The following is a 144,179-nucleotide window of genomic DNA, read 5'->3' on the forward strand; positions in this document are numbered from 1 at the left end:
GCTTGCAATTGTGAAGTAAGTACTCGTGGACTACCAGCAAACTATGTATATCCCCGTTTCAGTTTCTGTCTCACAAAATTTATCAAATGACTGCTAAACTGATCTAACGCAAGAAGAGAACTCTTCGTCAATAAAGCACCTTTCTTTTTCTCCACACTCTGTTAATTCATAATTTCATAGCAGCCCCGTCCATCCAACCATTGTCATGTATGTGAACAACACCACCTGGCGGTATTTCAGAAAGTTTTGGCATTGTTTTGCGCTTGAAAATGATCATTGGTCATTTGATTAAGTTTAGTACCGTCAGCACAGCATGAAACAACAACAGGGTAGTGCATTTTTCGTGCCCACTTGTCTTTAATGTTGCAGTTTTAGCTCCTTTCGTGACAACAGTTCTGTTACTCGGCACATCAAATATCAGAGGACTTTTATCCATATTCGCTATTTGGATAAATTCCACACTGGTTTTCTTTCGATGTTGAAGAATAAAGCGATGGAAATATAATACTTTCTCTTCATAGTCTTGTGGCATTTGTTGAGATATTTTGGTTTTGGTTCTCATGATAAGTCCGTGCTTCATAAACCTGTGGCACCAACCAGCTCCACCCTTACAGTCTGTTAGTTCTCCTGAAGAGCTAGTTTACGAGCGTGTATTTGAACCAATGTTAATTGCAATGCCATTTTGACGATGTTCTTATCTCCATTTCAATATGTTATCTTCTAGTTTTGGTCATTTTGCATTCAGTCCACTATTTACACATTTAGTCTTCCTCATTTTTTCAGTTCTTCTTTACTAATCCGCCAATCGCGAATGGTTTTTTTCTGTTTATGGAGGACCGAAATCCCTCTCAGCTGCTCTATTTCCATGTTCTTCTGCATATGCTGTTACTTTCAATTTATAACCCGAATCATATGAATACCTTATATTTTTTCCGTTTGGAAACTAGCTACTAACAAGAATATTACACTGTTACTGATAACACAGATCACTTTCAGTTCAAGTTCACTGGCACCGTAGCCTGCAATGACACATCATAGGCTAGACAGTGTTCTGGGTTTGTCATGGCAGGGCGGGAGGGAGACAGCTTTTGCTGGCTTGTGAATCCCCGCAACTCACGTTCGTGGCATCGGTGCAGCTGCCATTGTTGCCAGATAGAGATAGGATTCCTGTGGCATCGAATATATGGCCATTTTGAAGACTGGCGGGAATTTTAATTCAAACACTGGACATTTTTATATTAATTTCGAGTACAAGACGCATCTGAAATTTGCAGGCAATTTTCCAATGGAAAATGTGCGCCTTATAGTCCGTAAAATACGGCAACATACGAATTACAACAGCTCGTAAGAAAGTCAATTATGTGATGTGAGCCCAGCCGCTACGAGAAAAATGTTAATAGTATACTGAGTTATCACCACTAGCATCAGCAATAGGCTGCGTAACTAGAAACGTAGCCACACGTCATACGGCGGAGGACACACGATTAGACGTACCGCCTTAATCACTTGCTGTTCATAGGTTACCAAGCGTACTACCGTCGCACAAAATCCAACAATGTTCACCTCAGGCTACAATTGCACGACATCTCGATATGCATATTCGTCCGTGAAATCTGGATAAACGCTGATCTCTTCCAAGGTCCGCCGAGTGTCTTCAGCTAGACAAATTCGAACGCAATCCGTACTGAGCTCTCGTGGCAACTCGCACTGACCGCGATTCTGTTCTCCAGCTCCAGAATGGAGCCACCGCCAAGCGTCGAAGACGCTGGTCATCACAAATGTGTTATTCCACGGCACACAAGGAATGTGATCACCACCCATTTCAAAAATCCACGAACACGTGTATGGCAAACACTATACTCGGAAAACGTTTACCCATTTCACGTACAGCGAGTCCACAATCTTCATGTAGGCAACAATGCCATACGACTTGAATTTTTTCTCTGGTTACATGACAATTGTCGTTTGCTTCCATTAAAACTACTGACCGATGAAGCCACGTTTACACGAAATGGAATCGTCAACACACGTAATATCCGTCGATGGTCGCTGTAAGATCCACACGCTGGAGTGAAAACGATTTCCAAGTTTGTTTTACGATCAATGTTTGTTGCGGCACGATCGCTGACATGTTTATAGGTCCAATAATTTTAGAAGAACGATGACGGGACCGAATTATTTACATTTTTAGGAAAATTGGTTTGTTGAACACCTACAGAACGGTCGTTTGGCCGCACGGACTGCAATGTACTTCCAGCATGACGGAGCCCCTCCACATTTTACCAGATCTGTCAGTGAACATCCGAAACCACACTTACCCTAATCGTTGGATTGGTCGCTGTAGTACAATTAACTGGCCACCAAAATCACCATACCTTACGCCACTAGAATTGTGTTTATAGGGTTGGATAAAGTCTGATGTGTACAAGCCGAAAGTTGAATACATGAGATGGACTGCTTGGTCGCATCATGGACGCTATTGCCCTCATTAGTGAACGTGAAGAGGCACGCAAACAAGCAACACAACATGTTCTTCCAATATTGCACAAATGTGCTGAAGTTGACGATGCGATATTTGAAAATTTATTGTGAGCTGTACAACAGCTGTTTTCTGACGTGTGCGATAATGCTTAGAGGCGAATGTGTTAAAAATACGTATTTTTCCATTGATGCCGTGTAAAAAGTATATTGTAATGTTTACTGATTGTTGCAGATCCTTAAACCTGACAGTGTGTTGAATAATACTGCAAATAAATAACAATGCTCATTTAATGTGTTCTGTCTCCCAAACTGTTCCAATTGGGCACATATCCATACGAAGCTTTTGGTTTCTAATGGTCGTTTATGTCATATATTGACCGTTCCACAAGGGGCACGCTGTATAAGCTCGTAGTTTCTGGTTCCGAAGTGATATCTGAGGTATCGTCTACTGAGACTGAGTAACTAGTTTTCGCATAGAGAATATCGATAATTGTTATAAGAATAATGTTATCAGGCAATCTCCCGAAAAGTTACCAGATATTGCGGGGGATTTTTAGAGGTACCTACGTACATTTTGAGTCATGTCAGAAGTAAATGTTCAGCCAGAGACGCTTTTCTTATTGATACGATTGACATAAAGGGACTGATTGGCAATTTGAGGGCTCACGTTAGAGACGTAGAATATGTCAGTTTGCTATGCCTTAATTGCTGATAATTTTAGTAATACTGAAGTGAAAATATTTACATTCCGATGCCGCGCCATTAAAAATTAAATAAATGAGCACAGTGCTTAATGTTGTTGTGGTCTTCAGTCCAGAGACTGGTTTGACGAGTACCTACTGCAACCTACATCCTTCTGAATCTGCGTAGTGTATTCATCCCTTGGTCTCCTTCTACCACTTTTACCCTTCACGCTTCCCTTCAATACTTAACTGGTGATCCCTTGATGGCTCAGAACGTGTCCTACCAACCGATCCCTTCTTCTAGTCAAGTTGTGCAACTAATTTCTCCTCTCCTCATTTCTATCCAGTACCTCCTCATTAGTTACGTGATCTACCCATCTAATCTCTAGCGTTCTTCTGTAGTACCACGTTTCGAAAGCTTCTATTCTCTTATAGTCTAAACTATTTATTGTCCGTGTTTCACTTGCATACATAACTACACTCCATACAAATACTTCCAGAAAGAACTTCCTGACACTTGATTTTATACTCTATATTATCAAATTTCTGTTCTTCACAAACGCTTTCCTTGCCATCACCGGTATTCATTTTATATCCTCTCTACTTCGACCATCATCAGTTATTTTGCTTCCCAGTGAGCAAAACTCATCTACTTACTTTAAGTGTCTCATTTCCTAATCTAATTCCCTCGGCATCACCTGATTTAATTCGACTGCATTCTATTGTCCCCGTTGTGCTTTTGTTGATGTTCATCATATATCCTCCGTTCAAGACGCTGTCCATTTCTTTCAACAGCTCTTCCGGGTCCTTTGCTGTCTCTGACAGAATTACAATGTCATCGGCAAAGCTTAAGGTTTTTAAAACTTCCTGGCAGATTAAAACTGTGTGCCCGACCGAGATTCGAACTCGGGACCTTTGCCTTTCGCGGGCAAGTGCTCTACCAACTGAGCTACCGAAGCACGACTCACGCCCGGTACTCACAGCTTTACTTCTGCCAGTACCTCGTCTCCTACCTTCCAAACTTTACAGAAGCTCTCCTGCGGACCTTGCAGAACTAGCACTCCTGAAAGAAAGGATATTGCGGAGACATGGCTTAGCCACAGCCTGGGGGATGTTTCCAGAATGAGATTTTCACTCTGCAGCGGAGTGTGCGCTGATATGAAACTTCCTGGCAGATTAAAACTGTGTGCCCGACCGAGATTCGAACTCGGGACCTTTGCCTTTCGCGGGCAAGTGCTCTACCAACTGAGCTACCGAAGCACGACTCACGGCCGGTACTCACAGCTTTACTTCTGCCAGTACCTCGTCTCTTACCTTCCAAACTTTACAGAAGCTCTCCTGCGGACCTTGCAGAACTAGCACTCCTGAAAGAAAGGATATTACGGAGACATGGCTTAGCCACAGCCTGGGGGATGTTTCCAGAATGAGATTTTCACTCTGCAGCGGAGTGTGCGCTGATATGAAACTTCCTGGCAGATTAAAACTGTGTGCCCGACCGAGATTCGAACTCGGGACCTTTGCCTTTCGCGGGCAAGTGCTCTACCAACTGAGCTACCGAAGCACGACTCACGCCCGGTACTCACAGCTTTACTTCTGCCAGTACCTCGTCTCCTACCTTCCAAACTTTACAGAAGCTCTCCTGCGGACCTTGCAGAACTAGCACTCCTGAAAGAAAGGATATTGCGGAGACATGGCTTAGCGACAGCCTGGGGGCAGAATGTCTGTAAAATACGTCGGTAGTTAACTGCCGCAGTATGTTTTACAGATGAGGTAAAGTCTATGCCGAGATAGCGGAATCGTTGCACGTAAGGAAACGGACTGATTTCTTCCGATGTAAGGCCCCTTCCAACCGGCATTGCCGCCGATTTGTTCATGTTCACTGCACTACCCGCCGTCACACTGTGGTCCAACAACAGTTCAAGGACCGTCTTCACCTCTTCCTCACAACGAACGAGCAACAGGAGGTCGTCCGCATAGGCACGACATTTGAAGGTTTAGCCCCATAGTTCCATCCCAGAAAGAGAATTCGTTACCCTCCCAATTAATGGTTCCAACGCTATCTCGAGCAGCAGCATCGAAAGAGGGCAGCCCTGGCGAATAGGTCGTCGAATTTGAATGGGCCCTGCTAAACGCCCATTAACCTGTACCAGGGATTGTGCGCCCCCATAAATCCTTCTAATGACACTAGTAAAACGGTCTGGAAATCCCATTTGTTGCAGTACAGCGTACAGATAGTTGTGGCGCTCCTTATCAAAAGCACTCTCAGAATCAACCGCCACCATCGCCGCTTTAAGCCGGCACTCCTCCGCCAGCGCTATCACATCACGGCATTCGCCAGTAGCTGTTTGCACATTCACCGATGCACCCGGTGTCGTCTGTTCTGGAGAGAGAACGGTAGGAATTGACATACGACATCGGGACGCTAGTAACCGTGCAAAGATCTTATAGTCGACATTAAGCAGGGTGATGGGGCGATAATGTGTGACCGTAATTCCTGGCTTCGGTTTATGTACTGGCACCAAGAGGCCTTCCATAAAAGCCGGTGGAATAGGCGCATCGGAATTTAACATCTCGTTGTACATTTCCGTCCATCGCGGTGCCATTTCGTTGCGAAATTCTCGATAAAATTCAGCAGGAAGCCCATCAATGCCTGGAGACCGATTCAACGCACCTTGTGCGATCGCATCATGTGCTTCCTCACAGCTAATGGCTTCCAGTAAGGTTCCCGTGGCTTCCACCGTCAGAGTACGGGAGACGTGCGTGGCTATACGGTCGAGGTCATCGACAGGGGCTGCTTCTTCCCGATAGATGTGTTGGTAATGGTCGACGAATGCAGAGACAATGTCCGCTTGACGCGTCACTCATCGGTCTTCGCGGGTAATTAATTCCCGTACCAAAACGCGTCGTCGGTGCTTTCGTTCATTCACGACGTGGTGCATGGAAGGAATCTCGTGCCTTATCGTATCGTGATATCTGGCGCGCACCATGGTTCCCTGAAGATGTTTTCGAGCTAAAGCCACTAGTTCAGCTTTTATCCTTCTGCGTTCGATCCAGATGTCCTGTACCGGCGGACCATCATCCAGGTCGCGCAGTGCTGCAAAATAAAAGTCGGTCGTGCGCGGCGCCATTCTGCCATGTCCCTGGTATATGAGATGAACGTACGGCGAAGCGCCGGTTTAGCACAAGCCAGCCACCAATCAAGCATCGTCGTATACCTTCCAACCCTTCGCTCGTACATCGTCCAAGTCTCAAGGATCCTTTGACGGCATTCAGGATCATGTAGATGTTGAATGTTTAGTTTCCACGGGGCCTTACTGTTCCACACCTCTCTACGGGGAAGAAGCACCGTACAGATGTAAGCGCTGTGATCGGAAAATGACAATGGCCAGCGTTCCGCGTCCTGGACATCATTTGCGTGAGCCCGTGAGATATAAATGCGATCTAATCTGCTCGCCGAATGACTTGTCACATAGGTGTATCCCGGTGCATCTCCATGTCGTAATTCCCACGTGTCACTAAGTACAAGGTCGTTGACAACGATTCGCAACTCCTGGCTGAGGTTTGCTTGCGGCCATTAGTCCTTCTGGCTGAGAACACAGTTGAAATCTCCACCAATTATTACACATTCATAACGTCCATGGAATAGTGGGGCAATGTCTTCTGCATAAAATCGCGCCCTTCCCCGCCGCCGATTATTTCCCGACCGTGCATATAGATTGATGATGCGTGTCCCAAACGTCGTGAAAGCCATTCGCCTGGCCGACGGAAGATAACACACGTTTTCCACTGGGAAGCCACCTCGCACGTAAACTGCCACCCCACTCCCATTGTGATCTCCATGTGGCGAATAGGATTGGTAGCCTGCGATGTATGGGAGTGCAGCTATGTGGACTTCCTGCAGCAAAGCAATATCCACATCAGATGCCCAAATCGTTTCCTTCAGTAGGTGTATTTTGGCCGGTGAACGCACGTCATTTACATTTAATGTCGCAATACGGTTCGCATGGCGTTGAATCCCACTCTGTCGAGGCGCAACAACATCTCCCTGCATCGGCGCTGGGGGCTGAGTTATAAGACGATCTCTCGTCCCTCTCCCTTCACCTTCAGCAATTATTAGGCCGTCTTCGTGAGTGCCGGCTGCCTCTGTATGACGTCCGGCGCCTCCTCAGTATCGTCATACCACATCTTTTCAGGCTGTGATATATTCGTGTCCATAGCCACAGCACCTGCGTCTGGAGAGCCAACTGGCTGTGATTTCTCTTCAGCATCACCACGTCCCGGTACCGTCAATGTGACAGACCGCTGTGGGTCTGATCGAACAGTTCCCAGTGCCTCATCCTGTTTCGTAGAGGCTGTTGTGTCGTCTTGGTCCACATGCACATCGTCGTCGGGGCAAGGGGAGTCATCTCGAGGAGATGTCGTGCGACGCCGTCGTTTCCTCCTTTTCTGGGAACGCTGTTTGCGTGATCTTCCTTCCGTGTCCTCAGATTGTAGGGAATCACGGCTGCCCGACAGAAAAGCATCCGTAGGAACTGGAAGTGTTTCGAGTCCCATCGTTGTACTTGGCGGGAGTTCGGTCGAAACTGATGTTGTCGTCTCAGAGTGCGTTCCAGACGGAACAGCATCCGTAGTGGCTGGAACTGCTTCGTGTACTGTCGGTGTGCTTGGTGGGAGTTCGGTCTCATCTGATGTCGCCGTAGATTGTATGCTCGATGGAGCAGCATCCTCTGTCATGCCGACGTCTGCTACAAGGTTTCGGAGAGTGCCATCTTGATCTTCCACCGGGGCTGTGTCCTTTCGGTCATCAGCGGACGCAGTGAGGGCTTTGGCATAGGTGATCGGTAGTAGTGTCATCGCCGGCGATGGCTCCCGCACATCTGAAGGCAGTTGCGTAATCCGCCGTTGCATACAGTTCGACCTGAGGTGTCCCTCCTTGCCACAGCCAGAACATGTAAGTGGTTGACCATCGTAAATCACCACCGCCCGACAACCATCAATTGTCAGATAGGACGGTACATGCTTCTGAAGATCAATAGTGATCTGCCGCACTCCGTTAAGAACGGGGTACGTGGCGAATTGTGTCCAGCGTTCTGCCGTGTGACCATGTACCGTGCCGTACGGCTTAAATGCCTCGATAACTTCTTCAGCCGGGAGCTCAAATGGCAGCTCAAAAACACATATTGTCCGTACACCCAGACCAGCATGTTCTACAGTTACCGTGCCGACATTCCCGTCACTATGGCAAAACCGGAGACCTGCTTTTGTCGCCTGGAGAATTCTCTCACACGCCGCGTCATTTACCATCTTCACATACAGCGTGGGACTAACGATGGACAGGTGAATTCCGACAATATCGTTTGGCGGTATCTTGACTTCCTCACGAATGAATCGTTCCACTGCTAAAGCCTTTGGTCGTTCGTAGTCTTTGCAGAAATTGAATAGAAATTAGAGCAAATACGGAGACTTACAAGCAGTCGTTCTTCCCACGCACAATTCGTGAATGGAACAGGGAAGGGGGGATCAGATAGTGGTACAATAAGTACCCTCCGCCACACACCGTAAGGTGGCTCGCGGAGTATAGATGTAGATGTAGATGTAGATGTAGTTTTCCTGTACTTGTTCGCCATGATCGTTGTTACTAGCCCGCGCGCAGACTAAGTCCACAAGTTAACAAACACACGCACACGCCGCACAGGCGGAAGTATCAGACCTCCGCTTCGCACGGCCGCTAGCGCCGAACTGTCCACTCAGCTATCGGGGCGGACATGCGATAGATAAAACAAGTGAAAGGGAATACAAACGTCTAAGAAATGAGCTCGATAGCAACTGCAAAATGGCTAAGGAGGAATGTCTCGTGGACAAGTGTAAGGATGTAGAGGCATATATCACCGTATGAATATCAAGAGCTCAAACGGAAACCAGTCCTAAGCAATGAAGGGAAAGCAGAAAGGTGGAAGGAGTATATAGAGGTTCTATACAAGGGCGATGTACCTGAAGGCAATATTATGGAAATGGAAGAGGACGAAGATGAACTAGGGGATCTGATACTGCGTGAAGAATTTGATAGAGCACTGAAAGAACTAAGTCGAAAAGATGTGAGCCAGCCATGGCAAAGCTTTTCCATTCCGTGAGCCAGATATATGAGGCAGTCTAAATACGCTCACACTTCAAGAAGAATATAATAATTCCAATCCCAAAGAAAGCAGGGTTTGACAGGTGTGAAAATTACCTCAGTTTATAAGTCGCGGTTGCAAACTAATAACACGAATTCTTTACAGACAAAAAGAAAAACTGGTAGAAGCTGACCTCGGAGAAGATCAGTTTGGATTCCGTAGAAATTTTGGAACACGGGAGGAAATACTGACCCTACGACTTATCTTAGAAGAGAGGTAGATTTAGAGAAAGCTTTTTAGAATGTTGACTGGAATACTATTTTTCAAATTCTAAAGGTGACAGGGGTAAAATACAAACTTACAATTTGTACAGAAACCAAATGGCAGTTACAAGAGTCGAGGGGCATGAAAGGGAAGCAATGGTTGAGAAGGGAGTGAGACAGGATTGTAGCCTATTCCCGATTTTATTCAATCTGCATACTGAACAAGCAGTAACGGAAACAAAACAAATATTTGCAGTAGGAATTAAAAACCAGGCATAAGAAAGAAAAACCTTAAGAATGAGATTTTCACTCTGCAGCGGAGTGTGCGCTGATATGAAACTTCCTGGCAGATTAAAACTGTGTGCCCGACCGAGATTCGAACTCGGGACCTTTGCCTTTCGCGGGCAAGTGCTCTACCAACTGAGCTACCGAAGCACGACTCACGGCCGGTACTCACAGCTTTACTTCTGCCAGTACCTCGTCTCTTACCTTCCAAACTTTACAGAAGCTCTCCTGCGGACCTTGCAGAACTAGCACTCCTGAAAGAAAGGATATTGCGGAGACATGGCTTAGCCACAGCCTGGGGGATGTTTCCAGAATGAGATTTTCACTCTGCAGCGGAGTGTGCGCTGATATGAAACTTCCTGGCAGATTAAAACTGTGTGCCCGACCGAGATTCGAACTCGGGACCTTTGCCTTTCGCGGGCAAGTGCTCTACCAACTGAGCTACCGAAGCACGACTCACGCCCGGTACTCACAGCTTTACTTCTGCCAGTACCTCGTCTCCTACCTTCCAAACTTTACAGAAGCTCTCCTGCGGACCTTGCAGAACTAGCACTCCTGAAAGAAAGGATATTGCGGAGACATGGCTTAGCCACAGCCTGGGGGATGTTTCCAGAATGAGATTTTCACTCTGCAGCGGAGTGTGCGCTGATATGAAACTTCCTGGCAGATTAAAACTGTGTGCCCGACCGAGATTCGAACTCGGGACCTTTGCCTTTCGCGGGCAAGTGCTCTACCAACTGAGCTACCGAAGCACGACTCACGCCCGGTACTCACAGCTTTACTTCTGCCAGTACCTCGTCTCCTACCTTCCAAACTTTACAGAAGCTCTCCTGCGGACCTTGCAGAACTAGCACTCCTGAAAGAAAGGATATTGCGGAGACATGGCTTAGCCACAGCCTGGGGGATGTTTCCAGAATGAGATTTTCACTCTGCAGCGGAGTGTGCGCTGATATGAAACTTCCTGGCAGATTAAAACTGTGTGCCCGACCGAGATTCGAACTCGGGACCTTTGCCTTTCGCGGGCAAGTGCTCTACCAACTGAGCTACCGAAGCAAGACTCACGCCCGGTACTCACAGCTTTACTTCTGCCAGTACCTCGTCTCCTACCTTCCAAACTTTACAGAAGCTCTCCTGCGGACCTTGCAGAACTAGCACTCCTGAAAGAAAGGATATTGCGGAGACATGGCTTAGCCACAGCCTGGGGGATGTTTCCAGAATGAGATTTTCACTCTGCAGCGGAGTGTGCGCTGATATGAAACTTCCTGGCAGATTAAAACTGTGTGCCCGACCGAGATTCGAACTCGGGACCTTTGCCTTTCGCGGGCAAGTGCTCTACCAACTGAGCTACCGAAGCAAGACTCACGCCCGGTACTCACAGCTTTACTTCTGCCAGTACCTCGTCTCCTACCTTCCAAACTTTACAGAAGCTCTCCTGCGGACCTTGCAGAACTAGCACTCCTGAAAGAAAGGATATTGCGGAGACATGGCTTAGCCACAGCCTGGGGGATGTTTCCAGAATGAGATTTTCACTCTGCAGCGGAGTGTGCGCTGATATGAAACTTCCTGGCAGATTAAAACTGTGTGCCCGACCGAGATTCGAACTCGGGACCTTTGCCTTTCGCGCGCAAGTGCTCTACCAACTTTTTTTTCTTTTTTTAGGGCCTCCCTTCTCCCCTCACAGCCCTTCCAAACGCTCACCTTGCTTTGCCTTCTTCGGCTAGCCTCTTTGCTTTTGTCGTTTTTATTATTATTATCATTGTTATTATGAGTCCATCCTTCTTCCAAGTTTTTTTTACTTTTTTTATTGTATGTACTTTTTTATGTTTTTGATGCCAAGTCCTCATTTTTCTTACTTTTTGCGAGTGCTCGGCCACTTTTTCTTGTTTTGTATTTTTTTTGTTTTATTTTATTTTTTTATTTTTTATTTTATTTTTTATTTTTTTTATTTTTTTTTTTATTTCGGCTTCTTAATTTTTTTTCTGTAAGCTGGATCTCTAAATTACCTTAGCTAACAGAAATGAGAAATAAATGTTTCTTCTTAATATTAATTAAAGGTAATGAATCTTCCTCTTGCTAATGGAAAGATAAATATATTAAAATAAACTGATACGTGAAGTCTCTCATCTTCATAAGGAAAACATAAAATCTTGCAACCCCTTGAGGAACGTTTTTTTGAGAACTTAAAACTTCGCCGCGTATGGCATAAGATAATTAAAAAAAAAAATAAAATACAATACATAAAACTTGATGTCTAATTTCTTCATGAGGATATAGTCCTGTGCGTCTTGCCACGGACTTGATTTCTTTTCTGCTGTGTCTCGTGAAAGGATCGAAGACATTCCGGTTCCAGGTGTCTGTAATCGTGCAAGGCTGACATCTCTGAATTCCGTACCAATCTTAATCTGTCTATTGTTCTCTGTTTAATTTTATTCCATGATTCTATTTAGGAAGCATGCGTAATTTTTTTTGTAGTCTTTTGTCCGCATGAGATGATGGTGCTGAGTCGTTAGATACACCCAATAATCTTCTTTGCTTTTATGTTCTGCCTTCAAGATATAGTGCATAGTGTGCCCTTTTAGCCAGTTAACGGCATTTCTTTTCGTATCAGGGTATGGCACTGCGTCTGGAGTCAGAAAATCTGCGGCGGTGAAAACGGTTGGAGATGTTCTGTTAACGGTCGCTAATTTCTGCTTAACTATATGCCATATGTCTCTTACTCTTTCACACACGAATCGGTGTTCTTCAGTGTCAAGAAGGTTACATGACGCGCACAAGGGCGAATTTGTGAGATGTATAGCGTGCAATTTGGAATTAGTTGAAATTTTCCTGTTGACTGCATTATACCAAGTTGCTTTCACCTTAGAGGGTAAGTTCTGATCGTCGATATTTTTCCAATTTGCAGACCAGTCGTTGTTGGGGTATTTTCTTTCAATAATATTTCCGTCCTTAGCTTCCATCAAATATGTATAGACGTCCTTTACTCTCTTCAACTGCTGTTCTGAGAGCCTCGAGGAGATATAACTGTACTCAACGAGAAAAGTTTTCATGTGACAAAGACCAGCTGGTATATGCTTCACATCTATAGGCGGCTGCATGCTTGTTGGAGCAATTTCATTCAGCAAGTGGGCCGTTAAGCTGTCGGGCATCTGTTTCCATTGCTTGCACATTCGACACACATATAACGCTCGTGACCTGTAACTGACATCAACAAGGTTTAAACCTCCTTTCCTTGTTGGGAGTGTTAGTGTATTGAACTTCACTTTGAAAATGTTGCCTTGGCATACAAAGCTTCCTATCGCGGATAAAATTCTTCTGGCTGTTTCTAATGGCACCGGAAAAGCTTGGACAACATAGTTAAGTTTGGATGTTATATACACATTTACTAGTTTGATTTTCTGTATCTCGTCCAGTTGCCTCATACTGTTTCCTTGTACAGATGCTCGTATGCTTGCAAGTTGTTTTTTATAATTGACGGCAATAGTGTGTTGGATGTTGCTCCTAAATTCAATACCCAAACATTTCAATGTGGGTACTTCCGTCAATTGTCCCCGATTTTGCATGGATATTCCTCTGCCTAGGTTCATGATGCCTGACTTCCTTTTATTTAGTTTGGCGCCAGAAGCAAGTTCATATGTGTGTACAATCTGAAGAGCTTTCGCCACTTCATCTTCATTTATAACCAGGACGCCCACATCATCGGCGTAGGCGTTGCACACTATTTTCTTGCCGTTTATACACAATCCTTGCAGGTGATGCGTGAGTGTCGCGAGGAGAGGTTCTATTGCTATTGCGAAAAGGGCCATTGACATTGGGCAACCTTGACGTACGGATCCAGTCAATTCAATCTCTCTACTTAGTTGTCCGTTTATCATTATTCGTGCTACACTGTTTTTCAGAATTTGTTGAATAATCCTCACGAATCGTGGTGGGAATCCCATTACTTCCATGATACCAAGAAGATACTTATGATCGACCCTGTCAAACGCCTTCTCGAAGTCTAATGATACTAAAGCACATTTTATTCGGCATACATTTGCGGTTGATATTATATCCCTATATTCGCATATATTCTGATAAATGTTTCTGTCTTTGCCTACACATGTTTGGTACGTGCCAGTTACAGAGTTAATAACCATTTTTATTCTTCTTGCTAATACGCGGGCCATAATTTTGTAATCACTGTTGAGTAATGTTACTGGGCGAAGGTTTTCAATCGCTTTGCTAAGTGAGTTTTTAGGAATTAGAACTATGATCCCTTCAGGAAATTCTTTGGAAGCGGCAACAGTGCCACTCATGATTTCGTTGTACATACATAGCAACTTGCTTTTCATTTGTGGCCAGAACACTTGGTAGAATTCCACGGGGATACCGTCAGGTCCTGGAGACTTATTTTTAGGACTCTGTGCTATTGCGTCTTTCAATTCGTCCTCTTCTATTTCGGCCATGAGATTTTCTACTTGCTCTGTACTAATTCGTCCTGATACGTTTCTAACAAGATCACGCCGCGCCTCGTCGACGGTAGGTTTGGTGGACATCATATCTGAGATATATTTATGAACAGCGTTTTGAATTTCATGCTGTTTTGTGTGCCTGGTCCCATCAGGTAACTTAACTTCTGTCGGTATTTTTCTGTTTCCTCTCTTATTCTCACGCATTACATGGTACATAGCCGTTTCTTCCCCTTCTACAATGTTGTGTAGTCTCGCTCTGACTTTAAAACCTTCTGACTGTCGCCGCTTCAGCGCCAAAAGTTTTGCTTTGACTTTCTGAATCCGGCTAAAGTTCTCCATTAATCGTGTGTCCAAGGTGTACAGGTCTCTAAGGCAGCTAAAATAAAATTCAGTCGTCTTTTTAATCCAGAAACTTTTCTGTCGCGAGTAATCCATCAGCATTCTTCTTATTTTAGGCTTCGCACATTGTAACCACCAAGCTATGGCAGAACTGTATCGCGGGAATCGTTTCTCGCATTCTTGCCACACATTAGTAAATGCTACGCGACATTCCTCATCTTGGAGATGTGTAATGTTGAGTTTCCATATGCCCCTCGCTCGGTAAGTCTCTTGTTTTTCCAAATTTACTGTGGTGATGTACGCGGCATGGTCAGAAAACATAGTGGGCCAGACCTCAGACTGGAGTACATGGTTCTTAAGGTTGGACGACACGTAAATTCTGTCTAGCCTGCTTGCTGAGTGACTGTTAAAATATGTGAAACCGGCCTGTGCGCCATGGGTATGTTCCCAGGTGTCGGTTAACTGCATTTGGTGGACTATTCTTTCCAGTTCTACGGACTTGTTGAAATTCGGTGTCTGGTCTTTCGGGCTAAGTACAGAATTAAAATCGCCGGCTAGGATTATATAATCTTGACGTGTACCGAAGAGATGAACGATTTCCCTTCTAAAAAAATCCGCTCTAGCACGCCTGTTATTGTTGCCTGACGGTGCATAAACGTTGATGATGCGGGCATTGTTAACAGTCACTGCAACCCCTCTGCTGTTTTCAAGTTTTGCTATTTGTGTGACACGGATGCTTTCTTTCGTGAGAATTGCGGTTCCCAGCTCTGCACCGTAACCGGGGTTTATTGTGGCGTTGTATCCACGTATCTTCTCTAATTTAATATCTGTTACTTCGTGTAACAGTAGTATATCAACGTCAGCAGCGTATAGAAAGTCTTGCAGATGTTGTAAATGCAAGGAGGAGCGTATCTTGTTAATGTTCAACGTAGCGATTTTGTAGGCTTGCGCTGCGTTCATATTGTCCTATGCATTACCAAAGTCAGTATTCGTCATACGAAGTGCTGTCGGAGGAAAATCCTTTTTCACATGTATGTTCCGGCAATGATGTATTCATCGCCTTCAGTTGATCTCTTGGGGCAGAAGTCTGTTCCGTTCCTCCAGTTTCGTTCAATTCTTCATCTTGATGCATTTCATCCGATTCATCAGCCCAGGTTTTGTGTTGATTAGCTTTCGATGTCTCTTTTTCTGCATTTCTAGTATCAGGGAAAACCTTGTCTGCATCGAAATTTACTATCAGCTTCAACCTCTCGTTTGACGACTGCTCCGTTGACATGGGGCATGGTGTATTTGATTTGGCTTGCAAGGGGTCAGGTGCCTGCATACTCAGAACCGGATTACGATGTTGTTCTTCATGCAGTTTGTTGCTAATCGGCTTTGCTTTTTCTCGCAAAGGGGGTGCCAGTTGTTCAGCTCCCTTATGAGCTAGTCTCCTCTTTTTATGTCTCCTTGGAGGACTGACTCTTGGGGAGGTTTCATCGTTTTCCATTACATCTTGGGTTTCTTGCGCTCGGTCTTGTTCTCTGGCAAGTGATGGGTTGGTTTCCTTGTGGTTTTCGGGAGACTGCTCATTCTGAAGGACTATAACCGGTCCAGGAGTTTGTTCTATTTGAACAGAGATATTTGGTTCTTTTTCTTGACTCTTTGGCTGTGTTGTCCCCGTCGAGTCGCTAACTTCCATTATCACTTCATTGTCGCGAGCTGCATCATCCTGGGTAGCGTCCCGAGTAGCGTCAGGAGCGTCACGCGTATGGAGTTGTCCAGCGGCTGCCGCTGCGTAAGTTACAGGCAACGTTGACATGGCCGGGGGTCTCACTGCTTCGCCCGCAGGTAGCTGGGCCACCAACTGAGCTACCGAAGCACGACTCACGCCCGGTACTCACAGCTTTACTTCTGCCAGTACCTCGTCTCCTACCTTCCAAACTTTACAGAAGCTCTCCTGCGGACCTTGCAGAACTAGCACTCCTGAAAGAAAGGATATTGCGGAGACATGGCTTAGCCACAGCCTGGGGGATGTTTCCAGAATGAGATTTTCACTCTGCAGCGGAGTGTGCGCTGATATGAAACTTCCTGGCAGATTAAAACTGTGTGCCCGACCGAGATTCGAACTCGGGACCTTTGCCTTTCGCGGGCAAGTGCTCTACCAACTGAGCTACCGAAGCACGACTCACGGCCGGTACTCACAGCTTTACTTCTGCCAGTACCTCGTCTCCTACCTTCCAAACTTTACAGAAGCTCTCCTGCGGACCTTGCAGAACTAGCACTCCTGAAAGAAAGGATATTGCGGAGACATGGCTTAGCCACAGCCTGGGGGATGTTTCCAGAATGAGATTTTCACTCTGCAGCGGAGTGTGCGCTGATATGAAACTTCCTGGCAGATTAAAACTGTGTGCCCGACCGAGATTCGAACTCGGGACCTTTGCCTTTCGCGGGCAAGTGCTCTACCAACTGAGCTACCGAAGCACGACTCACGCCCGGTACTCACAGCTTTACTTCTGCCAGTACCTCGTCTCCTACCTTCCAAACTTTACAGAAGCTCTCCTGCGGACCTTGCAGAACTAGCACTCCTGAAAGAAAGGATATTGCGGAGACATGGCTTAGCCACAGCCTGGGGGATGTTTCCAGAATGAGATTTTCACTCTGCAGCGGAGTGTGCGCTGATATGAAACTTCCTGGCAGATTAAAACTGTGTGCCCGACCGAGATTCGAACTCGGGACCTTTGCCTTTCGCGGGCAAGTGCTCTACCAACTGAGCTACCGAAGCACGACTCACGCCCGGTACTCACAGCTTTACTTCTGCCAGTACCTCGTCTCCTACCTTCCAAACTTTACAGAAGCTCTCCTGCGGACCTTGCAGAACTAGCACTCCTGAAAGAAAGGATATTGCGGAGACATGGCTTAGCCACAGCCTGGGGGATGTTTCCAGAATGGAGACATGTGCACCAAAAATTCCTTCCTACTTTCGTTCGGGCACTGTGGTTCTCTGTCGCCTGTGCCAAGTTCGACACCAACCAACGGCTCCATGCAATTGGACTAGTGGACACTCCACTATGCCCGAAATGTCGCCAAGTGGATGACGACCATCACCGCTTAACTTGTATTGCGGTGGAGGACGTCTGGCTCCTAGGAAGACAGATGGTGGCTTGTTACCTCCGTGTGACCCCGCAACATATTACACCTGCTTCCTTCTTACATCCGGAGAGTGACTACTTTCCGGCGACTAAATCACAGCCGATCATCTGGGTCAAAGGTTGGACGATCGCGTACCTCTATGGGGATGCTGCCAAGTCGCGACTTCACTTTTGGTATTTCTTGCAGCAAGCCCACAATGATGTTCGTAGATGGTCACACTATCGGAAAACCTTTGCCAACTATCTTCAGACAGTCTTCCTCGACCCCCACGCAGTTGGGATGTGCCGGGTGCAGTCGGTGCGCACATTCGACAGCGGATAATGAACCTCACGCTTCTCTTACCACTCAATATGTAATGCACATAGTATACGATGAAATGATCTACATGTTCCTTTTAACAGAGTGATCTTTATTGAAAATAAATAAATTAATTAAAAAAAACAACATTACTGTTCCTTTAAATTTGTGATTGTTTTAAAATGATTTCATTTAGTGTTTTTGAACTGCCTAATTTTGTATCCAAATAGAATACCAACCAAAAAATAAATAAAAGTGGTCAGCGTGACGGATTGCCTTCATAGGGGCCCGAGTTCGATTCTCGGCTGGGTCGGGGATTTTCTCCGCTCAGGGACTGGGTGTTGTGTTGTATTCATCGTCATTTCATCCCGATCCGGCGCGCAGGTCACCCAATGTGGCGTCGAATGTAATAAGACCTGCACCAAGTCGGCCGGACCTGCCCTGTAAGGGGCCTCCCGGCCAATGACGCGAACACCGTTTTCAATTTATTTTATTTTTACACTTTCTACTTTCATCAATTAAATTCAATATCTCTTCTGTTACCCATGGATTTCCACTAGCCCTCGTCTTTTTATTTGCTTGATCCTATGCTGCCTTCACAATTTCATCTCTCAAAGCTACCCATTCTTCGATTGGATTGTTTGAGGGAAGAGACCAAACAGCGAAGTCATCGGTCTCGTCGGATTAGGGAGGAGGGGGAAGAAAGTCGGCCGTGCCCTTTCAAAGGAACCATACCGGCATTTGTCTGGAGCGATTTAGGGAAATCACGGTAAACCTAAATCAGGATGGCCGGACGCGGGATTGAACCGTCGTCTTCCCGAATGCGAGTCCAGCTACCCATTCTTCCTATATTTTATTGCTTCCCCCTGTTCTTGTCAATCGTTCCCTAGTGCTCTCTCTGAAACTCTCTGTAACCTCTGGTTCATTCAGTTTATCCAGGTCCCATCTCCTTAAATTCGTACATTTTTGCAGTTGCTTCAGTTTTAATCGGCAGTTCATAACCAATAAATTTTGGTCAGAGTCCACATCTGCCCCAGGAAATGTCTTACAATTTAAAATCTGGCTCCTAAATCTCTGTCTTACCATTATATAACCTATCTGAAACCTTTGAGTGTCTCCAGGCCTCTTCCATTAATACCACCTTCTTTCATGATTCTTAAATTAAGTGTTACATGTGACTAAGTTGTGCTCTGTGCAAAATTCCACGAGGCGGCTTCCTCTCTCAATCCTTCCCCCCAGTCCATATTCACCTACTACCTTTCCTTCTCTTTCTTGTCCTACTATCGAATTCTAGTCCCCCAAGACTACTACATTTTCTCTCCCGTAACTATCTGAACAATTTCCTTTATCGCGTCATACATTTCTTCAACCTCTTCATCATCTGCGGAACTGGCTCTGAGCACTATGGGACTTAACTGCTGTGGTCATCAGAACTTAGAACTACTTAAACCTAACTAACCTAAGGACATCACACACATCCATGCCCGAGGCAGGATTCGAACCTGCGACCGTAGCGGTGGCGCGATTCCAGACTGTAGCGCCTAGAACCGCTCGGCCACCACGGTCGGCTCTGCGGGACTAGTTGACAATAAACCTGTACTAGTGTGGTTACTGTGGGCTTCGTATCTATCTTGGATACAATAATGCTTTCACTATACTGTTCGTAATACCTTCCCATTTTTTATTCATTATTGAACATACTTCTGCATTACCTATATTTGATTCTGTATTTACAAACCTGGATTCACCTGCACATAAGTCTTGCTCCTCCTGCTACCGAACTTCACTAATTCACACTTTATCTAACTTTAACCTATCCATTTCCCTTTTTACATTTTCTAACCTACCTGCCCGATTAAGGGATCTAACATTCCATGCTCCGATCTGTAGAACGCCGGTTTTGCATCTCCTGATAACGGTGTCCTCCTGAGCGGTCCCTGCCCGGAGATCCCAATGGGGGAATATTTTACCTCCGGAGTATTTTATCTAAGAGGACGCCATAATCATTTAACAATACAGCAAAGCTTAATTCCTTCGGGAAAAATTACGACTGTAGTTTCCCCTTGCTTTCAACACAGCTGTTTTGTTGATGGTACAAGGCCAGTTCAATCAATCATCTAGACTGTTGCCCCTGCAACTACTGAAAAGGCTGCTGCGCCTCTCCAGGAACCACACGTTTGTCTGGTCTCTCAGCAGATGCCCATCTGTTGTGGTTGCACGTACGGTACGGCTATCTGTATCGCTGTGGACGCTAGCCTACCCAGGAACGGCAAGGTCCACTACTCATGGGAGGGTGGGGTGGGGGTAACGTAAGTACTGTCTCTAATTTCGGCCTCTAATTGCTGAAGTACGCTGATGTTGTCGTCTTTATTATCTTGCTGCTGAAACACCACTGAGCTGTGACGTATAGTTGGGCTTGAGGTCTTCTAATGTTTGCACTTTGGTGTCGACCGCTATGTATGTGTGCCGCGTCATCTGCAAATTGTACCAATATTATACTGTTGCTGGACAGCATGACTTTTACATAAATTTTGTACAGCAGTCGTGGAAGCACTGAACTTTGTAGAAGACCTGCTTTCATCCGTTTGGTTTCTGATCTTTTTAGTTCCATTTTTACAGTCGTCTTTTTGTTTCCTAGGAAGCTTCTAATTTATTTTATGTGGCAGATTGTTATGATTGCTTGTTAGCCACTTTTTATGGGTTTGCTTGCCAGGCTTTGTCATATGCCGTTTCAACTTGGAGGGAAATTACGACTGGTTATTTGTGGAGACTAAAAGGCTCGCTTTGATATTTTGTGAAAGAAAGTATTACCCGTGGTAGGCCTTTAGTTATTTTTTATTTGTTGTGAGGTTGACCAATTTCAACTCTAAACCACCTTCCAGCACTTATTAATAAGCAGTGCTCTATATGCCCTACATGTTGTGGCATACAATAGAAAAAAACAATTCCATATGTTCAACCATAATTCATCTGCATTGCAATCTGAGATCGAAAACATCGTACCAGAAGCAAATAACTACTTCATCTCGTGCGTAAAGCCAAACACTTCCACATTCAATGTGTGGCATAAATAAGCTGTTCTAATTTCTTGCACAGACTACACTCAAAGATAAGATAGATGACTACCGATAATGTACTTCAGTTTACATTGCAAGCTTTGCTTGCGTGCCACTATGTCCCACTTAATCTTCTGTCCAACAACAGATATTGTAAAACATATGTTACAACGTCAAAACAGATTAATAGACCATGCGCTACAACGTCAAGATGGGATGCATAAAATACGCATTATAAAACGGTATTTAAACATACTGAAGGTAGAAATCCAACTACGCAATTTAAGTGACAAACATTACGAATGGTTACAAAAACCACATGGCATGGCGGTAACATAACGCACATCATCACAGTTTTGTGAAGGACAATACAGATTAAGGAGGGATGGATATCGTCATATTCTTTATCTAAAATGCAATGCATAAATCGGTGGTATAGGAATACATCAGCTCAATAACCTATACTGAAATATACAATGTCTTTTTCATATTTATGCACTTTCCTCTTATTTTTCGGTGTAGTATAACTGTAGGAGGAGCACATGCTGAGGTGACAAAATTCGTGCTATGCCTCCTACTATCGTGTCGGACCTCCTTTTGCCCAGCGTTGGGTGGCAGTTCGACGTGGCGTGGGCTCAACATGTCGTTGGAAGTCCCCTGCATAAACATTGAGCCAAGCAGCCTCTATAGCCGCCCATAATTGCAAAAGTGTTCGCGGCGCAGACTTCTATGCACCAACTGACCTCTCAGCTGTGTCTCATAAACGTTAGATGGGTGTCATGTGGAACCCTCAGCGGCCAGATCAGTCGCTCGTACCAAACCAATCGCGAACTCCTGTTGCCTGGTGACATGGCGCATTGCCATCCATAAAAATTCCATCGTTGTTTGGGAGCATGAAGTACATGAATGGCTGAAAATGCTCAATGATAGATTCTGTTTGACCAGAGGACTCAGTCCATTTCACATTAACACCGTCACACCATTATAGAGCTACCATCAGCTTGTACAGTGCTTCGTGCAGTCTGTGCTACACCTGAGTACTACCAGCAGCTCTTACCAAATGAAATATGGACTCATCGAACCGACCGCGCTTTTATAGTCGTCTGGAGTCCAACTGATACGGTCACGAGCCCCGAAGAGGTGCTGCAGGAGATGCCGTGGTGTTAGCAAACGTACTCGCGTCGGTCATCTGCCGCTGCAGCCCATTAACGCCTAATTTCGCTGCATTGTCTTAACAGATTCGTTCGTGGTACGTCCCACATTGATTTCTGAGGTTATTTTACGTAGTGTTGCTTTTCAGTTAGCACTGACAACTAAACGCAAACTCCGCTGCTCTTGGTCGTTAAGTGAAGGCCGTCGGTCACTGAGTTGTCTGTGGTGTGAGATAACGCCTGAAATTTGGTATTCTCGGCACACTCTTGACGCTGTGGTTCTCTTAATATGGAACTCCCTAAGTACAAATGATAGCTCCGTCAGCGCATTGCCCTTTTATACCTCGTGAACGCGGTACTACTACTACCATCTGTATACATATGTGAATATCACTATCCCATGACTCTGGTCACGTCAAGGGATAAATGATTTAAAGTAATGTACATTTCTTATTTACGAAGAAAGTGAAAGACATAACTGGGCAAGAAAATTTAGGTACAGATGACACGTAAACATATCATACATGCATTCATAAAATATGACTGTGTAAGGCATACAGTACTTATACATTACATAGCATTTACAAAACACGTTTTTCTAATCACTGGTATACAACTCTCAGTGGTCTACAAGCCTGTAAATATTGTTGTTACACATCGACGTACCATATAAAACATAACAGTGCATCAAGTAACTAAGACATACATGTCAAAAATTGAGCGGTCTGTAACTAAGAATTAAAGAAATCATAGGTAAATGTATGAAACCACTGCTATTACCAATCTAGTATACCATGGTACTTGCCATGTATTGTAGCTATATTATAAGTGATACAAAGCGTAACCATGATTAAGCCATCAGCAAAACATAAATCATATTAATTCAGGTTCATTGATAATACAATTGAGGTAAGTAACAGACATAACATACAGATGCCGCCGTTATGGATATAAAATGAATCTATCCTTATTTGTAAAACAAAGTTGTGGTCCAATATATCCTATATAATGTGAAATCCCCATCTCCATTTCATCCTACAAAATTATTTGTGGGGTTAGCAATTAATTGAAGAAAGTGAAGCCACTACATATTGCAACCCTACCTCTTGGTCGATTCTTTGGTTGGGGGTGTGGTGCATGAATGGGTACATCTCATTCTGAGCAAGTTTGCTTCTAATTTCTGATTATTGTTAACTTCTGTTATTCAAGATAGCCTCTTACTACTTGATGGAGCTCTTAACACTAGTGTATTTAATTGAAATTGGCTTAATTTAAACTAATTATCAATACAAAATGATTTTCATAATCGCAATCAATTAATTATGCAACAAAAAAACACCCCCTGAAGTTATTATGGAGCAGTGCATTTGGTAAGGAATGGGTAGGAGTTTGTTCATGTCCACAAGCTAAGCATTAATAATTCATGTCCCATTATTACCAGGTTTCTTTAAGCTGTTAATTAATTCACATCTGTCAGCTATTAGTGATTACTAGAAGTTTATGCACTGACTTGGAAGAAGGGGACATTATTCTACCATTTCAACAGCAAAACGTGATTCTTAAACCACACAAAATTTTGTTACACAATTAGTAATTTCTGTATCAGGTTCATTTACACTTTGTGATGATGCACATAAACCTGTACAATAACCAGTACTGATTCCCAGTTGCGATTACTTTGGTCTCTGACAGATACAATAAAATTGTGTCTTACTATAAGGTAGTGGAATGGTTTTATTGCAAGTGATTTCATATCAACAAACAACATCGCATTCACACTGGCATGCCAAGATACACACTGATCGTCATAACTACCGCATTATGTGAATGTACTGTAGTATATGGTAGTATAGCAAAGCCTAATAGAGACAAGCAAGGTTTGTACAAACTATGTACTGACTGGTATCAAACAAAATCTTTATCATATACAACAGCTGCTCTATGAGTTATAATTCATATAAAGATAGGATGGGGGATGTCAGTCAATAGAAAACTTTACATATGGGGATTATCGGCTACCTGAATGAATTTAGCCCCCAGCAAACTCGTGAATGAAGTCATTTAAATAACGATGATGACTATAAGATAAGTCTCATGGAGTACATTCATTTGCTTACTACTATTACCTGAAACTATTAAAATTATTATGTCTAATTTGCCTGATGGCCGTTAAGAATTTACTGTGGCGCTCTGCAAAATTAATTAGCACAAAACAGTGTTTCAGCTTAAATAGATAAAGTTCCATTATGTCATCATGATTTTACTGACATCCAGACCAATTAAAATGAAGGAAAATTCCTCACACAAAAATTATTTCACAGCCAACTATAGCAGTTCTAAAACTCATTGAGTCAATTTATCACATTCTGAAACCTCTCAGGAATGTACAAAGAGATCGTATTCGCGTGTAGTAGGTCATGTGGCTTCACCATCAATCATAAAGAAATCAACTAAAATATTCATTATAAATCAATGAAGTCACGCTCACTGATTTTTTATTTCCCATGGTAATTGCTTAAAGTTAAAAAAGAAACACACAGCAAACAATGATTAATAATCGCCATGTGCTGCTTTCAAAAATTGGCGAGAAATGTATGGTGACAGGTAAAGCACAAACAAAACGACATTAAATACATAAAATATCACAAAAAATTACTTTACTCCAGTTATACGCTCTATAGCAATTACTTAGGAATGATAAACCCGCGTAATATCATGGATTTATGAAGGTTGAACTTCACTTACACAATTGGCGTAAACTTATGTCCATCAACAAATCACAAAGGCATACCAAAAAGTTCCGAAAATGATCTCATAAAAACATCCTAACTTACTTTCTGCTCTTTATGGAAATCACTAAACATCGATAAACACTCACGAAACGTTGAATTTCATTTTCTGAAGGCTCACTTACACCCTTAGCTTAAACATGTCCTCAGCACCAAGACACAAAGAAATGACCATTAAGATTAAATAAAATTCACAAAAACAGTACATGGAAATTCATTATAAAGTCCTCTCTCAACTGAGCAGATTTCAGCTATTCAAATTCACAGATAGAGAAGCTAAGCTGATGTCTAACACAATGTTCTAACAGTTGTGACCACTGTTACTACAATCACTTAATTTGTCAAAATCACAGGAAGTACCACATCTTCTAACGTTTTCCTATCTATACTGACTTTAAACAACACACTTAGAGCAAGATCCACGATAATATAATTCATTTTGTACCCGATATTCTTACCATACTGGCACAACTCTCAAGAGACATCTTCACTCCAGGTCCTCCTGCCGAACAATGTCTAACATGGCGCACCTCCCAGTCCGAACTGCTGGTGGGGGTTTGGGTAGGGGGGAGCAAGTCTCCTATTGGCTGGACCACCTGACACCCTCTATACCATCGATACCTTGTGAAAATCTCTGCACATCTCTTTGCTTAGCCTTGCCCAGAGATTTCTTTTAGCAAAACCGCCACCTTCTACCAACCTCTAGTTAGTCCTATGCTTCTGTTACCCAAACAATCACACTTTATTCACTCATACTCCCATAGAGGGGTAAAGAGACGATGTAGGGAGCATGGCAAATGAAATTAAAATACAATTGTGAGCATTCGCAGATCAAATGGCCATGGTATGTGAAACTTAGGTCGAGTAGCTTCTCCTTGTGCTACGTTACACTCCTATGACCAACAGAGTGATCCTCTCATGATATTAGGCAGCAAGGCTTAAATGGAGCACACTAACAGTACCGTTTCCATGTCTGTATTGATGTGGACATTTGTATCTGGAAGAGGATAAAGGTACAAAGGGGGGAAAATTGGGTCAAACACATCTGACATATCTAGCGTATATCCATTAACTACGTCATAGTTCTCAACATATTACCTGAATGAAGTTTTCTAAGAAATTTTTGATTTTTAAATCAATCTGTTAGTTGAGCGTATATTCTGACCGTTTGTTCAAGGCAGTGTAACTTTCAATTTCTTCGTAAATGCTCACAAGTTTGCCCTTGTCAAGTACGTGTAATGCTTCTAATGTATTATCTTTATTATCTGTATTTTTACTTTTACGTAGGTGACTACTGAAACAAGATCTATTATTTGCTTTGGTATTCAAGTGTTCTCTCAGTCTCGTACCAAAGTTCCTACCCGTTTCCCGTACGTAGAACGTACTGCAATCGTCACATTTAACTTGATAAATGCCTGACTGTTTAAAAGTTTGCTTTTTTTTGTGTGTGTATCATGTTGGAGGATTTTATTAAACTCACTAATAGTGCGAAAGCCTATTTTCATTTTAGTGTCACGAAATTCTTTTACTATTTATTCTGATTAATGTCGACAGTAGAGCAATACAGCATATTTAGCTTTGTTCTCTGGTTGTTCTTTTGTTAGTGTAATTAGAACACCAGTCTCCCATTTTTGTTCTGTTTTCTACCGTACTTTGTCTTGATTATTCCTTTTTAGTACCCGTTCCTAAACGCTACTTGTTCCTGTATACTTAACTCATTATCATACTAATTTTTGTTAAGAGAGATATTTAAAATCCCTGTCGTCGTCGAATCAAAGAAGACTTTTTTATACGAACGTGGGTGGTAGGAGTTGTTATGGATAACTGCATCCGTCGTCTTTGGTTCACGATAAACACCTATGTTGTAGGAGACCGTATCGTTAGTAATTTTCAAATTCAAAAAGTTAATTATGTGTTCTTTTTCTAGCTCCACAGTAAAGTTAATATTAGGATGTAAACTATTTAGTTGCTTAGCTATGCAGTCTGTTCCGGTCTTGGTACCATTAAATAAAACCACGGTATCGTCGACATATGACTGTACCATTCTACTTTAGTTTCTCTCAAAAAATTGGTTTTCAGTATTGTTAACATACATGTCAGCTAAAGTCCCTGCAATACGACTGCCCATAGCCAGACCATTTGCCTGAGAGTATGCTGCGTTCTGAAAAGTAAAAGTAACTTTATGAAAGAATGAGCCTCAGAAAATTTATTATCTCATATGTTTGCAATAATTTTAGACATAATGAAAATGAGAGCTCAAAAACTTGCTGCAGTAAGGTAATGTATTTAATATTTTACACAACAGGCCTGTTTTGGCTTAATTGTCATTATCAAATGTCGTCTTGTTGGAAGTGACTACCGTATTGCAACTACAGTAAATTTTTTTGTCAAGTTGTGGTAGGTATAATGCTTTTTGTAGCTACAAAACGTAAAAAATACGTTTTTGACAGATATTTTCACAGTTCATTATTTTGACAATTATGTACTATTACGCCATATACTGTCAAAATATTGACAGTACTTTACTAAAATGCCATATTATACTGTCATAATATTGAAGTGTCAAAAATCTTTAAAAACGTATTTTGTACGTTTTGTAGCTGCAAAAAATATTATAATCACCACAACTTGACAAAAAAATGATCATGGCGTATAGTCATCACTTCCAACTGGACGTCACTTGATAATGGTATTTAAGCCAAAATAGGCCTGTCGTGTAATATATTAAATACATTAACTTACTGCAGCTTGTTTTGGAGCTTCCCTTTTCATTATGTCTTATAATGAGCCCGTTGGCATGTACAATATAGTAATTTTGTTGTATGTTAAGAAATTTTCTTTTATTAATTCGATTGTCTCTGTTACTGGTACACTTTTGTATCAATTTTCTATTTCAAACAAGAAAAATTTTCCTCCATCTAAATTTGTAGATTTTTAATTTGTTCCGTGATATCACTCGACCTTCTTTTTTTTACATTATATCTGGTTTCATAGGGCGTGTCATATTCTTTGATTAAGGATTCAAGCTTTTTGCTAACTGTATATGCTGGACCATTAATGACATTAACTATTGGCTATAAGGGGAAATTAGTCTTATGTAACTGAAATTGAACGTTCTTAGCTTAGGAGTTTTTCGGTTCATTATCACATACTCTTTATCATCACTTTACGACAAAGTGAAGCTACATTATTTTAATGGCCTTTTAATTAATGCTTAGAATTTATTTGTTGGATCACTGGGAAGTTTAACTATCTTATTTTGTGCACAGAATCCCTCTATCTTAACGTCATAATTATTTCTACTCATTACCACCAACGTGTTGCTTTTATTGCCTTTAACTGTTGTGGCTTTGCCCTCTTTTAACTTATTTACTTCCTACCATTCTAATTTCAGCGGTGTCGTGATACCTATTCTGTTTCTCACTTATAATTACAAATAACTTATTTATTTCCTGTACTGTTCTAGTTACAGCAGTGACGCAATATCTATTCCGTTTCTCATTTGTAGTTACAAACGAGAAACAGAACATGTGTCGAGACACTGCTGAAAGTCGAACGATACAGTAAATGGATGAGTTAAAAGAGGGAAAAGCCGTAACAGTGTAAATGAGAAACACAGTAGGGGGCGCGACATTGTGAAACTAGAACAGTTCAGAAAATAAATAAGTTAAAAGAGGGTAAAGCTATAACAGTTGAAGGAAGTTACAATGAGCAAAAAAGATTATGACGTTAAGATAGAGGAATTTTTTGCACAAAATCGGATAGTTAAACTTCCCATTGACCCAAGAACTAAATTCAACGCGTCAACTAAGTGGGCAGTAAAACAATGTAGCTTCATTTCGTCACAAAGAAATGTTAACCAGCGCATCAGTATGAACCCAGTAACTCCTAACCTTAGAGCCTAACCTAAGTTACATAACATTAATTTCCCATTACGTCCTATAGTTAGTTTCATTAATTGTCCAGCATATATGGTTAACAAAAAGCTTGATTGCTTAGTCAAAGAATATTACACCTATGACACCAGATGTAAAGTAAAAACTGCGACTGGTGTCACTGAACTAATTAAAAGTATACAAGTCTCTGCCGGGGGAAAATCTATCTCGTTTGAAATACAAAATACATCCACAAATGTGCCAATATTGGAGATAATCAAATTACTAAAAAAGAATCTTAAAGTACAACTAAATAAGTGTAAACACATGAGATCACCATTCTTTTTAGTCTCATTCTTTCATTCAGTTACTTTAGTTTTCGTGACTCAGTGTACTCTCAGTATCATAGTCTGGCAATGGGCAATTGTATTGCACGGACTTGAGCAGACAAATTTGTTGACAGTATTGAAAACCAATTTTTTTATAATTTTAAAAGTACTACTAGTAAATTGGTATAATACAAGCCGTATGTCGATGATACACTGGTTTTATTTAATGGTACCAAGAAAGAAAGAGACTGCATACCTACACAACAGTTTACATCCTAATATTAACTTTACAATGGAACTAGAGAAAGGACACATAATTAACTTTTTGAGTCTGAAACTTACTAACGGTAAGGTTTCCCACAGTTTTGGTGTTTATCGTAAACCAACGACGACGGACGCAATTATGCGTAACACTTCTGTGACTCATGTTCGTATAGCCCACCCGGTTAGCTGTGCTATCTAACGCACTGCTTTCCGGGCGGGAAGGCGTGCCGGTCCCCGGCACGAATCCGTCCACCGGATTACTGTCGAAATCAGATGTGCCGGCCAGTCTGTGGATGGTTTTTAAGGCGGTTTTCCATATGCCTCGGCGAATGCGGGCTGGTTCCCCTTATTCCGCCTCAGTTACACTTTCTCCACCTACGCGTACACCATCACTACTCTACCACGCTAACATTGGGGTTACACTCGTCTGATGTGAGACGTTCCCGGAGAGGGGGGTCAACTTGTGGCCGAACAGCACAGTAACACCGGGTTCGGTGAGGGGCGGTGGTGGTGTGAGTGGACTGCTGTAGCCTGTTGAGGGCCACGGCGGGGACGAAGCCTCTGTGTCGTTTCTAGCTTCCCAGTTCCATACAATACAATACAATATATGTTCGTATAAAAGGGTCTTCTTTCTTTCCATGACGAGTAGGATTTTAATGTTCCTGTTAACAAAAATGGGTATGACAAGGAGTTAAGTATACAGGACCGAGTAGTGCATTTCGCTGGGGCACACATGAAGTTACTTATTCATCTGCTGATGACTGATCACTTTTTTTCTTCTTTTTTAGCGAGTGTTAATATGGTACTGAGTGTACTGCATCCAGCCGTTTGCCTTGATCCATGGATTTCATGAGTCTTGTGATATGAGTGCGGCGTGGGACACAGTGTAACCCACTCAGCCTAAGCTTCCAGACGTGGTCTAGTTGTTAAGACACTGGGGGCGTAATCCGGAACACGACGGCTAAAGTCTCCGACCAGCCGTCCAGATTTGGATTTACTGCGATTTCCCTAATTGGCTTCACTTACAACAGGTGTCGTGTTGGTTCCTTTGAAAAGGACGATATCGACTTCGTTCCTCAATCCAAGTTTGTGCTCCATCTTTAATTACATAATTCTCCTTCCTTTTCAACTGCGGACCTAGTCGCCATTATGCTGGTTACTTGCAACACCGGCATGTCGTTTTACCTGCGTCCATTCCCGCTTCAGATGCAAGTACGGCGAGAATCATTCTGTAAACTGAAGCTGGCTGGATTCATATGTAAAGAGAGCGTTTCATTCATCGAGTCTTACTGCTTACTGGAGTTTAGTTTTACTATAAGTAAGATTCGTGGGGAGAATAAATTAGAATTAAATTTTAGTTTGTAGTTATCTTCGATTATTCTTGTCCTCTTCGGCAGATAAGTGGACAGCGTGTCTGGCTGCAATGTGGAGAACCCGGATTCGATTCCTGACACTACCAGAGATATCTCCTTGGCGGGAAGACTGGAATGGGGTGCGCTACGCCTTGTGACGCCAACTGAGGAGCTACTGGATTGAGAAGTAGCGCCTCCAAGGTCCAGAAAATTGACACCGACGGGGAGGACGGTGTGATGACCCCATTCCTCTCCATACGGCATCCAAATAACGATACTGGAAGCAGAGGACATGGCGGCTGGTCGGTAGCGACTGACCCATCTTGATCAGAACGCGTAGCTTTGCTTTTGCTTTTCCTTGTTCCTTATCATAAGCTTATTTTTTTTTTATGAAGGAGGGCTGCTGTACATTTCTAAGAGCCACATACGACCTCCTAAAGGTTCTAGATGGCAATTGGATGCATACTGAAATAAATAAATTCAGTCGCGGAGTTCTCGCCTACGGAGGGGCATACATATTACCAACGGCTCCTCGTTTTTCGTCTTTTCGAGTAGCATGTGTCGATATTACAGAGTTATTCTATGGCACATTAGTTTAGCTGTCAGTGAACGTACTGGAAGCAAGAAAAATGGTTCCAAGGCCTTGTCATCGTTTCTTAGGACACGTGTGACACTAGGAATTTCCGAAAATTTCCGAATGTTGTGAAACACGCGAACTGTACACTACTGACTGTTGTGATCAGCATTTTGTGTAAGACATATATCTGTATTAGTATCATGTTTTGTGAAATCGTTTTCCCATAACTGCGGTATATGTTAACGTGATTACAGCTATTTTTAGCCATCTTTGCCCAGTCAGATATCTAAAATATGTTTGTGTATACTATCACATCTGATGCCGTAAATGTCGGATTTAGCTACGTTTCTGCTGTGCTGTGTTGAAGTGCCTAGCGACTGTGCTTATCCAGTAGTATGCACATTTGCATTTGAAGACTACTTCAGTATTGCCTACCTAAAAGACACCAGAGTATACTTCTTTTTCTTGTTTTTATTCCTTTTAATTCGCTATTTTAGTGGTTACTATAGGCAATAAATCCGTCGGAAACGTTAGGGAAGTTGAGCTGAATGGACAGAAGTCATCGGAAGTGCTGTGCTTTTGCAGATGTGCCTTGTCTGAGGCTCAAATGTTGCTGCTAGATGCGGCATATGGTGCGAATGCAGACGCGAAATTCGAGGATTTGACAGCCGACGACCGACTTCACATTCAGTGCTTTCTCCTGACGTGTGGCCACATGAGGAGAAAAGACAAGTGCCATAACCCGACTTCCCAGAAACTTCGATCGGTGGATAGAGGTCAAAATAAGTGAACACGTGTCTCGGCTTATCCGTAAAAACTGGACCGCTTCTGAGAATACAACGGTCAAAGTTTTCGAGGTACTTTATGTTCCTTTTCGCGATGACGCAATTCAGCTGAAGCGATGGCACAATGGCTACCGCACCGCCTTCACACTTTTGCGGGCCGTGTTCTAAACCCAGCTTCTATTTTTATTTTAGTTTTTCATTTATCTATTAATGTTCGCTGAAGGTTACTAGACGAATGTTTTCCCATGTATACTGAAATAACGTTGTCGTTGTTCGTCTACTAACTGTATGTCTGATGAAAAAAAATCAATGAAATAAAATAAAATAAATGAATGTGAAAATTATTTGAAACTGCAGAGTATTTTGATCCATAATCAGTTGTAAGCGCCAGGTTTCGATAAAGTGATCCGTTATTCGTGGTTTGCAGCGACATTATTGCCAACGCTTCAAATCTTCAGTAATGTTAACGACGTTTCTTTCCCGAGTTAGATTCATACGAAAAATTGTCGTTGTGGCAAACCTGCTTTCGCTCGATTCTCGTTGGGTTTGGAATTTCTATGTTTCGAATGTTTCCACGATCAGCATAATCCAAGGGAATACACCAAATCTTCCTGATGAATAAACATTAAAATAAAATACAAGAAATAATATAAGAATTGGTGTAAGAATGTGAGAGTTTAAACAGATTTTAGCTTCTGAAAATACTATACACACGTTTATTATATGATAAACGTATGACACTTAATGTGAAACGTAGGTGTAATTTTACAATAAATATAACGGCTTTGCGTCTCCTAACTTGATTAGGAACATTTGTGTAGTAACTTTCAACGGAAATTGATAGATAAAGTAAAAAAATAAAATAAATAAAAAAAGAATTGTGTTTCGAAAATGGGGCGCCACGATTTCGGACGCCAAACAGAATCTAAATAACGTCGGAAACCCTGACCACCATTTTCTGAGAAACGGTCAAGTATCTAAGAATAAGCCGAGACAATTGTTCCCTTATTTTCACTCCTCTTCCACTGAGCGAAGTTTCTGGGAAATGGGGTTATGGAACTTGTCGTGTTCTCCTCGACACTGTTATGGTCGGCAGAGCCCTCGTTAACTATCTATCTACAGGAAGAATATTAACTATTTAACTCTAACAGAAATAGCACGCTACGACTCACACTGGCTTAGCATTAACATTCAGAAAAAAAAACAGAGGAAACAATCATTGTTACATTATCGCTTTAGAAAATTGTGCAGAATTGGCGACAGGCAAAAGGTCATAGAATTTCGTGCCTTCACAAGGAGCGCTACGCTCGGTGAACTTGAAACAGTCAAACATTTGCAAAAGATTTTCCAGAGAATTCTAGAAAAAACCGATCTTGCTTTAGATCGACAAGCGTCTATTCAGTCACTCCTCGGCTAGTCTGATGCAGAAATAAAAGGCAGCGAAAGGTAAGCCGAAATCTTGGTTTCACATTCATTCACAATAAGTGAACATCGTTTACTTTTTCTGTGAAACAATGTGAAACTAGGTGCAGCTAAATACTGTGTACGTGTGTGTACAACCTGCAAGATTTACGTTATCGTGCAACCCACAGGCTTTTCGAGGGTAAACACAGAGCGTGGCAAAGCCACCGAGACTGCCCTTTCTTGTGCCAGAGAACAGAGAGAGAGTGAAATAAAACTAATAGAGGAAATCGGATTACAGATTCATATTGCTGCCGAGGCGACGACTTTATTGGGACGCAGAATGGACCTACCAACTGAGTAATTAAGCTCGAGAATAATTAAGAGTGAAAGTAATAGGTAGCAAAAGCGCTGAAAGACGATTTCCGGATCGCAGTCGTATGCGGTTGCTTGAAGATGTTAGATGTGTCGCTTCGTGAGCAGCCGCAACGTGGAGACCACCGCCATCTTAGAGCTTGGGTAACGTAGCATCGGGCACAGAGCGGACACATGTCGAGTAACACGACTGATGACTGGGAGCTTGCAGCGACTGCAGTAGTTGCACTCAACGCAGTCAGTCACGCTTTCCTCGCATTCAGCACCGCGTGTCCGTCAGCATTAGTGTTGAAAGCTTCAACTTGCCGCCCCTCTTTCTGCTAACGTATCACAATTCCCGTGGCTTGCATTTCTCATTTTCTAGGTTCAGCCGTAGCTATGGGCTGTCGCGCTCTCTATCTCTGGGGACTGGTTGTCGATTTCGTTGTCTTTATTGAAGTCCTTGACACGTTTATCACCTGGGCTAAAGCAGGAAGGCAGTTCACATGTAATTGCGAGTGGGCAAATTGTGTGGCAGGGCTACGTCAATTTTGTGTCCGTTTTGAGTTTCAATGTACTTTCATGTTTAACTTCACTGGAGGCCTTTTGCTTATTGTAGCTTTCTCCTACCCCTTTAATTAATTATATCATCGACTAAGCAATAATCCCCTGAAAATAGGTGGCGAAGACGGGTGCCCTTGCGGTCAAGGGACAGAACATCCGCAGCTTAGTGACTCTCTGGCTGTCTGGTAGGAAAAATGTGTTAGGTCATTCATAATTCCTTTATTATCTGTTGCCACTGACGTGAAGAAGCCACGATCACTGTAACACACCGTTCGAAACAAGTTATAAAAACATGTAATCGCTACAATCGGAATGAATTTGTCATGGATAACACGAAGTAGTGCAGTCCCCCGATATGGTCCAGACAATGTTCCTTAACACATCCATCTGATGATGAGTGTGCACTGGCTTGAAAACTAGTTAATGGAAAGAAGAGAAATTGTACCAAGATTCAGGAAAATACGACTGGCAGCATATTACATCCACATAAATCGTCAAAATATTATATTTCTTTGTAAATCTAGACGGAAAATTCCGAGATCCTACTTCAGGGCGGACTTTCTTCAGTTCATTACACATCCCTTATATAGAGACTGTGAAGGAGAAGGTAAAAAAGTAACAGCTCACACAGAAGAAAACACAGTCGTTTGCCCACGATGGTACGGGGTAAGATTATGCCTTAACGTCACGCCGGCAACAGGTCATTAGATACGGTGCACCATCTCAGATTGGGGAAGGATGAGGTAGGAAACCGGGCTGTGCCATTTCACAAGAACTAAACTGACATTCGGCCAAACTGGCATATGGAAACCACAGAATAAATAAATTTGAACTGCCGTCCTCCTCGCTCGGTGTTCGTCCCATGCTCTATTCGTGAATGTCACCGGAAGTAACCTTGGTATACTATAGACTGAAAAGCACCACGCCATCTGACACTATATAAAGATTTGCAGGGAGCAGATGGTGATGATTCCAGAATAAGAGGGTCCGTCGTTGCGCTACGTGAGCGTGGCACGTGTAGCGTAAGGGTCTGTTCTCAGTCTCCGTCATATGCTTTGCGCCCCGTAGTCTGTAGGCTGCTTCTAACCTGTTTCATGACTTCCGGATATTTAACCTAAAGTGAGATCCAAATTACATCTTTGTAGCATTTCATTGTAAATTAGACCAAGAGACGACACACCGCTCATAACGAAGGAACAAACACGACCGAGTTGTTACGTGTCTAAAAATTTGTTTCGTTACCTTTACATCACATGCCTGCTCGAAGAAAAGAGTAATCTTTTCCCACACAGACAGGACAATCCCGGGATACGACGCCCATTTCTGGTGGTTTCTCAGAAGTCATCTTTGTCAGCTGTGTGAAGTTTTTAGGCTGATGGTCTTGCCTTTGCGCAGGAATATCAACATGGTTCCGAGATTATTCTTCATTCACTCTCTTTGAAAACACAGCAAGAAGAAATTTACTTTACACAGAAATTAGTTCCTTCAGCTGAGATTTTGTGACTCATTGCTTTTAAAATGGCACCCTCCGTCTTCCTGGCTACCAGTGTTTGCTAGGAGTCTTGTAAAGCGCTCCCCATCGGTCAGGGCTCTCATTCGACTTTGCCATCACGGTTTGCGTCGCCATTACTCCGACGGACTTGCCCTGAGGAATTCACCTCTGTTTTGTAGTGGTTTCTACGTTTTCTGACAGTGGATGCACAGTGGCTACACGAGTCGTCCGCTGTACGAGATATTATTCGGTTCGAGTTTGTCTATAGTAGTTACTCCTCAAACTAATTGAAAAGGCCGAGTCGGGTGATTTGGCCGGAAAGTATGAAAGACACGAAATAAATGACACCAGGAAAATAGTTTCGGCCTGTTAGAAATTATAAGTGACTCATAGCTATTCTAAAATACCAAACAATGATCGTGTTGGGAGATGGAATAATCGTCTCAACAGCGAAATTTTACTGCAGATTTTAGACACGTATTGCGGTATCTAGCGGTATGAATCGTATTTGTTTTCGTCTGGATTTGTAAAATCATCTATAAGATTGTAATTTATTATGTTCTTTGCTACTTTCTGTTAAAACATAATATACGATTTTATCGATTAAATTTAACCGCCTTGACACATGACCTAGTTTTAGTAAGCATTGCTTGATAATGTTAAAAAAATACTCAAGAAAGTTATGAATACGACACACGACACTTTTTAGTTAAATAATATTTCTATGATATATCACACTCCAGAAGTACCAAATTGTTGGAGAAACACTTTTTAATGAATTTAAAAATATTCTTGTTCGTTAAAATAGATGATGTGCTGCAATCAACCGTTTGCGAGCGTTTGAGAGCATAATAAGCAACGATATTGTCCAATTTCCCTTGTAAAACAGCACAGTCGTCAATTAGTCTGTTATGTTATTAGACTCTGTTTTACTTTTGGTGACGTATACACCTCCTTTGGAGTATTCTCTCTGTCCTTTACACTTCAGACATCGATGGTATCTGCCAAACACTGCAAGATTTTCTTATCAAACTCTCCAAATTGTTCTTGCCATTTATTAGCTGAGACTAACAATTCAGTGGTTAGTTTTCTAGTCTGGAAATCAGCATGAAATTCTTCACTTGTTTCCTAAAACGCCTGTTCATCGTTCCTAGTACGATCACTCGGTTTCTGTTTAGAAAGTGTCGTGCCTGGCTTGTAGAAACAGTTTTATACTTCATGTGTATAACATACTAAATTGCTGTCTTTATTTTCTTTGTAGTTTACAGTTTTCTCTAAAACAGCATTCAAAACTGTCTTGCCAATTGTTCTTCCATTAGGTCTTTGGTAATATCTAAATACCCTCCGCCTCTCCTCCCCCCTTCCCCCCCTCCCCGCCCCCCACTCTCACACTCCCACACGATCCCGCTATATAAAACTAAAATACTTTAGATTCTACTCTTGCTTAATAGATTTTCCAGAACTTTCGCAGTACTTAAAGTATGTGAAAAGCATTTTTTGAAATGGAGCTTAGACACTGAAAAAGCAAATATAAAACACACAAAAATGTTACCTTACAAGCTATTAAGAATTTAGTAATGGCATATTTTCGAGCTAGCTACGCTTTTGCTGGTTTTATGTAGGGAAAGGTGAGAAAGGCCTGGACCAATAAGTTCATTTAAGAAGAAAGAATGATATACCGAGGTTAAACCCCACATTATAGGGTGAGTAAGCTCCTTTCGGAAAGTGATCACCCTCGTAATGGAGTCTCTTTCTAGTTACGGAGCAATTATGGGCTGTAGCGCTGTCGAGCAGTGAACCGTAAGCTGCTTAAGGACAAACAGCAGACCACTTTCTTCATTGAATAGAACCCGGCATGGAAGCTGCGCCACTAGCTGCTAGCTAGACACTAACTCCTTCTAAGAGTCAACCTTCACGACTTCCATATTTCTCAAAATATAATCCAGTAGTAGTTCTGAATAGCATGCACGCTATACCTACGACGACAACCAGCATAATTATCTATCTGCCGTACAAATACTGTGGTACGTGTGCCTTACATGTGTGAGCTGCAACGGGTGTTCTTAAGCCCCGAAAGTATGTGTTATCTGTTTCTTCTAGTGCAAAAAACTTCGTAATTGAACCTATCTACAAAGGAAAAGATCACAAACATTTCATACAAGTCGTTTCCCTTTGTTCGCTCTGAATAAAGTTTCTCGAGGGATACTGAAGCAATACATTATTTCTCATGTGATTGGGGAAGAAGACGGAGCGAAAGATGTCTGGAGGAATGAATGTGAACAGTAGCTGAGGTTTTGTTATAACTGAATAAAACAGGACAAGAAGGACAATCTGATTCTGTTCTGCTCCCTAGCTTTATTAGGACTACCACTTACAACTTTTTTTTAACACCGAGGAGGTTCAAACAGAGTTCTTCCACACACTTACTCGATATCTCATATCCTTTCGTAGAGTATGCTAGAGAGTGTTCCTGAAACATTCAGTGAATGGGCTCAGGAAATAAAGGAAAGAAGAGTTAAAAACAAAATAACTTTACTGACCTTCAAAGTAATCAAATGGTTGAAATGGCTCTAAGCACTATGAGACTTAACATCTGAGGTCATCAGTCCCCTAGACTTAGAACTACTTAAACCTAACTAACCTAAGAACATCACACACATCCATGCCCGAGGCAGGATTCGAACTTGCGACCGTAGCAGCAGCGCGGTAACGGACTCAAAGTAATCACCATTGGCTATAACACACTTCTGACATCGCCTGTAAAGCTGTTAGAAACTGTCACCAAGTACATGTTGTGGAATCGCTCAAAGAACCGCTGTCAAGCGTTGTTGGATACTCGCATCATTACAGGAGATGAAACCAGGTGCTACCAGTAAAAGTCCGTTGGCAAAATCCAAGACTGAGATGATTTTAATCGCCATTTTCGACAGCAAGGGCTTGATCCACCATGAATTTCTAAACAAGGGAGGCGGGAACGACGATGAACACGATGCCATTGAGTGCTGCTTGGTCTCCGGGTAGCACCAGGTCTCATCTCCCGTGATGGTCTGGCATCCAACGTGGTGCGCTGCTTCCAGCGATTCCAAGGGAAGCTTTTGCTGCCAGTATCCAACAGTTTTACAACCGATGTCAGAAATATTTTGTAGCTAAAGGTCATTAACTCGAAGATCAGTAAAGGTGTTTTGTTTCTAAGTCTTGTTTAGATTATTTTTCGAGACCATTCACCGAACCTTTCCAGACACACCTTGTGCAACACACAACAAAATTAAAGGATCACTTTTTTTTTTAAATCCGTAACTGTCTCCCATTCCGAAGCATAAGTTTGAAGTTTCGTCAAAGATGCCTGTATGTTACTTCCATAACGGTGCAAAAGCGTAGCGCCTTGCGACATCACCCTCGGATTCGCTGACGCTTAGACAGCAAAGTGTCGATACACTCGAAAAAAAGACCACATCTCAGAGGTTTACGTGACGTATAAGGCGGGTTAATGATGTCGTATCGGCATCAAATTTCACCTCAACTCTGCCCAATCCCACCGCTCATGTATCAGTGATGGGAAGGTCGTCACAACCATTCTTACCCACATTTCACCCTTACTTTGGCGTCTCAACAATGGAGGTCAGAACCGCGACACCCAGCGCTGAAATTACGCCGTTTTTGTATGGGTGGCCGCGGAAAACATTTCAGAGGCACCGCCGCTGAGAATGGATACGAAAGCACCTCAGGGGGTGGCATAAAGGACACTCTAGCGCCTAAGGGTTAAGCAACCCCTTCGATAACCCTCAGGTGGTGTTTACCTGACTTTAGGCGCTAGAGCAAAAAATGGTTCAAATGGCTCTGAGCACTAAGGGACTCAACATCTGAGGTCATCAGTCCCCTAGAACTTAGAACTACTTAAACCCACCCAACCTAAGGACATCACACACATCCATGCCTGAGGCAGGACTCGAACCTGCTACCGCAGCGGTCGAGCGGCTCCAGACTGAAGCGCCTAGAACCGCTCGGCCACGCCGGCAGGCGCGCTAGAGCACCTGCATGGCAGAATGCATGTCGACTGTCGACATGTCGAAGGTCCTGACAGGTAAATATGTAACGTGCTCAACTAAGGTGCATAGGTGGCAGCGAGCATATAGGATGTTGCAGAACTGAACTAGATAGGTTGCAGAACCCCTCCTCCCTCCCCCCCCCCTCCCTTCCCTGATCGTGATCACGCCATAGTAGAGCACGAAAAAGGAGGGAAGATAAAGCGTTCCGATTTCGCCGAATGGTTTTCAGCGGCCTCAGAGTGGTTCCACTCTGTATACTGCAGGAAAAATTGCAGTTGTAACTACAGTCAAAAGACAACAGATGACGTTCCATGTGGATGCCCACACAGCAGGGCTGAAGCGCCCAGGGGGCGGCAGTAGTGTCGAACGTCGTCCTGTTGCTCCTCGCACCGCGAACCGTCGTTTCCGACCGCGAAATGTGTGGGAATCAACGCCCCAAGCGAAGGTGTGGTTTCATTGACGCCCTTTATGCCACTCTCTGAGGCGTTTTAGGGTCTGAAACGTTTTCCCGTGGCCACCAATAAGAAAACCGCGTGATTTCAATGTTGAATTTCGCGGATCTCCATCGTTCAGGTCAAAACAAGAGATAAAATGCTGGTAAGAGGGACCATAACGACATTTCCATGGTGTTACACGCGCATCGTGGCGTTGGCCAGAGTTGTGTTGAAATTTGGTTGCCAGTGTGACATCATGAATCCACCTTAAACGTCATACGAACTTCTAAGTTGTGGCCTTTTCCTCGCATGTGCCGATATCTCGCTGTTTGAAGCTTCGAGCCAGAGGGTGACGTCGCAGGGCACCAAGCTTTGCACCATAACAGAGGAAGTTTGTAGGCATCTTTGAGCCTAATTTCAAACTTATGGGTCGGAATGGGAGGCAGTTAAGGGGTTTCGAAGAAGTGAGCCTTTAATTTTGTTGCGCAGTGTATACAGGTTTGCTGTCTTGCTTTGCCATCCGTATTCGCAGCACGAAAACAGTCTTCTTGCCTCTTTGCCTGGCGAGCATATCATATTGAGTTACCCATCGCCACGCTATGGTCTGGAATAGTCTCGAAGTCTCGAGAGTTATGAGCTATCATTTAGTAGTAAACAGTTCTGTTCAGGGGGAAGAAAGTTTCCGTAAATTGGTTGAAAAAGTATTGCCTACACTAAAACGAACGATAAAGAGTGGTAGCAGCCTGTAAGTCGTGGAACTTACTTCACTAATACTTAAAGCCCTTTTATCTCTATTTAATGCAGAATTCGTATCATAAACTATAAAAACTCGTTATTCGTTAGGTACATAACGACACCATAACAAACACTTTCATAATCAAGGGAATAACACGACTAAAATAGAAGATTTTTTGTTTCTCTTTTTCAGTAGTTCCCCTTTGTGTAATTAATCACGAGAAAGTATGGGGCTCTGTATTGTTCTATTGAACTTGATTAATGAATACCATTAAGAAATTCATAATGTAACTGAGATCTGTGATTTGTTTTACGATCGCTACAATACATTCAAAGTTTTGTAATAAGCGTTAAAGTTTGCTGCCGATTATAAAACGTATCAAAAGCTTGAGTTTCTAAACAGATCCGAGAATACGACGATACTGTTTGAGAGACGGCACGAATACGTGGAGGCGATGGTGGCTTTAAAACGGAGAGTGAGATATCCGTTTTAAGCGGTAGGGACGTAGTTAGGTTCCATTGATGGCAAATGTGGCGGCCGGCATACTTGCGAGCGTGGGAGTCCATTCATTGCAAGACGTACCAGCGCGGTTATGTGGCTCTCTGCAGCAGATAACACCTAACTTTGGCATTATTGAGTCTATTCGTACGGCCAGTTAACAAGCAAGGAAATTATTCACTGTCACACAAAAGTTACAAGTCAACATATTTTTCCCGAGACTTTTTATGTCACTTCCTTCCGCATCACGTTCGTGAATGAATTTTGTTATGCCGACGTTAATGTTTACGGAGTGAAAACCGGACGTGCTACTACTTAATTACGGAAGACGCAAATTTAAGTCGCACGATGAAGTGATTATTGCATAAATTACATCTGTTGCCCCAAAACCTCATTTTGAGCTTTAAGGGAACTTTTGCCTCGATTAGTGTTATAGTAATGGTACAGATCTGGCATGAGATTATGTTTGCCGTGAAAAACCGTTCTATTGATTAGCACCGGCAGGACCCTATCCGAATGATTAACGTAAAGGAAATATTAAGAAGAGCGATAACCAATCGTTCATTGACAAATATGGACTGGTTGAATAAAATGCTTTCCTTACAGTATACAGATCATATTGATATTTCTGTTTTGTCACAGACGTAATGTTACATTTATTCAGATATGATCCTTAAAAAGTGTTAGAATACAAAAAGTTCCTGTAACGCTTGCTGCCCGAAAATAGACAACGAAATCCATACGAAAATTTTCTCGAAACATATCTGGCGTTTTCTTCTCCTAGTAAAATTAAAAAATCACAATGAAGGGTTAGCAGCTGTAGAAAACATCTGGGACAGGCATTGTGCTTTAGTATGTATGTGCTTTGCGCACTTATAGTTGAAATAAATGATAACATCCAGAATTACAGAAATAAGTGTTCGATAAGCCACCCTTTTGTTGAGAATTGTGAAATCAGAGAGTCCGGATTTCAAATATTTCTTCGAACCGATCGAAATATAATTCACAAATGATCTGATGTTTATAGATAACAAGACCCACAACAGTGAAACAGGCGTTAGAATTACAAGGTTAGACACCCGCAAACGCGTCGTTTCTTTGTTGACTACCGACAGCAACTACTGCAGTCTTTACAAGACATCACGAGGCGTGGTATAAGTCACAATAAATATGTTGCAAACCACAATCGGGAACAAAGGGCAGATAAATAATATATAACCTGTACAGGGGACTGTAAACAATATAGTTCCCTCCACGAACGAGGAGATACATTATTTGAAAGTTAAATGCATTTTACTGCAGATGTAACATAGGTCCTTCAATATCGACACAAAATTTACAAACAATAGTGTTAAAACGATAACTGCAAATTTTGCACTACGACATTAAAGCTGTGTCAGTAAAACGAAGAATTGTCTCTGGTTATTGTTCATTCATCGAATTCTGACATGTAGACTGCTATAGAAGTAAAGAAAAAATGAAATCATCGAAAAGCCTGTTTGTCAAACAATATTCAGTATTTTGTAGGTCGCCTTTATCGTCGCGACGTGTTTATAGCACGTCTGCTTTTCGACGCCGGTGTTTTGTAATACGCAGCTATTGTTGCTTCCGGCTTCTCCGTCAGCAATCGCTACCTCGAAGCTGACATGCAGTTTCACTTTCAAAACAAAGCAGTCGCTTCCGAGAGACTAGCGAGCACTAAATGACAGTGTCCCGGTAAGGAATGGGACGAGGGCGAGAATGCAAAGAGAGAGCGGCCCGTAAAATGGCGGCGGGTACTCACGTGCGGCGGCACGGCGAGGTCGAGGCCGCTGTCGGCGAGTTCGGCCTCGCGGCTGGAGGCCGGCCCCATGGCACGCAGTGGCGCCGCGACCCACGCCGCCCACGACGACGCCGCCGTACTGCTGCCCGCTCCGCCGCCGCCGCCGCCGCCGCCGCCGCCGCCGCCGCCGTCAATACGCGTGCGCACGCGCACACCGCGCCGCGGCGGACCGCGCGCCCCTTCCGCCGGGTCCGCGTTCGATTCCCCAGTGCGACGCCTACAAGACGGCAGATATATTTAGGAGAGAGGTCCCTTCGGGAGGGCAGGTGTTTGTGACGGTGTACAGTTCGCAGTGACAGCTCACTGACTTGCCTCGTCAGTGGTAGAGAGCTCCACAATCGAAATATCGATACAGTAAGTAGTGGTGCCTCGGACGCACTCCCGATGATCGACGGAATAACGCTGACGTTTTCTGTAATAACACTTTGCTTTTATGGAAACATCGTTATCACTTCTTCTGTCGAAAGAACGCGACTATAGCTATACACATTGTTACTGGTTATTTATTCGTGTTTGTTTAATACACTGATCAGCCAGAACATCATGCAGAAGTTGGACCGTTATGGAGTAAGGGGAGCAGCTTACAATTGGTTCGCCTCTTACTTTAAGAACAGAAAGCAGAAGGTAATTCTCCGCAATATTGAGTGAGAGTGGTAGTGATGCTTAGTCCCAATGGGGCACTGTTAAGTGGGGCGTTCCCCAAGGGTCGGTGCTGGGGCCACTGTTGTTTCTGATTTATACAGGGTGTTACAAAAGGTTCGGCCAAACTTCCAGGAAACATTCCTCACACACAAAGAAAGAAAATATGTTATGTGGACATGTGTCCGGAAACGCTTACTTTCCATGTTAGAGCTCATTTTATTACTTCTCTTCAAATCACATTAATCATGGAATGGAAACACACAGAAACAGAACGTACAAGCGTGACTTCAAACACTTTGTTAGAGGAAATGTTCAAAATGTCCTCCGTTAGTGAGGATACATGCATCCACCCTTCGTCGGATGGAATCCCTGATGCGCTGATGCAGCCCTGGAGAATGGCGTATTGTATCACAGCCGTCCACAATACGAGCACGGAGAGTCTCTGGAGAGTCTCTACATTTGGTACCGGGGTTGCGTAGACAAGAGCTTTCAAATGCCCCCATAAATGAAAGTCAAGAGAGTTGAGGTCAGGAGAGCGTGGAGGCCATGGAATTGGTCCGCCTCTACCAATCCATCGGTCACCGAATCTGTTGTTGAGAAGCGTACGAACACTTCGACTGAAATGTGCGGGAGCTCCATCGTGCATGAACCACATGTTGTGTCGTACTTGTAAAGGCACATGTTCTAGCAGCACAGGTAGAGTATCCCGTATGAAATCATGATAACGTGCTCCGTTGAGCGTAGGTGGAAGAACATGGGGCCCAATCGAGGCATCACCAACAATGCCTGCCCAAACGTTCACAGAAAATCTGTGTTGATGACGTGATTGCACAACTGCGTGCGGATTCTCGTCAGCCCGCACATGTTGATTGTGAAAATTTAAAATTTGATCACGCTGGAATGAAGCCTCATCCGTAAAGAGAATATTTGCACTGAAATGAGGATTGACACATTGTTGGATGAACCATTCGCAGAAGTGTACCCGTGGAGGCCAATCAGCTGCTGATAGTGCCTGCACACGCTGTACATGGTACGGAAACAACTGGTTCTCCCGTAGCACTCTCCATACAGTGACGTGGTGAACGTTACCTTGTACAGCAGCAACTTCTCTGACGCTGACATTAGGGTTATCGTCAACTGCACGAAGAATTGCCTCGTCCATTGCAGGTGTCCTCGTCGTTCTAGGTCTTCCCCAGTCGCGAGTCATAGGCTGGAATGTTCCGAGCTCCCTAAGACGCCGATCAATTGCTTCGAACGTGATCCTGTCGGGACACCTTCGTTCTGGAAATCCGTCTCGATACAAACGTACCGCGCCACGGCTATTTCCCCGTGCTAATCCATACATCAAATGGGTATCTGCCAACTCCGCATTTGTAAACATTGCACTGACTGCAAAACCACGTTCTTGATGAACACTAACCTGTTGATGCTACGTACTGATGTGCTTGATGCTAGTACTGTAGAGCAATGAGTCGCATGTCAACACAAGCACCGAAGTCAACATTACCTTCCTTCAATTGGGCCAACTGGCGGTGAATCGAGGAAGTACAGTACATACTGACGAAACTAAAATGAGCTCTAACATGGAAATTAAGCGTTTCCGGACACATGATCACATAACATCTTTTCTTTATTTGTGTTTGAGGAATGTTTCCTGAAAGTTTGGCCGTACCTTTTTGTAACACCCTGTATAAATGATATGCCTTCTAGTACTACAGGTGATTCAAAAATATTTCTGTTTGCTGATGACACTAGCTTGGTAGTGAAGGATCTTGTGTGTAATATTGAAACATTATCAAATAATGTAGTTCATGAAATAAGTTCGTGGCTTGTGGAAAATAATTTGATGCTAAATCACAGCAAGACTCAGTTTTTACAGTTTCTAACTCACAATTCAACAAGAACTGATATTTTGATCAGACAAAATGGGCATATTATAAGCGAGACGGAACAGTTCAAGTTCCTAGGCTGTGTGGAAAGCCCATGTTCAAGATCTTGTTCAGAAACTAAATGTTGCTTTATTTACCATTAGAGCAGTATCTGAAATAAGTGACAGTTCAATACGAAAAGTAGTCTACTTCGCATATTTTCATACGCTTATATCGTATGGTATTATTTTTTGGGGTAATTCTTCTGATTCAAAAAGGGTATTTTTGGCTCAAAAACGGGCTGTTCGAGCTATGTGTGGTGTAAGTTCGAGAACCTCTTGTCGACCCCTATTCAATAGTCTGGGAATTTTGACATTGCCCTCACAGTATATATTTTCTTTAATGTTGTATGTTGTTAGCAATATTAGCTTATTCCCAAGAGTTAGCAGCTTTCACTCAGTTGATACTAGGCAGAAATCAAATCTGCATGTGGAATGCACTTCCTTGACTCTTGTGCAGAAAGGTGTGCACTATTCTGCTGCATCCATTTTCAATAAGCTACCACAAGAACTCAAAAATCTTAGCAGTAGCCCAAACGCTTTTAAGTCTAAACTGAAAAGTTTCCTCATGGCTCACTCCTATTCTGTCGAGGAGCTCCTGGAAGAGCTGAAAAATTAAGCAAATTCCAGTGTTACATTGTTGATTTTCTTTATTTAAACTTACGAATTGTCGCCTGAATATTTTTCTTATATTTCATTTTATCTGTTTCTACTATCGTGTTATAATATCATGTATTGACTCGTTCCATGACCATGGAGACTTCCCCTTAATTTGGTCCCACGGAACAATAAATAAATAAATAAAACCTACCTAATGGCCGCTATGTCCTTATTTGGCACGGATAACAGCGGCGGCGCTTCGTGGCACGGACGCAGTGAGGCCGTGGTAGGTCGAGGGAGAGAATTGGCACCACACCTGCACACACAAGTCACCTAATTCCCATAAATTCCAGGGAGGGAGGCGGTGAGCTCAGTCACATCCCACGTGTCTTCGATCCGGCTAGTTGGAGGGCCAGCACTGAATTGGAACTCGCCGCTGTGTTCCTCGACCCATCCCATCACACATCTACATCTACATACATACTCCGCAATCCACCATACGGTGCGTGGCGGAGGGTACCTCGTACCACAACTAGCAACTTCTCTCCCTGTTCCACTCCCAAACAGAACGAGGGAAAAATGACTGTCTATATGCCTCTGAACGAGCCCTAATCTCTCTTATCTTTGTGGTCTTTCCGCGAAATGTAAGTTTACGGCAGGGAAATTGTACTGCAGTCAGCCTCAAATGCTGGTTCTCTAAATTTCCTCAGTAGCAATTCACGAAAAGAACGCCACCTTTCCTCTAGAGACTCCCACCCGAGTTCCTGAAGCATTTCCGTAACACTCGCGTGATGATCAAACCCACCAGTAACAAATCTAGCAGTCCGCCTATGAATTATTTCTATATCCTCCCTCAATACGACCTGATAGGGATCCCAAACGGTCGAACAGTACTCAAGAATAGGTCGTATTAGTGTTTTATAAGCGGTCTCCTTTTCAGATGAACCACATCTCCCCAAACTTCTGCCAATGAACCGAAGACGACTATCCGCCTTCCCCACAACTGCCATTACATGCTTGTCCCACTTCATATCGCTCTGCAACGTTACGCCCAAATATTTAATCGACGTGACTGTGTCAAGCGCTACACTACTAATGGAATATTCAGATATTACAGGATTCTTTTTCCTGTTCATCTGCAATAATTTACATTTATCTATATTTAGAGTTAGCTGCCATTCTTTACACCAGTCACAAATCCTGTCCAAGTCATCTTGTATCCTCGTACAGTCACTCAGCGACGACACCTTCCCGTACACCACAGCATCATCAGCAAACAGCCGCACATTGCTATCCAGCCTATCCAAAAGATCATTTATGTAGATAGAAAACAACAGCGGACCTAGCACACTTCCCTGGGGCACTCCAGATGATACCCTCACCTCCGATGAACACTCACCATCGAGGACAACGTACAACGTACTGGGTTCTATCACACACCTGGTTTGTGACATGGCGCATTATCGTGTTAAAAAATGCCGCTGCCGCAGCATGCACGATGGTCACGAAGGGGTGTACGTTGTCTGCAACCAGTGTGCGATACTCCTTGACCGTCACAGTACTTTGCACGATCTCCATGGACCCACGGATGCCCACGTGAAAGCTCCCCAGAGCATTATGAAACCACCACCACCTTGTCTCCGTCCCGCAGTACAAGTGTCGAGGACCTGAAGGATTCGTGCTCTCCCATCGGCACGATGAAGAAGGTATCAGGATTTATTAGACCTTGCAATGCCCTGCCACTGCGCCACCGTCCAGTGCCGACTCTCACGTGCCCATTTCAGTCGTAGTGGCCGATGTCGTGATGCTAACATTGGCACATGCATGTGTCGTCAGCTGCGGAGGCTCATCGTGCACTGTGTCTTCAGACGCACTTGTACTCTACCCAGCATTAAAGTCTGACGCTAGTTCTTCCTGTCCTGTTTTACCAGTCTGCCCATCGTACGGCGTCCGACATTTGTAATGAGGGGTGGCCTCCCAAACCCACGACGTGTGGACGTGGTTTCACCTCGATTTCGCCACGTGTTGAAGACACTCACCGCAGCAGTCCTCCAACACCCGAAAAGTCGTGGTGTTTCCAAAACTCTCGTGTCGGGCCTTCGGGCCATCAAAGTCTGCCTCTGTCAAACTCAGACAGATCGCGCGCATTCTCCATTCTACACACGGACAATAAGCACACTGATACTGCATATGCACCGTCCGTATGTGTGGCTTGCATTCATTCCTCGCCAGGTGACGCTGCTATCTCTTTGACGGGTTTATGTCGATAGTAGGTTGGTGGCCGCAATGTTCTGCCTGATCAGTGTATCACTGTTTATTTAATGAACTATTTTCAGATACTACGAAATGCATTTTTTAATATATTGCAGCAGATAAGTGATCTTCGTATTAGTTTATTTTATTTTTATGCTGCTAGTTTCGAGCGTGGTTTCTTTTCAAGCGGCAGCTACAAAAAAATCAAGCCATTATAAATACTTAAGTTTGGTCGTTATATGGATACTATTTACTTGCATTTACAGTGTCTAATGTTATTGATGAACAATGACTTTTTTATCATATTCACAATGTAACTGCTCAAATGTCATATTGCCGGTCTATTTTCACAAAGCTTCATCGCAGATTTAAACTGTGTGCCGGACCACTACGCGAACCTGGGATCTTTGTCCATCGCAGGCACGTGCTCCGTCAGGCACAACCACAACTCACGACCTCCCCTCATAGATTCACTTCTGCCAGTATCTCTTCCGATTCTGCATTTGTTTCTATGTCAGATACGTAGTCTGTGATTACATTTCATTATTTAGTTGAAAATTGTTTTTTTTATTGAAAGTAAGATTTAGCGTCTTCTTTTGTTCTGAATTATCTACGAGCGTGTATTGAGAAGAATTTTGTCAAACACCTCAATATCTTTATTTTTAGTTTCTAAGTATTGTTTGTTCGTTACGAATGTTACTTGTATCTGTGTAGATATCTATCTCCTCTCTAATTAATAAGTGTATTGTATAGCATACGTGTAATCCTGCCAGATATGAATATTGTAATGTAACTCTGACGTACTCCCATGCAAGAATCTGTCCTATTACGCATGACTTCCTTCTCTTCTGCGTTGCGTCTCAATTACCTTAAGTGTTAGGAGATTTTAGTTCGCAGTTTACATGTTTCTCCCTTTTCTTTTATCTGTTTCTGCCAGTGATCACATTCCAAAATCTGTCGATCTCATATAAGGGGCGATCAAAAAATTTCTGTAACTCTTCAGGCTTTCCCGGCGATCTAATGACATCTTGGGTTGTCGGGTGTTCTGCCGGATATCAGCGTCGTACTTGCACGATATTTCGGTCACGTAGCTCGAGACCTTCATCAGGTGAGACCTGAGACTGCTCCTCGAGCAGCTGCGTGGCTCCTTCACGAAGAAACTGCAGTCTTCGAGTAAAGCGGAGTTCACAACATATACATGTTTTGCCTCCCATTAATTCTGGTGGTGCGTCTTCTAGAGGGGATTGGCTTCTGGTTGTTTCCACTCTTTATTCTTCTTCAGTGACAGCCTATGCCGTAAGGAGCTGGGGCCAGCGTGTATTGGCATTGCGCCGTATCTTCTGCCCCAGAGAGCGTATGTACCGGTTCTCGGATTGCCGCGCCTTTTCGTAGAAGCGGCGGGCAACCGTACGGATGTGGTCCTTGACTTTGCGGACCTCAGCGAGGTCGTGCAGTGGTCCAGATGGGAAGTCCCGCGGCAGGTGCAGCGCGAGGCGGAGAGCCCTGTTCTGCAGAGATTGTAGTTTCTTCAGATGGTCGTCTGCCGCATTCCCCCAGACGACAGCCGCGTAATCGAAGACAGGGCGGATTAGCGCCCTGTACAACGTGACGCCCAGTCGCGGAGGAAGAGTCGACGCCGGGTTGAGCAGGGGGTAGAGCTGGAGAAGTCGACCCCTTGCTTTGTTTACGACGCCCTTCACGTGTGGGCCCCAGGTGAGGCGGCGATCTATGGTGACCCCAAGATACTGCGCTGTCGGTCGCCAGTTGACAGGACTGCCTCCAACGACGAGTGGGGGCAGAGCGGCTGGGATGACACGACGGGTTGCAATGAAAAATTGCGTCTTGGCGCCGTTGAACTGGAGTTTCCACTTGACGGCCCAATCGGCTAGGGTGTCGACAGCGTGCTGCAACCTCTGGCGAAGTGTGTCCGCGCGCATACTTCGTGAGTAGAGCGCAGTGTCGTCGGCGTACAGTGCTAGGTGCACACGAGGGACCGTCGGCGTATCAGCCGTGTAGAGCGTGTACAGAATCGGCCCCAAGACCGACCCTTGTGGCACGCCTGCTCTGATGGGACGGACTGTTGACAGGCCAGTTTCTGCACGGACATGAAAAGTCCGTCCATCGAGGAAGGACCGTAGCAGACGGATGTGGGATCCAGGGACCCCCATTTCGAGAAGTTTGAAGAGCAGCCCATCGTGCCAGACGCTGTCAAAAGCGTGCGAGACATCAAGGAAGACTGCTCCGAAGTATTCGCGCCTCTCCAGGGAATCGAAGGCTTCCTCCACGAGTCGGAGAAGTTGGTGCTCCGTAGAGTGGCCCTTACGGAAGCCGAACTGGGCATCTGGGAGAAGAGCTTCGGCGGTGACGTGTTGCTGTAGCCTCTTCAGGTAGATGCGCTCGAAAACTTTCGAGATGGCAGACAGCAGACTAATTGGGCGATAGCTCTTCGGCTGGCGGAGATCTTTTCCCATCTTAGGAATAGCCACAATCTCAGCATGCTTCCACTGCAGGGGAAAGTGGCCGGTGCGAAAGATCTTGTTGAAGATTGCAGCCAGGCGAGTAGAGGCGTCCTCAGGCAGTTGTTTCAGCATGGCAGTGGAGACGTCGTCAGGGCCAGCAGCTCTCTTTGGATTGAGGGCCTTCAGAGCCGCCGAGACTTCTTCAGGAGTTGTGGCCTCTATGTCATCATCGCCCTCCGTTTCCAGATAGCGAGGGAGCCGGGCAGCGACCATCTCGTCATGTTCTGCGTCCAGTGGATCCTCTACAGGCTTGAAGTTCTCTTCGAAAACATCGGCGAGGGCATCAGCCTTCGCGTTCGGTTCGCAGACAGTTCCGGTTGCAGTTCGGAGAGGCGGCATACGCTGCGTTCGCCGTAGGAAGTGTTTCGTGGTCCTCCAGGCAGACCCGTCGTCAAGCTGAAGAGTCGCCACACGGCTAGCCCACTCCCGGTTGCGGTGATTGTCCACAGCCACCGTGATTTCGCGCCGCATACGGTTGAGTTGCCGTTTGGTGGCGGGGTTCCGTGTACGCTGCCATTCGCGGTACACTCTGTTCTTCTCGGCAATTTGTGCAAGGAGATCGGGGGGCAGTTGTCGAGAGTGGTCCTGACGCTCGCGTCTGGGCGGAGCCGCTTCTTCGACTGCGGCGAGGGCGGCGTCCGTGAAGTGGAGGAGGGAATCTTCAGCTTCTGCGTCGTCGGCAGGGGGCATCCCAGCTAGGGACTCGGTCAGGGTGTGGCGAAAGAGATCCCAGTTGATTCCAGAGAGTGACACCCCACGCCTGGGTAACTGCAGTGGGTCGAGGTCGACGTCAAAAACAACTGGCACATGGTCAGAGGAGAGAACATTCCGTGTCGAGGCGAGGATGCGGTGCGGAATGCCTTTCACGACCGCAAAGTCGACGATGTCCGGTTGTCCATTAGCGGGGAAGATGGTGGGGTCATAGGGACCCAATACCACGGCGTCATTGCGATCCACGATTCGTAGGACGCGGCGTCCGTCTCTGTTGGTGAGTCGTGAACGCCAAGCGACGTGCTTGGAGTTATAGTCTCCAGCGATGAACAGCTTGCCTCCGATGGAGAGAAGAGATTCTAAGTCCGCATCTACCCATGGATGCGACGGTGGTTTGTAGATAGCAATGAAGGTTATGGCTCCCGCTGACGTGTGCGCGACAACTCCAGTCGCCTCCAGAGTCACGAGCGGCGGCAGTTGAATCTGGTGGTGACGGATCCCATTCCGTATGTAGATGGCCATTCCTCCGCCGGCAGTTGGCCTGTCAGCACGGTAACAGGAGTAGTTCGGCGCTTTGACTGCAATGCCTGGTTTAAGGCGGGTTTCGCTGAGCAGACAGATGTCCACGGCTTCATCGCGAAGAAATTGACGAAATTCGCCAGCTTGTGTGCGTAGACAGAGGGTGTTCCACGCGACGACCGTGAGTCCTCTAACACTTCCCATAATGAGTAGTGGAGGAGCGTCTGGTGGCTGCCGGAGCGGCAATCTTCTGTGCAGCGGTCAGGTGCTGCGTGAGGACATCAAGCAGTTTTGTCGTGCTCGCCACAAGCGCGGTGAGTTGAGTAATCAGACTGGCGATGTCCGTGGCGGAGGCGGCAGGAGCCGTATCGTCTCTGGCGCCGACGGAAGTGGCCACCTCTTCGCCATTGTATGTGGCTTCTTCTGGAGCGTTGGTTGTGCGACCCCCCGTCTTGCGCCGGCCGCCGCGGCGTTGGGGGCGTGCACCAGACGTCACGGGTAGGGCAGCAGAGGAGGGGCCCGGTTCCGGGTCCGACGAATTCTGCGCAGGTGGAGTGGCGCAGTTTAGGAGTGGATGGCGTGCCCCTGCGTCTTCAAAAACATCTCGGGTGTGTGAGTCGCCATTGCGGCGACGTGCCTGAGGGCCTGCATGGTCGGCGTCATCGCTGTTGGGTCGGCGGGGCGCCAGTCCTCTGGCGACAACCGTGGCGTGGGAGATTGTAGGTTCAGCCTTGGCAGACTTCTTCTGTTTCGCGGCGACTGGCTGGCCGCGCTGACGAGCACTGGCGCGTCTCCAAGCTTCACAGCCACGGTAGCTGGCAACGTGAGCGCCCCCACAGAGAGCGCACGTTGGCTGCTGCTTCCGAGGGATGGGGCAGTCCTTCGCTGGGTGTGCACCGGCGCATTTCACACATTTTTTAGGCATGGAGCAATGCCGGGCGACATGGTTGATGCCCTGGCACCGGTAGCACTGAACAGGGCCTCTCTTGGCGCGCAAGTCTTCTGTGGTCACCGAGACGTTGGCGAGTCGGGTGAGCTGGTAGAGCTTCCTGTTCTCGATTGTATCGGTTGCGATGACGAGAAACAGGGGCATGTAGTCACGTGATTTGGGCTGCTTCATCTTGACCACAGTTCTGACACTGAAGTCGAGCTCTTCGAGTTCTTCTTTAATGTGATCCGGCTCCATGTTGAAGGGCAGATGCCGGATGACAATCTTCAGGACGCGGTCCGGTGTGGTGGCGTGAGTGAAGAAAGGGATTGCCCTTTCAGACGCCTCCTGCGTGACGCATCGGTAGTCGTCTGCTGAGCGCAGCGTAATCTTGTACATGTCTCGTCCGGCGACCTTCACATTGTAGACTGCCGTCGTCCAGCTATTGAGAAGCTGCTGCAGCTGCCGGAAGGTCCCTTCGTATTTCAGAACGATCGGCGGAAGTGGCGCATCCCTCCTTGGCGCCGTGGAAGGGCGCGGCGGTTCCTCAGGGGCATCCTCAAGGGCAGCAAAAGTGTTGGCAGTGGATGCCGGCTCGTGGGTGGACAGCACCCGCCGTCGCGCTGTATGCCGTCGCTTCGGGCGAGTGAATCCGTCAGCATCGTCAGCAGGCGTTTGTTTCGATCGCTTCTCAACCGGGGAGCTGCGCCCGCCGGTAGGGGCTGTATCTTCTTCTCTTCTGCTTTTGCCGGATTGCCGACGAGGCGGTGGTACGCCCGACGGCTCGTCTTCTTCCGACTCCGGAAGCGGAACTGTAAGCGCGTCCATAGCGATATCCATCATGTCCTCATTCATTGCGTGGTCCGTCATAAGTGGGGGGCCAGATGGGGCCGCCGACGTAGCAAGCTCCGCCGGACGGCGATCTGCCACACCCTTCGCAGTACGTAGCTCCGTTCGCTTCGACATCTCTCGCACGTGTCGCGATCTCGCGTCGGGAACTGCGTCGCGATCTATACTTGTTGTCGCGTACGGAGCGGCAACGCTCCAACAGGTCGTGGTGAGAGGGCGCGGACCGCAGGGGGAACGCCTGGTACCCCAGACCGTAGATGAAACCCCCAGGAGCGGGTTTGGTGGGCGCGGACCGCAGAGGGAACACCAAGAACCGCAGCGGACGGAAAACGGAGCAGCAACGCTCCAGCAGGTCGCAGGGAATGGGCGCGGACCACAGAGGAAGCGCCTGCAGCCGTTGGTGGAGGGGGAAGGCCATAGGCATAAATACTGGACCAGGTCCACTCGAGGAGCAGTCTCAGGTCTCACCTGATGAAGGTCTCGAGCTACGTGACCGAAATATCGTGCAAGTACGACGCTGATATCCGGCAGAACACCCGACAACCCAAGATGTCATTAGATCGCCGGGAAAGCCTGAAGAGTTACATCAAAAGTCTCTACGGGGAGGAGATGTATCAGAATATCAAGAAGCTGGACAAGCTACGGCAGAAGAAAGGGAAGATGCTGAGTTGTCTCAGTTTTTTGCTGAGGTGTCGAGATGGAGAAGTGGTACCAGTATTTGCCAGAATTAAACATCACATCAACTCCAGAGCGGCGAACAAGATAAAACGCAGAGCTAGCATGGCACTGGTGAGAGAGAGGATTCGAGATATGCGCCACAGGTTAGATGTTGTGGCCAGGGAGCTGTTACACATTCATCTGTACATGGCAGCCTCCTTAACAAGAGAAGATTGGGATTGGGTAGACCGTGCCTCCTGGTCTTTAGCTGAGTGTGCTAGAAGGAATGCCTCATCTTGCCAATCTGCAAAGTTTGACCGCATGAGCAAGAAAGCACAGCAGATGGAAGAGACACGCACGGTGACGAATCTGAGTGGCATACAGTTTGATGATACAACCTTAAAGGTACTCAGCAAGGGTCTCAACTTTGCTACGACCCCTAGAAACGTACCCATTTCAGGTTTCGTCAGTGCAGTAGAGCAAGTTGCAGCCACACTTCCACCTAATGTGGCAGAGGAAGTCCGCCGAGAGACCTGCAGGGCCCTCACCAAGGCCAGGCCGCCGAAATCGAACATCACAACCGAGGAGAGGCTTGCACTCAAGAAACTACGGGAAGACAACAGCATTGTGGTACTGCCAGCAGACAAAGGGAACTCCACTGTCATCTTGCAGAGGGTGGATTATGATGAGAAAGTACGCCAACTTCTGGAGGACCCCGCATACAGAATTCTGGAGTGTGACCCCACGGACAAGGTGGCCAAGAAGACTAGTGCTCTCTTGAAGGAAACAGGGATGCCTGATAAGATCATCAGACAACTACGGGAAAAAGCGCCAGTGCCACCTAGACTGTATGGTCTGCCTAAAATACACAAGGAGGGCGTGCCCCTACGTCCTATTGTCAGTAATATTGGGGCACCTACGTACACAACAGCCAAGTACTTGAAAGGTCTCCTGGCTCCATATGTGGGGAAATGTATTCACCACATCCGCAACTCAGGAGATTTCCTGCAACGCCTCAAGCAACTGCACATCACAGATTCGGACATCATGGTTAGTTTTGATGTGGTATCGCTGTTCACCAGGGTCCCACTGAAGGACTCACTAGAACTGATTGCAGAGAAATTTGATGGTGCTCTGTTGGACCTGTTCAGTCATACACTGACATCCACGTACTTCCTGTACAGAAACCAATATTACGAGCAAACTGAAGGTGTAGCTATGGGCAGCCCACTGTCCCCTGTGGTTGCCAACATGTTTATGGAGAGTTTTGAGGAGAGGGCATTGGAGACAGCCACATTTAAACCCACATGCTTCTTTAGGTATGTGGATGACACCTTCGTGATCTGGCCACATGGGATGGACAGGCTCAATGAGTTTCTTGGACATCTTAACTCATGCCACCCTAATATCAAGTTCACCATGGAACTGGAGAAGAATGGCCAGCTGCCATTTCTGGATGTACTAGTCCAGAGGAAAGCAGATGGATCAATTGGCCACAGTGTGTACCGAAAACCAACACACACTGATTTATATCTGCAGGCCAGCAGTTGTCACCACCCTGCACAGAAGAATGGGGTTCTGAAGACTTTGGTCCACAGAGCACGTGCCCTATCAGACCAAGAGAATCTACCCATAGAGATAGAACGTCTCAAAACAGTTTTCTCCAAGAATGGATACACAGACAGACAAATTGAGAGGGCACTCCGACCAGCCACTATACCACAGGTTCCTGAAGAAGACCAAGATGAAGCAAAGAAGGTGGCATATCTGCCCTATGCTGGCTCTATTTCTGCCAGAATCAGTAGGATCCTGCGTAAACACAATATCAAGTGTGTTTTCTGTCCATCCAACAAGATCGGGGGACTGCTGGGGAGTGTCAAAGACGACCTGGGGTTACGAAAACCAGGGATTTACTATATACCTTGTCAATGTGGCATGTCCTACATTGGCCAGACGACAAGAACTGTGGAGATCAGGTGCAAAGAACATCAGAGGCACACTAGATTAAGACAGGTGACTAAGTCAGCCATTGCTGAACACTGTGTAGAACTAGATCATACCATGAAGTATGAGGATACCAAGATTCTAGCACAAACACCCAGATTTTGGGACAGTGTTATAAGAGAATCGATTGAGATTAAAATGGCTGACGATCTTGTGAATCGTGACACAGGGTACCAGCTAAGCAGAGCCTGGGATCCGGCTCTGGAATTGTTAAAGGAGCAACGGGGCCAGCTGCAACACTACACAGACAGAAGAACCAGAGACATGGAGATGGTAAACGAGCCCCTGACGGACTGCCAGGAGCACCAGACCGAAGATGGAACACCCAGAACTGGGACTGGTGGGCGCGGACCGCAGTGGGAACATCCAGAGCCGCAGCGAACGAAAAACGGAGCGGCAACGCTCCAACAGGTCGTGGTGAGAGGGCGCGGACCGCAGGGGGAACGCCTGGTACCCCAGACCGTAGATGAAACCCCCAGGAGCGGGTTTGGTGGGCGCGGACCGCAGAGGGAACACCAAGAACCGCAGCGGACGGAAAACGGAGCAGCAACGCTCCAGCAGGTCGCAGGGAATGGGCGCGGACCACAGAGGAAGCGCCTGCAGCCGTTGGTGGAGGGGGAAGGCCATAGGCATAAATACTGGACCAGGTCCACTCGAGGAGCAGTCTCAGGTCTCACCTGATGAAGGTCTCGAGCTACGTGACCGAAATATCGTGCAAGTACGACGCTGATATCCGGCAGAACACCCGACAACCCAAGATGTCAAAAAATTTCTGTTCGAAGACCGTAAAGTCCAGAATCAGTATGCGAAACAGGCAAAATCTCCTTGGGCATTGAAGCTATCACCCCACCGACGCCCCAGTTAGAATACACCCGTTTGGTAAAATACCAAGTCCTGCTGCGTGAAGAAGTGCGTGACTGCCTACTGCACATTCTCGTCAGACAGGATCCGTAAACCCTTTAAATTGTTTTTTTTTTTTTTAAGGGACTGAAGACGCGGCAATTACATAGGGAAGAAATTAGGACCATAGGGAGAGTGCTTTAGTGTTTCCACTTAAGTTGACGTAACTTTTGCATTACATTTGCGATATGGGGACGAATCACGACGAGCACGGAAATTGGTGTCCCACTCCACAATGACTGTTTTCGGCAGACATGTTGCCCCATACACATTCTTCATTCTTCGGTGGATGTCTATCGGTATTTGTCCTTCGGCAGCCAAGAAAAGAGTAATAGTATGTTGATCCTGTTTGGACGGATTTGGTAATAATGTCTGTGGTGTCACCGCCAGCCACCACACTTGCTAGGTGGTAGCTTTAAATCGGCCGCGGTCCATTAGTACATGTCGGACCCGCGTGTCGCCACTGTTAGTGATCGCAGACCGAGCGCCACCACACGGCAGGTCTCGAGAGACGGACTAGCACTCGCCGCAGTTGTACGGACGACTTTGCCAGCGACTACACTGACGAAGCCTTTCTCTCATTTGCCGAGAGATAGTTAGAATAGCCTTCATCTAAGCCATGGCTACGACCTAGCAAGGCGCCATTAGCATTATATTGCATTTATCTAGAGAGAGTCTCAATTGTATCATCAAGAACGCTGTATACAAATGATGGATTAAAGTTAATTATTCCAGCAGCTACGTACTTTTCTTTACAGCATTCATTACGTATCCTGTTTCAGACCTAACGCCCGCCTGCGTGAGTTAGCGCGTGCATCTTGGCCGCCTCTTTCAATTAGTGTGCGTAGTGCTGGCAAGTCTGCCGACACTACAATGTCACCATAGTTCACGTTTCCGAATTTACCGCAAGGATGTCCTAAACACACGAATGCCACCCTTGTCTATAGGTCGGTTCTTACACGCACGCATCGCAGTCGCCTTACGTCCCACATACACTGCAGCAGTGCACTCAAACGGAAACTTTTTGATCGCCCCCTTATATAAAGTACGTAACCAGAAAGGAAACGACCAAAGAGGGTGTTCAGCAGAACCAACCAGGTTTAGCTGAACGTCAAGACGGCGTTTAGCATTTGGTGCATCACATCACTGGTGGATCACCCAGCGACTGTGGCATAGTCCTCCCTCCAGAGTCGCTCTGTTGTAAAGAACGAGTAGGCAGTACTGGGAAGATTCAAGAGCTGCCCATCGGCACAAGATCGTGCGCTTTGTCAGCTAGCGAGGACAAAAGCTGGGCTAACCATTAAGGAGAGCAATTAAAGATCCTTGTGCACGTACTTCCACCAACTTAGAACGGAAATCAGCAAGGAGGATTTCGGGAAACATGAGTTAGTGCCCGCTAATTGTCATTTCGGACAAAGGGTTCCTTGAAAGTGATGCTACAGCAGACAACGCCTTCCACGAGTCAGGATCCAGGCTTCCAGGGAGGAGGTGAGAATTTCCTTTAATGTCAGCAATGAAGAAATTTCTTACCTCCACTTCCCAATGTGTGCTATATGTAGCTATTGAGGCAGACTTGATCCATTTCATAAACTGGGAAAGGACCGCACAAGCCAGTAGATTTTATATACGGTCCAGTTACATTAATGTGACCACCGTCTATGTAGACGTCAACAACCAGTCACTGATGACAGTTGGCAGCACTAGCCGTGGAGGGTGCATAGAGCGTGTCGTCGGGACGCGGGAAACAGTGCAGTCGTTAACGTAAAGGGAGCGATTTATCTGACGTCCAGAAGGGCATGACCATTGGTTTTCAGGCCAAGGGTATAAGCATTTCCGAAACGGCGAAGTTTGTAAATTGTTCGCGTCCGCCTGGGTGAAGTATACCATGCATGCCAAAATGGCACTATCCATAACCGGTGCCAAGGCAACTCTGGCGTACCACGGGACTTAGATGACAGAGGTGAACGACGGCTGTGGATATGGGCACCGGCTAATAGACGGGCAACCGTTGAGCAACTGACTGCCCAAATAAACTAAAGGGCAACCGACAGTGTCTCCTGATCGACCAGCCAGCGAACGTTGCTGCGTATGGGGCTCTGCAGCAGTGGCCTAGTTCATATACCCTCGATGACTGCTGTTCGTCAACAACAAAGCCTGGAATTTGTACGACAATACCGCAAATGGACGTCGACTGAGTGGCGACGCGTGGCCTTTTCAGATAAATCGCGTTTTACGCTGTAACGGCCCTTCAACAATCGTCAGCAGGATCCAGGCCTAAGGAGGGAGTGTTATGGTCTGGGGAATGTTTTTGGGGCATTCCCTAGGCGATCTCGTCATTCTGGAACTCTTATGAATCAACACAAGTGTGCATCTATCCTTGAGGACCGTGTCCACCTTTAATGAAGATTGTTTTTCCTCAGTATGACGGCATCTACCAGCAGGACAGTGCAACGTGTCACACAGCTCGCAATGTACGCGCGTGGTTCGAAGAGCGCCAGGATGAGTTTAGGGTAATCTCCTGGCCACCAACCTTCCCAGATTTAAGCCCAATCGAGAATTTGTGGTACCACCTCGATCGAGCTATTTGTGCCATGGATGCTCAGCCGAGAAACCCAGCACAGCTGGCCACGACACTGGAGTCGTAATGGTTCCACACCACTGTCGGTACCTTCCAGAAATTCACTGAATTTCTTCCTGCATGTGCGAGCTGCAAAAGATGGTGATTCGGACATTTAAACGTTGGTCACATTAATGTGACTGGGTAGTGTAGCATCAAGTGCACAGGAAAGGTACTATAGTGTTTCCCAGAAGTTTCCGAGCCCCTGAATCGAAACAGTCAGTTGTATACTGTATATTGGAGTACGTACATATAAAAACTTCATCCAATGGATCTGCATGCCCATCGATCTGCCTTACACAGATATCTATGCTACCGTTTCCTTCCTGACATCTCGCGATGCATTTCAGAAGTAATTTTTCGGAAGGCTTCCTCAACGCTTCTGAGCAATTCTTAACAAGCTTTATACCGAGGATGAATCACACGGGGCTTTATTATTCTTTATGATGAGCTATCTGGCATAATAAGGTCCGGGCTTCGTGCATTTCTGTGGAGTTGAAGAAGTTGCTGAATCACGTCCAATCCACACACTTCGAAATTATTCATCAAGGACTTCATGTGTGCTGGGGTACCATCCTGCTGTAATCACATATGATGTGTAATGATTCTAATGATTCCCCTGTGTTAGAGTTATGATATTAGTCACGTCTGCACCATGCTCAAATAAGAATTTCCGTTCACGTACCCTTCAAAAAGCAATATGACAAACAGGAATCGTCATATCACCTCTACCAGCACCATAACACGAGGCTGGATCCTATCAAATTCTTGCACATAATGACTGTTTCCCTTAGACCAGAAATCCACATCCCCCTTCTGTGCACTGTGAGATATCGCACATTCATATAAAAAATAATCCTTCTGAGTGAGAGACATTTTAATTCATATCAACAAAGCAAGGCAGGCTGCAACTCATTGCTCCATGTCGTTGCTAGACAGAGCATTTTTTTTTTTTTTTTTTTTTTTTTCTGTTACAGGATTTCATTGGCGAATGCTCAATTCATTGAGCGATTGCGGGACTTCAAGAATGAGGTCAAAAAATGTCGTGGGGTAGGGACATGCACATTTACGTATGGCTGTGGTAGCGCTCATACAAGGAATAAAAGGGCAATGCATTGGCGGAGCTGTCATTTGTACCCAGGCGATCCAAGTGCAAACGTTTCCGACATGATTATGGCCGCACGAAGGGGATTAACAGACACTGAACGCGGAATGGTAGTTGGAGCTAGACGCTTAGGACATTCCCTTTCCGAAATCGTTAGGGAATTCAATACTCCGAGATCCACAGTGTCAACTGTGTGTCGACAATACCGAATTTCAGGCATTACCTCTAACCACAGACAATTCAGTGGCCGATGACCTTCACTTAACGACTGAGAGCAGCGGCATTTGCGTAGAGTTGATAGTGCTAACAGACAATCAACACTACATGAAATAACAGCCGAAATCTAACAGGGGCGTACGAAGAACGTATCCGTTACGACGTGGGGGATATTTGATGCTGATGAGCTATGCCAGCAAACGACCGACGCGTTGCCTTTGCTGACAGCACGCCTTCGTCTGCAGCGCCTCTCCCTTGCGCGTGACCCTTGACGACTGGAAAACCGTGACCTGGTCAGATGAGTCCCGATTTCAATTGGTAAGAGCTTATGGCAGGTTTCGAGTGTGGAGCAGACCCCAAGAAGTCACGGACCCTAGTTGTCAACGAGGCAATATGCACGCTAGTGGTAAGTCCATAATGATGTAAGATGTGTTTACATGGAATTGACTAGGTCCACTGGTCCATCTGAACCGATCATTGACTGGAAGGTGTTATGATCGGCTGCTTGGAGACCATTTGCAGCCATTCGTGGACTTCATGATCCCAAACAACCATGTCATACCACCATGCCACAGTTGTTCGCGATTGGTTTGAAGAAATAAATGGTTCAAATGGCTCTGAGCACTACGCGACTTAACTTCTGAGGTCATCAGTCCCCTTGAACGTAGAACTACTTGAACCTAACTAACCTAAGGACATCACACACATGAATGCCCGAGGCAGGATTCGAACCAGCGACCGTAGCGGTCGCGCGGTTCCAGTCCGTAGCGCCTAGAACCGCTCGGCAACCCCGGCCGGCGGTTTGAAGAACATTCTGGACAAATGGAGCAAATGATTTTGCCACCCAGATCGCCCGACATGAATCTCATTGGTCATTTATTTGACACAATCGCTATGTCAGTTAGTTCGCAACATCTAGCACAGACAATTCTTTCGCAGTTATGGACGTCTATAGAGGCAACAGGGCTCAATATTGCTGCGACAGACTTCCGACGACTTGTTGAGTCTATGCCACATCGAGCTGCTGCACTATCCCGGACAAAAGGATACTAGGAGGTATCCCATGACTTTTATCACCTCAGTGTATAACATTGCTCGCCCTCTCTGGACACGTTCGTGCACCACTTCCACCCCCCCACCCCCCTCCCTCCAACCCACACACACACACATCACCATCACCACTACCCGTTGCTCCTCGATAGTATAACTGTCCGCTCACGACATCCACTGCATCACAACTGACACAATACAGTATAATGTTGACAATGGTTTTCGTCAGCTCCAAAGCGGAAATACCAGTATAACAACTGAAACTTTTTGGAAGATTAAAACTGTGTACCGAACCGAGACTCGAACTCGGAGCCTCTGTCTTTTGCGGGGAAGAGCTCTACCAACTGAACTACCCAAGCACGACGCAGAACCCCTCCTCAGAGCTTTACTTCCGGCAGTACCTCGTCTCCTGCGAACCAAACTTCACATAAGCTCTCCTGCGAATCTTGAGGAACTAGCACTCCTGGAAGAAAGAATATTGCGGAGACATGCCTTTTCCACAGCCTGGCGGATGTTTCCAGAATGAAATCTTCACACTGCAGCGGAGTGCGCGCTGTGGCAAAGCCATGTCACCCTAATATTCTTTCTTCCAGGAGTGCTAGTTCTGCAAGATTCGCAGGAGAGCTTATGTGAAGTTTGGAAGGTGGGAGACGAGGTACTGGCGGAAGTAAATCTGTGAGGACGGGTAGTTAGTCGTGCTCGGGTAGTTCAGCTGCTGGCCGGCACGGTAACTCAGCGAGTTCGGTCAGAGAGCTGGCTGCTCTCTGCAATAAAAAACTGAGTCAAGGGATCAGCAACGAACTTCACGTGACGTCCGCTACAACCAAATACAACGAACAATCACGGAGAAAGAAAGCTGGTAGAGCCCGCGAAAGGCAAAGGACCGAGTTCGAGTGTCGGTCCGCCACACAGTTTTAATCGACCAGGAAGTTTCGTATCGGCGCACACTCCGGTGCAGAGTGAGAATTTCATTCTGGAAACATCCCCCAGGCTGTGGCAAAGTTATGTCTCTGCAACAACCTTTCTTCCACGGTAGTGTGGTCGTAGTTTATGAAGCTTATCCTTTCCTAATGTTAGGAATGGAAAAGATTCACGGATCACGACCATCCCACCATGACCCACACGGGGTTGATTGGAGACAACTCTGGCGATCGTGCCAGACACGGATGCTACGGCAGGTCTTTCAGAGCACGTAGAGTTCCACGGGTAGCGTGTGGGCGGGGCGAGCATTATGCTGTTGGAAGAGCAGGTCACTTTCCTGTTGCAAGAAAAGTAGAAGAACTGATTCAAACAGCATTCTGTACGAATCGAACGGTGGTCAGTGTTCCCTCTGCAAACACCAAATGTGAACTACAGTTGCAGCTCACTCCACTCCAGACCGTAAGGCCTGCTTAGAGACCAGGCTGTTCCGGACGAGATAGCGCTCACCACGAGGACGTTGTAAGCGGGCGCTCAGGTTGACGCCGTCTTCCTTAACACCGTCCCGCACTGTCGTTTAGTGAAAAACACGAGCTTACCGAGTATCGGACCGGACTTTCAACTTGATCGAGAACTTCCTTGCAGATAGAACTCGAAAGGTTGCTCTTAACTAAACAAAGTCGACAGATGTAAAGGTAATTTCCGGAGTACCCAAAGGAAGTCTGATAAGGCTGTTACTGTTTACAATGTGTATAAATGATCTAGCAAAAAGTACCGGAAGCTGTTTAGACCGTTCAGAGATGATGCAGTTGTCAGTAAGAAAGTAGCAACCCCAAGAAGACAGTATAGATTTGCAGAATGACCTGCAGGTAATTGATGAATGGTGCAGGCTCTGGCAGTTGACACTGAACGTTAATAAATGTAACATATTGCGTATGCATACGGAAAGAAATCCACTACTGTAAAACTAAACTACTGCTGACGAACTGCTGGAAACAGTATCTACCGTAAAATATCTGGGAGTAACTATCCAGAGTGACCTAAAGCAGCATGAGCATTAAAACAAATGGTAGGAAAAACAGATGCCAGTCTGAGATTCACAACAAGAATCTTAAAGAAATTTATCTCATCCACGAAGGAAGTGGCTTACAAGGCGCTTGTTAGACCGATTCTTTAGTATTGTAGTTCACTTTATTTGTAAATGTCCGTCTTGACCACAAAATCTGCACATTTCACAATTATCGATTTCAGCCATTGCTATCTTCACATCTGTTACGAACAGAAAAGCAGTGGTGTAACCAAAAAGTTCAGTTAGCTCGAGTAAAATCGATACAGACCTAGTGACACACAAGAATAATAAAAATATTGACATGATTAACATCCATGCATACCTGCCATACATACCCTAAAATATCAACGTCCAAATTTGTATATCTAGGTACCTAGTAAGTGCTGGTGATGGCCTGGATACATTCGTATTTGTATTAATAACTGAGGCCACAAGAAAGCACTAATTCCCAGGTACATGGCTAACCAGTATCGTATCTTCAAAAGTAAAAATTTAGAATTGGTAGTCCGTGTTAAAAACTACCTCATATGGAAACAATAGCGTCAGACAATAAAACATTAACTGAAGTAAAATATGTGGAAATAAAATCCATACTTAAAATCCATATAAAAAATTGGCTCTGAGCACTATGGGACTAAACTTCTGAGGTCATCAGTCCCCTAGAACTTAGCACTACTTAAACCTAACTAACCTAAGGACACGACACACATCCATGCCCGAGGCAGGATTCGAACCTGCGACCGTGGCGATCGCGCGGTTCCAGACTGAAGTGCCTAGAACCGCTCGGCCACACCGGCCGGCAAAATCCACATAAAACTGTAAAGGCTACTGGTCTGGCAATGTAAATAACACGTGAGTGTGTAAAAGCAGAATAAAAAGTTTAAAACTAACGTCAAATCTATAGATCGGAACCTTCCAGCATGACAAAACAATTGAACATAACCGTAAGTGAAAGACAATTAACATGACAGTTACTACTATCTGAAATCTCGATAATCGATGACACATTCAGAGCGAAGTCTCAGTGGCGCCGCCTCGTAACTTCCCTGTAAGAAGTTTGTTTTTGTTTTCCTCTGACGCAACTTGCGAAAGAAAGCCGTGTCTTGTGGCGGCTGCTGGCCGGCTTATACCAACGCCCGCCAACCTGCAGCGTCGCTCGACGCTGCTCAGACTGATAGCTTTCTGAATACATCCAAATAAGCGTTGAGGGTTAATTAGTTATGTTCATTCAGCAGTATTCCAGGTTTTCAGTTTCTGTGAACTTAAATGTGCATGTCTTCTATTAGGTTCAATAATTGTCCTTTCGGTGCCTTACGTAACGCTTTCATATTATCCTATATATATCCTGCCACATTTTTTCTTTATCGAAATGCGTACTGAATGCACTCTTTTTTTGGCTATACGGACGCTCTTTAAAATTAGGCCTGAAATTTCTTCCCGTCTGACTAATGTAAAAGTTTTCAGTTTCGACAGTTGATCTTTTAGACACCGGATTCATATTTGCTGCTGCTGTTGCCAGCTTTGTGGCGTAGCCTAGAACCAACTTTACTTTTCGTTTGAAATCCAAATTTTACTTTTTTCTTCTGAAGACTTGTGCAACTCTGTCGGAAACTGTACCATTGTATGACATAGCAACAAAATACGCCTTTCCCTCTGGAAATACGAGGTGCATTCAAGTTCTAAGGCCTCCGATTTTTTTTTCTAATTAACTACTCACCCGAAATCGATGAAACTGGCGTTACTTCTCGACGTAATCGCCCTGCAGACGTACACATTTTTCACAACGCTGACGCCATGATTCCATGGCAGCGGCGAAGGCTTGTTTAGGAGTCTGTTTTGACCACTGGAAAATCGCTGAGGCAATAGCAGCACGGCTGGTGAATGTGCGGCCACGGAGAGTGTCTTTCGTTGTTGGAAAAAGCCAAAAGTCACTAGGAGCCAGGTCAGGTGAGTAGGGAGCATGATGAATCACTTCAAAGTTGTTATCACGAAGAAACTGTTGCGTAACATTAGCTCGATGTGCGGGTGCGTTGTCTTGGTGAAACAGCACAAGCGCAGCCCTTCCCGGACGTTTTTGTTGCAGTGCAGGAAGGAATTCGTTCTTCAAAACATTTTCGTAGGATGCACCTGTTGCCGTAGTGCCCTTTGGAACGCAATGGGTAAGGATTACTCCCTCACTGTCCCAGAACATGGACACCATCATTTTTTCAGCACTGGCGGTTACCCGAAATTTTTTTGGTGGCGGTGAATCTGTGTGCTTCCATTGAGCTGACTGGCGCTTTGTTTCTGGATCGAAAAATGGCATCCACGTCTCATCCATTGTCTCAACCGACGAAAAGGAAGTCCCATTCATGCTGTCGTTGCGCGTTATCATTGCTTGGCAACATGCCACACGGGCAGCCATGTGGTCGTCCGTCAGCATTCGTGGCACCCACCTGGATGATACTTTTCGCATTTTCAGGTCGTCATGCAGGATTGTGTGCGCAGAACCCACAGAAATGCCAACTCTGGAGGCGATCTGTTCAACAGTCATTCGGCGATTCCCCAAAACAATTCTCTCCACTTTCTCGATCATGTCGTCAGACCGGCTTGTGCGAGCCTGAGGTTGTTTCGGTTTGTTGTCACACGATGTTCTGCCTTCATTAAACTGCCGCACCCACAAACGCACTTTTGACACATCCATAACTCCATCACCACATGTCTCCTTCAACTGTCGATGAATTTCAATTGGTTTCACACCACGCAAATTCAGAAAACGAATGATTGCACGCTGTTCAAGTAAGGAAAACGTCGCCATTTTAAGTATTTAAAACAGTTCTCATTCTCGCCGCTGGCGGTAAAATTCCATCTGCCGTACGGTGCTGCCATCTCTGGGACGTATTGACAATGAACGTGGCCTCATTTTAAAACAATGCGCATGTTTCTATCTCTTTCCAGTCCGTAGAAAAAAAATCGGAGGCCTTAGAACTTGAATGCACCTCGTATAGTTTCGTTCTTGTCACGTATTTTGGTCTTTGGTTCGTTATGAATGTTCATTACGCCACGGCCCTTATTTTCTGTTTGCCCGGGCCGCTCGTTTAATCACGTTCAATTGCTCCACTTCGTCGTTATGTTTGAGAAGTAGTTTTAGCATCCTGTTGCTCCTGGTTCTGAAGTCTGCCCATATACACTCAGTCGCAAAAGTATTCGGACAGCACGTAACGGCGCATAATTTTGCAGTTTGCCGCGTGAACAAATACAGAAACTGCACTTTGTAATGTATTTGGGACTCTGGGTACGATGTCGCAACGTGAAACACGCGTCAAATACCAAGAATTGTTGTTGGACATGTGTCTGTTACGTAGCAATTCCTGAAAACGGCATGGGAAGGTGCAACAAAAGTATTTGGACAAAGGCGGACAACTTGAGAGAATAGTTCATTCCGAGACGCACAGACGGTGAAGCGACTGCAGTGTGTCCGACATTTCCGCGAGACGATAGCGGTGATTAGGAAACTCGTATCGCGAGCCTGTGCAGGTCGACGATGAGACGCAGACGGAAGCGTTCTACGTTCGAGCAAAGGCAACTTGTCGTTTATCATCACGTGAAAGGGAAAACCTGCAGGAAAATTGCCGCAATAGTGAACAAGAAAAAAAGTGCAGTTCACGACATTATTAAACGGTTCGAGCAAGAATACCGATTGGAATTCCGTTGCAGTACAGGACGGCCACGGATATTTTCGCAGAGAGATGAGCGTGTGATTGTGCGAAAAGTACAACAGAATCCGAAAATATCTGCCACACGATTTGCAAGTGAGATGGAGGGAGCCCGCATCCCGTGGTCGTGTGGTAGCGTTCTCGCTTCCCACGCCCGGGTTCCCGGGTTCGATTCCCGGCGGGGTCAGGGATTTTCTCTACCTCGTGATGGCTGGGTGTTGTGTGCTGTCCTTAGGTTAGTTAGGTTTAAGTAGTTCTAAGTTCTAGGGGACTTATGACCACAGCAGTTGAGTCCCATAGTGCTCAGAGCCATTTTGAGATGGAGGGAGACCTTGGTATAAAAGTTCATCCCGAAACCGTGCGGAGAGTACTACGACGATCGCAGTACCATGGTCGAGTGGCACGGCGAAAGCCATTCATAAATGCGTAAGTGCAGGAGAAACGTATGCAGTTTGCGAGGGAATACGCCGAATACGATCAGGCTTGGTGGAATCGGGTGATATTTTGCGACGAATGTAAATTTACATTATGGCAAAGCGACGGAAAGGCAAAGGTGTGGCGGAAGACCAATGAAGAGCTGAATCCCAAGAACCTCAAACCAACAGTGAAGTTTGGAGGTGGGAGCATCATGGTGTGGAGATGCATGTCTGGCAATGGTGTTGGTGATTTAGTGTTCATTGATGATATGATGAACAAGAAAGCGTATTTGAATATACTGCGAGGACATTTGAAGCAGAGTACACGACATCTAGATATTCCGAACAACTTTCATTTTTATCGGGATAATGATTCCAAGTATACCGCGCATATTGTACAAATGTGGTTGCTCTCCAATTGCCCGAAAGTATTGCAACCCCCTCCCCAATCACCAGACCTTAACCCAATCGAACATTTGTGGGATAAATTGAAACGGACCCTCCGGGCGGACAACATGTATACGAAGGAGACCTTGAAAGAGAAACTGCGCCAAGAATAGGCAAATATAGGCCCAGATTTCACGAAAAAACTCGTGGAAAGTATGCCGCCTAGTAGATTGAAGGAGGTATTGAAAATGAATGGTGGACTCACAAGGTATTAACATTTTCGTCGTACAACTTATGAACATTTATTGGACAGTGTCCGAATACTTTTTTAACAGCAGGGTGTGCAGGATGTTTCATTTTTATTGTTAATTTTTCTGTTATTTATGTTTTGGAAACGAAATAATACAGTAATTCTTTTGTAATTAACGTTGTTACCCACAAATATTGCTAATAAATATGTTTGGGTTTCATAGTCAGTGTTTCTGGAATACTCATTGTGAAACTTCCCACTGTCCGAATACTTTTTCGACTGAGTGTATGCTTCTTTGGGAGCAATTATAATAGTGTCAGTACCCGTCGCTTTCCTAAGTATGCTAATCTTATATCTTCCATCTGTTTTAGTCAGCCTAAGATCCACGGTCAACTAAATTTTTTCGTGTATCTCACTCATTCTTTGCGCTACCTCAAGTATTTCATTTTAGTCGTCTTTGTACAGTAGTATGAGGTTGTCTATATAAAACCTCTGACCTACAATTTTTTCACATACATCAGGATTTTATTCAAAAAAATTAATTTCCTAGTTCATTTATAAAGATTTCAACTAAAGAACATGAGAAACTGTTGCCCATTGCGAGTCTGTCCTTCTGGTAAAAAATCTTATCTTTAAAGTAAAAATAATTTAATGGAAACACAAGCTCTGCTGCCAACAATTATTCGCATAAATACGGACGTATCCAGGCCATCACCAGCACTTGCTATGTACAGTCATGCTCAAAAGTATCCGAACGACCTGAATTGCATTTCGCCCGATGCGCATGCAAGCCGCATAACGCAGCTGTCTAGCAGGTCCTCTAATCGCTCCTAGGTACAGTCGTTTGACTATTGAAAATGGTTCCAACAAGTCACCACTAGAAAACACTCCACCGAATGGTAATAACTCAATATGTAAAGCAATACCACGATACTACAAATATCAGGGAACACCTTATCACAGATAAGACTGTCCTTAAGGCTTGTAAGCTCACATTTATTACAATAAATCACATACCTGAAATGTTGCCACTCTCATTATTACCTCAGATAGGAAATGCACGTAGTAAGTTCGTCGTAGTCATGACTTCCTCTTCAAAGTAACATACCGTACTTATTATTTAACACAAAATGACATTAAAAATTTAAGTTACTCACGAGCAACTAGTTGAGAATATGTATGAACTTCAAATGACACGACGGACCGTCTCGTTCTGCATATGGATTCAAACACAGGACATGAAGACTAAGCAAAGATTTCGTGACTGGCGGAAACTAACAGTCATTCCTGACTAGGCATACAGAGAGTGATATACCTCGATTTTAGACAGTATCAGTTATCAAATATCAACTTTGAATTACATAACGTAAGCATTTTTAACGGACGCGAATTCCTACACAGTATCTACTGTCCCTGTTAACGAACTACGAGAGATGTTAAATATTGCTTCTTTACAAGTAAATTACTTGAAATGCCGTGAGGAAAAGCTTTGTGTTGGGCAGGGATTCGAACCCAGAACCTAAGCGGATTGTTATCGAAGCAAAATCAACTGAGACATATCGGATTTTCTCGGCAGTAGCTAGATGTTTTAACTGAAATGACTGGCACTGTTATATTCTAGAGAAAAGGAACGTTAAATAAGGGTTTATTACACCAGCAGCGACATGTGAGCATGTTTGAATTAGAAATAATATGACGAAGAGTTCAGTGCTGACTGGGAATCGAACCCCACACGTATCGTTGTTGACTACACACAAAGAGACGTCAGCTACCGAATTTTTCTCCACCAGCAGCTCGGAATAACATCCTTGAACTTACTGTGATCTCGCAAATAGTTCTGTGTCTCACTGGGAGTCAAAAATGTCAGATATCGTTAGTGTTGACAACGAATGAAAATACATTAAAAATCAAAATTATTATCCACCAGCAGGTTGGTGTTCTCGTGCTACAGCTTGATAATACATAATGAAAACTTTAGTGCCGGGCCAGGATTCGAACCCATTCACGCGCAATATGTGGAGGTGTTGAGTAATCTGCAGTTTTGAACAAACAACAAATTGTAGTCGAGCTGTATTGTCACGAGGGGATCAAATTCCGCGTTAAGAGCGGTCTGAGTTGCATTCCCAGTTCAGAACCAATTTTATCGGCATACAGAAGCTAAAATAAAAGATGTAATAAGTGTCCTGTGACCCTACATAGCGTTTGTTTCGTTACTGGAAATAAATAACTATGATAAGAAATGTTACTGGTGATAGAGTTTCTGTATGTCGCCACTCCTGACTTTATTGTAGTTCATCCTAACTTCTACTTGGTAGAGAAAGAATATTATGTTTAATGTGAATTTCAAACCACAATGCTACTATACCTTCTTCACTTGGCGTAGCCAGAAGAGAATAGAATCTGTCTCTCCCTATCAAAAATCATAGGCATAAGATGGAATCGAACCCACGCCATACGTATATTTACATACCACCAATCCAACAGACCACCAAATCCTCTTCTCTGTGACTCATTCTTCTATCATAACGCCGTTGCGCCACACTGGATGGGAATTGTGACACACAGGCTCCCTGTAGTGGTTTGCAGCATGTTCAGTACATTCATTTACTTGGTTGACCAAACCGCCATGAACTAGCTGCCTCGGCTACCCAGTGCATACATTCGACTCTATTTCGTAATCAGCGAAATAAAATCACGTAACGGCCACCTACACAGAAGTGCCAACAGTGTAGGATGAAGAAATTTAAATGGGAAGTGTTCCTTTCCACTTGAGCTACTCTATTGCGTTATCTGTTTGTTGAAAATGTCGTGCAGTGCAGAGAAGAGGATACGTAGATTTTGACGTTGATACCTGCATCAGAATATTTTATGGCGTGTATGGCTGGTATACATGGATGTTAAACCATGTCACTATTTTTATTGTTCTAATTACCATTAGACTTATGTACATTTAACTTAAGCTAATTTAACTTACTTTGTTACACCACTGTTTTTGTGTTTGTAACAGATCTAACGATGGCAATGGCCGAAACCGGATATTGTCAAATGTGCAATTTTAGTAAAGAAGATGGGCCTTATAAAAAAGTGCCGTAACATCATCGCGGATTCATTCACGTGCTTTATGTCTTCATGTTATGCAAACTGAAGTTGGAGGGGGAGGAAAGGAAAGGAAAAGAAAAGGAAGGAGCTATTGATGTAAGCTGCACCGGGACTTTTTGTGGAATGAGCGGTGACGAGTGAAAAATTGTGGTGGACCAGGATCCGAAATGGGGATCTCCTCCAAGTAGGTAGTCGCGTTAGCCACTGCGCCATCCGGACACAGTGTTTATTACAACTGCCCGGACGATCTCGACATTCCTATCGGCCGATCCACATTCCCACCTACCGCCACCGTTCCACAGTCCCTTTCAGATTCCCGTAGGAGGTAAAAAGTAGTAGTGGGTCCGCACTGAAAGTGGTGGCTCCATCACCCATCGAGGTGACTCAGTTACAGAGATGCTCAACGAATTCCACTGGCAGTTGTTACAAAAGAGGCGTCGTGCATCAACGAGAAGAATTCATAGTATGTCCAATTTTCGAGAGAGAACTTTCCGGAAAGAGACGGACAACATATCACTGTCTCCCACATACATCTTGCGAAATGACCACTACTAGAAAATTTGAGAAATTAATGCTAATATAGAGGGATGCCGACCATCATACTTACCACGCGCTATTCGTGAGTGGAAGAGGAAATTCAGGATTAGTTAGTTGTACCAGAAGTACCCTCCGCCACACACTGTTAGGTGTATGACGAAGATGTAGATGACCTCAGCCTGACAGAAACTGTTGCTGTCAGTGAATGCAGTTAAATTTCAGCTAATGAACATTGCAATGGAATTTGAAGTCGGGTACGTAGCAAGAGGCATTCCACCGATCGTGCCTAAGCATAAGTATAGATCAAGCGTATGTCGGAAGTCGGATTTCCATAGATGTGCGTTGTTGACGTTGACGTTGACGACACCTTGTCTTGTGGAGGCTTCATCGCCGGTAAACAATGTTGTGTCATGAAAACTTAGCGCTCATCTAATTTTACCTTCAAACCATGCCCAAAACTCTAAACGTACCGGATGATCAGCCGGAGGAAGTACTGACAATGGCCGGTAGTAACATGGGTACATCGTGTCACATGGTACAGTATGCCACAATATAGGGAGTGATGCATCCGCAAATATCAACGTCTGTCAGTTAAACGATAGTCCACCCGTGGCACAACTAGTAAAGTATTGTCTGCTTTAAGCAATTCTACAACAGTACTAACAGTCACATTACTTGTTGCTACTTGATAAAAACACTGTTGTTGTTGTGGTCTTCAGTCGAGTAGATTTCCCCACCACGTTATACATCTGGGTGGAGATTTTAATTTGCCGGATATAGACTGGGAGACTCAAACGTTCATAAAGGGTGGCAGGGACAAAGAATCCAGCGAAATGTTTTTAAGTGCTTTATCTGAAAACTACCTTGAGCAGTTAAACAGAGAACTGACTCGTGGTGATAACATATTAGACCTTCTGGTGACAAACAGACCCGAACTATTTGAAACAGTTAACGCAGAACAGGGAATCAGTGATCATAAAGCGGTTACTGCATCGATGATTTCAGCCGTAAATAGAAATACTAAAAAAAGGTAGGAAGATTTTTCTGTTTAGCAAAAGTGACAAAAATCAGATTTCAGAGTACCTGAGGGCTCAACACAAAAGTTTAGTTTTAAGTGCAGATAGTGTTGAGGATCAGTGGACAAAGTTCAAAACCATCGTACAATATGCGTTAGATGAGTATGTGCCAAGCAAGATCGTAAGAGGTGGAAAAGAGCCACCGTGGTACAACAACCGAGTTAGAAAACTGCCAAAGCCTTGCAGACAACAAAAATTACGCGAAGCGAAATGTAGTGTGAGGAGGGCTATGCGAGAGGCGTTCAATGAATTCGAAAGTAAAGTTGTATGTACTGACTTGGCAGAAAATCCTAAGAAATTTTGGTCTTATGTCAAAGCGGTAGGTGGATCAAAACAAAATGTCCAGACACTCTGTGACCAAAATGGTACTGAAACAGAGGATGACAGACTAAAGGCCGAAATACTAAATGTCTTTTTCCAAAGCTGTTTCACAGAGGAAGACTGCACTGTAGTTCCTTCTCTAGATTGTCGCACAGATGACAAAATGGTAGATATCGAAATAGACGACAGAGGGATAGAGAAACAATTAAAATCGCTCATAAGAGGAAAGGCCACTGGACCTGATGGGATACCAGTTCGATTTTACACAGAGTACGCGAAGGAACTTGCCCCCCTTCTTGCAGCGGTGTACCGAAGGTCTCTAGAAGAGCGTAGAATTCCAAAAGATTGGAAAAGGACACAGGTCATCCCCGTTTTCAAGAAGGGTCGTCGAACAGATGTGCAGAACTGTGGACCTATATCTCTAACGTCGATCAGTTGTAGAATTTTGGAACACGTATTATGTTCGAATATAATGGCTTTTCTGGAGACTAGAAATATACATTGTAGGAATCAGCATGGGTTTCGAAAAAGACGATCGTATGAAACCCAGCTCGCGCTATTCGTCCACGAGACTCAGAGGGCCATAGACACGGGTTCACAGGTAGATGCCGTGTTTCTTGACTTCCGCAAGGCGTTCGAAACAGTTCCCCACAGTCGTTTAATGAACAAAGTAAGAGCATATGGACTATCAGACCAATTGTGTGATTGAATTGAAGAGTTCCTAGATCACAGAACGCAGCATGTCATTCTCAATGGAGAGAAGTCTTCCGAAGTAATAGTGATTTCAGGTGTGCCGCAGGGGAGTGTCGTAGGACCGTTGCTATTCACAATATACATAAATGACCTTGTGGATGACATCGGAAGCTCACTGAGGCTTTTTGCGGATGATACTGTGGTATATCGAGAAGTTGCAAGAATGTAAATTGTACTGAAATGCAGGAGGATCTGCAGCGAATTGACGCATGGTGCAGGGAATGGCAATTGAATCTCAATGTAGACAAGTGTAATGTGCTGCGAATACATAGAAAGAAAGATCCTTTATCATTTAGCTACAATATAGCAGATCAGCAACTGGATGCAGTTAATGCCATAAATTATCTGGGAGTACGCATTAGGAGTGATTTAAAATGGAATGATCATATAAAGTTGATCGTCGGTAAAGCAGATGCCAGACTGAGATTCATTGGAAGAATCCTAAGGAAATGCAATCCGGAAACAAAGGTTACAGTACGCTTGTTCGCTCGCTGCTTGAATACTGCAGTGTGGGATCCGTACCAGATGGGGTTGATAGAAGAGAGAGAGAAGATCCAACGGAGAGCAGCGCGCTTCGTTACAGGATCATTTGGTAATCGCGAAAGCGTTACGGAGATGATACATAAACTCCAGTGGAAGACTCTGCAGGAGAGACGCTCAGTAGCTCGGTACGGGCTTTTGTTGAAGTTTCGAGAACCTTTACCGAAGAGTCGAGCCGTATATTGCTCCCTCCTACGTATATCTCGCGAAGTGACCATGAGGATAAAATCTGAGAGATTAGAGCCCACACGGAGGCATACCGACATTCCTTCTTTCCACGAACGATACGGGACTGGAATAGAAGGGAGACCCGATAGAGGTACTCAAGGTACCCTCCGCCATGTTAACAAATTTCTCTTCTTCAGAAACGCTTTCATTGCCATTGCCAGTCTCCATTTTATATCCTCTCTACTTCGACCATCATCAGTTATTTTGCTCCCCAAATAGCAAAATTCCTTGACTACTTTAAGTGTCTCGTTTCCTAATCTGTTTCCCTCAGCATCACCCGACTTAATTCGACTACATTCCATTATCCTCGTTTTGCTTTTGTTGATGTTCATCTTATATCCTCCTTTCAAGACACTGTCCATTCCGTTCAACTGCTCTTCCAAGTCTTTTGCTGTCTCTGACAGAATTACAATGTCATCGGCGAACCTCAAAGTTTTTGTTTCTTCTCCATGGATTTTAATACCTACTCCGAATTTTTCTTTTGTTTCCTTCACTGCTTGCTCAATATACAGATTGAATAACATCGGCGATAGGCTACAACCCTGTCTCACTCCCTTCCCAACCACTGCTTCCCTTTCGTGTCCCTCGACTCTTATAACTGCTATCTGGTTTCTGTACAAATTGTAAATAGCCTTTCGCTCCCTGTATTTTACCCCTGCCACCTTCAGAATTTGAAAGGGAGTACTCCGGTCAACACTGTCAAAAGCTTTCTCTAAGTCTACATATGATAGAAAATAAAAACTCTAGAACCAATAAATTTAGGTTTCCAAGATTTATGCCACAGGACGAGGGCATTAGCAGAGATTTTAGTTAAACTGACGTGCAAATTTGTGTTGTGGGTTGCCTAGCTTTCAGGCTATCATGTACGTATTCGGATTCCACTCAGAAATTTTTGTCTTCCTTGTTACTGGAGACGGCTGACACCACAGAGTCAACCTTTCCATTAGCTTTGTAAGGTGATGAGTAGTCAGAAGTTATAAGATTGTAAGCAATTTCAGCTCGAGAAATACTGTTGAATAAATGAAGAATTGCTGTGCGATAATGTATTTTTTGAACGTTTGTATGTATGCCAACATCGACCTCAGTATTGCAAGACGTTTCTAAGTTATTTCTGAATAATACTTTAAGCCACAACATTTCTGGGTGTCTTGTTCCGCCAGAAGTTACTTTATGTTATGTGTAAATATGTTGCTGAGGAAAAACGTTAAGTATAATTGTGTCTTTGTATAGCTTTGGAGCACACTAGAGAAGCAATTCTGGGTTGCACGAATTCGAAAAGTTCTTGGTCGGTTTCCAAAGGTATCTGACACTAGCCGTCTACGCACAGGTCACACAATTCCAGCAAATGACGGGACGGTGGTTTTTGGCCGCAAATGTGGCGCCCGATAGGGTCCCAGATATGTTCCATAGGGTTCGGGTCAGGCGAACTTTTTGGCCAAGATATGAACGTGGGTTCACTATCACGCTCCTCAAACCATTGTAGCACGACTGTGGCCTTATGCCGCCGGGAGTTATCCTGCTGGAAGATACACTAATTAGCCACGGTGGATTCGCAGCGAAGCCCCGGTGCCACCAGTGTGGGAGAGAATCGTTTTCTCTAGACCAACCATTCTAGACCCTCTGTGGCTTAACATAATTCTCTGCAGCTAGTCAAACAAATGACGTCGTCGCACAAAAAAGAGGCACTTATATTGTTAGCTGTCATAGAATATGAACGAGAGCAAGGTAAACATTCATTTCGAAATTGGATACGTCGGAACTGAAGTTATTCGATAATTATTGTTGAAATATCTTTTAAAAAGAATTTAGAAAGATGTAAATATGTTGAATATCATGTACTGAAGCCACAGCTCTGAACAGACGAGAAACGGTTTGACATTTACTATACAATTATCATTCAGTTTTTCGATGATATTTTAAAACTAATTATTGACGATTTAGAAAAACAAGATACAACTTTTCATGAATCAATTGACCCCCGAAACATGGTTGGTTATCACTTTACGACAAGAAATACTACAACCGTATGTTCATAGAAACACTTTTTTATTTGTATAGTTACAAAGGAACTGTACAGAACACAAAATAACAAAGTGATTTTTTAAATAACAGATATACTGTGGACTGTCATTGATTTATGGTGAATGACTGCGTATGCTTTGCAGCAGACGCTGCGATACTCAATTGTATGGTTTCATTTCCTCCATGGGCAAAGTTGAGAGCATTCCCTTGCACATCCTTTGAATAATTACTTCAAGCTGAATGCTATTTGGACGTTCATTTGCTCGGAGTCCTCCAGATGTCAGAGCTCTTGTTCAGGTGTTAGCTGTGCGACTTTTAGATTTACCAAGGCTTGTTTTGTCCTTGAAAATGTGTTCATTGTTTTGGCATGTGCCAAAGAAATAAGATGTGTTCTATAGAAGAGGACGATTCTGTTGAGACGCTGAAAGTTATTTTCTTAGCTATATGTGGCACGCAACCTTAGCCATTTGATTGTTACAGGGATGACTCTCTGGGCGTTGCACGTGCTGGCGCAGTATGCCGTCTTCCGCGTCACAGACTATTCATTCCCTGTGCAGAGTATTTGTTAGTTCTTTATAGTAAGAAAGGTGCAGTTGCAGGTACAGTGTCTTTCCAGTCTGCAGAGCGACCGATGCGTTAATAGTGGTAAACGAAAGCGACAAAATGTGACGGAAATGTCTCCATTTGTTTAGTAGATATCATTTATTATTATGAACAGACTCTCATTTTTCCATCTTTTTATTAAGTTCTTCCCCTGTAAATAGATACGCGACATGTATTACGAAATATTACTGTTTCACACCTGCAATTGATTTTACTGATACTGCCGGCCGCGGTGGCCGCGCGGTTCTAGGCGCTTCAGTCCGGAACCGCGCGACTGCCACGGTCGCAGGTTCGAATCCTGCCTCGGGCATGGCTGTGTGTGATGTCCTTAGGTTAGTTAGGTTTAAGTAGTTCTAAGTTCTAGGGGACTGATGACCCCCAGATGTTAAGTCCCATAGTGCTCAGAGCCATTTTTACTGGTATTCAGTATGTTAATTACTATCAGGCAGGCACACGTTCAGTCAGGTGCTGGGAAGTTTCTTGGGGAATGACAGCCCATTCTTCACAGAGTGCTGTACTGAGACATTGTGTACCGTGATTCGTCACTCCACACAACGTTTTTCCGCTGTTCAATCGTCCAATGTTTACTACGTTTCTTACACCAAGCGAGGCGTCGTTTGGCATTTACCGGCGTGATTTGTGGCTTATGAGCAGCCGCTCGGTCATGAAATCCAAGTTTTCTCACTTCCCGCCTAACTGCCATAGTACTTACAGTGGATCCTGATGTAGTTTGGAATTCCTGTGTGATGGTCTGGATAGATGTCTGCCTAGTACACATTACGACCCTCTTCAACTGTCGGCGGTCTCTGTCGGTCAACTAACGAGGTCGGCCTGTACGCTTTTGTGCTGCACGTGTCTCTTCACGTTTCCACTTCACTATCACATCGGAAACAATAGACCTAGGAATGTTTAGGAGTGTGGAAATCTCGCGTACAGACGTATGACACAAGTGACACCCAATCACCTGACCACATTCGAAGTCCGTGATTTCCACAGAGCGCCCCATTCTGCTCTCTCCCGATGTGTAATGACTACTGATACGGAATACCTGAGAGTAGGTGGCAGCACAATACACCTATTTTGAAGAACGTATTTTTTGGAGGTGTCCGGATACTTTTGATCACATAGCGTAACATTTTAAAATTTAGCCACAGAAGTATTACAAACGCCAATGGTTTTAATTTAAAAATTTGTGTACATAATAGGATTTGTAAAGAAGAAACGATACTGTTCGGCCGTAAAATTTTCTTTGTTACCTGTCAAACGTTTCAGACTATTTGTTAAATGACTGTAGTTTTTTTTTCCTTTTATTGCAGTCATATCTTGCATTAAATGCTATTGATCTCTAGTTCAATCGCTACGGTATTCGAAACGTCGTAATTTTTCCTGGTATTTTTATAGTCTCGTATATCGACTAGAATAATAAAATGCTTCCGTGTTTCACTAAGTTCCTATGCACACGTCGTGAGGACTACTACAATCACGTCATGTAGTGCATGTACCCACATCGTAAGGATGCGTGTACGTGGCGCGATTTTAGGCGGGTAGACAGAAAACGCGGTCTGCAGCGAGCAGAAAACACTGTTCGGCCGGCTGGCGGACAGCCCACTACACGAGACGTGTCACAAATGTCTCAGGCGTTTGGTTATGGTTTTAGGGCGCAAAACTGATGCGCCGCGGCGGATTCAGCGCTTTTTTGCCGCTTTTGAAATGTTTTCATATTTATTTCAGAACGACGAGCGATTATTTTAATTCAACTTGGAATATTGTTAGACACATACAAGGAGCGATAAAAAAGTTTCCGTTTTGAGAGCATTGCTGAAGCGTGTATGCAACCTAAAGCGACTCCGATGCGGGTGTGTAGACACCGACATGTAATCAAGGAGTTAGTGTCACCTCGAACGGAAACTTTTTGATTGCGCCTTAGAGTGAAAAGAATACTAATTAGTGTGACTCGATAGGAGCTAAAAAAATTCACTAGCTATTACATTGATTTATATTAAATTTCTGTTTCGTCAGTTTTCGAAAACTGAATTGATTCTTCGTAAATGAAATCAATAAAAGAAAGAAGTGGTCCTCCATATTAACATCTTTTAATTTTAAACTTTCCTTTCAAATTATACATTCCATGTACTGAAAACTGTTAAAGTCTTACTGTAAATTTCTGTTAATACATCGCTGCCAGTAACAGTTGTTAAATATCTATTTGCGAATAAGGCTTTCACATTACAGAAAATAAGACGAAATGTCTGTCGTATAGAGAAACATACTTATAAGCGAGAACATTATGGCCATTGCCAAACGCGAGGTTGGACTCTGCCTGGTGACGTTGCTGTAAGTGATGCGCTATGAATAGTATGTAAGCGCACCAGAGACGGATGGAGGATCACCCTAGGGAATATATGGGCTCCAAGTGGGGAAATACACTAAGATAACCAACTATGCCGATGAACAGGTCATTATTACATAGAGCCTGTGAAAATGCATCTAGAAAACGGCGAAGCTGGTCGAATGTTCGAGCGCTACTGTCCTGAGCATCAATGGAAAGAGGTAGGACAGTGAAATTAGCATTAAGCACTAAATGGTTGCCGCCGCGGTGGCCGAGCGGCTCTAGGCGCTACGGTCTGGAACCACGCGACCGCTACGTTCGCAGGTTCGAATCCTGCCTCGAGAATGGATGTGTGTGATTTCTTTAGGTTAGTTAGGTTTAAGTAGTTCTAAGTTCTAGGGGACTGATGACCTTAGAAGTTAAGTCCCATAGTGCTCAGAGCCATTTGAACCATTTGAAGCTAAATGATTGGACGTCCACGACTCTTCACAGAATGTGTTGTTCGGACGCTTGTTGGCTTTGTAAAGTAGGACAGTGGTATCTCTGCTGCAAGAGCACAATGCTGGTGCACGCGCAAGTGTTTCGGAGCCCAATATTTATCGTACGTTGTTGAACATGTAGCTCCGCAGCAGACCACGCATATGTGTTGATGTGTTGATCCAACGACATCGTCAATTACAATTCAGTGGGCACGGGACCATAGGGGTTCGACCATCGACCAATTGAAACGTATCTTTTGCTACACTAAGTCGATGTTAATCTCCACAAACTCCGTCATCGAGGTAAACGTCGGCTCGAAACGTGCAGCGCCCCACGGACGCAGGCTGGTGGGAGCAGTATTATGCTATGGGAGACATTCTCCTGCGCTTGCATGGGACCTGTGGTAGTAATCCTTTATGCTTGTCTCGGAGCCAGAACCGTGCTACATTGGCCTGAAGAGCATTATAGCGAACTCGCGTTGATGTCTCGGGGATCAAATTTATCTGATGTACGAGTAAATCCTATGGCACGCATCTGGGTCGATATCGGGCGCCATAATCGCGTACGCAAATCAGCGGCCCATTAATTACGAGAATTACATGACCTGTGCGTAGACATATAATGCCACATATCTCCACAAACCTGTTAACATAATGTAGGTTCCGTGCTACGCACAATCAATGATGTATTTAGTTCCAGAGACGGACAAAGGGACTATTAAGCAGCTGGTTTTGACTTATAAGTGTATACCATATGAAATATGTGTCTGCGGCACAATTACAGTGCAGTGCGACATATCTCCACTATTTAAAACGTATTTTGTCTAGACTGGAGATAGATGTGTCGCTTATTTCTGCCTTAAAAGAATCTTCGGTACATTTGCTACATTTCGTATGCAACAGTGTGTGCCCTATGTGCACCAGACGTAAAGTACTCAGTATCTTCATTTTTCAGTGCAGACTCGACGAAAGGCTTACGTAAATGCCAAATATCTTAAAATTATGACCGATAATGAAAAGATGTCGGACTCTAACACGTACAATTATGACATTTTTTTAGCCGAACAGTTTCATCAAGATCGTTTGGGAAATGTGCAGTTCCTGTGTGCACGTCGAAAACACGTGTATAGTGTAATGGCGACAGCAAACACTGCACCGCGGGGCAGTCAACCGCCTCAGTGTGGGCAGCTCCGTTATACACCACGTGTTGCAAAAATCAGTTGTGCCGTGACTGCTGCGACGCAGTTTCTGCCGCGTCAGTGTAAGGGCCGCTCTATATACTGCTCCCACGGGCCTGTGTCCGCGGGGCGGTGCGCATTTCGAGCAGCCGTCCGCTTCGATGACGACGTATCGGCTCACGACCATTGAGCTGGTGTAACAAGGAAAGTGGTTCATCAGACTAGGCAATACATTTACATCGATCCACAGTGAAATTTCGATACTTCCGCGCCCACTGCAAACGGAATTGACGATTATGTGGTATCAAAGTTGGTTCGCGTACGGGTCGTCAGCTGCGGAGTTCAGTGTTCAGAAACGTGCGCTGAACGGTGTTCTTCGAAACAGAAACGTTATTAATATTATACATACGTATTCCTCATGTCCACATACACTGATATGCCAAAACATTATGACCACTGCCCACCGCGTCATTGGATGGTGTAGCGAGCACGTGGCGCGGTAACAAAAGTATGTAAGCGGAACAGACACGGACGGTAGACCACCCTAGCGAAGATATGGGCTCCAAGTGGGGAAATCCATTAAGATAATCGACTTTGACAAAGGGCAGACTATTATTACGCAGAGCCTATGAACGAATATCTCGAAAACAGCGAAGCTGGATGAATGTTCACGTGCTACTGTCATGGGTATCTACGGGAAAGAGGCAGAAGGGCAGTGAAACTACCACTAGCTGCTAAATGGCTGGACGTCCACGACTCTTCAAAAAACGTAGGGTTCGGAGGCTTGTCTGCTCTGTTAAGCAGGATAGATGGTGATCTGTGGTATTGCTGCCGACAGAGCACAATGCCGGTGCACGCACAAATGTTTCGGAGCACACCGTTCATCGTACATTATTGAATATGGAACTCCACAGCAGACTGCTGCTACGTGTTCATATTTTCTCCGAGGACATCGTCAATTGCGAATGCAGTGGGCACGGGACCATAGGGATTCAACCGTCGGTCAATGGAAACGCGTCGGTTATTCGGGTGAATCACATTTTCGCTACACTAGGTCGCTGGTCGTCTCAACAAACGCCGTCACCGAGATGAATAGGCGCTCGAAACATGCAGCGCGCCACGGAAGCAGGCTGCTGGGGGCAGTACTATGCTAAAGGAGGCATCCTCTTGTGTTTGCATGGAACCTGTTGTAGTAAGCGAAGACACGCTAAGAGCTGCGAACCACACGAATCCCTTTGTGCTTGTTGTCTTCCCCGAGAGCGATGTCATCTTTCTGCAGTATAGCTGTGTGTCTTGGAGCCAGAACCGTGCTGCTTGAGGAGCATTATAGTGAACTCACGTTGATGTCTCGGCCACCAAATTAGCTAGATGTAAATCCTATGGAAACCATCGGGGTCGCTATTGGGCGCCATTACCGAGTACGCAAATCAAATGGTTCAAATGGCTCTGAGCACTATGGGACTTAACAGCTACGGTCATCAGTCCCCTAGAACTTAGAACTACTTAAACTTACCTAACGTAAGGACATCACACAACATCCACTTATCACGAGGCAGAGAAAATCCCTGACCCCGCCGGGAATCGAACCCGGGAACCCGGGCGTGGGAAGTGAGATACGCAAATCAGTGGCCTGTTATTAGTATTGGAACAACCTATGAAACATTCCAAACCACCGTCATCCAAGATGGTGGCGATGACGTCATCCAAGATGGCGGCGACGACGTCATCCAGTATCGCGGCCATGACGTCAATGAAGAAGGTGGATTTTGGCAGGAAGTTTGAATTTTGGCAAGAAAGTGCCACACCCACCGCCATGCACCCCTCTCCCAGAAAAATGGCACGAAGTTCAAATTCCAACAGGATAATGCACCACACCACGCTTATCTCTACTAAGCAAAGAAAATGGTGGGAAATAAGGACTTATCTTCATTATTCAACCAATTTTAAGCAGGTGTGTTCGCCACTGGGTCTGGACTTCAACTGGCTTAGTTCATATCGGTGCCACCAGAGGGTGCTCTCCTGAAGTCAGATCATGACGCAAGCACCGTTATTCAAGATGGCGGCACCCAGTGTGTTCACCACCTGCTCCAGAGCCCAACTGACTTAGTTCATATCGTGCCCGCCAGAGGGCGCTACTGTGACGTTGGGTGATGACACAAGATCGACTGCTCTCTCTCTCTCTCTCTCTCTCTCTCTCTCTCTCTCTCTCGCGCGCGTTATCGCCAGACACGCGCCGCATCAGCAGCCGCGAGCGAGTGCTGCCGACATCATAGCCTCCAGCCTAGACCTTTATACTCGCACTGGACATAGTCTTATGTAAATATGCTAACGAATTTAACTGAACACATGTGACACCAATATCGTGCATCTAACCTATCAGTTACCTAAGTACTTAATTCCATTTCCATTTTAATCATATTCAATAAGTGAATTCACAATTTCAGTATTCAATGGTCAAATGAAAAGTTCCACATTTTCCCACTATGAGCAAATTGTTCACTCACGACCTAACATCCCCTACCCCTAGACTAAGATAAACACGCCACGATAAGACCACGAGACATATTGCTGACACTCGCCTACTTTGTTAGAGCGACAAGTCAAATAATCTGATGGTGTGTGTACCGAAGGTCTTACAGTATGCACACTACAGACTGTCTTTAGGATCTGTGAGGACAATATTTGCTTTTGACCAACAGTGCGTTAATAATTGTGTGCATTTGATCTGTTTGATATTGTTAATATAAAAAATTTAACAAACTGATCCTGTCCACTGCACAAAATAATTAGTAAAATCTTTTGGGGGGAGCAGGGGGCCTATGTAAGTGGGCTGCTTCTATGTTGGAGGCACTGTGTAGCGCTTTGCAATGGATCTCTGACTGCGCTTTCTTTGTAAGAGACTCTGTGGCTGGTTGGACTCATTGTTAGAAGTTAATCGCCAGTAGTGTTCGGCAGTTGGAAGTTAGTCGCCGGCAGTGATGGAAGTACTGTTGGGCAGTTGGAGGTGAACAGCCATCAGCGACGGATGTTAGATGTGAGAAGTTAGCACTGATGGTGGGCAGAGGACTGAAGTGTTACCGTAGGCTAACGATCTGTACATGTTCGACTTGAAGATTGAATATTATTCATGATTATATACCTTTGTACTAGACCTCCATGACGATTTATATTCGTATTTGAACTGGATGTCACACTATTAAGGTAAAAAATACATTATTTGATTTGCAACAAAATCTTTCCTCTGCTAACCACATGCCTATTAGTAGTTAGTGGGTTCAGTAGTTAGAATCTTTTATTTAGCTGGCAGTATTGACTCTCGCTGTATTGCAGTAGTTCGCATAATGAAGATTTTTGTGAGGTAAGTGCTTAATGAAATGTATAGGTTACTGTTAAGATTTCTTTTTAGTCAGGGCCATTCTTTTGAATTAATTATTTGAAGTCAGGTTGTAATTTTTTTGAGCAGTCAGACTGTGTTGCACTAGAATATTGTATGTCAGTGTTGACATGATAAGAAAAAGTAAAGAGAAAGTAGGCTCAGTTTTACTAAGCTGTTTCAGAATCAAATGACGTCGAATATATATATATATATATATATATATATATATATATATATATATATATATATTACTTCCAACGTGTTTCTTTCTTCTCTCTCTCCCACTTTCTCTCTGTCTCTGTGTCTGTCTCTCTCCCACTTTCTCTCTGTCTCTGTCTCTGTCTCTGTGTCTGTCTCTCATTCAGCAACTATTATAACGTCAATTAATGACAACAATTCAGTACAGTAGCAGCATCCACATGATGTGTGTCTGTGACAGCAGCATTGACAGTGTGTGTAACTATAATCAGAACTATTATAAAGAAGTCTCAATAATGTGTTACAGCAGCAGCATTGACAGACTGCGGTGCCAACTATCAAAGCTAAAATTCGTTGGCAGCAGCAGCAATTTCTGTACGCTCTAACGCCGGGACCATCCTCCCATATGTGTGAGTTGTAATGTGAGAACACGTATTAATAAACCACGTAATACTTTTGTAGGATTAATTCCGACTATCCATCAGTTCTCAGAAAGGGGTGTAAGTGTCAAGTTGAAGTTCATGACAAAAAATAGTCTTCTAAGTCGAAGTGAGCATGAAAAACAGTGTCACTTATGACTCAATTTTTATTTAAGATTTACAAACACACTCATTAAACCCTATACATGAACTATCTATATACATAATTGATTAAGTTTGTACAGAACCCTTAGAGCTAAATTAGTTTTGTGAAGTCTAAGACATAGTCATTATCATGTACTTATAGCTTAGCACGCTCCCTCTTGAATCATCAACATCATAATTTAAGAAATCATCCATATGCTCGTCTTGTACTGCAACAGATAAACAACGTTAAATCATATACAATAAACATTTGAGCTACAAATTGAGTATGGTGAGAGTTATACATTCTATTAGTTTTAATGCACTTAATCCGTGTATACTCCACAGTATCAGTACTATAAATGAAGTGCGATTCAACCACGTCCGCGATCATGATCGTTAAATATCAATTGAGTTTCACTACATCGTCATTATCCTCAACGATCATTGTTTGACATTCTGTAATAATGAAGGTAGTTATATTACTTCGATAGTGGTGTTGTAGTTGAGTTTTTGATTCAGGTATAATCGTGTTCAAATACTCTCACAGCCTACATAAAACATGATATGAAACATGATGGCAAAATATAATTTATGACGCTAAGAACTGACACAATTCATTCCTGTAAACTTTCTGTGAGCACTAGAGTGGGTGAGAATTTTGGAGCCGCAAGTAAATAAAAAATGAACCACAAAATACAGGGTGATTCAAAAAGAATACCACAACTTTAGGAATTTAAAACTCTGCAACGACAAAAGGCAGAGCTAATCACTACCTGTCGGCGAATTAAGGGAGCTATAAAATTTCATTTAGTTGTACATTTGTTCGCTTGAGGCGCTGTTGACTAGGCGTCAGCGTCAGATGATGCTAAGATGGCGACTGCTCAACAGAAAGCTTTTTGTGTTATTGAGTACGGCAGAAGTGAATCGACGACAGTCGTTCAGCGTGCATTTCGAACGAAGTATGGTGTTAAACCTCCTGATAGGTGGTGTATTAAACGTTGGTATAAACAGTTTACAGAGAATGGGTGTTTGTGCAAAGGGAAAAGTTCTGGACGGCCGAGAACGAGTGATGAAAATGTAGCACGCATCCAGCAAGCATTTGTTCGCAGCCCAGGAAAATCGACTCGCAGAGCTAGCAGAGAGCTGCAAATTCGACAATCAACTGTATGGAGAGTCCTACTAAAAAGGTTAGTTATGAAACCTTATCGTCAACTACCCGAGGCGATGGATCGGCCGCCAGGCAGCCCGTGACAGAGCACTTCATCACTGGCCTCCAAGAAGCCCTGATCTTACCCCCTGCGATTTTTTCTTATGGGGGTATGTTAAGGATATGGTGTTTCGGCCACCTCTCCCAGCCACCATTGATGATTTGAAACGAGAAATAACAGCAGCTATCCGAACTGTTACGCCTGATATGCTACAGAGAGTGTGGAACGAGTTGGAGTATCGGGTTGATATTGCTCGGGTGTCTGGAGGGGGCCATATTGAACATCTCTGAATTTGTTTTTGAGTGAAAAAAAAACCTTTTCAAATACTCTCTGTAATGATGTATAACAGAAGGTTATATTATGTTTCTTTCATTAAATACACATTTTTCAAGTTGTGGTATTCTTTTTGAATCACCCTGTACATAAAAAACATGCCAGCAAATTGTAATTCCTGTATCTAAGAATTGACACTCTTTGTCTTATATGATTACTGTGAGCACTAAAATCGGAGGTCACTAATGAACGACAAATAAATAATGAACTGTAATACATCTGGCCGCGGCCTCTTTCGCTGACTCTCCGCGAGCGGCCGAGGAAGAGGAGGGGCCAGACACCCTGGGGAGAGCCACCGAAGAGAGGACACTGCAGTCATTCTGCAAACACTCAGCTGGACATCCTCGCCTTGCTCAATGAAGCACACGGTGCGAAGGGCCTGTCTGACAACGAGAAGCCTGCTGAGAACTGAGGCACACCTGCAGCCATTAGGACGGAATGCCAAGAATGTAAGTGCGGAAACATCTAAGCTTTTCTGGTCCCGGCAGCAGTCATTTTACCTGTCTTAGAAAGTAGGGATGTACCGACAATTGCAGCACCCCACGGGCACAGGGAGGAGCGCACAAAAAGCGCAGGGAATTGGCGCAGGGAGGCGTATGAAAGAAGCCAGCATTCTTAAGAACACGTTTTTCTCGTCAATGAGGACATTCCTTACAAATCAATGACGCCAGCAGATTTTGAGAAGGAGTCAAAACATGAGATTGTCCAGGTCTCACGCAGACGGATATTAATGATTTGTTGGCTCCTAACATGGGGCAGTCTCGTCATTCATCTGCTCGTCCGACAGTAGAGAGAAGAATTCACAGTTCATTGCATTTTCGACGCCCAACGTGGGACGATCTGACTAGTAATTTAGATGTCACAAAATAATTTATAGAGATCACTGCAGAACGAATCACAATATACATAAAAAACATATTAGACAACAGTAATTTATGTAGCGAGGAACTAACACTATTCTTTCTGGTACGATTTTTGCGAGCATTACAATGGGAGATCACTCTTCTGCTGTAAATCAATGAAGAATGAACCGGTATACGAGTCTAAACACAAACTACACAAAACATATGTGCCAATTTTATTTTATGAATCTGAGAACTGGCACTACTTTTCCTCCTATGACTTACACTACACCGATGGTGAGTAAACCATCAAATAGCATATACAATACGACACGGAAAGAAATGGTAAGTTACTCATGTCCAATATTAGGTGTCATCGCGGCTAAGGCTGGAGGTAGACTGATTCGAAACACAGCTTCGTATATAGGACAGAATGATGATCGTGGGTTTATTAATACTGAGCTGTGGTAGGCATACTATCATTTGCATATTATTTCGCATAGTCATGAGCCAGCTGGACTTGAAGGCGTGTTCGGTGTAGCTTAGAGATATATGATATCGTATGATTGTACCACAATGCTTCATTTAGTCAGCACAAGCCGTAGACGGTTGAATTTTGACTCGCTTTTCCGCAGCCCACATATATCTTGAACGGTATCTACGGCAAACGTGTATGTGACCAGAATGAACCATCAATGTGATGGAGTGGCACACACCTACACTGAAATATAATAGTATTTTTCTGAGAACAGCGATGGAAGCGGGGTAAGATTGTGCTTCCTACAACTACGCGACGGTGAGACCCCTTCTTTTCTCTTATCGTTTCCAAGAATTCAGATGGCTGCAGTTTTCGAGGTGGAGAGTCGTTCCCAGTCGGAGGACTGTTATATGTAGCATCAACAGCTCAGAGGGCTAACGAAATGAACAGCGAAACAGATGCATCTACCGAGGCAGACAGTCGCATCGAGGATACTGCAAGTATCTATGTAGGACATATTTCCCGTTTGTGTATAAATCCGCAATGAGATGACAAAAATACACTTCATTTATAAAAGCACGGTATATTTATGAATCTTTCTTCCTCTTTTTTTTCTTCTTTTCCCTCCCTAGCAGAAGTCAGAGGTGGATTTGTGACAGCACGATCACATCTGGACGATGTTCTGTCAGGTAGTCCAGGATCTGGCTGCAGCAGCATCAATCTCATGACCCATCCAGTTAATGAGCATCACGTTAATTGTTCACGTATAACTTCCATTTGCATTAACATGTGCGGCGACTTACTGCTGTATCCGGTGCACCTATTCCCACGAAACGGTTCCATCCTGATGTTGTTGAAAATGTTTGGGAACAAACATCATCATATTGTGCATTTCATAAACATTCAACAATGTCTGACTGGGGCTGAAGCTTGTTAAAATCAACCACGGCAGCTACTTATAGCAGCGTTCCTGGGTGAAGGAGTGCATTGATTTATATACCTGGCAGAGGGCTTGTTTATAAATAACTTTTCTGCCACCAGTCACGATTTTCTTTTATTCACATTTTGTACGATGCGTTTCGGGAAATGATTCACATTTTCAAGTGTGTTTTCTCTTTGTACTATGCCATTTTATGTAATACTTTTGGTATGTGAGGTTCTGCTTTGTTTTCTTGACTTTACTGCAGTGTATAAAAAACACGCAATTTTTAGTCAGTTATCGATTTTTATATGTTGTTGTAGTGGTGAAGAATTTGGACTTAGTTTTCTTACGGTCCATTCGTGCAGAGTCTCACTCATGTTAAACATCAAACACAGCTTTCAGTTTACAGTATACGTCAAGAATAACGTATATAAAGAAACTGTTACTAAGATGTTTCTAGCTATAATTGACAGAGATAATGTTACATGTCTTCCATAGAGTGTGATACGCTTTTGTACAAAAGGTATTTATTTTAACAATATGAACTATAATTTGCTTACATCTGTTTTACATTGGTGCTTATTTCTATGTGTTACTACTTTTATTTAAGTATGTCGTCTAAGGATCTGAAGAAATTCACCGATTCACTTTCACGTTTTTCGTTTAACATTTTCTTTTCGCATTTCCTCTAATGTGAGTATATCTCCAGTTCTTCTAACAAGTCGATTTTATGCCCTTTATTTAGTCGGTGGGGTACTTTGACATTTTGCCCTACACTTCCAAAAGTGTATCCTGTACTATGTATGTGTGTACCTATAGCAGATGTCGTGTGTTTGTTGTGCATGTGGGCTTTAACGAGCTCTGTGTATCTGGCGTTGAAATTTTATCATGTTTGTCCTAGATAGAGCATGGAGCATACCTGGCACATTACTTTGTATATGCTGGAGTCTTAGTATGGGTCAAAATTACACTTTATATTATGAGTTAGTTTTTGTTGCAGTTTATTTTAATTTATGATTTTTCAAAATATTTGCAACCTTCTGTGATATATTGCCAATGAATGGATGCTAGATATACATTTGTTTCTGTCTTTTTCTTCTTTGTGTTTGGGTCTTTCTTCGCATTGCTTATGACTGTGTCAACCATGGTAGCAGTATAATCATTAGCAACTGCAATCTGTTTCGCATTATATATCTCTTCTTGCTTGTTCTCTTGGTTCAAAGGATTTTAGTTGCCCTGAGTAGCACTGATGTGTATGATGCCTTCTTGTGGAAGACGGGGTGACGTGTGGTTGCAGGGAGTGTGGCGTCGGTCATTGTATTTTACCTATAAATTTTGAATGTGCATGTGATGTTTCTTGTAATATTTAGGTCGAGGTAATTGATGGTTTCTTTTGTTCATGTTCCACCGTAAATGTAATTTTCTCATGTTGATTATTGGAGCAATTCAGAAAGTCTGTTATGTCTCTGGCATCCCCTTTCAATAACAGAGTTCTTTTTTCCAAGCACTGCTGGTGCTTATTATCACATTTTCACACACACACACACACACACACACACACACACACACACATATATATATATATATATATATATATATATATATATATATATATATATATATATATGGTATGACACGTATAATAGGCAATAAGCCGGATAGGTGTAGTGATGGCGATCTTTGTTAGTACAGACTTCAACAATAACATGGACCACATTTTTTTACTGACTGGATGAGGAGCACGTTATTTAATTATCTGAACTGATGTATTTCGCTAATTGCGAGACGCAGTACAGAACTGTGTAGGAGTATTGTAAAGTATCTTACACACTTACATATGTGATAGCTTTGGCTTGCTGGCTATTTCTCGTAGATAAATTAGTATGCTGTTGAAACGTATTTTCTTCTCTCTCTCAATGCGGCTGGTACATGGTATAGAATCAAGACTGTGAGACAAGGCTGTTATTCATGGTTACTCAGCCCATCAAAAAGCGTCAACTTTTTCAAAGGTTTTTGCTAGTGTGTTAAGAATGTTGAAAAAAATCTAGTGAGAGTAATTGTGATAATGCAAAGTAGTGGTCAGTCAGGCTCGTGGTCATTTAGATGTCTGGCGGAGGTAATGTGCCGAGCAGACATATATTACGTGGTTGAAAGCATAGCGAACTTCTTTTCGAGCCTAAGTGATTGAAATTGCTTCCATCCTTATCCTTTTTTTTTTCTGCCACAGGTACGAATAACCGTCATGCTGTGTTTACCATGCGCATAGAAAGAAGAATACATGAGAGAGAGAAGTGACAAATTCTAAGACAGAAAAATGTGAGATCTAAAACACAATATTCCTGGAAATTAAAGTAGATATGGATGACTTGTGAAGAGTCACACCTATTCCTTGCTATCAGGTACAGTAATCAATTATAGTACTGTATCACAAGACTTTTAATTTTTAACGTGGAAATATACATTCCAGTGGTTGTCCAACACAATAATAGCAAAGTGACAGAGATACAAGATAGATTAATGTGGGATCAACGCCCCATATTCCAGATAGTTCATGTAGATGTGAATGACCTGGGTAGAGGTACGTCCACCCCGGGCAAGTTCTCATTGCTATGAATTACACAAAATACAAACACGGGGATACTTGCGGTAGTAGTGATATGGTCTATACCTTAGTAGTCTTCTATATTTCAAATCCGGATGGCTGTATATCCATCGTGACCAAACCAGTACGGAAACTTCTAGTGAGAGTATAAATGAGAATGTAAAAAACAATTACGCATCTCTATAGGGTCAGGCTATCTTGCAGGCAACGATATAGAGAAAATTATACCTTCCTCATCTTTGTGCTCTTATAACCCCTAAAATTATAGTACGTGTTACATTTTAGCTGGATGTGTACATCGTGTGGAAGACTGTAATTTCAATGGATTATTTCTTAATGTCAGGCTACAATACCTCGATACTATACTTAAAAGAAAGACAGTCGCGACCTTAATGGATAATAAAACTACGTGCTGTATGCCTACCGTATGAACGTGGAAATCGCTTACACAAAGCAGCTATACAGGCATTCGAGCTAAAAGTGGAATTCAAAGTTGCTCTGCCAGATGATTGAAAATCATTTCGTCTGCTCCTTTACTTCCTATATACCCACGACTGGAAGACACGCTTCATTGTGCCGTCGCAACGCGGAGTGGCCGCGCGGTTTCAGGCGCCATGTCAGGGATTGCGCGGACCCTCCTGCTGAAGGTTCGATTCCTCTCTCGGGCATGGGTGTGTGTGTGTTGTTCTTAGCATAAGTTAGTTTAGGTAGTGTGTAAGTCTAGGGACCGATGACCTTAGCAGTTTGGTCCCTTAGGAATTCACACACATTTGAATATTATGCAGTGGCAGCTATGGATAACAGAAAGCCGGCCGGAGTGGCCAAGCGGTTCTAGGCGCTACAGTCTGGAACCGCGCGACCGCTACGGTCGCAGGTTCGAATCCTGCCTCGGGCATGGATGTGTGTGATGTCTTTAGGTTAGTTAGGTTTAAGCAGTTCTAAGTTCTGGGGAACTGATGACCACAGCAGTTAAGTCCCATTAGTGCTCAGAACCATTTGAACCATTTGATGACAGAAACATGATTTTCCCGTATGTGTGGCGATCGTGTTTTTTTAATGGTTGATCGAACTCTAGAGCGCTTGTAAGTGGATCATGCGATAACAACGTATCCTAATTTTTTAGCACACACACACACACACACACACACACACACACAGGCGCTCGCGCGCGCGCACACACGCACACGCGCGTACTCATTCCGTATCGTTTCATGAGCCACTCAAAAAACCAGAGCTAAAAAGAAGACGGGGTCTGTCTGTATAAAATCTCTTTTCTCTTATGTTCCGTTGACTGTGAATGTCGGTACTCGATCCTAGTTGACCGAAAAAAAAACAACGTTAGCCAATCTGAGCTTACGTAATACTATCGTGTTGACTGATCCTAAAAATAACAAGTCCAGTATTACGTTATTGGTTTTTGGAGAATTCGCCACATATAATTTTCTGAGAAGTGTTGTTTGGTCACCGGTCGGATCAATTTTTCCCTGGGCTGGCCAGAGGCGGTGGGTGGCGGGGGCGGGGGGGGGGGGCGGTGGAAGGAGCTACAGAGGAGGAGGAGGGGGAGGAGGAGGAGGAGGCGGAAAGCGGCAGGGCAGGGCCAGTAGGGAGGTGGACATCCGAGTCGTCAGTGGCATCGCTGGCGGGGGTGGTCAGCTTCGGCGCACACAGTCCCTCCCGTGGGTCCCTGATGCGCTCCTCATCTCGTCAAAAACATGGTTGTATACTGCCTAAAGGAAAATTAAAGAGACCTTTGGAGAAAAGAGAGCCACTTGTATGAATATCAAGAGCTCAGATGGAAACCCAGTTCTAAGCAAAGAAGGGAAAGCAGAAAGGTGGAAGGAGTATATAGAGGGTCTATACAAGGGCGATGTACTTGAGGACAATATTATGGAAATGGAAGAGGGTGTAGATGAAGATGAAATGGGGGGATACGATACTGCATGAAGAGTTTGACAGAGCACTGAAAGACCTGAGTCGAAACAAGGCCCTGGGAGTAGACAACATTCCATTAGAACTATTGACGGCCTTGGGAGAGCCAGTCCTGACAAAACTCTACCATCTGGTGACCAAGATGTATGAGACAGGCGAAATACCCTCAGACTTCAAGAAGAATATAGTAATTCCAATCCCAAAGAAAGCAGGTGTTGACAGATGTGAAAACTACCGAACTATCAGTTTAATAAGTCACAGTTGCAAAATACTAATGCGAATTCTTCACAGACGAATGGAAAAACTTGTAGAAGCAGACCTCGGGGAAGATCAGTTTGGATTCCATAGAAATGTTGGAACACGTGAGGCAATACTGACCCTACGACTTATCTTAGAAGAAAGACTAAGGAAAGGCAAACCTATGTTTCTAGCATTTGTAGACTTAGAGAAAGCTTTTGAAAATGTTGACTGGAATACTCTCTTTCAAATTCTAAAGGTGGCAGGGGTAAAATACAAGGAGCGAAAGGTTATTTACAATTTGTACAGAAACCAGATGGCAGTTATAAGAATCGAGGGACATGAAAGGAAAGCAGTGGTTGGGAAGGGAGTGAGACAGGGTTGTAGCCCCTCCCCAATGTTATTCAATCTGTATATTGAGCAAGCAGTAAAGGAAACAAAAGAAAAGTTCGGAGTAGGTATTAAAATCCATGGAGAAGAAATAAAAACTTTGAAGTTCGCCGATGACATTGTAATTCTGTCAGAGACGGCAAAGGACTTGGAAGAGCAGTTGAACGGAATGGACAGTGACTTGAAAGGAGGATATAAGATGAACATCAACAAAAGCAAAACGAGGATAATGGAATATAGTCGAATTAAGTCGGGTGATGTTGAGGGAATTATATTAGGAAATGAGACACTTATAGTAGTAAAGGAGTTTTGCTATTTGGGGAGCAAAATAACTGATGATGGTCGAAGTAGAGAGGATATAAAATGTAGACTGGCTATGTCAAGGAAAGCGTTTCTGAAGAAGAGAAATTTGTTAACATCGAATATAGATTTAAGTGTCAGGAAGTCGTTTCTGAAAGTATTTGTATGGAGTGTAGCCATGAATGGAAACATGGACGATAAATAGTTTGGACAAGAAGAGAATAGAAGCTTTTGAAATGTGGTGCTACAGAAGAATGTTGAAGATTAGGTGGGTAGATCACCTAACTAATGAGGAGGTATTGAGTAGGACTGGGGAGAAGAGGAGTTTGTGGCACAACTTGACTAGAAGAAGGGATCGGTTGGTAGGACATGTTCTGAGGCATCAAGGGATCACAAATTTAGCATGGAGGGCAGCGTAGGAACTGGGAGATGAAGGAGTTTGCACAGGATAGAGTAGCATGGAGAGCTGCATCAAACCAGTTGTAAGTAGGCTGTTTAGGTTTTTATATTGGTGACGCCACGTAGCGCTCTGTATGAAAATCACTGGCTGTGCTGTGTGCAGTATGTGGCTAGTTTGCATTGTTGCCTGCCATTGTAGTGTTGGGCAGCTGGATGTTAACAGCGCGTAACGTTGCGCAGTTGGAGGTGAGCCGCCAACAGTGGTGGATGTGGGGAGAGAAGTGGCGGAGTTTTGAAATTTGTAAGACTGGATGTCATGAACTGCTATATATATTATGACTTTTGAACGCTATTAAGGTAAACACATTGTTTGTTCTCTATCAAAATCTTTCATTTGCTAGCTATGCCTATCAGTAGTTAGTGCCTTCAGTAGTTTGAATCTTTTATTTAGCTGGCAGTAGTGGCGCTCGCTGTTTGCAGTAGTTCGAGTAACGAAGATTTTTGGTGAGGTAAGTGATTTGTGAAACGTATAGGTTAATGTTAGTCAGGGCCATTCTTTTGTAGGGATTTTTGAAAGTCAGATTGCGTTGCGCCAAAAATATTGTGTGTCAGTTTAAACACAGTCACGTATAATATTTCTAAGGGGACGTTTCAAATGTCGACCCTTAGCCGAGGATACCTCACTGGAATCTTCTGTTTTTTTCTTGTAGTTTGTGCAATTAGTGCAGCCTATGTTTATTGCTAGCGCGTAATTATAGAGGAAATTTCCTTTGTAGTTGTAGTTTTTCATTCTTGTACAGTAAAACAGTTGTGGCATGCATGTAGATTTGCACCAAGTATTTCGCAGCTGCGCTTGCAATTAACGAGATATTATTTTCAATGTTATGTTGATGTGTTTTCTTATTTTGCTCTTCAAATTGTGTTTTTCTGTGTTGTCGTGTGAAATATTGTGACAATAATGGCGTGTGAAAAACGTAATACTAGGCTCCAAAGTAAACTAAGAAATGACAGTGAAGACGAAAGCAGTGTGTTAGCGCCGCCGAGTAATGAATTAACTAATGTTCAAAGTAGTAATTTGGTAATTGTGCATAGGGAAATGGAGCGGGCTGCAAATAATGGTGTAGACAGTGAAACAATTAGTGAACAGGGAAGCATTATCGATCGTTCGGGCCGGCCGCGGTGGCCGTGCGGTTCTAGGCGCTGCAGTGCGGAACCGCGTGACCGCTACGGTCGCAGGTTCGAATCCTGCCTCGGGCATGGATGTGTGTGATGTCCTTAGGTTAGTTAGGTTTAAGTAGTTCTAAGTTCTAGGGGACTGATGACCACAGATGTTAAGTCCCATAGTGCTCAGAGCCATTTGAACCATTTTTTTTCGATCGTTCGGTCGGCAACAGCTCGCCTCAGGAATCCGAAATGACAGGACACAATCTTGCAAATACTGTAGATTCAGGTTTTGCGTCCTCGCCGTTTTCTCAAATAAGTCAAGACACATTTTCTGCTTTTCAAAATGCGAATATTGCCGGTTCAAATGCATTGCCGAATAGCACTGAGGAACAAGTTTCAGACACCAGAGGATTGTTATTACAATTAATGCAACAAATGGGACAAAACCTTCAAAAGTTAGACACAATGGAACAAAATCTTCAAAAGTTAGACACAATGGAACAACACCAGAGACAAACACAGCAACAGTTAGACACAATGGAACAAAATCAGAGACAAACACAGCAAAAACTTCAAAAGTTAGACACAATGGAACAACATCTTCGGAAGTTAGACACCACACTTGAACAAACACGTGAAGATTTAACTACTGACTTACATAACATTGAATCGAAATGTCGAAAAGTCTGTAATGACGTAAAAACACAAATTTGTGAGCATTTTCAACCTATTTTTTCGCGGCATGAAAATGCATTACAGAATCACGAAGCAGCCATAAAAGAACTGCAAACTATTGTTCATGAAAATCACGACACCTTGCAAGCTAAAATTGACTCAGTTGCATCTACCGATTCGGTTACGGAACTTGCAAAAACTCAGGAAAACTTAAAGAACACAGTAGATTCGATTTCAACACAAATGAACACTCTGAAACTTGGTTCAGAAAAACACACTGAGGAAATGTGTTCACTATCGGAGAAAGTAGCCGAACTTTCGGATCAGTTCACTAACTTATCTACAAAGGTAGATGATGATCTGAATGACACAAGACCTGTAGCCTTCACTGACACAGAAGAGTATGAAAAAAATAGAAAATTCAAACAAAGTCAAAATCAAATCAATACACAGTACAAAAGAGAAATCCGGGAAGTACAAGATCAGTTGACGCAGGTAATACAAGAATTATATATTTCAGAGGACACTCGCGCTCCAATACGGGAAGAGGGACTTAGAAATACGGAAAAGCCACAAAATAATAACACAGGACATTTTGGAAATTATGAAAGAAATTGGCAAGGTGCACCGAATTTTGAGATGGAACCACTGACACGACGTAACAATGAGCGATATGCTACTCGCCGACACGATGATTTTGGCTATAAGCTGTTCATTACTACACGCAAATTCAAAACATTTAAGAATTCTGGCAACGACATTCATCCACAAGCGTGGCTCCATCAATTCTCTCATTGTTTTCCTCCCAACTGGTCATTAGAGCACAGATTAGAATTTATGTGTGGCTACTTAGAGAATGAACCAGCTGAAAGAATGCGATCGGTCATTCACGATTGTCACAGTGAAGGAGAACTTTATCATGCCTTCCTCTCATCATATTGGTCTCAAGCTACACAAGACCGAGTAAAACATAGCAACATAATGATGAAACATTTCGAACAATCTGAATTTTCCGGTCTTGTGAAATATTTTGAAGACATGTTGCACAAGAATCAGTACCTGTCAAACCCATACAGGCCCTCAGAACTCATCCGCATTTGCTTAATCAAATTGGCTGAACATTTCCGACATATTATTTTGACAGGTCGTTGCAAAGACGACATTGAAGCTTTTCAAGGACTGTTACAAGAATTGGAAACTGACACTGACAATCGCGGAACGCGAAAACAGGAGCACAACAATTACAGGTCACATCTGTCACAATTCCGCGATGAAAGAAATAATAACTGGACACGACAAGGCTATTCTCACAACACAAATCGTGACCAAAACAGACACCACCCGTATGACAACCGTTGGCAGAGTAGTAATAATTACAGGGAAAGATCACCTCTCCGCGGTAGTGACTATCACAGAGACAATCAGAGAAACAGACAATATGGGAACCAAAATAATTATTATCAAGGGAGACAGAATAACTTTAGACGCAACGGTCCAGCGCGCAGTTACGATTCAGGGAGAAATTCTCCACCATGTGACCGACAAGAAAGAAACTATGGAATCTACCGACATGACGACAGACGATATGATCGTAACGACAGACCTGAATTGCATCAGAACTGGTGGGATTCAAACAGGGCGGGGCCCTGTCGGCAAGGTGAATTTGTAGAAGTTAGGTCTCCAAATCCCAATAACGACGCGCGCCAACAAAGACACAATAGGCAATGACTCATACCGCCGGCAGCCACAAAACGTACTTCTGGAACTGACGACGCAGCTGCTGTAGCTAGTAATTACGTAAAAATGGAAGGCATTAGGGACATCTTACTCCAGGAACACGACGTAAAACATAACAACATTGCATATCCTGTGATTCAAATTACAGTACATGACGTAAAATTTACGGCAGTACTTGACTCTGGCAGTCCCATTTCAGTAATTAATGAAACAGCTTTTAGCAAATGCAACAAGTCGAACAACTGCCCCACACTTCCGTTACATAAGTTTAAATTACAAGGTGCAATTTTTGGAAAAAGTGTAGATGTATGCGAACAAACCAACTTAGAATTCTTTTGTCAAAGCCACAGCTTCTCTATGAACTTTCTTATTGTTCCATTAGTGCCGACGGAAATTATATTGGGAGTAGACTTTTTCAATGAATACAAAGCAATCTTAAAGATTCACGATGCTGAAATAAGTTTAGAGAAAGAAGGTAAATCAATAGCTTTGAAATTTGAAGATTCGCTCTCAAACCATGACGAAGAAATTAATCGGCTTTACCTCCTGTTAGACAATAGTTCGGAATTTTCGACGGAACTTGACACTAACCATCACTCTGCAAGTGCTGACAGGGATGATATCGACGGCGCATTTGATACTAATGAGTTAATGCAGAATAAAATTCAAACAATTGAGAATTGTAATGACACTGATAGGCAAGACCTTTTTGAGATTTTACAAGCACATTCCACAGTTTTTACTCACAAAACAGGAACAATCAAGGGATTTCAATACCAATTTCGTGTTCGTGAGCATACTAAATTTTGTGTTAGACCATACGTACTTCCAGCACATTATAGGGACCGTGTTAGAAGAGAAATACGATCTATGCTTGACGAGGGCATTATTGAGCCTGCAGTAAGCTCATATAACAATCCATTACATGTTGTTGAGAAGAAAAATGGATCGATCAGGCTTGTCTTAGATTCGAGACAAATCAGTACTATCATCATTCCTGAAACAAACAGGCCGCAAACGATGGAAGAACTTCTTCAAAATTTTAATGGTGTAAAAGTGTTGTCTTCTATTGATCTCAGATCCAGCTTTTATCAGATCGAACTTCATCCAGAATGTAGAAAATACACAGCTTTCCTTTGTTTCGGCGTTTGTTATCAGTTTCGTAAACTTCCTTTTGGTTTGAACATTTCTTTCTGCAGGATTCATTCGCGGGCTAAATTCCATATTACCTGAGTTCTTAAAACGTCACATCACCTTATATGTGGACGATATTCTGATAGCAGAAGCCTCATGGGAACAACACAATCGCATCCTCAACATCGTGTTACATAGTTTTGCAGAATCTGGAATTACAGTTAACTTGGAAAAGTCTGAATTCGGTAGGACAAAGGTGAAGTTTTTGGGACATATTATTTCTTCTGAAGACATTCAGCCGGATCCTGAAAAGTTAGAAGCAATCGGAGCCATTCCAGTTCCATCCACAAAAAAAAAAAACAAGTCCGCAGTTTTCTAGGTCTCGTAAATTTTTACCGTCGTTTTCTGAATATGCAAATTCTAGTTACACCAAAACTTTGTTCTGTCACTGGAAAAAATACTATTTGGAACTGGGACGAACAAGCACAGTTGGAATTCAATTCTTTGAAAGAATCGCTACTTAACGCGCCAATACTAGCTCATCCAGATCTGTAGCAAGATTTCTGCCTTAGCACGGATTCTTCTAAAGTCGGTCTTGGTGCCCATTTATTTCAAGAAGCCACAGAAAATGACACTACTGTTCAGAAAACCATTGCTTTTGCTAGCCGAGTGCTAACAAAATCTGAAAAAATTATTCCGTTACTCAATTAGAAGCTTTAGCTACCGTTTGGGCATTTAACAAATTCCGTTTCTTTCTTTCTGGTAAGCACGTAAAAGTATGCAGTGATCATCGTGCATTACAATTTATTATGTCTTCAAAATTAAATCATGACAGGTTAAAACGTTGGGCATTGTTTCTGCAAGAATTGCACTTCACAATAGTCTACATTCCCGGCAAGGAGAACATTGTTGCGGACGCTCTGTCACGCGCACCGGCTGGGCTTGACAAAAGTAACACAGAAGGCAACCTCGAGAAAAATTTCAGTATTCTTTACATTCAGAAAGTCGCCTTTGAAAACTTCATCACCACATCTTTAAAGGACATTGCTCATGAACAAGATAAAGATCCGATTTGGAAAGACATCAAAAGTAAATGGCATGAAAAGCCGCACACTCAGATTCGGCATTATTATCTGGTTAGAAACAACACACTCTTCAAACGCTGCTCTGTTGATGACTAGCAATGGGTACTTTGCATTCCAGACAATTTTGTAAATAAGCTCATTTGGTACATTCATTTCAGCTACGCGCATTTTGGTCCACGAAAATGTTATCATATTCTTCGAACGACTTGTTATTTTAACAATATGGAAATGGGAATTCGAAGAGTCTTGTCTATTTGTAAATTTTGTCAAAAGGTGACACCATCTACTATCTCACATCGTGCTCCGTTATTTCCTATCATTCCTTCTAAATTAAAAGAATTTGCTGCTGTTGATCTCTTGGGACCCCTTGTCAGAACATCGAATGGATTTTCGTACGTTCTAGTCGTTGTTGAACTTACTTCAAAATTTGTTTCTTTCACTCCGTTACGTAATGCCACTGGACGGTCTATATCCAACGCCTTTGCTAAAGATTTCTTACGTGAAGTTGGACACATTTGTAAAGTCATTTCAGATAACGGACCGCAATTCAGATCTGGTGTTTGGTCACGCATGCTTCGGAACCATAAAATCAAACCTGTTTTTATTTCATTGTACTCACCACATTGCAACCCGTCTGAACGGATTATGAAAGAAATCAATAAGCTTTGCAGACTTTATTGTCACAGAAAGCGTCAGCATTGGGACAGATATTTACACTTATTTCAAAACGTGCTGAATGAAATGCCTCATGACTCCACTGCTTTACCACCTATTCTTGTACTGAAGAATGAAGAACCACCGAACAGAATCAGAGAGCTTGTACCTTTTCCGAATACACGTAAACTTCGACACAAAGACGTAATTGATTTGGCTATTAAAAATATAAATTCTGCAGCAGACAAAAGGAGAAAACTACACGGTAAAGCAAATGCAAAGAAATTATATATTGGTCAGAAAGTTCTCATTAAAGCTCATTCATTGTCACACAAGAAGAAACACTTGAGTCACAAATTCTTTCTAATTTACAATGGACCTTACAGAATCCGACGTATACCGCATGATAATTGCGTTGAAGTTGGAAACCTGCGTACTAGGAAGAGTAAAGGTTTACACCACATTTTACATGTAAAACCGTTTATTGAAAGATAATCTGCTTTTTAACTTTGTCTTTGCCGTATAACTTTTCACTTCACATTACTAGTATGCTTTGTCAGACGTCCCACGCATCCCCCGATCGGACTACGGCGTTGACTGCCCGGGATACTGCCCACATTGAGGCTGACCCCTCACCCGTGTTAGAGTGGGAGGTCATCTCGAGGTGTGGCAGAGGGGGAAAGACATTCCGGAGGGGTGAACGGAAGGCCTCTCCAGTTTGTCCGGTTTCAGGCTCTGTCTCTGGCTGATACTGATCTTCAGCCGGACATGGCTGCTTGTCCTGCTCTAGAGGTTGACTCTCAGTCTGCAAGATCCGGGCGGTCGCAGAAGGTGGGCTTACTGGTAGTTGGGAGCTCCAACGACAGGTGTGTAATGGGGCCCCTTAGGGATATGGCTGCAAGGGAACCAATGTGCACTCCGTGTGCATACTGGGGGGAATCATTCCAGATGTGGAAGGGTCCTCCAGATTCCATGAAGGGTACAGGGTGCACCCATCTGCAGGTGGTCGCTCATGTCGGCACCAATGATAAGTGTCGCTATGGATTGGAGGAAATCCTCTCTGGCTTCCGGTGGCTATCTGATTTGGTGAAGACTGCAGTCTCGCTAGCGGGATGAAAGCAGAGCTCACCATCTGCAGCGATATCGACAGGACTGACTGCGGACCTTTGGTACAGAGCCGAGTGGAGGGTCTGAATCAGAGGCTGAGACGGTTCTGCGACTGTGTGGGCTGCAGATTCCTCGACTTGCGACGTAGGGTGGTGGGGTTTAGAGTTCCGCTGGATAAGTCAGGAGTCCACTACACACAGCAGGCGGCTACACGGGTAGCAGGGGTTGTGTGGCGTGGACTGGGTGATTTTTTAGGTTAGATGGCCTCGGGCAAGTACAGAAAGGGCAACAGCATCAAAGGGTACGGGGCAAAGTCAGGACATGCGGGGACCAAGCAGCAATCGTTATTGTAATTGTAAACTGTCGAAGTTGCGTTGGTAAAGTACTGGAACTTCAAGCGCTGATAGAAAGCACCGAAGCTTAAATCGTTATAGATACGGAAAGCTGGCTGAAGCCAGAGATAAATTCTGCTGAAATTTTTACAAAGGCACAGACGGTGTTTAGAAAGGATAGATTGCATGCAACTGGTGGTGGCGTGTTTGTCGCTGATAGTAATAGTTTAACCTGTAGTGAAATAGAAGTTGATAGTTCCTGTGAATTATTATGGGTGGAAGTTACACTCAACAACCGAGCTAGGTTAATAATTGGCTCCTTTTACCAACCTAGAAGCATTAGTGGCAAAACAACTGAGAGAAAATCTGGAATACATTTCACATAAATTTCCTCAGCATGTTATAGTCTTAGTTGGAGATTTCAATTTACCAGGTGCGTGCCGAGTAAAACTGTGAGGGACGGGTAAAACCCACCGTGGTTCAACAACAAAGTTAGGAAACTACTGCGAAAGCAAAGAGAGCTTCACTGCAAATTTAAAGGCAGCCAGAACCTCTCAGACAAACAGAAGCTAAACGATGTCAAAGTTAGCGTAAGGAGGGCTATGCGTGAAGCGTTCAGTGAATTCGAAAGTAAAATTCTATATACCAACTTGACAGAAAATCCTAGGAAGTTCTGGTCTTACGTTAAATCAGTAAGTGAATCGAAACAGCATATCCAGACACTCTGGGATGATAATGGTATTGAAACAGAGGATGACACGCGTCAAGCTGAAATACGAAACACCTTTTTCCAAAGCTGTTTCACAGAGGAAGACCGCGCTGCAGTTTCTTCTCTAAATTCTCGCACGAACGAAAAAACGGCTGACATCGAAATAAGTGTCCAAGGAATAGAAAAGCAACTTAAATGACTCAACAGAGGAACGTCCACTGGACCTGACGGGATACCAATTAGATTCTACACAGAGTACGCGAAAGAACTTGCCCCCCTTCTAACAGCCGCGTACCGCAAGTCTCTAGAGGAACGGAAGGTTCCAAATGATTGGAAAAGAGCACAGGTAGTTCCAGGTTTCAAGAAGGGTCGTCGAGCACATGCGCAAAACTATAGGCTTATATCTCCGACATCGATCTGTTGTAGACTTTTAGAACATGTTTTTTGCTCGCGTATCATGTCATTTCTGGAAAACCAGAGTCTACTCTGTAGTAGTCAGCATGGATTCCGGAAACAGCGATCGTGTGAAACCCAACTCGCTTTATTTGTTCATGATACCCAGAAAATATTAGATACAGGCTCCCAGGTAGATACCATTTTCCTTGACTTCCGGAAGCGTTCGATACAGTTCCGCACTATCTCCTGATAAACAAAGGAAGAGCCTACGGAATATCAGACCAGCTGTGTGGCTGGATTGAAGAATTTTTAGCAAACGGAACACAGCATGTTGTTCTCAATGGAGAGACGTCTACAGACGTTAAAGTAACCTCTGGCGTGCCACAGGGGAGTGTTACGGGACCATTGCTTTTCACAATATATATAAATGACCTAGTAGATAGTGTCGGAAGTTCCATGCAGCTTTTCGCGGATGATGCTGTAGTATACAGAGAAGTTGTAGCATTAGAAAATTGCAGCGAAGAACGCAGAAAAACCGTGCCAACATAAAACAAACACATTGCAAAAATAATAATGAAAACTGTGTCACTCATTAGTAGCGTCGTAGTATAATAGTGTAGCCATCAAACAAAGCAAATACTGTGTCGACTATAACTCCTCCGAAAGTACTTTAAATACAAAATGTCTTTTCAAGTAAGCCAAAATGTTGCAGAAAACCCTCATTACCAGTGTATGTTCCAAGAATGTGGACATTATAATCGTGACCTAATCGTGCAACTAACGAGCAAAGTTTACACACACTGAGACTGTGTTGTCTGTTCCCTGTAAAAATGCGCTCGTAAAATTACTGTCTTAAAAAGTTCCATTGACTGGATAGTTGACTTCAAAACATTGTTGCATGTTAACAGTTTCTAAGTGTGACAAAGCGTAATAGTAATGTGAAGTAAAAAATTTTATAGCAAAGACTAAGTTAGGAAGCAAATTATCTCTCAATAAACGGTTTTACACGAGAAATGTGGTGTAGTCCTTTACTTTTCTTAGTACGCAGAGTTTCAACTTCAACACAATTATCATGCGGTATACGTCGGATCCTATAAGGTCCATTGTAAATCAGAAAGAATTTGTGTCTCAAGTGTTTCTTCTTATGTGACAATGAATGGGCTTTAATGAGAACTTTCTGACCGATATGTAGTTTCTTTCCATTTGTCTTACTGTGTAGTTTTCTCCTTTTGTCTGCAGCATAATTTATAATTTTAATAGCCAAATCAATTATGTCTTGATGTTGACGTTTACGTGTATTCAGAAAGGTACAAGCTCTCTGATTCTGTTCAGTGGTTCCTCATTCTTCAGTACAAGATTAGGTGTCAAAGCAGTGGAGTCATGAGGCACTTCATTCAGCACGTTTTGAAATAAATGAAAATATCTGTCCCAATACTGATGCTTCCTGTGACAATAAAGTCTGCAAAGCATATTGGTTTCTTTCATAATCCGTTCAGACGGGTTACAATGTGGTGAGTACAATTAAACAAAAAAAGGTTTGATTATACTATTCCGAAGCACGTATGACAAAACAGCAGATCTGAATTGTGGTCCGTTATCTGAAATAACTTAAGCAACGTTTCCACCTTCATGTAAGAAATTTTTAACAAAGGCGTTGGATACAGACGTCCGGTGGTTATGCGTAACGATGTGAAAGAAACAAATTTTAAGTAAGTTCAACAGCGACTAGAACGTACGAAAATCCATTCGATGTTTTGACAAGTGGTCCAAGAATATCAGCAGCAGCAAATTCTTTTAATCTAGTAGGAATGATAGGAAACAATGGAGCACGATGTGAGAAAGTAGATGCTTTAGCTTTTTGACAAAGTCTACAAATAGACAAGACTCTCCGAATTCTGTTTTCCATATTGTTAAAATAACAAGTCGTTCGAAGAATATGATAACATTTTCGTGGACCAAAGCGTGCGTAGCTGAAATGAATGTACCAGATGAGCTTATTAACAAAATCGTCAGGAATACAAAGTAGCCATAGCTTGTCATCAACAGTGCAACGTTTGAAGAGTATGTTGTTTCTAACCAGATAGTAATACCGAATCTGCGTGTGTTTCTTTTCATTCCAACGGATCTTTATCTTGTTCATAAGCAACGCCCTTTAAAGATGCAGTGATGAAGTTTTCAAGGCTGCTTTTTGAATGTAAAGAATAGTGAAACTTTTCTCAATGTTAGCTTCTCCGTTGCTTTTCTCAAGGCCAGTAGGTGCACGTGACAGTGCGTCCACAACAATGTTTTCCTTGCCAGGAATGTAGACTATTGTGAAGCGGAATTCATGCATAAATAATGCCCAATGTTTCAGCCTATCATGATTTAATTGTGATGACGTAAGAAATAGTAATGCACGAAGATCACTATAAACTTTTACGTGTTTCCCAGAAAGAAAGAAACGAAATTTCTCAAATGTCCAAACGATAGCTAAAGTGACAGAATAATTTTTGTTTTTGAGATTTTGTTACCACGCTGCTAGCAAAAGCGATGGTTTTCTGAACAATAGTGTCATTTTCTGTGGCTTCTTGAAATAAATGGGCACCAAGACCGACTTTAGAGGAATTCATGATAAGGCAGCAATCTTGTGACAGATCTGGGTGAGCTAAGATCGGTGCGTTAAGTAGCGCTTCTTTCAAAGAATTGAATTCCAACTGTGCCTGTTCGTCCCAGTTCCAAATAATATTTTTTCCGGTGAGAGAACAAAGTTTTAGTGTTACTAGAATTTGCATATTCAGAAAACGACGGTAAAAATTCACAAGACCTAGAAAACTGCAGACTTGTTTTTTTGTAGATGAACTCGAATGGCTCTGATTGCTTCTAAGTTTTCAGGATCCAGCTGAATGCCTTCAGAAGAAATAATGTGACCCAAAAACTTCACCTTTGTCCTACCGAATTCAGGCTTTTCCAAATTAACTGTGATTGCAGATTCTGCAAAAATACGTAACACACTGTTGAGGATACGATTATGTTGTTCCCAAGAGGCTTCTGCTACTAAAATATCGCCCACATATGAGGTGATGTGACAGCGCTCCTTTAGACATAAGTCGAGTCCATGCCACGTCGTGTTGCGGCACTTCTGCGTGTTCGCGAGGGACCTACACGATATTAGGCAGGTGTGCCAGTTTCTTTGGCACTTCAGTGTATATGATTTGAAAGTAGCATTTAATTTAGCACCTAAGACTGAAATGCAACACCACCTGAGATACGATAGAAGATGCATAAGTCCATGTTAAGAAAGGAGGTGCTTTCCCTTATTGGAATGGCTACGAACTCGCGTTAATGAGAGTTTATGTCAATAAGCATATCCCTTTCAGATATCTAGTCAACCTGCGATAAGGTAAAACATTGGGCACTGCAAATATACTCTTTACTACACTTCGAAATCACTCAGTTTTGCGAAGTACCTCACTGTACCACTAGATGTTTTCGTCTTGCATCAGCACCTGCGGCTTCATGTGAAAGGTAATGATACTTCTAAATAAAATGATGGTTTGAGGTAATAGCTTCTAATGATCAAAGAGTTAAATTGTAATGATTACACGAAATCAGAATACATTCGTCTCAGTGACTTAAAACCGCTCAGCGTTTACCTAATTATAACTCGGGCATCCTCATTTTCAACCATTTTCTACGTGCACTTAGTTTTTACACGGATTTTCAAACATTGTGATTATAGAATATGGATCGTTGCATTTTACTTATTCTACCTTGCATTGTAGATACAGTTTCGTAATTGGTCGCTGGTGGTTACATCACAACGTCCGTAACGGGAGATCTGCCCGGTAGGTAACGGATGCTGACTCAGCACGGACGAGCCACCAGTCCTCACTTCATTTGCTACTGTGTGTGGTATGTCAAGTCCGTCACTGCTGAATCGATCAGGGTTGACGACAGCTGCATCTGCCATGCTGTGAGCTCCTCCCCTTATAGCCCGAATGCTGTAAAATTTATATGTAAAATTACTGCTTACAAACCAGATTTCTTTTTTCCAAGCTGTGCTATATATTCCGTATAAGATAATCACATTTTCATAATTCGGTGCGGGGTGTACGAGCTCATACATGCATGTACACAATAGGACTGATAGGTGTAGTGATGTCGATCTTTGTCGATACATACTTCAACAACAAAGACAACATTTTATTGCTGATTCCATCAGGCTAAGTTACATGATTATTTCAAGGCACGTATTTTGCTAATTGCTAGACGCAATACAGAACTGTATAAGGGTATCGTAGACTACGTTACAGACATACATATGTGATTAATTTACCTTGCTGGCTATTCCTCGTAAGTAAATTAGTATGCAGTTGAAACAGCATACGAATGGGGAAGGGATGGAGTGACTGTCCGTTCGTCAGGCACGTTTCAGTTGGGGCTTTGGTACACGCTATACAGTCAAGACTGTAGACAAGGCTGTTATTTATGGTTACTGTGTCCATCAAAAAGCGTCAACTTTTTCAGAGATTTTTGCTAGTATGTTAAGAATGTTGAAAAAATCTGGTGACAGTAATTCTGATAATGCAAAGTAGTGGTCAGTCATCCTGGTGGCCATTTAGATGTCTAACGAAGGTAATGTGCCGAGCAGACATATATTACGTGGTTGAAAGCATAGCGAACTCCTTTTCGAACACATGTGATTGAACTTGCTTCCATCTTTACTCAATTTTTTTTTTTTTTTTTGCCGTCGCTACGAATAATCGTCATGCTGTGTTTACCATACGCATAGAAAGAAGAATACATGAGAAAGAAAAGTGACAAATTCTAAGACAGGCGAATGTGAGATCTAAAACACAATATTCATGGAAATTAAAGTAGATACGGATCACTTGTGAACAGTCACACCTATTCCTTGCTATCAGGTGCAGTAAACTATTATAGTACTGTATCATAAGAGTTTTAATTTTTTAACGTGGAATTGTACATCCATTGATTGGCCTACTCAGTAATAGCGAAGTGGCAGAGATACAAAATTACCAAGATAGAGTTACGTGGGGTCAATCCACAGTTATCCGGAAAATTAATATAGATATGACTGACCTGGGTGGAAGAACGTCCAACCCAACCAATACTGATCGATAAAGAGCCACACAAAACACGAACAGTGGGGTTCTGACGGTAGCAGTTTCATGATCAACACCTTGGTAATCTTCTATATTTCAATTGCGGATGATTGTCTACCCATCGCGAACAAATCAGTACGGAAAAGTGCAGTGAGAGTATGAATGAGAATGTAAAGAACTACTACGCGTCTGTAGAGGGCCTGGCTGTCTTGCTGGCAAAGACATAGAGGAAAATATATCTTCCTGGTACGTAAAGGACAAGTACCCATTTACTACTAAAGTTTTCGTATTTGCGTCCAAAATAATGTTCAAATGTGTGTGAAATCTTATGGGACTTAACTGCTAAGGTCATCAGTCCCTAAGATTACACACTACTTAACCTAAATTATCCTAAGAACAAACACACATACACATGCCCGAGGGAGGACTCGAACCTCCACCGGGACCAGCCCCACAGTCCATGACTGCAGTGCCCCAGACCGCTCGGCTAATCCCGCGCGGTGTATTTATATCCCTAAGATCGTTCGGCAGTTAGTCTGCTAGGTGGAGTAATACTACATTAGACAGTGTTGATTATGACGTCTTTTCACTGTCATGACCCCTAAAATTATAGTACATACGTAACTGTTACATTTCAGATGGATGTGTACATGGTGTGGAAGACTGTAGTTTCAATGGATTATTCGGTAGTGACAGGCTGTAATATCTCGATACTGTACTTAAAAGAAAGACCGGGGATTATGTTTAATAAAACAACGTGCTGTATGCCTATCGTGTGAACGTGGAAATCGATTACGCAAAGCAGCTATACTGGCAGCCGATCTCATGGCGAAATTCAAAGTTACTCTGCCAGATGACTGAAATTCATTTCGTCTGCTCCTTTACTTCCTATATACCCAGGACTGGGGGGCATGGTTCATTATGTCTTCGCAGCTATGGATGACACAAACATAACTTCGCCAGATGTGTTGCGATCGTGTTTTTTTAATGGCTGATCGAACTCTAGAGAGTTTATAAGTGTATCATGCGATAACAACGTCTTCTAATATTTTTAGAACATGCAGACAGACACACACACACACACACACACACACACACACACACACACACACACATTTACTCATTCCCTACTGTGTCATGTGCCACTCACAAAACTAAAGCTAGAGAGAGGAAAGGGACTGTGTGTACATAATCTCTTTTCTCCTATGCTACGTTGACTGTGAATGTCAGTTCCCAATATTGTTTGCACGAGAAAAAATAGCGTTGGCCAAATATGAGTTCACGTAATACTAGCGTGTTGATTGATCCTACAAATAACAAGTCCATTACGTTATCGCTTTTTCGATATTCGCTTGTTTGGTAAGGGTTGTATCATAGCATCTGCGCAAGCAGCCCAAAATTCACTGCTGGGAAGTGTGGCCAGCAAGTTTACAAAACACATGGGTTGGTCATAGCTCTTTCTCTCTTCGTCGTAGGAAACAGTTTGTGAGCCTGTCTTGTGATACAATGATCGTAGTTCAACAGTAAATAATTGCCGGTATACTTTTTTTATAAATCATCACGACGGTAAATATGTGACAAGTAACTGAATATTGTCGCAAAATGTATTTTTCCTAGTACAATCGGATTAATAAAATCCCGTTGTGCAGGTAGAGTACTACTGTTCCCCCCAGAAGTATCAGGTCTGAACTTGTCTCAGATATTACCTAATTTGCGATCCGTCATCGACGACATTCTCTTAAATGGACGTTGTCAGAGATGTAATGATATATGAGGAGTGGATTCGTGGTTCAATCGTAATATTCAACATATGATGTCGTTATTGTAACGAGCACAAGTAGTGTGTATTTTTGCTACTAAATAATGTTTCTGTTAATAAGGCCGTCTGCAGCAGTTCGTAGATGTATAATAAAAATAATATAACTTTTTTGTTCCTCCGGCTGGCACTGGTCTCCGCAAGGTGTCACACAGCCGGCATTACCAATGGCCAGCTTCCTCCGATAGCGGCAGCACGTGGAGCCTCCTGGGCTACAATTTCTTTTCAAAGGCTGCCGGAGCATCCTTCTTAAGAGGCTGCACAAGTTATCAGATGAAGGGATTCGCACGTGTTTCTAACCGTTGCTGCTGGAGACACACACAAGTCGGTGATTACTCCCATCTCTCAGTTTGCGTAGGACGTTTCCGTGGATAAATGTGTTGGGGGTCACGCTGGTCAGTTTCTCCCAGAGCTGGCCGGAAGCGATGGGTTCCAGGGAGTGGCCGATGATAGTCGCGGCGTAGGCGTAAGGCGTCGGAGTCAGCGGCGGAAGCGGACGTCGGTGTCGTCGGTGTAGGCGGCGGCAGCGCTGGCGGGGGTGCTGTGCGTCGACGCCCACCGTCCCTCCCGTGGACGCTGCTGCGGCAGCTCCGACAGAGACGCCCATCCTCTCATCATAAATTTGGTCGTGTACTGTTACCAGGTAAGTACTTCCCGTTTTCTACAGAAGTCATTTTGCGAGGATTGGCAGAATTTTGGATCATCTACATCTACATCTACATCTATACTCCGCGAGCCACCTTACGGTGTGTGGCGGAGGGTACTTATTGTACCACTATCTGATCCCCCCTTCCCTGTTCCATTCACGAATTGTGCGTGGGAAGAACGACTGCTTGTAAGTCTCCGTATTTGCTCTAATTTCTCGGATCTTTTCGTTGTGATCATTACGCGAGATATATGTGGGCGGTAGTAATATGTTGCCCATCTCTTCCCGGAATGTGCTCTCTCGTAATTTCGATAATAAACCTCTCCGTATTGCGTAACGCCTTTCTTGAAGTGTCCGCCACTGGAGCTTGTTCAGCATCTCCGTAACGCTCTCGCGCTGACTAAATGTCCCCATGACGAATCGCGCTGCTTTTCGCTGGATCATGTCTATCTCTTCTATTAATCCAACCTGGTAAGGGTCCCATACTGATGAGCAATACTCAAGAATCGGACGAACAAGCGTTTTGTAAGCTACTTCTTTCGTCGATGAGTCACATTTTCTTAGAATTCTTCCTATGAATCTCAACCTGGCGCCTGCTTTTCCCACTATTTGTTTTATGTGATCATTCCACTTCAGATCGCTCCGGATAGTAACTCCTAAGTATTTTACGGTCGTTACCGCTTCCAATGATTTACCACCTATGGCATAATCGTATTGGAATGGATTTCTGCCCCTATGTATGCGCATTATATTACATTTATCTACGTTTAGGGAAAGCTGCCAGCTGTCGCACCATGCATTAATCCTCTGCAGGTCCTCCTGGAGTACGTACGAGTCTTCTGATGTTGCTACTTTCTTGTAGACAACCGTGTCATCTGCAAATAGCCTCACGGAGCTACCGATGTTGTCAACTAAGTCATTTATGTATATTGTAAACAATAAAGGTCCTATCACGCTTCCCTGCGGTACTCCCGAAATTACCTCTACATCTGCAGATTTTGAACCGTTAAGAATGACATGTTGTGTTCTTTCTTCTAGGAAATCCTGAATCCAATCACAAACCTGGTCCGATATTCCGTAAGCTCGTATTTTTTTCACTAAACGTAAGTGCGGAACCGTATCAAATGCCTTCCTGAAGTCCAGGAATACGGCATCAATCTGCTCGCCAGTGTCTACGGCACTGTGAATTTCTTGGGCAAATAGGGCGAGCTGAGTTTCACATGATCTCTGTTTGCGGAATCCATGTTGGTTATGATGAAGGAGATTTGTATTATCTAAGAACGTCATAATACGAGAACACAAAACATGTTCCATTATTCTACAACAGATTGACGTAAGCGAAATAGGCCTATAATTATTCGCATCTGATTTATGACCCTTCTTGAAAATGGGAACGACCTGCGCTTTCTTCCAGTCGCTAGGTACTTTACGTTCTTCCAGCGATCTACGATAAATTGCTGATAGAAAGGGGGCAAGTTCTTTAGCATAATCGCTGTAGAATCTTAAGGGTATCTCGTCTGGTCCGGATGCTTTTCCGCTACTAAGTGATAGCAGTTGTTTTTCAATTCCGATATCGTTTATTTCAATATTTTCCATTTTGGCGTCCGTGCGACGGCTGAAGTCAGGGACCGTGTTACGATTTTCCGCAGTGAAACAGTTTCGGAACACTGAATTCAGTATTTCTGCCTTTCTTCGGTCGTCCTCTGTTTCGGTGCCATCGTGGTCAACGAGTGACTGAATAGGGGATTTAGATCCGCTTACCGATTTTACATATGACCAAAACTTTTTAGGGTTCTTGTTTAGATTGTTTGCCAATGTTTTATGTTCGAATTCGTTGAATGCTTCTCTCATTGCTCTCTTTACGCTCTTTTTCGCTTCGTTCAGCTTTTCCTTATCAGCTATGATTCGACTACTCTTAAACCTATGATGAAGCTTTCTTTGTTTCCGTAGTACCTTTCGTACATGATTGTTATACCACTGTGGATCTTTCCCCTCGCTTTGGACCTTAGTCGGTACGAACTTATCTAAGGCGTACTGGACGATGTTTCTGAATTTTTTCCATGTTTGTTCCACATCCTCTTCCTCAGAAATGAACGTTTGATGGTGGTCACTCAGATATTCTGCGATTTGTGCCCTATCACTCTTGTTAAGCAAATATATTTTCCTTCCTTTCTTGGCATTTCTTATTACACTTGTAGTCATTGATGCAACCACTGACTTATGATCACTGATACCCTCTTCTACATTCACGGAGTCGAAAAGTTCCGGTCTATTTGTTGCTATGAGGTCTAAAACGTTAGCTTCACGAGTTGGTTCTCTAACTATCTGCTCGAAGTAATTCTCGGACAAGGCAGTCAGGATAATGTCACAAGAGTCTCTGTCCCTGGCTCCAGTTCTGATTGTGTGACTATCCTATTCTATACCTGGTAGATTGAAGTCTCCCCCTATTACAATAGTATGATCACGAAACTTCTTCACGACGTTCTGCAGGTTCTCTCTAAGGCGCTCAACTACTACGGTTGCTGATGCAGGTGGTCTATAGAAGCATCCGACTATCATATCTGACCCACCTTTGATACTTAACTTAACCCAGATTATTTCACATTCGCATTCGCTAATAACTTCACTGGATATTATTGAATTCTTTACTGCTATAAATACTCCTCCACCATTGGCGTTTATCCTATCCTTGCGGTATATATTCCATTCTGTGTCTAGGATTTCGTTACTGTTCACTTCCGGTTTTAACCAACTTTCCGTTCCTAATACTATATGCGCACTATTTCCTTCAATAAGAGATACTAATTCAGGAACCTTGCCCTGGATACTCCTGCAGTTTACCAATATTACGTTAACTTTTCCTGTTTTTGGTCTCTGAGGACGGACGTTCTTTATCAACGATGATAATGTCCTCTCTGGTAAGCCGTCAGGTATTTTATCGTTTCGCCCAAGGGGGGGTCCCTCTAACCTAAAAAACCCCCGTGTGCACGCCACACGTACTCTGCTACCCTAGTAGCTGCTTCCGGTGTGTAGTGCACACCTGACCTGTCTAGGGGCGCCCTACAGTTCTCCACCCAATAACGGAGGTCGATGAATTTGCAACCATTATAGTCGCAGAGTCGTCTGAGCCTCTGGTTTAGACCCTCCACACGGCTCCAAACCAAAGGACCGCGATCGACTCTGGGCACTATGCTGCAGATATTAAGCTCAGCTTGCACTCCGCGTGCGATGCTGGTTGTCTTCACCAAATCAGCCAGCCGCCGGAAGGAACCAAGGATGGCCTCAGAACCCAAGCGGCAGGCGTCATTCGTTCCGACATGTGCTACTATCTGCAGCCGGTCACACCCAGTGCGTTCAATAGTTGCCGGAAGGGCCTCCTCCACATTACGGACGAGACCCCTCGGCAAGCACACCGAGTGCACACTGGCATTCTTCCCCGACCTACCCGCTATTTTCCTAAGGGGCTCCATAACCCGCCTAACGTTGGAGCTCCCTATAACTAATAGGCCCGCCCTCTGTGACTGTCGGGACCTTGCCGGAGAATCGGCCACTGGCCCAACAGGCGAGGCATCCTGTGGTGGCTCGGAAACGATGACATCACCACTAGGAAGCACCCCGTACCTGTTGGAAAGGGGTAAGGCAGCTGCCACGCGGCCAGATCCCACCTTCGCCTTTCGGCCAGGCACGCGCGAGCCCACCACTGTCCGCCATTCACCCTGGAGTGATGGCTGACCGGTAAGATGCTCACTGCCGGAAGACGCAGCGACATCAGGGGTTCCATGTGATTCCAAGGCCACCGAAGTAGGCATAGGTCTCACCACAGTTGCCCCAACGCCACTACGAGCCGACGCCTGCGCCTCGAGCTCGATGAGCCTAACAGACAAACCCTCCACCTGCCCCCGAAGAGTGGCCAATTCTCCTTGCGTCCGCTCACAACAACCACACATGACTATGTTTACCCTACTCTATACGGTGACAAATTCCCAAGATAATCTTCTGATGAGCTACTCTGATAATCAAGAGACACTCACTGAAATACGAGACGCGAAAACTACGCTAGGTTTTCCCAGAAAAACTATTTAAAAGCTAAGCGCAGCAAATAAGTACAAAAACGCTTTATACAAACAGTACTCGCTGCTGCTGGTGCTCTCGCTCTGGCTGTCACAAGACAACTGCTGATTCAAGTGACTAGTGGCTAACGGCCGCGAAACAAACAAAAGACGGTTTTAGGGCGCTTTCTGTTCTAAATGATCAAGAAAACACTAAGAAATCTAACACGAAAACTACGTAAAGTTTTATCAAGAACTGTTAGTTACTATGCAGAGCAGATAAACACAAATAGAATCCCTTCCTTAGTGGAAGGTCGTAAACAAAATGCAAAATAAACGCTTTATACAAACAGTACTCGCTGCTGCTGGTGCTCTCGCTCTGGCTGTCACAAGACAAGACACGTTGGTAATTACTCTTTAGAGAATATATTTATTGACACACGGTGATCGATCTCTAAGGTCGTATTTTTTATCGTATAGCGGGATCGATATCATGAGGAACAGAGGAAAGTCCACTGGACCTGACGCGATACCAATTCGATTCTACACAGAGTACGCGAAAGAACTTGCCCCCCTAACAGCCGTGTACCGCAAGTCTCTAGAGGAACGGAAGGTTCCAAATGATTGGAAAAGAGCACAGGTAGTCCCAGTCTTCAAGAAGGGTCGTCGAGCAGATGCGCAAAACTATAGACCTATATCTCTGACGTCGATCTGTTGTAGAATTTTAAAACATGTTTTTTGCTCGCGTATCATGTCGTTTCTGGAAACCCAGAATCTACTCTGTAGGAATCAACATGGATTCCGGAAACAGCGATCGTGTGAAACCCAACTCGCTTTGTTTGTTCATGAGACCCAGAAAATATTAGATACAGGCTCCCAGGTAGATGCCATTTTCCTTGACTTTCGGAAGGCGTTCGATGCAGTTCCGCACTGTCGCCTGATAAACAAAGTAAGAGCCTACGGAATATCAGACCAGCTGTGTGGCTGTATTGAAGAATTTTTAGCAAACAGAACACAGCATGTTGTTCTCAATAGAGAGATGTCTACAGACGTTAAAGTAACCTCTGGCGTGCCACAGAGGAGTGTTATGGGACCATTGCTTTTCACAATATATATAAATGACCTAGTAGATAGTGTCGGAAGTTCCATGCGGCTTTTCGCGGATGATGCTGTAGTATACAGAGAAGTTGTAGCATTAGAAAATTGCAGCGAAATGCAGGAATATCTGCAGCGGATAGGCACTTGGTGCAGGGAGTGACAACTGACCCTTAACATAGATAAATGTAATGTATTACGAATACATAGAAAGAAGGATCCTTTATTGTATGACTATGTGATAGCAGAACAAACACTGGTAGCAGTTACTTCCGTAAAATATCTGGGAGTATGCGTGCGGAACGATTTGAAGTGGAATGATGATATAAAATTAATTGTTGATAAGGCGGGTACCAGGTTGAGAGTCATTGGGAGAGTCCTTAGAAAATGTAGTCCATGAACAAAGGAGGTGGCTTACAAAACATTCGTTCGACCCATACTTGAGTATTGCTCTTCAGCGTGGGATCCGTACCAGGTCGGGTTGACGGAGGAGATAGAGAAGATCCAAAGAAGAGCGGCGCGTTTCGTCACAGGGTTATTTGGTAAGCGTGATAGTGTTACGGAGATGTTTGGCAAACTCAAGTGCCAGACTCTGCAAGAGAGGCGCTCTGCATCGCGGTGTAGGTTGCTGTCCAGATTTCGAGAGGGTGCGTTTCTGGATGAGGTATCGAATATATTGCTTCCCCCTACTTATACCTCCGGAGGAGATCACGAATGTACAATTAGAGAGATTCGAGCGCGCATGGAGGCTTTCCGGCAGTCGTTCTTCCCGCGAACCATACGCGTGTGGAACAGAAAAGGGAGATAATGACAGTGGCACGTAAAGTGCCCTCCGCCACACACCGTTGGGTGGCTTGCGCAGTATAAATGTAGATGTAGATGTAGACTTCTGTGATTCGTTGACTCTGTATATAAGAAGAGTTTACTTTTGTTGCGCTATAGCTATTGCTCATTCTCGTTTGTGTGTGGTGATGACGTTTATACTTCAAATTTTCTCCGCATCTATTTACGCTTCATATAGCGATGTCGCCCATTAATATTCCGTGAGCTCCATGTCTTTTTATTCTGCCTGAGGATCCTGACTGATCTCGTCAACAGTCAGTGTTCTTGAAAGATTGTACACTCTTGTCCAACATTAGAGCAACAAACTGCTTTTTTCCCGTTCTGTGTCTAATCCACGATACAATCATACAAACTGACAACAGATGTCCGAACGATCGCGTCCTGCAAGGAAAGAGGCACTTCTGTCAATGCACAACCACGCCAACGGTGACGCCAGGCCATCTATCAAACGGGGTAGTGTTCGCGGGTAGTCCCTCATCCACTGTGTCTGTGTACTCAATCACAGACAGTGCAGTATGGCTCAGAGAAGACATGTACCAGACTTTCTGCGGTGGAGAGCCACAGGAAGAATGGAAGCAGGACAGTCGCAAATTGATGTGGCCCGATGGCTTAATGCGAATCGTTCTGTTGTTTCTCGGATGTTCCGACAGTTTATAGAGACCGAACTGAGACCAGGGCAGGGCCAACCATTGGTGACATCGGAAACAGGGGACCGATATTTGGTTGTAAGAGCACGACGATGCTGCCTTAGTACTGCACAGCATCTGACACCGCAACACCCACTGGATGTGTTGTATGGAGGCAAACGGTGTACGAAAGACTCCGGCAGAGTAGTCACAGACCTGCTGTATGTGTACCTCTGACGCGTCTTCACAGGAAGGAACGTCTAGAGTTGAGTGGTCAGTATACCACCTGGACGGTCCAACATTGGGCTAATGTTCTTTTCACAGAGGAGTCCCGATTTGGTCTGGAGAGTGATTCTCGACGGACTCGCATCTGGAGGGAACGTACAACTCTATTTCTGTACTCAAACCCTGTGGAAAGAGACCTGCATCGAGGAGGATCCCTAATGGTAGCAGGGATTATGTTAACCACACGAACACCTCTTCACGAAACTGTACGGGTGAATCGGCAAGTTTTAACTACTGTCAGGTATCGCGATAAGATCTTGAGACCTCATGTGCGGTTGTTGGGAGATGGTGTGGAACAAGACTTCGTATTGATGGACGATAATGCACCACCTCGTAGAGCACATGTGACTGATGTTTTCTACGAAACGGAAGATATTGCGCCCATGGCGTGGTGTGCTGGCTCTCCCGATTTGAATCCCATAGAGCATGTCTGGGATGCACGGAGAGACCGGTTGCATTACGTCAGTTTCATCAACCACTCTCCAAGACTTGCTAGCAGCGCTACAGGAGGAACGGGCGTTATTGGCTCAACATAAGGTTGGTGACATCATTCACAGCATGCCCCGCCGTTGTCTTGCCTGTATTGGTGCCAGAGGTCATCACACCCGTTACTGAGCACATTAACTAGTTATCAGAATGTGCGTGCGCACATCCGGTAAGTTGCAAAAAACGAATAACATTTTTGTCTACCGGTACGCATGTTGCAGTTGTTTACGTTCTGTAGTCATTACATTGTTTCTACTTTACCATTACCTGTGTGTACTACTCTGTGGCAAAATTAAAACAACTTTGCAAAATTTCCGTTTGTTGCTTTAATTTTGGACACCAGTGTATTTACGAGTCTTATAGCAATGTAGCATATACTTGTAGGGTTTACTTTGTTATATGTGTTGATTCCACCTAGGAGGATGCCTGGCTGAAAAAGGAGACACCCACGCTGTTTTCAAAAAAATAATGGTTGCGGGGGAAAGCGGGAGAATATTTGTGATTGGTCCAGAGAGGAAGGGTAGTGGGGAGGGGAGTGTTTGGCCCTTAAACTCCGTAGCGTGACACGTATTTAGGGAGCTAATCGTCCGCCCAGTACTGGTACGAGGCAAGATGCATTTATTCACAGCTGAATCCTAGTGCAGCCGAGTCTCAGGGTGTGCCGCGGCAGGTCGAGTCCAGGTACAAACGCGTGAAGTGGCGGATATCCCAGTACAGTGAATTTTGCCGCTGTGCGGTTGTTTAATAGGGCAGACAATGCTCCAAGAAATGCCGGAGTGTCAGGCAAGCTGAAAGATGGCTTTTTTTCAGCTCTTTAAGGATCTATAATGAGTCACAGTCAAGTGTAAAAGCAAATCTGAATACTAAGGTTTTTAAAACATATACAATTCGGACTTCGTATTTTTTTCAAAGAATTAATTTTAACAGTCACTCTCATTGCACGCAATGCCTGCTCTTGCTAAATCTGAATACACCTGCAATCTCAGTAAAATGAGGTGCATCCTATAACACAAGAGTATTTAAATATCTTTAAAATTACAGAGTTAATACTTCACAGCGAATAAACATTTTCACAAGGAATCTTCGAATTGACAACTTTTAAACGCCTCATGTGATATCAAAATGCGAAATTTCAGATGATAGCAGTGCACAATAACTATCATCTCTGAAAGCTATGTATCTGTATCTGTTATATTTCTTGATTTGTTACGTCTTTTATATCTTTTTACAATACGAATGTTTGTCAGAAAATCGTGTTCTCCACATTTATTCAGCAAATGAATACAGCGTGAATACCTCATACTTTGTCAGACTTCTGTTTTTATTTAATGAAAAGTTTACTGTTCTGTTAGTAAGTTTATTCAAATGTCGATTGCATGTGCTATTAAAAAACTGTGCTAATTTAATAGCGATCAGACGCATATGTTAGCGGACACCACAACTGAAACGAGAACCAAAGACGCTTAGGTCAAGACGGCGTAAATAACTGTTTAAACAAAATTTGACAACAATTCGTTGTCATTTAACGTGAGCGCACTTGCACAAAAACGCTTATTTATTTATAAACATACCTTTGTTTGTAGTAACTGTACATGTTCTGAGTATGATTGAATGTTCATAACATTTGTTTTATTTGGATATTGCTGTAATACACACTTAAAAAAAAGTCACGCATCACCCCGGTTCCCAGGACTCCCGAAGATAGACGTTGACTGTGGATATTGTATCACAGACACAGACTGTTCAGAGATGTCACTAAGCCCGCCCAAAGATGTAAACAACCATGCATGAGCAGTGCCTATTAGACGGAGGGGGCCCGACAGCCGATCAGTTCCAGTCATTCCACCAGGAAAGAGGTGCACGGCTCGTGTTGTCTATAGTTCAACCATACCTAGACCGTCAATACGCGGTTCGATCGCGTCTGCATTGTTTCTTTGTGCCAGGAAGGGCTATCAACAAGGGAAGTGTCCAGGCGTCTCGAAGTGAACCAAAGCGATGTTGTTCGGACATGGAGGAGATACAGAAAGACAGAAACTGTTGATGACATCCCTCGCTCATGCCGCCCGAGGGCTACTACTGCAGTGGATGACCGCTACCTACGGATTATGGCTCGGAGGAACCATGACAGCAACGCCACCATGTTGAATAATGCTTTAAGTGGAGTCACAGGACGTCGTGTTACGACTCAAATTGTGCGCAGTAGGCTGCATGAGGTGCAACGTCACTCCCGACGTCCATCCTTGCAACCACTACACCATGCAGCGCAGTACAGACGGGCCCAACAACATGCCGAATGGATCGCTCAGGATTGGCGTCACATTCTCTTCACCGATGAGTGTCGCATATGCCTTCAGTCAAGCAATCTTCGGAGACGTGTTCAGAGGCCACCCGGTGAGGCTGAACGCCTTAGACACACTGTCCGGCGAGTGCAGGAAGGCTGGGGTTCCCTGCTGTTTTGGGATGGCATTATGTGGGGCCGACGTACCCAGCTGGTGGTCATGGAAGATGCCGTAACGGCTGTACGATACGTGAATGCTATATTTCGACCGAAAGTGCAACCATGTCGTCATCATACTCGCGAGGCATTCGTCTTCATCGACGACAATTCGCGTCCTCTTCGTGCACATCTTGTGAATGACTTCCTTCAGGATAACAACATCCCTCGACTAGAGTGGCCAGCATGTCCTCCACACATGAACCCTCTCGAACATGCCTGGGATAGATTGTAAAGGAATGTTTATGGACGACGTGACCCACCAACTACTCTGAGGAATCTACGCCGAATCGTCGTTGCGGAGTGGGACAATCTGGACCAACAGTGCCTTGATGAACTTGTAGACAGCATGTCACGACGAATACAGGCACGCATCAATGCAATACGACGTGCTACTGGGTATCAGAGGTACCGGTGGTTACAACAATCTGGACCACCACCTCTGAAGGTCTTGCTGTATGGTGGTACAACATGCAATGTGAGGTTTTCATGAACCATAAAAAGGGCGAAAATGATGTTTCTGTTGATCTCTGTTCCAATTTTCTGTACAGGTTCCGGAACTCTCGGAACCGAGGTGATGCAAAACTTATTTTGATGTGTGTATATTAGTTTAATGTAGTAAAGTGGTCATGTTGAGTTAAATCATGTCTGTAGAGCTTAAGGACGATGGAATGTTTTGGGGACGGCCTTCAGCCAAGAGAAAAGTGGACAGTAGAGGAACAGTAAGAGAGTCAAGTCGAGACTGGGACTTTTCGAATGAAGAGCTCAAGAGAGCGATTCTGGAAACTTCTACTTTTGTGCCGGTAGAAGGCAGATCTGCCTGTGGTACTGTAAGTGACTCAGACATACACATGGTAGATTCTGGGCGGCGAACAGCCTGTGGGGCGGCGGGTGGAAAATTTTTGTGTTATATATATTACTATTGGCGTACTCAACACAGGCCCTCTAACTACTGTGTTGGCAACCAGAAAATGATTAGCTAAAACGTGATGCCTGTAATTAGAGTTCACTGTGCCTACTCTGCTGGAGAATTAGAGTTATTGATTACTGAAGTTCATTACTCTGAGGATTTAGGATGATGTCTGGGATTCATAAAAAATGCAGTTTACTATGACGATTTTCACTATATTCCGAAAACGATAAAGCGTTAAATTCCAGACAAATGATTACCCATATCAGCTATTGTACTATCAGAGCTGTTCAGAGTCTATTGCGTGGATCTTATTATCCATAGATAACGAAACTGTTCAATAATCGTTCTCGATGTAAATGTTCAAACTGAATGCTCACCAAAATTTGATGTTAATACTCATCAAACGCCACGCTAGTAATGGTAGAAAGTCTGTCCTGCGGCGACACGTGAAAATACGACATACGCAAACTGAAAATTAATCACTGGAGTCGTTCCGCTATAACTCTTTACCACAATGCGAACTCACTGTTAAGTGCATATCGAGTTACGTAATACGGCATCCAAGGCTGTTCCTGGCAACAGCACAAACGCGATGCGGCTTCCGACATGGAGTGCGCGCTGATACGAATCGAGAAGAGAACTGGGGCCTTACTCTAGCTCGCACGGTCTTATTTATATAGCCGCGGTGCGGACCGCCGAGGGTGCACCTGACAATATTTGCCTTACTGACTAACCGCTGGCCGCACGGGATTAGCCGAGCGGTCTAGGGCGCTGCAGTCATGGACTGTGCGGCTAGTCCTGGCGGAGGTTCGAGTCCTCCGTCTGGCATGGGTGTGTGGGTTTGTCCTTAGGATAAGTAGTGTGTAAGCTTAGAGACTGATGACCTTAGCAGTTAAGTCCCATAATATTTCACGCACATTTGAACATTTGTTTGAACTAGCCGCTGGGCTAGCAAACACCACTTGAAGTTACTAAATAATTAATTGCTTTGTTCGCTGAAGGCCAATGAAGCTCTTGATTTAATTGTGCGATCAGCACACAGGTAAGTATCTATAATAAAATTCTAATGTTGCTAGGTTAAATACTTTTGGCGAGAGAAATATTTTAGTTGTACTGCACGCAATAGATGAGCTCTGAACTTGCCCTTTGGAGAGACGCTACAGCTATAGTTTTATAGCTACCTTTTTGAAACTTCTCACATTTTCGTTATTATAGCGTATCTCCATTCTACTTAAATCTAAACATCCTAGCTTTATCTAATCACTTACTTAATCTATCTTGCTTCCGTACTTTTAGGACACAAAAACAGAAAATCATGAATTTCAACCAAAATATTACTTTGTGACATCCAGCATGCTGTTTCCATTACATTACAATGAAAAAGGAATCCGAATACAAATTTTGAAGTTTCTAGCTCCTTCCTGTTGCGCCGATGATTTTTATGTAAAACGTCCAAATTTCTAAAACTGTTATTAAACTGAAACTTAACACATTATTATTTTATCATCACTCCTGACATGCTATTAACTTTTCAAATTATTTATTTTATTTTTAAGGTATTGCGCAACATTCGTGATGTCATAGCTACTTGCAGCAGACTAGGCTGGCACACAATGGAAATCATATGAATTTTATATGGCGTGAGTAGGCTGCTTCCCTACATCACCCTCTACTTAATTTTTTTGAATGTAAATGAAAAAAATTAATTACAAAACAGGGAAGCAAGTGTACAGCTTAACTCCCTACAAAAATGAAAAAATTGAAATTTAAAGATTTAGAAATATTAAATGAAAACTTATTATCTACTCCAATTATCTAGATTGCTGGCATATTCACTGCCTCTTAAGCAAAACTGCAAAACCGATAAGAACATTTATAAAATACGTAAATTGCAAGTCCGCAAAATTCATGGCACTAACAGCTTGCATATTAAATTATTCGTTAAACATACATTAAACGGACGGCAAGATATCAGTACAAAGAAAATGACATGGTTATTCTTGTTACATAAATAAATAATGAAATCTTAGCTGTCTTTTCTACACCTGAAAGAGAATTTCACAAAACATAACACCTCCACTTTTACAAGCGTTGTTGTAGCCGCATTGGCTGGCGTTTTACATTTTGATTCACAAGGGTAGAAGGGGGAAGTTGCTATGGTGTACGTCCTTCACGTCCACTCTATACTACAATGGGGAAAGGGGAGGGGTTACTCTGAGTTGTGTCCAAGTCACTCCACACTTTCACGCAGCTTCCAGGCTGTCATTATCTGGTTTGTCCTGTAGAACAAACATAAGAATGTCTCAGACTCCGTTCACTTAATAACTAAGGGATGGTCACAATGAAATGGGGATATATACATTTTATCTCTCAACTCGTTTATGAAAAAAGTTAACAGAACGGTTTTCTATTTCAATTTTATGGTTACTTTACCGTAATTGAAGGTAAACAAATGGTTAAATACGCCGCTAATCATGTACTAAAGGAAATTCTATGACCAAGGCATACAATCATGAAACTTCTAAATATCAAATTATTATTTCTGGACCGGAACACTGAACCAATGCTCGGTACATTCCTGACACGTCTGTATTTATTTACAAAATGGTTCAAATGGCTCTGATCACTATGGGACTTAACATCTATGGTCATTAGTTCCCTAGAACTTAGAACTACTTAAACCTAACTAACCTAAGGACATCACACAACACCCAGTCATCACGAGGCAGAGAAAATCCCTGACCCCGCCGGGAATCGAACCCGGTAACCCGGGCGCGGGAAGCGAGAACGCTACAGCACGACCACGAGCTGCGGACATTTATTTACAGGCTGACTCATCGTCCACTATCTCGTTCTTAGAGACGGTATGAGTATACTTAATTATTAGTTGTCATACTTAGCTTCTCTGTACATTTGAGTAACTTGTGGTAATAGGAGTACAATCGCTGAGTGTTCAAAACACACTATGGTTAGTCGATTACAAACTTAACTTATTGGTCTTTCGCTGCTGTGTCAGTTCCACATTTCATTGAAGTTTAATTATGCTGAGTTATTAATAACGTTTCACGTCTGCAGTTACGTTATTCAGTTACGTTGCTAGTGTATGTACTTACGTAATACTCACTCTGTTAACAATTTAAAGCACAGGACAGCACATTTATTTCATTTCTATGGTGTATTGCAGCTGATCAATTTGCTCACGTGGCAATCCATTTCCACTCGATCGGATGCTGAACCCACAGGTAGCCCTTCTCGACTACCAGTAAAGTGCATTAAGTAATCATGGATATGCGTTATACCAAATTCCTTAAACCTATAGGACACCATGAGCTGCTTTGTCTCATCTAACATCAGGGTACCTACGGTCGCATTCACGCTTCCAACTCATAGCCTTAATACGTGTAGGCACGTCCTCCCACACACTACACCAAAATAATGGCCAGCTCCAACCTCATAAATACTTCAAGGACGTGTCCTTCAAGTTCAACCACAAACACTGTGCAATTTCATTATTATTGCCATTCCTTGCTATACAAGTTAATCATTACAACTTATCTGCATACATTCCATAACACTAAGAAATCTCTTCTACTATTTACTAGTTAGCTCTAATGCAGACAATAGATCTTATTGCCACTTCAGCTTCTGCTTACAACCGAATTTGGATATCTTATTAATATTACTGTGGAACCATTTCCAATAAAACAACACTTTGTACTTACAATATTACCAAGGTTCTTCCTAAAACCTATATATAAATTCTTGTTACTCAGATACATTTACGCCTTCATTACTTCATACCTCTATTGTTTACTTGTCACTGTTAGGTTTGTCACATCTAGTAGTTTCTTCACTAATCGGTAGATACAATGGTTACAGAATTAATGGTTTGTTACTGGCAATGTTTGCAGAGTTTGTTATGGGAAGAAAACATCGAAATCTTGGGGATAGGAAAGATGAAGAATGAGTGAGACCTGAAATGGGGAAAGAAGATCTCACACAACTGGGACTGCACAGCTGCCACACTGCGTAGAGGTTATAGATCAACCTCCTCCCTACAAAATTCATTCACTACCTATGAATTTCCTTAGGCCGATCACGTTTCTGAGACCTAATACTTTTTTACTCTTTGGGTACTCCAGTCTATACGCATTTGCATGTGGTTTTCCTATAGTACTGAAAGGTCCTTGGCATATGAACATGAATTTCTTTGTTTCTGCTTCTGCTGTGTTCAACCTACCTTTACTATGATCAACATCTTCGTCCCAATACCTTCTAATTTTCAGAACTCGTGTAGGCAGTTCCTAAGTCTCATCACTAGTTACAATGTGTTTGTCAATAAATGGTACCGTAATTGCTCCGGTTATTGGCAATACCATTTTTAACTGGCTTCTTTCAAAGTCAGCAATACCCTGATACTTTGACAAGAAATCTATGCCAATTATAACCTTGATATTGAGACTGTTTACTATTAGGCATGGATGATCAATTATATTACCATTAATATTAAAGGGCAGCAAAGTTTCTGGCTTTACCGTTTCTGACATCTTGCCAGTAGCACCAATTATTCTCAGTCCTGACACTCTCATTGCTGTAAGCTTATCTTTACTAGGTAATGTATCAAAGAAGGACTGAGACAACGCACTCACCTCACTGCCACTGTCTAAGAGATAACGTACATTGATACCTAATATATTTACTAGTACTATAGGGTGGCTTATTCTAGGTTGTACAGGTGGTTCCTCAAATTCATCCAACAGTTCTATTTGGATTTGTCTCCAGCTAAAGTGATCGACATCTGTCTTCATTATATTTAGGTCAAGGTGTGTAGGGGTTTCCTGAACCACATTTTCAGCTGTCTTTTCCAGTCGGTCTACTAATTTCAAATCAAAACACCGCACGACTTCATTACATTTAGTTTGCTGAACGTGACTCAAATTATTGTGGTCGGAGCGACTCTGCGCCTCCAAACCGGGCATAACACTAGTTACAGCTAAACCACTTTCATTATTATCGTCGGGTTCCTTCTCAAGTGACAACTGGTCACAGCCACTGGGTTTATCGACCCACAACAGGCTACCCTCTACATTTTCACTTACCTTCTGCCCTAAATCTATCAGCACAGTATCAACATCCTGCACAGGCACTTTAGATAAGAGCACATCATTCTCGTCGTAAATATAAGCATGAATTTCTTCTGCTTCTTCACCTGACAATTCGATACTTTGTAGCTCTTCCCTAACATTACGTTGGTGTGCCTTCTCTTGTTCTCCCACTTAGAAAGCGTCTGTAACACGGTATCAACTAAATGCTGTGAGTGGTTTAATATTTCTGCTGTATCATTGGAGGCTACCGACTCATCATCCGAATGCTCGGTTTGAGTATTTTGATCTGTCTTACCAATCACTATAATTACTGGCTTAGGAAAAGTAGCCGCCTGGTGAGCGCCAGTGTCCTCATAGACGGGAACTAGTTTTCCTGCCCCTGCCGACTACTGTTTCCCTTATTGCCATTATGGTTAACTGGAACAGCATTGCTTTCAGCACTGTTGTTTACCTGCACATTTTCGTTACGAACAAAATTACTATCATCAGGTTGCCATTGTAGGTTATGGTTATTATTCCTCCATTTCCCACCTTTCTTACGATGGCGAACACCTACTGTTCGGATGTTTACATTGCCATTCTGCTCATCATCATAAAAATTACTACTAATGCTATTACTATTTCTATTGTTACATGCCTGCTCCTCTTTGGCAGCAACACGCTCTACACGTTACAAATATTCAATGAAACGGTCAAGATAGTCTCCAGTGGCCGTTTTTTCGTGTAACTGTGGAGTACTTATGGCCTGACGCGATAGATAGTAATCGTCCACTTTGACCTCCAATAACTCATGTACTATTTGTGGTGTCACCGCCAGACACCACATTTGCTAGGTGGTAGCTTTAAATCGGCCGCGGTCCATTAGTACATGTCGGACCCGCGTGTCGCCACTGTTAGTGATCGCAGACCGAGCGCCACCACACGGCAGGTCTCGAGAGACGGACTAGCACTCGCCCCAGTTGTACGGACGACTTTGCTAGCGACTACACTGACGAAGCCTCGCTCCTTTGCCGAGCAGATAGTTAGAATAGCCTTCAGCTAAGTCCATGGCTACGACCTAGCAAGGCGCCATTAGCCTTACATAGCTTGTATCTAAAGAGTCTCACTTGTATCGTCAAGAGCGATGTACAACAAGGATGGATTAAAGTTAAGTATTCCAGAAGCTACGTACTTTTCTTTATAGCATTCATTACGTATCCTGTTTCAGACCTCACGCCATCCTTCGTGTGTTTATAGCGTGCATTGCGGTCCCCTCAAATCACACTGTGTCGGCACTTCTGTCGACACATCATATGGCGACGAGTCTTAAAAGAGGATTTAGCGTTTGTATTAATTTGCTTGTGTCATGGCTTCGCCACATTCTCCAGATGTACTGTCCGAATTTTATCGCTTGCAGAATCAGCAGACGCAGGCGTTATTGGATGCCCTTGGACAGCTCGTCCAGGGTCAACGTGCAATGCAAACCGATGCGGCGGCCGCCGCTTCACCGCTACCGCAGCCACAACATGCTGTTGCACCCCCGTTCCGGCCATTTGACCCGGCACTAGAAACCTGGACGGAGTGGTCACGCCAATTTGAATTCCATCTCGCCGCCTACAGAATTCAAGGTAACGAGCGGCAGCCTCACTTATTGCCTTGTGTCGGCGTGCACACGTACCGTGTGATAGTGAAACTATTTCCCCGACGCGACACAGCAACTCTGTCCTATGAAGAAATTTTGTCGGCGTTAGATGCCTATTTCAAAGAAACAGTCAATGTAGTTGCAAAGAGGTATACTTTCTTTCGTACGAAACGTACGGCCGGTCAGACTAACAGGGAGTGGGTTGTAACATTGCAAGGCCTTACAAGGGATTGTGCTTTTGAGTGTGAATGTGGACTCCCTTATTCAGATACAATGGTACGTGATGCAATTGCACAGAACGTTTCTGATGTTCGTATATGGGATCAGATTTTGAAACTAGTTAATCCCTCCCTTCAACAAGTGATAGACATATTAGATAGACAAGACACACTTGACTTTGCACAGGAATCATTTGAAACTTCGCCAGCCGTGTGTCACATTAACCGGCCCGCCGGGCGCGCTCGCGCTGCAGGGAACGATAAACAGCCCTCGCGCTCGTCCGCGCAGCTGCCGCCTAGCTCTCCACGTGTGCCGCGCAAGCATACAAATGCAGTGAAATCATGCCTGCGGTGTGCAACTAGACATTCGCGTGACAATTGCCCGTCACGCCAAGCTATTTGTTTTTACTGTAATAAGAAAGGACATGTTCAAAGTGTTTGCCAGAAAACGTTCAGATCAGACACTCTTAATCATTCCAGGCCCTTTGCTTCGCGCCGTAATCGAACCAAGGACACTCAGGCTCATGGACCTTCGCCCGTGGACATTCATGTAGTTAATTCCACTCCGTCCAGTGCCACTTTCTCTAACAGTGACTGTGTTCGTCCCACAAAAAGTGTGCGTCGACGTCGCCGGAAATCACGTCAATTAGCAAGTGATGCTGTACCTGTATCAGTTCAAATTGCACGAGACAGTCGCTCTTGTCGTCAGCAGGACAATAAACTTTTTGTAGATTTGGACTTTAATGGCAAGGTCATACCATTCCAGCTCGATACCGGAGCTGCAGTTTCATTTATCAATCACGACACGTACAAACAAATGGGCAAACCTCCGTTGCGTGCCGCAAATGTTCAGCTCACTAGTTATTCAGGACAGCATATCCCTGTGTTAGGACAGTGCACTCTTCTTGCAACATACAAGGAACAAACAAAACTTGTGTCATTTTACGTTCTTCGTTCTTCTACTGCAGTGAACTTGTTTGGTTTAGATTTATTTCAGTTGTTTAACATGTCTATAGTAAATCAGGTCCTATCAGTGAACCAGACTGTGCCTTCCACCAGTGTTTCTCGTCTATGTGAAGAATTTGCAGACATTTTTGCACTGGGCTTTGGTTGCGCTAAGAACTATAAAGCACATTTGGAACTGAAAGTAAACGCGCAACCGAAATTTTTCAGAACGCGCAATGTTCCCCACTCATTGCGTGATGAGGTCGCAAGAACATTACACGCTTTAGAATCACAAGGTGTGATTGAGCGTGTGCAAGCTTCTCTCTGGGCATCACCCTTAGTGATTTTGCCAAAACCTTCTGGCAAACTGCAACTTTGTGTGGACTTCAAGGCCACAGTGAATCCACAACTAGTGATTGCCACTTTTCCTTTACCCCGCCCGGAAGATCTTTTTGACAAACTGTGCCCGGGTACATATTTTTCTAAGTTGGACCTAGCCGATGCGTACTTGCAAATACCGGTGGACGAAGAATCCCAGCGCGTCTTGGTGGTTAACACGCATCTTGGTTTGTACCGATTCAAAAGACTGCCATTCGGGTGTGCATCCGCCCCTGCATTGTTTCAGCAATATTTACAAACTGTTTGTGCGTCGGTTCCTACTGCAGCGAACTATCTGGACGATATTGTGACCTCCGGAAAGACAGCAGATGAACATTTAGCAAATCTTCGAACATTATTTCAGATCTTGCAACAAAATGGTCTTCGCTTGCGGAAGGACAAATGTGTGTTTTTTGCTCGTGACTTGCCATATCTGGGACATGTAATCAATGCCCAAGGCATACATCCCAGTCCAGAGCACCTCCGTGCCATCCACGACTTGCCTTCGCCGCAGAATTTGAAGCAGCTACAGAGTGTGTTGGGAAAAATTAACTATTATCCCGCATGCCTCTTCCATTTCAGCTCCGCTTCATCGTTTACGCCGTAAAGGTGTTCCGTTCGTCTGGACGACGGAATGCGAACGCGCTTTTCGCCAGTTGAAATCGGCGTTGCTTTCAAATACTTGCCTTACGCCATTCGACCCCCAGAAACCCCTTTTGTTGATGGTAGATGCATCGGATTTCGGGATCGGTGCTGTGCTTGTGCACAAAGATGGATCGCATGATCGCCCTATTGCCTTTGCATCCAAATTGCTCTCATCTGCGCAAAGAAATTATTCACAGATAGAGAAAGAAGCTTTGGCTCTCGTATTTGGTGTTACCAAGTTTCATGATTTCTTGTATGGTCGTCACTTTACCATCATCACAGACCACAAACCTTTGACATCGCTCTTTCATCCGAACATGCCTGTACCTCCACGTACAGCGCAGAAATTTATTCGCTAGTCTATTTTCCTCTCGCAGTACCGCTACGATATCTTGTATCGGTCCACTGCACAGCACGGAAACGCTGATGCGTTGTCCCTTTTGCCTGTTGCTGAGGATAGAGCATTCGATTCTTCCGAACTTGCTTGCATGTTCATTGATTCGGAAACAGATGACGTGGTCGACTCGTTTCCGATTGATTTTGGTCGTGTAGCTACAGCCACAGCTGCTGACCCTGTCCTTTACCGTTTTGCGTTTTGTTGCTACGCAATGGCCCTTGTCAAAGTCACGGATCGAGGATCCGTTGGTTCGCCGATTTTTTGCTCATAAGGAGAGACTTTTTGTACGACGTGGTGTTTTGTTGTTGCGTTCTGATAATGATCAGTCCAGAGTCGTGGTCCCACGTTCGTTACAGTCCTCTGTCTTACGGCTTCTCCACCAAGGACATTGGGGTATAGTGCGAACGAAACAACTTGCTCGTCACCACTGTACTTGGTTCGGAATCGATGCTGCGATTACGAATATGTGCTCTTCTTGCCTCGCGTGTGCCGAACAACAATCCGCACCGCCGCGGAAATTCTTTGCATGGCCAAAAGCCACTTCCCCTTGGCAACGCTTGCACATCGATTTTGCTGGTCCATTCTGGAATGCTAGATGGTTGGTTGTGGTAGATGTCTTCAGTAATTTTCCCTTTTGTTGTCCGAATGTCTTCCACGACGTCATCTGCCACCATCCAAGCGTTGAATGTTATTTTTGCATTGAAGGTCTTCCGCAGACTATTGTTTCCGACAATGGCCCACAATTCATGTCTGCAGAATTTCAGTCTTTCTGCAAGGCCAATGGTATTCAACATCTGACATCCGCGCCGTTTTCGCCTCAGTCAAACGGTGCCGCTGAACGAATGGTCCGGACTTTCAAGTCACAGATGTTGAAGTTGAAAGAGTCGCATTCTCGGGAGGACGCGTTGTTGCTCTTTTTGTCATCGTATCGCTCTCAGCCCCGAGATGGTCGCTCGCCGGCTGAGTTGCTCCACGGTCGTCCTCATCGAACCTTGATGTCTTTGCTGCATCCGCCGCATCAGGTTCCTGTGCAGCGGCAGACTCCTGCTTTTGCTCCAGGCGACGTTGTATTCTATCGCAACTATCGAGGTTCACGGCGTTGGCTCGCAGGGCGCATTCTTCGCTGCCTCGGCCGCGCGATGTATTTGGTTTTGGGGGCCTCTGGTGAGGTGCGTCGGCATCTCAATCAGCTGCGCCTCTGTCGTCGCACGGGATCTGCCGCTCCCCGTCTGCTTTCAGCGACGGTGCCGTCCGGTCAGCGCCCTGGGGACCCATCTACTGGCTCGCCTCATCCCCAGGTGTTACCGACGCTGCCTTCCATTTTGCCCCATGGCGACGCGCCGCCACCGCCGCCGCCGCCGCCTGTTCTCCCGCCGGCGCCGCCCGCAGTGGACGCTTCGCTGCAACCGCCTGGCGCCTCCCTGGGTCACGCGCCGCCTATCGCTTCCCGTGGCCAGATGTCCTCCGCCATAGTTCTTCGCGCGTCGGGTACCCCGACGCAATGGAGGTCGACCCTTCGGCCCCTCCTGTCTCTTTACGGGCGCATACACCGCATGTTGGCGTGCACCCTGGACTAGGTTTTCAGGCGTTTCCTAGCTCCCCTCGGACCGAATGGCCGGGTGCGGGTGGCACAGCCTCGCCTGTTGTTAGGCTCCCCACCTCATCGCATACGTCAACATGGGGTCCTCCCCACGGCGGGCGGAAGCCTTATAACACGCCCGTTCGCCGATTTGCGGGGGAGGAATGTGGTGTCACCGCCAGACACCACACTTGCTAGGTGGTAGCTTTAAATCTGCCGCGGTCCATTAGTACATGTCGGACCCGCGTGTCGCCACTGTTAGTGATCACAGACCGAGCGCCACCACACGGCAGGTCTCGAGAGACGGACTAGCACTCGCCCCAGTTGTACGGACGACTTTGCTAGCGACTACACTGACGAAGCCTCGCTCCTTTGCCGAGCAGATAGTTAGAATAGCCTTCAGCTAAGTCCATGGCTACGACCTAGCAAGGCGCCATTAGCCTTACGTAGCTTGTATCTAAAGAGTCTCACTTGTATCGTCAAGAGCGATGTACAACAAGGATGGATTAAAGTTAAGTATTCCAGAAGCTACGTACTTTTCTTTATAGCATTCATTACGTATCCTGTTTCAGACCTCACGCCATCCTTCGTGCGTTTATAGCGTGCATTGCGGTCTCCTCAAATCACACTGTGTCGGCACTTCTGTCGACACATCACTATTCAACTTACATGCCTGTAATTCATACCAATCTAGGTTTACACTAATAGCTCTGCTATATGACTTCTAATAATGAAATTTTCTCGCGTTCAGAACAAACTGATGGAAACACATCTTCAAACTCGTTCCAGAAATCTAGCGGATGGATATTTTTGTCTGGATCGAACCGTAAGAACTGCCGACACCCGAAAAAAGCGGCGTTTGCAGCTACAACTTGTTGTACACTACAATTACCAGAAGCTACTGAAGCTACTTTACTCTCAATTTTAGCAATGTTAGTGCTAATAGTTTCTACTTTCATTTCAACATTACCTACTCTTTGCACAACATAAGTAGTATGAATCTTAATTGCTTCTATCTCTGCTTGACATATTTTCACTTTTACATTAACATCTTTAAATCTATCTGAGCACAGTTCAGATTCCTCCTCTAGCTTTTCTGTTAACTTTTGCTCCAGTTTCGAATCTTCCTTTTGGAAGTCTTTGTGAACCTCGGTAATTTCAGACTTTACCGTTTTATGCATCTCAGATAATTGTTGAGCAATCTTTCCCCTAATGTCAGCATGGTTGGAATCAATCTTATAATTTAAACTGTCCAGATCCGCTTTTAGTTCAGCTTTAAATCCTCTTTCAACTTATTGCAGCCAGCCTTGAAGGTATTGTCCATTACCTCAAGCCTTTTATTAAAATTAGTTTGGCTGGCCAAAATTTTGTTATTTAACTCAGTTATATCAGATTTTAATTCAGCCATCATTTTAGCATTACTGGCTGTCATTTTAGTGTTACTGGCTGATATTGCCTGCAATATTACATTTAAATCAATTGCCCCAGTATCTTTGGGTTGCTCATTAGCTGGTTTCTTATCACACTCAGGTGACGAAAAACTTGACCCAATACCAGAATCATCAAAACTAAATGAAACATCTGATTGACCTGTTATATTCAACTTCTCCTTTTTAAACATTACTATCTCTGAGAAACTATCGTCCAGTAAATTAACAATCTCTGATTTCTGTTTTACTACAGGGGTTTCTGTTATTGAATCATTGCCTCTTGTGACATTATTGTCAGGAGACAATGCTTCGTATTTCGCTTTAACATCACTATTTTCAAGCAGATTTACATTTGAACCGTTGTCTGGATTTGCACTTTCTTCATCAGACATAGGTTCTGATTTATTTTTAACTTTATATTCTTTTGGCGGCTCCATCGCCGACAGTCTTTTAGTAAAGGTTAGTAAAAAGTTGAACAGCTTTTCACTTAACTTAGTTCCTTCTTCACGACATATGGCGATGCCGGCGCGGCGTACCGGACTTAATGATGCGGCGCGGCGTGTTGAACTGCAGACTTCGACAGCTGCTGTGTGTGTGAGTGTGTGTGTGTGTGTGTGTGTGTGTGTGTATGTGAATAGGTATGGGCTATGATAGCACTCCAGAAACGCGCGACGCGAAGGCAATTTCTCGAGAACGTCGCGGGTACGCTCGAGAAGTTGACAGTGCTGCGCTCTCTGAGAAATTGCGCAAACCTTCAGTGCACGAAGCACTGAGCCGCAGCGGTCGTACTCGTCGTACGTACGTGCACGGAAAACTTTGAAATTCTGAGATTGATATCAACTGTAATACCGTTATTATTGTGCACTGAAGTATTAGTATATATCTCATAAGACAAAAATCATTGAATTGTTGTTTAGAACAAAGCTCAGAATTCGCATTAAACAGAAACTTTATTGTTACAAAATAAATTACCTTGTACATTCTGCATGTATGCATGCAAGTTTAAATGTAAAAGACAAGTGCTATTTATAGCCTTTTATATAGAGAAACTGCGTACATGCGTTTACTTACTGAAGAAAGAAAGGAAACAAAAGTTGTTCAGCAGAATGCATTTTTACATCCCATTGCTGGACTGCCGTCGATTTTTGTTTAGAAGTATGATTTTATTAACCAATTGGCCTTTTAGTCTGCTTCTTTGTTTGTTTATAAGTAGTCCTGTTTTCGAAAATATTCTTTCACTGGGAACAGAAGTTGCAGGTATTGCAAGATACTCTTTGCCACGACAGCTAGACCTCAGTAAGTGTTTTCATTCTTTTCCAGTAGTGTGAAGGATTATCCGTGCGTTGTAGGTACGGTTCTTCCAAATATCGTTGTACCTCCAGGTCTATGCTATCACAACCACTTTTCATTGGATTTTTATTGGAAACCTCTTCATCGAAAGAAGCCCATAAGGAACTACTGGCGTTTTGTGCGAAATGGTACTGGTAGCTAGTGTCGTTAGCAGCCGAATGAGTAGATCGTACGGACTCTACCACGTTTGTGCACTCTGCAATTAGGTTTGCAACGGCATGTTTTGAATGAATGGGCTTCCTAAATGGTAACGTTTTGAATCTTGGGTCGAAAACTGTGGCAACGGCATGTACTTTGTTTGTTTCTATTAATCCTAGCAGGGCTATTAGTGAGTTATGCAGATGTTGCTGTAGCTCTTCCATTGTCGTCGTAGCCCACTTCCCATTGCATACGGTTACGATTAGCTGTCTGATTATTGGAATAGCTTTCGAAAGAGAGATATAGTTTTCAGTTGAGATTTCACTTGTTACCACTTCAAATGGCTCCAGTACACATAAACATTCGCTCAAAATTCACCACTCGTCAGCTGTGGAGTTCTCTGCGCCTGAATTCAAAGATGAAAACAGGCTGCAATGCATTACATTTGCTCCACTAGACGTTGTAGCATATAAAACGTACTGTTCCATCGGGTTTCGGTTTCCTGAATCAATTTATGAACGGTTTTTTTATATTAGATCCTGGATCTCATGGAGTTTTTCATTAGCTACACATTGTAGCTTGTTTTAAAATAGCTAACAATTTTTCTGGCCTTTTCCCGCATTATGCAGAGCTCACTGTTGCTGTTCAAAGAATTTTTCACAACTAAATTGATGGTGTGTGCTAAACAAGGCACATGTTGCACATCTATGTTGCCACTGTGAGTAAGTTGTACGGCTGCCGTCATGTTACTGGCGTTGTCAGTTGTGATGCTTACAACTTTGTTTTCAATGTTCCATTTTGAAATCACGTTATCTAACGCCTCAGTAATATTTAGCGCTGTATGCTTTTCCGGGAAACGGAATGTCTCGAGAGCTAAAGCTTTCAGGCACCAATTAGTGTTAATGAAATGACCAGTTACAGCAATATATGCCTCACTACTGAGTGAGGTCCAAATATCGGTCGTTAAAGAAACGCAAGTAGAGTCTTCCACGGCCAAATTTACAGCCTCTTTCTGTTTATGGTAATCGTCCTCAGTCATGAGACCCATTTTTTTTTCGATTTGGAATCGAGTATTGTGGGTCCAGCAGTGAAACAAAACGTCGAAAACCAGTGTCCTCGCCGGCCGGGGTGGCCGAGCGGTTCTAGGCGCTACAGTCTGGAACCGCGCGACCGCTACGGTCGCAGGTCGAATCCTGCCTCGGGTATGGATGTGTGTAATGTCCTTAGGTTAGTTAGGTTTAAGTAGTTCTAAGTTCTAGGGGACTGATGACCTCAGATGTTAAGTCCCATAGTACTCAGAGCCATTTGAACCAACCAGTGTCCTCGACAATTGATTGGTTGGTTCGTTGTTTGGGAAAGGAGACCAGACAGCGAGGTCATCGGTCTCAAATGGTTCAAATGGCTCTGAGCACTATGGGACTCAACTGCTGAGGTCATTAGTCCCCTAGACCTTAGAACTACTTAAACCTAACTAACCTAAGGACATCACAAACATCCACGCCCGAGGCAGGATTCGAACCTGCGACCGTAGCGGTCTTGCGGTTCCAGACTGCAGCGCCTTTAACCGCACGGCCACTTCGGCCGGCCATCGGTCTCATCGGATTAAGGAAGGACGGGGAAGGAAGTCGGCCGTGCCCTTTCACAGGAACCATCCCGGCATTTGCCTGGAGCGATTTAGGGAAATCACGGAAAACCTAAATCAGGATCGCCGGACGCGGGATTGAACCGTCGTCCTCCCGAATGCGAGTCCAGTGTGCTAGCCACTGCGCCACCTCGCTCGGTCGACGATTGAAAGCGGTTGAAAATCGTCTGTTATTATGGCCACTAGTGCTTCATCTAGCGAGCGGTCTAAGACGCTGCAGTCATGGACTGTGCGGCTGGTCCCGGCGGAGGTTCGAGTCCTCCCTCGGGCATGGGTGTGTGTGTTTGTCCTTAGGATAATTTAGGTTAAGTAAGATTAGGGACTGATGACCTTAGCAGTTAAGTCCCATAAGATTTCACACACATTTGAACATATTTTGCTTCATCTAGCTGTTGTTGCCGTTTACTTCCCTCTATGAAGAGAAACGTAAGATTTAGATCAGTGCTCCTGCAAGGGGATACGTTATGCTCGACAACTAGTCCAATAAAAATACGTATCGTACCGTGCAAAAGCTAGGATAGTATAGGTTTGATTTTGGGGTATGTTGTATGTTATCGGAGTACGATTAAAAAATCAAGGTTTTTTAAGCGTGGCAGACCGCTTCGGACACTATCCAAACATTTGCACGGAATTCACTTTTGTACCACACGTACCTGCATATTTTGCCTGCCTCGCACTATTGGAAGAATGAGCCTCTATACACACGGACGTCGCTGTTTTATTGCTCGATAAATTGTGCAGTTTAAGATGTCTAATCATGCCCGTTGTATTTTTTGATACATTACAGAGATTTTTACGACAAATGTTGCAAGTAACGTTATCTCCATCCTCTGTAAAGTATTGCCAGCACCACGATGTTCGTTTTCGAGTGTCCATATTGATCTGAATAACAACTTTACTCGAATGAAACCTGAGACATACTAGTTACGAGCACAGAGAACAGCGAGCGTGTTTGTCTAGCGGCGGCATTCAATTCATAAATCAACAGCGGCGCGGCGTGTGTTGTCGCAGCCAACTGGAGCGCAGCGGCACGCGCCGCCGAGCCGTTTCTCGTGAGCTTCTCGAGAATTGCTTGAGAACTAGAGGCTCGAGGAATTCTCGGTGCGCTCGAGTCGCCGCGCCTCGCCATCCCATCACTGTGTGTATGTGGCCCGCTACAGCAACTGCCGACTACAGTGGGGAGAGACTGGCTTCTTGCGATGCCGGCGGCGCAGCTAGATTCAGAGCCAGCTTCATCAGTCCAAATGCGTTGTAATCCAAGGCGTCATTAATCCAGTTGCGTCGTCAGTGTGCACATGTAACACTGTTTATCACTGTTCTATTGTTCAGTTGCGTTTCGCATTTCACTCCCGAATCCGGATAATTAAAATCACTTTTACTCAGTTTAACAATGTTTTTCCTGGCCGATTAGCACCGTATGTTGGGTGGCACGTGGAAAATTTAGAATTATATTACTTCTTTTGTATTGCCGTTCTCTACACAGGTTCTCTAACTACCATGTTGGCAACCTGAAAGTGATTATCAAAAACGTAATGGCTGTAATTAGACCTCACTGTGCCCACTCTGATGGAGAATTAGAGTTAGTGAATATTGAAGCTCATTACTCTGAGGATTTAGGTTGATGTCTGGGATTCATAGAAAATGCAGTTTACTACAACGATTTTCACTATATTCTGAAAACGATAAAGCGTAAAATTCCAGACAAGTAATTGCCCGTATCAGCTATTGTACTATCAGAGCTGTTCGGAGTCTATTGCGTGGCTCCTATTATCCCTAGATGAAACTGTTCAATAATCGTTCTCGATGTAAATGTTCAAAGTGAATGCTCGCCAAAATTTGACGTTAATACTCATCAAACGCCACGCTGTTAATGTTAGAAAGTCTGTTCTGCGGCGACACATGATAATACGTCATACACAAACTGAGACTAAATCACTGGAGTCGTTCTGTAGTTAACAAATGGTTCAAATGGCTCTGAGCACTATGGGACTTAACTGCTGAGGTCATCAGTCCCCTAGAACTTAGAACTACTTAAACCTAACTAACCTAAGAACATCACACACATCCATGCCCGAGGTAGGGTTCGAACCTGCGACCGTAGCGGTCGCGCGGTTCCAGACTGTAGCGCCTAGAACCGCTCGGCCACTCCGGCCGGCTCATAATTAACATTTTACCACAATGCGAACTCATTGTTAAGTGCATATCGAGTTACGTAATACGGCATCCAAGGCTGTTCCTGGCAACAGCACAAACGAGACGCGGCCTCCGACACGGAGTGCGCGCTGATGCGAATCTAGAAGAGAACTGAGGCCTTCCTCTAGCTCGCACGCTCTCATGTATATAGCCGCGGTGCGGACCACCGAAGGCGCAGCCGACATTTGCCCTACTGACTAGCCGCTGGGCTAGCAGAACACCACTTCAAGTTATTAAATAATTAATTGCTTCATTCGCTGAAGGCCAATGGAGCTTTCGATTTAATTGTGCAATCAGCACACAGGTAAGTATCTATAATAAAATTCTAATGTGGCTAGGTTAAATACTTTTGGCGAGAGAAATATTTTAGTTGTACTGCACGCAATAGATGAGCTCTGAACTTGCCCTTTGGAGAGACGCTACAGCTATAGTTTTATAGCTACCTTTTTGAACCTTCTCACATCTTAGTTGTTATAGCGTATCTCCATTCTACCTAAATCTAAACATCCTAACTTTATCTAATCACATGCTTAATCTGTCTTGCTTCTGTACTTTTAGGAAATAAAAACATAAAATCGTGAATTTCAACCAAAATATTACTTTGTGAGATCCAGCATGCTGTTTCCATTAAATTACAATGAAAAAGGCATCCGAATATAAATTTTGAAGTTTCTAGCTCCTTTCTGTTGCGCCGATGATTTTTACGTAAGACGTCCAAATTTCGAAAACTGTTAAAGTTACTAAACTGAAACTTAACACATTTTTATTTTAGCATCATTCCTGACACGCTATAAACGTTGTAGATTATTTACTTTAATTTTAAGGTATTGCGCAACATTCGTGACGTCGTAGCTAGTTACAGCGGACTAGGCTGGCACACATTGGAAAGCATATGAATTTTATATGGCGTGAGTATGCTGTTTCCTCCCAAGCCTCCATGAGACTTTAACTTTTCAGGACACTTTTCGGTAAGATCCTGAAGGGGGCACTTGGATGTTCATGCTGGAAGAAGGGAAACTTTTCCGTGGATCGTGTGGTTTTTGGTGGAGTAGGTGACAGATTCTGGATGGTGAACGGCCGCTACCGTACTTTAATTTCTCAAGGAACTTTATACTTCGAGAGATATGAATGTTCACCAGAGTAGGGTAACTTTTTCAGCTTGTATTACAGAACTAAGGATAGACAGAGTATGAGTTATTATTGTTTGTATCGCGTGTGTTAATTTGTGAATCACCAAACTGAACTCTAAACTGTTTTGAGCTCGTGAAAATTTCGTGTCTTGTGTTTACAAAATGGACTTAGTTTCCGCGTATCTATGATGACTATTTAGTTTGGGGATCTTGCTACCTTTCTCGTTACGCTCTCAACGTAACTTTACTGAATTTTAGAAGTATGTTTCAGTCTGTACTAAACATGACTATCGTAGGACCACTTTCCACTTGTTTGAGATGTCCTTTCATGAATAGACATTATTCAACATAATTCTCTGTCGTCTACAGCAACTACAGACGTTAGAATAGAAGCCTAATTATTAAATTACTCATTTATTTTCATTTTATATTTTTGTGTGTTTTATTAATTCGCAGTTCTAGATAATGGTGCAAACTTTAGTCTCCATCAAACAAATTCCTCAGGAAATGCGCTGTCATAGGAAATGTAAATATTTACCTGACATACGCTCTGGGTAAGTTCCTAATAAGACAGACCGCGATTTTTAATGGCACTTCTAGTGCATTTTTTTCTCCCTGCCGCCCTCGTTTCCCATAGAGCGATGTATCCGGTGTCGGCTGTGACACGCTTTGGTCGAGAGTGGAATGGTAAGACATCTGTCGACAAACAGCTAATGGGTTGCTTCCTGAAAGACATCTTATTTCGTTAGCGGTATTCCTTCCTTTCGGAAGAACTGCTGTTGTAGAACGAACCGCACAGAGTGAAATCATATCATAAGCAAATAGGATCATCTGCATATTAAATCACTTAATTCCTGCTTTGAATGATTCATACAAACATTTCTGCCACGGAAACAAAGAATTTATTTAAATTTCAGTAGTTATTTCGTCATATGGATTTATTTACCCTATTGTAAACAGGGGTTTGACAAAGATAAGGCCCGCATCTCGTGGTCGTGCGGTAGCGTTCTCGCTTCCCACGCCCGGGTTCCCGGGTTCGATTCCCGGCGGGGTCAGGGATTTTCTCTGCCTCGTGATGGCTGGGTGTTGTGTGCTGTCCTTAGGTTAGTTAGGTTTAAGTAGTTCTAAGTTCTAGGGGACTGATGACCATAGATGTTAAGTCCCATAGTGCTCAGAGCCATTTGAACCATTTGACAAAGATAGGTCAGCATCGCGAGAAATCCATACTTGAACATAAACGCAGATGCTGGCCAAGCCTGCAGGTTGCGCTGTTGTATTTGATCACGTACGGCACCTACGCAATGTCCTCAA

The sequence above is a fragment of the Schistocerca americana genome, chromosome X (genome assembly GCF_021461395.2).
Source record: "Schistocerca americana isolate TAMUIC-IGC-003095 chromosome X, iqSchAmer2.1, whole genome shotgun sequence".
NCBI lineage: Eukaryota > Metazoa > Arthropoda > Insecta > Orthoptera > Acrididae > Schistocerca > Schistocerca americana.